Source organism: Amblyomma maculatum, chromosome 8 (genome assembly GCF_055883805.1).
Source record: "Amblyomma maculatum isolate TAMU_Amacu chromosome 8, ASM5588380v1, whole genome shotgun sequence".
In the NCBI taxonomy this organism is placed as follows: Eukaryota; Metazoa; Arthropoda; class Arachnida; order Ixodida; family Ixodidae; genus Amblyomma; species Amblyomma maculatum.
In genome coordinates this window covers 128,045,446-128,189,008 of record NC_139351.1, presented here as the reverse complement: position 1 = coordinate 128,189,008, position 143,563 = coordinate 128,045,446, and the positions used below count along the sequence as shown (strand labels likewise).

General features: G+C 46.2%; 8 protein-coding genes across 8 annotated transcripts in view; all 8 read left to right on the top strand.

Annotated features, from left to right (window-relative positions):
• Positions 1-36,023: 36,023 nt before the first annotated feature.
• LOC146182537 (beta-galactosidase-like) lies at positions 36,024-42,984 on the top strand. Its single transcript, XM_084577661.1, has 4 exons — positions 36,024-36,645; positions 37,230-37,502; positions 38,689-39,345; positions 41,359-42,984. The coding sequence occupies exons 1-4, from the start codon at positions 36,091-36,093 to the stop codon at positions 41,824-41,826; spliced, it is 1,953 nt and encodes a 650-aa protein (XP_084433787.1). The 5' UTR covers positions 36,024-36,090; the 3' UTR covers positions 41,827-42,984.
• An 11,335-nt stretch (positions 42,985-54,319) lies between these two features.
• LOC146182536 (beta-galactosidase-like) lies at positions 54,320-67,240 on the top strand. Its single transcript, XM_084577654.1, has 3 exons — positions 54,320-55,802; positions 58,505-58,798; positions 66,774-67,240. The coding sequence occupies exons 1-3, from the start codon at positions 54,342-54,344 to the stop codon at positions 66,930-66,932; spliced, it is 1,914 nt and encodes a 637-aa protein (XP_084433780.1). The 5' UTR covers positions 54,320-54,341; the 3' UTR covers positions 66,933-67,240.
• A 3,244-nt stretch (positions 67,241-70,484) lies between these two features.
• On the top strand, positions 70,485-77,679 carry LOC146182535 (beta-galactosidase-like). Its single transcript, XM_084576013.1, has 3 exons — positions 70,485-71,948; positions 74,727-75,020; positions 77,536-77,679. The coding sequence occupies exons 1-3, from the start codon at positions 70,485-70,487 to the stop codon at positions 77,677-77,679; spliced, it is 1,902 nt and encodes a 633-aa protein (XP_084432139.1).
• Positions 77,680-81,256: 3,577 nt separating this feature from the next.
• LOC146182534 (beta-galactosidase-like) lies at positions 81,257-86,532 on the top strand. Its single transcript, XM_084575970.1, has 3 exons — positions 81,257-82,720; positions 84,487-84,780; positions 86,386-86,532. Exons 1-3 carry the CDS (start codon positions 81,257-81,259, stop codon positions 86,530-86,532), a joined length of 1,905 nt encoding a protein of 634 aa, XP_084432096.1.
• A 10,026-nt stretch (positions 86,533-96,558) lies between these two features.
• LOC146182533 (beta-galactosidase-like) lies at positions 96,559-102,811 on the top strand. The gene is made up of 3 exons (XM_084575969.1): positions 96,559-98,022; positions 100,900-101,193; positions 102,665-102,811. The coding sequence occupies exons 1-3, from the start codon at positions 96,559-96,561 to the stop codon at positions 102,809-102,811; spliced, it is 1,905 nt and encodes a 634-aa protein (XP_084432095.1).
• Positions 102,812-112,037: 9,226 nt separating this feature from the next.
• On the top strand, positions 112,038-122,590 carry LOC146182532 (beta-galactosidase-like). The gene is made up of 3 exons (XM_084576012.1): positions 112,038-113,495; positions 118,769-119,062; positions 121,399-122,590. The coding sequence occupies exons 1-3, from the start codon at positions 112,038-112,040 to the stop codon at positions 121,555-121,557; spliced, it is 1,911 nt and encodes a 636-aa protein (XP_084432138.1). The 3' UTR covers positions 121,558-122,590.
• A 3,443-nt stretch (positions 122,591-126,033) lies between these two features.
• Positions 126,034-132,235, top strand: LOC146182531 (beta-galactosidase-like). The gene is made up of 4 exons (XM_084576011.1): positions 126,034-127,497; positions 130,390-130,575; positions 130,789-130,878; positions 132,039-132,235. The coding sequence occupies exons 1-4, from the start codon at positions 126,034-126,036 to the stop codon at positions 132,186-132,188; spliced, it is 1,890 nt and encodes a 629-aa protein (XP_084432137.1). The 3' UTR covers positions 132,189-132,235.
• Positions 132,236-142,665: 10,430 nt separating this feature from the next.
• LOC146182530 (beta-galactosidase-1-like protein) overlaps positions 142,666-143,563 on the top strand; it is a 5,077-nt gene continuing 4,179 nt past the window's right edge. Inside the window, exon 1 of the mRNA XM_084576010.1 lies at positions 142,666-143,563. This exon is cut by the window's right edge and continues 584 nt beyond it. Within this exon, the coding sequence (XP_084432136.1) occupies positions 142,666-143,563 (898 nt within the window).

The following is a 143,563-nucleotide window of genomic DNA, read 5'->3' as shown; positions in this document are numbered from 1 at the left end:
CCACTTGAGGATCTTAACGGCTGGGGCAGGTAGGTCACTGCCGCTTGCGGCGGGAGCTTGCATGCCACCGAATTTTTATCTGTTGTAGGCCGTAATTGCACCCGCCACCGCTTCGATGTTGTGACTGTATCAGTTTTCAGTTCAGTCGTTCAGTCGTGTCCGATTCTTCGTGACCCTATAGACCATGTCACGTCACGCTTTCCGGTCTCTCACTATCTTCCTAACATCACATAACTTCATCTGCAGCGCCTCGAGGATGCCATCTAACCATCGCGTTCGCTGCCTACCCCTTCTCTGGCGACCCTCAACCTTTCCCAACATCAAATCTTTCTCCAGCGACTCCTCTCTTCTCATCAGATGACCAAAGTATCTGAGCTTTAACTTTAGAATTTGACCCTCCAATGAGCAGTCAGGGTTTATATGGTCGACAATATCGACTGATTTGCTCTTCTGGCAGTCCAAGGAACTCTCAAGAGTCTCCGCCAGCACCACAATTCAAACGCGTCAATTCTTCGGCGGTCAGCTTTCTTCACAGTCCAACTCTCGCATCCATACATCACAACTGGAAAGACCATAGCACGAGTTATACGGATCTTGGTTGGCAGACTAATGTCTCTGCTCTTTACTAGGCGGTCAAGGCTAACCATGGCTCTCTTTCCCAGAAGCAGGCGTCTCCTAATTTCATGGCTGCAGTCTCCTTCCGGGGTAATCTTGGAGCCCAAGAAGAGAAAATCTGTCACAGCTTCCACTTCTTGTCCCTTGATGCTGTGGCTGTATAGGAAGAAGGAAAAGAAAATGCACGGGCCTGCTACTGGCTCTGTTGCTGAGCCACCCCCGCTGCCTCGTGCAGACAGAAGAGAAAATAGAGAAGAAAGAAAAGAGGGAGAGAAAGACGAAGAGACGTCAAACCATGAAGTTGCCAGAAACGTTGTAAACTTTTTTTAGCGATAAGTCCTCTAACAAGCCCCTGATTTTCAATGATTTCCACTCTGTCACCTTGTAGTCCCTTTTTCTAACTTCTGAATTGTCCACTGTACTGCCTATGTCCAGCGTCTCCTGGAATTGCTAACTGCAAACTGTACAAATTCCGGTCATTCGGTATTCCTGAGAAGAAAAACTGCGAAAAGATTTGAAGAAGGCTACTACTTTTCTGATAAGAAATTCGAGTGACCTTTAACTGTTGCTGCCCCCAAGCTGTTGAAATTTAGTTACACATCGCAAATGAGCTTAATTGCACATACAAAGAGGGGTGGGGGGCTCTGAGGGGAAACCGCCACCCGCGTATTATGCCCTACCTTAACAAACTTCCGCCATAACCACACGGACATTGTTAAGGCCATTAAAAACTGTAAGCGAGTCGTAGGACAGAGGCATTGTTAAGGCATGGGGCTAACGCACAAAATGGACACACACTGCGGGTAGGCGGACAAGACCAACGCTAGTCCTGTATTACTCTCTATTACGCTAGTCCGGGGGGTACAAGCGTCCCCCGGCCCGGCGCCCGGCTCTTTCAGGGGTGTGCGTTTGGAAGAGGCTCTGCTAACCCTGCTGTGCTCCTTCGAGGGCTTAAAGTTTCGAACAACTAATAGCCTGCAAAGGCCGGACTGACAGAAAAAAGGGCCACATAATGGGCTTTTGCCGCACAAGGCGGACTTATTGTTGTCCGATGGCGGAACTGATTACTGCCACATCGGAGCAACTATTTGAGACCTATGACCCCTATCCCAAGCATTTCACCCCAAAGAGCCGAGCACCAGGCCGGGGGAAGCTTGTACCCATTGAAGTACCCGGCGGCACCAGGGATCGAACCTGGTACCTCCAGAACACGAGGCGGATGCTCTACCACAAGGCCACACTTGGGTACAGGAATAGGCGGACAGGACACTTGCGTTTGTCCTGTCCGCCTACCCGCAGTGTGTGTCCTCCTTGTGCGCTAGCACCATGCCTGAATTCGTTCACCAACTCCAGTTAAGAGCATTGACAGTCATTATTTCTTGTACAATGGGCCCTTTCACTTCCTCCCCTGTGTGCTAGCGTTTGTCCTGTCCGCCTACCCGCAGTGTGTGTCCTCCTAGTGCGCTAGTACCATGCCTGAATTCGTTCACAAACTAGTCCATTTAAGAGCATTGGCAGTCATTATTTCTTGTACAATGGCCCCTTTTATTTCCTCCCCTGTGTGCTAGCGTTTGTCCTGTCCGCCTACCCGCAGTGTGTGTCCTCCTAGTGCGCTAGCACCATGCCTGAATTCGTTCACCAACTAGCCCAGTTAAGAGCATTGACAGTATTAGATTGGGCCGACTAATATGCTCGGTCCAAAAGACGGCGTCAAATCACGGATATGATTTTTGTTCTTTTTATTATGTGTCTTTCATAATAAAGAAGTTATCCCGTAGTTGCTGATCATCCTCTCCTGAAGTTTTATCTCCTCACTCTGTTGTGACGCCAACACTGAAAGTCATCCAGTCCCTCTTTCAAATTCCGGCCATGCAGAACCTTGCATCGACCATAACACGAGGTGAGAGTGTCCTGTCTGCGGGAAATTTTTTCTCAGGCGTATATAATCCGCACCAAACGAGCTTCCTGACTAAACCGCACACCAATACCACCGCCCCATTCCCGGCTATATAAGTTTCGGGTTCATGACCTATTCATAAGCAAAACGCGAGCGGGATGAGAACGGACCTTCGTGTACGCCCTGTACACGAGAATATTTCAACAGGCTCGGCAGAGACCGAGCCCGGAGCCGAGGCAACAACTCATTGATGGCGATGTAAAAAGTCGGGCCTTCTTCGAAGCGCCAGCGGTCTATTCATTTTTTTTTTCAAGGTACGCAAGAGCCCCCCTCGAAACCGCTACGTCCGTGGGCTCAGCTAGGGATAATGAAGCGGGTAATGGGAATTTTTATGGGACCTCTCTGTCGGCCTCGAACGCACTCATAGTCCGCGCCCGCTGCAGCTTCTGCCGTTTGTACGTACGCGCAGTGTTGGCCGGGCAGGTTCTCTGCATCGTTGAAACCGGCGCGGTGTTAAGCGTTGCTAGGGAATGAAGTGAAGATGGAATGTCAAAGCAGGACGGAAATGAGAAACTATAACTCCGCGAGATTAAAGATGAATGAGAAAAAGGCGTTGGGCTTCACACCCTCGGATAAGAGAATAGAGTGGATTGCGCAGCGAATACACGTGGAAGGCACCGCAGCTCAAATAATCATGAATTAATGGCGAGGCAGTTGATGCGTGAAGTATACATGGTGGTAAGGTTAGAGGACGAGGTGAAGGTGGAAGTAAGGCTCGCTTTGAAAATTTCAGTAAGGCCTAGTATAACTATTATTTTAGTAAAGCTACAGTGCGAAACGAGGTGAGGCCAAACTATTACGGTTTAAGGAGTACTTGATACTGGTGCTGTACGGGCAGGGTAACTATCTCAGAAATCAAAATCTCCTCGACACAAGAGACACACATCAACCCTTTCTCCTCGCCTTTGGCTTACTATCAACATGACACCATACACAGTTACATCGCGTTAATATCTATCTTACTTAGCAGCTTATAGTCACGTATAAAGTGCGGTATATATGAGACGAGCGACGAACGAACGGAATGAGCAATTAGTTCCGAAACCAAGAAAACAACGTTCCAGAAAGGCCGCCAGGAATACGCGCCCACAATGAAAAGTTTCACTTTTTTCTGTTGTGTTTCGGCGCTAGTTTCAGTTTACCAGGACTATAGCTGACCCCAGACCTTTAGGAGAAGGCGCTCCTCCGCGGTCCGAGACCCGCAGGGTAGGTTCCCAATTCCGGTATCCATGGCTCGTGAAAAACCCTATAAAACCGGCCGCAGAGCTAAGGACCTTCGTTACCGAGTCATGGCCTTGCACACATTTCTTTTTTCGCGTCCTTCTCTTTGCCTCTCCCGAGTTTTATCGTCGGCAGCCTTTTGACCTTCTCCCTTGAAAGAAGGAAGCATTAACACCGCCCTGGTTCACCGCCGACGCAAGCGCTTTTGCAAGCATGTGGCGAGTAGAAACAACGCTTTCTAACGACCGCCCCTCACGTCACCTGTCGGTGAGAGGGAAAGCTTAGGACAGCCGCACGTTTGGTGTGGAGTGGGTGTACGCGATATGTATAGAGAGAGATCGCGGTTACCCAACGCAACTTCAGTAGTGCTTCCTTTTTATAGGGGCCATCACTTTGACCCGTGCGGTCACACCCGGGCCTCTTTTCACTCGCGCGTGTATAGGGGACAGCCTGCAACTGGGGTGTCTGCGGTGCCTTTTTGGGAATTGCAGCGTCGTAATACAGCTGGCGGTCGCGAAACAGCCAGCGCAGTTAGACCGACAAAACCCGTCTAACGCCTATAAAGGAAAACTCAGAGAAGGCTGCATTTGGGTTTGCACGCACAGTCGGGTGAGCTGCTTTCGAGCTACTTCGTGCAGCGGTATGTTCGCGTGGTGTATAATTGTTTCCGCTGGCGCAGCGAGGTATGAGTTGCATACTGAGGCTGGAGAAACGCCGAGTAACTTCACCAGTTAGTCTCAAAAGAGGCTCCCGCTCTTCTCTGTCAAGCTACGTGACATATTCAGAGGCCGCGGATGCGTCGCCGGTGGGATAGGAACAAATATCTTGGCTATGCATGGTATTATTGCGAAAACAATACTCCGACAACCAAAGTGAGACCTCGGGTAGCCGCAGCTAGCCGTGAAGAGGCGTATAGCTACGGTCTCCTCATAAAAAAATCAGCATGTCATGACATTTGAATTCACGTTACCCCTATGCCACGGGCAGGAGCTACCAACTCGGGTCGCTCCTTTCATATGGGAGGGTGATAGCAGAATCAACCTGCCAGAACCGTTTGCATTTTAGTTACTACCCTTGCGACATGCAGGCACGTCCATACGGCTGGGTGGAAGCGTTACTTTATGTGTGGGCTGGTAGCTTACGCTCTCACGTCATACCCTTAAAGGATGAGCTTAAGTGTCCCCAATAATGTAGCACCGTGACACTGATAGGGGAATAATGTACGAGGCAAAAGAAGTTTCCACCGTTGCTTTCGCACTAGGGTTAACCAGAGCTAAACCACAACTAATTTTTTAATGAAAGGCTACGCTGTTCAAAGTATACAGCATACGGCAGCCGTCTTGCTTAGTGTGAGCGAACTGTAATAAATTATTCCGGTTAGCGTTGTAATTAATTCGTGTTTACCGTGTGCACGTGATTCTGAGGGACCTAGATATACGCTTAACTCTGAGATGCGTGGCTGCAGGAGAAAGCCTGCTGAAGGGGCCATCGTGGGGGATTCCTCTGAACTATCATTTATGCTCGGTTTAACGGCAAGCACAAGGCTCAAACCACATTTCCTTTAGGCTGGCTACCCAGCCTCGCTATTTTAACGTTGAGACCTTGAGTACGTATTAGAGCTATATATATCTGCGTTTCCAGCCGAGTAAACGTAACCAGTGGTTGTGAACGGGTCATTTCCTGGTCGTCCCTAAACCCAACCGTATCGAATCGACAGAAGGTAGAATCGGCCACTTAATCGCGTCTTCTCCTCCAGCGCAGCAACTCCGAAGGCGACGGCGCTCAAGGACAGAGCCATTACTAACACGCAATCACAACGCATTGCTGTTCTCGTCGCCGAACGGGCGCCAATCACACGATTGCTGGACACTTTTTTAGCGATTAGAGCTGTACGAAGATATGCATTAGTAGAAGTGGCTTTCTTTTAACTACAACTGCTCCAGCACTCCGACTGGACGGTGAACATTTGGATTATACAGGTGAGCCCGCCTAAAGTACACCGCTGGCGATGCTCGCGGCAGGCCTCGCGGGCTTAACGAGAGTCAGGGTTTTCTTGTGGCTTCAGAATTGAAGGCCAACCAGTAAATGAAAAACAGAAAACGAGAAAATGAAAAAGCAGTCGAAGTTAATTTGGTCTCCGAGTCATTTTAGGAACATTTCGACCAGGAATCGAAACGATATCGGAAATGTTGCCTCCGGCTTATTGGTTCGTGAAGTTACCATTCCCTCATCAAGCACTACCCATCACAGCAGTATAGCACGTATATTTCAACCCACCAGTAAGCTTCTCGCGTGCTCGGATAAACACCTGCAATGCCTCAGTGTCTTTGCATACCACCACAGTATGGACTTCACGACGACATTGTTGTTGTTGGCAAGCGCCGTCTTTGTTTTAACAACTTGTGTGTGACCGTTTTGTTCAGTGGTTACTATTTAACACGCTATTTACACAGTTTGTATACTCCCTCCTTCTTATGCTCCCACGGTGTGCCTTAAAATTAGTCAATTGAACTGATCTATATTTTCACGCTAATAATCCCTTTTAGTTCAAAATATCTTCTCCTCGATCGCTTTATACATTCTTTGTCACCTCTGTGAAACCACCGGTGTAACGCGTGCTAAAGAATTTGGACTTGATCTTCCATTTATTCCACATAACTACCAGCAGGTACATCCTATAGCTGCACCGAGAACGAAAGAAACATGCCCATCTTGTAATCTGTCGGTCGCCAGTAGCAAATAACGAGTAACGCAATAAGCATATTTTAAACTTGTAATTTTGAAGAAAGCAGTCGGTCAGGAGAGCTTCTGCAGGGTGACTGTCATGGACGACCTCGCTGCGAATTATGACCTGTGAAATGATTTCGGCTCTTGAACTATATTTGTGACGCATGTGCAGTGTGTGTGCGTATTTCAGCTTTTTGCGGAAATGTATACAGTTCTTCCTCGAGTGGAGCAGCCTAGTATCTTCTCCATGAAAGAAGTCGGCGTGGCAGATCTGCTCTCATTAACACCTTGCATATTCATTGTGCCTTTGTTCAGGCTGTCGAAAGGCAAACTTCGTCTTATGTCAAGTATATGCAACCCGACTTTCTTCAATATTTTTACGTTACAGACAACTGGCACAAAGAGCTTTATTTTAAAATATGCATTTTTATTGAAGCCATGGGCCATTTTGATTCAAGATATACGCCAGAATCCCCCGGCACGCTCTCGATGTGTTCCGCCGCTTCATGTAGGCACAAAACCATCACTGGACATGCTTTAACGTCGGCCAGGCGGGCACGAAAGGGGTGAGACGATAAGGAAGAAAAAAAAAAAAAAGCATATGCTCCTCGATGCCCGGCAGAAGGGGCAAAGCAGGGTTGACCTCCAGCCGGGCCCTATTTACACTGCCGCGTCAGCGAGAGAAGCGCCCTCTTTCGCAAGAGCGGGAAGGGACACGCGCGACGCATTCCGTACACGAGGCCTCGAGCACGTCCAACGCCAGCACGCCGCGGGGCCGAGGATCACGTCTTCCTTCCGCAATCGAAACCATTTGTATTCGCTCTACTCGTCGTCGTCCTCGGCGGAAGAGGCGCCGCGGCGCCCAATGGGAGTTTTATGCAAGTTTTTTTATTTCTTTCCCCAAAGTCGTCGCAAGTGCGTGTAGAGAAAAGAAGGAATATCTTCGGTACACTCGGTGCTGGAGAGTTTCTTTTCTGTGCATGCGAGGTGCCCCGGGGCGGCGCATGATCAAAGGCGTGCACAAAGTTGGGGCAGTTATGGCGAGTGGAGGCTGGAAAAAAAAGGGGGGGGGGGGGGGGGGGGTGATGGGGAACGACTGTGCAACGACGTGCTCCTGGTTTCTGCGCAGCAACCTTTAGACAAGAGGATTTAGAAGATATAGCCAGCATAGCTTAGCTGGCTTTGTGGTTCCTGATGTATATGGCGCAGGCGGTACATGTAACTGTGCTATTGGGCTGGCGTTAAAAAGACACTTATGTTAAAGCCTTAATTTTGACTTATGCTCAGCAGTATTTCTTATATAATAAGATCCGACTGCAAGGAGTAATCGCAATATTTCTTTCTGCCTTATACAACAGGGAAGAAGGAACCGGTCACAATATATATACGTATCAATTGTTGTTGTTGTGGCTGTAGGAAGAAGGAAAAGAAAATGCACGGGCTTGCTACTGGCTCTGTGGCTGAGCCACCTGCGCTGCCTCGTGCGGACAGAAGAGAAAATAGAGAAGAAAGAAAAAGAAGAGGGAGAGAAAGACTCGCGCCGCAGCAGCCGTTGTCCACCACCGAAGCGATGGCGGGTGCAATGACGGCCTACAACAGACAAAAATACGGTGGCAGGCTAGCCCCCACCGCAAGAGGCGGTGACCTACCTATCCCAGCCCCATCAGGGCCAGGGTCCCTCCTCCAGACCGACGTAGTAATTGATCTGAAAGTGCATGGTATCCAATGTATGCAACCTTTCTTTCCGGGCATTGGTCTCGTCACCGTGGAAGTGCACTTGTAAGTGGTGTGTTATGAAAAGAGGAAATGCGCTGGAACTGTTTTACTCTGGGTTGGCACTTGAACTGAGCCCTGAGATTATGGCTGAAGGAGAGTGTGACCAGTAGGTAAAGATAAATCCTCTAGCAAAGTGGAACAGTACTTCGGGCTGCAACGTAGTGAATTTATGCTGCGGAGTATCTGGTACCATAAATCTGCACAAATGAATAGAAGCTGGAAGGACATGCAATGTTTGGAACTATCGGCTGTCAGCCCATGCCGACAAAAAAAAAAAAAAAAAAAAAGGTCAGTAAACGATCTTCCCACAAGCAGCGAGTATTGTGCAAAATTGTCAGCCCACACGGCGCATTCCCTTAACCTGGACGCCTGCTCATGTCTCCCTTGCTGGTAAGGAGGCGGCTCATAACCTAGCTCGAGCACTGTCGCGCCGAGCTCGGTCGTGAAGCCCACCCGCTATATACACCGTGTAATGACAGGTTGTCTTCTTATAGAGAAATCCTACAGTATTACTGGTTTGCCAGACTCAGATTCCCCTCTGCAGATAAAACGCTCTCCGAACGCCAGGCAAAAACATGGCGTAAACTTTAAAATACCACCTATCCATATCCCCAGTTTTGTAGCCTATATACGGAAGGACTCTATTCAGACAAACGCAAAAATTGTGATACCAAAGCCGAACTAAATAATAAGATGTCGAACTGTCCACAGCCCCTATCCGCGAACCATTCATGCGCGACTCTTATCACTGGGAAGCTGTTTCCCGATTAGAGGAAACAGATCAAGCTTTTCCAGCTGGTTGAAAATACCGCCGCTGCCCAAAGGATAGAGACCATCGTTTAAACGGGGGGCGGCCATTCGGGTCGTTCCTCGGTATCTGCTGGTAATAAAGTTTCGCCACCACCGGAAGCAGCATGTTAAGGACGAACTTTGGATAATACAGGCCAATCTCGTTGACCAACTCCTTTTATTTAGGCAGGCTTTAATGCAGTAAACTTTATACTTTGGGAAAAAGAAGAAGAAGAAGAAGAAAAAAAAAAAAACTATCTAAGCCAACCTATAGACGAACATGAGTTTGGGAGTTTGGGCATCGTGGTGCGAATCTTGGAAAAACAGCGCAGCTCAGGAGCTGAAACTATTACTGATTACGAACGTTCTTTGACGCGCTGTTCAGAGTTGTTTTGACGACACCAAATAAATTATCACACGTTGGGGAGCCTCCCTGTAGTCAACGTTTCCGCAAGAGGACTTATCTCCCTGAGGCGAAGACAAAACCCTATTCCCGAAAAGTTGGCTAGCGGAATGAGGCTGCCCTTCTGACCATTTCTTATATTTTTCTTATTTCGAGAATCCCATCTTTCTGCGTTCTCTCTAGTTGGGTGCCTTTTTTTTTTTTTTGGTCTTGTCCCTGTTTGATTTATAGGAAGGGAAAGTCACGGTAACTGTCTCACTTGTTTTCTGTGGACACCTCAACCGCGCCGTAAGGGAAGGGAGGTGGGAGTGAAAGTGGAAAGAGAGAAAGAGGAACCGTAGTGGAGGGCTACGGAGTAATTTCGACCACCTACACGGACGCCTCTTCGTTTCGCCTCCATCGAAACGCAGCCGCCGAGGTCGGGTTCGAACCCGGGTATATACTGCGGCACAGTAGTCGGGCGTCTTACCACTGCACCACCCCGGCGGGCTTGGTCTTGTCCTTCACACTGCTTTTCTGATTCTGAAAATTATTTTTCGAGCGAGAGCCTTCGACAGGGCGTTCAGCTTGGAGTCTTGTTCTACCGAATTCAAGGCCAGCGCGAAGCGAACGTAAAATACGAGGGGGCGAATTGCCCATCACTGCGATAGCGCATTCCAGTGCTGCCCCAAGACCTCGTGGCTTGTCTATCTATAGACCAACACCGATCTGTGACTGACGTAAGAACGATGCGGTGGCGCTTCTATCGCCAGCGCGGTTCGACTGGGGGTGAAAAATAGGCTTAGCGCTCATAGGAATACATGGAAGCGAAATATTCCAAAGCAGTTTTCTAATTTCATGGGTCATCTATGATGTCGTCATTCGGTACAGAGCAACTATGAAAGCTCTGAAACAGATCGTGGAAGTGTGAAATCTCATTACTGAGGCGAAGTATTTTTAAAATACCGCGAAACGTATCGGGGTGCGAGTTGAGAGGGCGACCCATAGAAATACATGTAAACACAACTTACCGCAACATTTTGCTCGGTTCAGCAGCGTTGAACCCTTCTCATTTTTTTGGTGAACGTCTTGTACGACGCCCCGACGTCATGATGCATGACACACTACATTTTCTTGCCAGTAATGCAAGTCTGACGACTTGCGGGACCGCTCACAGCACGATAAACTGACCGCGCACAGTTGCAGACGACCATGCACCACCCGCTGTCGCTAGCAGACGCTCCGGAGCTGGAGGCGGCCGCGCTGGGTATCGCCAGCTACGCTGTCGTCTGCTGCAATGCGCGAATCTCGTTCGGTTCATATTGTCGTATGGCGTTTGACAACTGCTTTTTAAATGTAATTCTGTTTAGCACGTATCATTGGAGCTACAGTATTATCAAGCTTATTTGCCCTATGCGGCAGCCTATCAGACTGTAAGCAAAACTGCGCGATTCGCTACACCCAGCTTGCCTTTTGGTGGTGTCCGGATTCATAACGCAGGTTATTTGGGGAGTTTTAAAAGTAGACTGCCTCCGTAAGGACGCGGCATAATTTATCACACACTTCTTCAAAGCGCTGGTCAACGTTTAACGACCGGTCACCCCTTCTGATGTTCTGCGAAATGAGAAAAATGTTCCGGTAAGTTGTGTTTACATGTATTTCTACGGGTCGCCCTCCCAACTCGCACCCCATACGTTTCGCGCTATTTTAAAAATACTTCGCCTCGGTAATGAGATTTTATATTTTGACGATCTGTTCTAGGATGTTCATAGTTGCTTTGTATTGAATAACGACATCACAGGTGCCCCGTGAAATGAGAAAACTGCGTTAGAATATTTCGGTTCCATGTATTCCTACGGACGCTAACCCTATTTTTCACCCCCAGTCGGCTGCGGCGCCGCGAGCGCCACCTTTGTTTGTAGACACGGTGTTGGTCTATAAACTGATTTATTTATAGGAAGGAAAAGGCGCGGTAACTGTCTCACTTGTTTTTCCGTGGACACCGCAACCGCGCCGTAAGGGAAGGGAGGAAGGTGGGAGTGAAAGTGGAAAGAGAGAAAGAGGAGGCGTAGTGGAGGGCTACGGAGTAATTTCGACCACCTGGGGATCTTTAACATGCGCTGACATCGCACAGCACACGACGCCTCTTCGTTTCGCCTCCATCGAAACGCAGCCGCCGAGGTCGGGTTCGAACCCGGGTACTCCGGTACAGTAGTCGGGCGTCTTACCACTGCACCACCCCGGCGGGGTCTATAAACGAGAGTTGTTGTTGTTGTGACTGTAGGAAGAAGGAAAAGAAAATGCACGGGGCCTGCTACAGGCTCTGTAGCTGAGCCACCTCCGCTGCCTCGTGCAGACAGAAGAGAAAATGGAGAAGAAAGAAAAGGAAGAGGGAAAGAAAGACGCGCGCCGCAACAGCAGCCCTCGTCCACCACCGAAGCGGTGGCGGGTGCAATGACGGCCTACAACAGATAAAAATGCGATGGCAGGCTAGCCCCCGCCGCAAGCGGTGGTGACCTACCTGCCCCAGCCCCGTCAAGGGAGCCGAGTTCATTGTAAAGGAGAGTCGAAGTGACTGATCGGGTAGATTCCCGGAGAGAGGCGCGTCTCTCATCGTTAGGCGGGCTGCTCCCGCGGGCACCCTTAAGCGGCGCCCAGAAGCTAGACAAAAGAGTTGCCATAAGGAAGCAATTCAATCTATACGCCGTAAACGCCACTCTCCGTTCACACTAGTGACGCGACCACCGCTTGCGCCGTTACTTGTCGTGTCCTCTTCACGCCAAACGCTGAGAGAGACAGAGAGAGAGAGAGGGGGGGGGGGGGGGGTGGACACCACGGGTCATCCCTTGTGGAGGCTTGAAAAGGCTAAGCGCTCCTAGTGGAGTCGAGTTTTCAAACTGCCAATAAGTACTAGTGTGCGGAGGTCAGGACAGGCACATCCAAAAGCAAAACACGCTCGAAACAGTCCACCGTGGACTGTACTTTGGAAAACACAGAGAAAACAATAAAAAAAAAAAAAAGGATAGTGTACAGCGGGTGTCCATTGAGGGTAAAGACCGAAAGAAGCGACCATAGGCTGCCGCTATTTTCTACTGCTTTCATTTAATGGGGACACGTCCGGCCGTTAACAGAGCCGCGAGCGGGAACGCACGCTCCAGCCCTAATTCACGCACGGAAGCCGTACATTAGCCCACCCGGAGAGGACACGTGCACATACGAGAGGAAGAAGTAGTGAAGTAGACTGAAGTAAGCCGGGAGAAGGAAATAACGTAAACAGACCGGTTCTTCCAGTGACCTTCGTTCGTTGTTTCCTACAACTGCCGGGCTCAGTCGGCAAGGCATACTGAGGCCTGAGTGCGAGCGCCCCTGTCTTGCCCTCATCGTTTCCATTCTCCAGTCCCACGTCCGTTAAATCTTCCAACCATTTTTTCAGCGCAACATCGCTCAGAGCCATGCGTTGAGCAGCTAAAAGTTTATGCCACTCGTAAATTGGTTACGCCGGTTAAAAGCGCGCTCTTCGGGACCAACTGCGCTTCTCTAAGATCGGACGACCAGATTAAGCGGCACGCACGTGTACATAAACACGATCGTGATGCCTGTTTCGCGACGTAATGGTTCATTAGAGTGATCCCCTCGCCGATAAGGAGCGGCGGCAGAGTGCTTCCTCAATGGCGTGCGGCCGTCGACGGGAGACTCGAGCAGATGAGGAAGAGCCGGCCCGTTCTCCGAGTACTCGGCGGTGTCAATCACTTTTGAAGGGCGAAGCCATTTGTCTGCCGATTTGTTTGCGCGCGAGGTGTCATACATCGACGTTGAAAGCGTCTGTGAGACGAGCACGCGATTGGTGTCGGCGAAACAAATGAAGGCTAGCCGGTCATGACAACTGATCCTTTATTTTTCCTGTTCTACTGCATTTTATGGGATTCTAAAGAGAGAGGAACGTTGGGACAGAGGGACGCGGGATCGACAGTCGAGCAAAATTTCTCCAGATACAAAAGAGACTTGGATATAGCGAATTGACTTTATTGACTGAACAAAACATCTGACAACCTGTAACATGACATCGACAAGCCAATGGTGCAAATGAATCATCTTAAGGTGCTAAATTTACCAGTGCCCAATTTCACGCTGTTGCTTTTCCTTCTTCCAGGAAGATATGAATTGTGCTATATTTAGTCGACAGCACCAAAAACAACAGCCAACTGGGGATAACACACTGATGAGACACGACACGAGGATAAATGTTCATAGTCTGCATGGCTGTCTAAAAACAAACAAACAAAAAAGATATAAGACAAGCTGAAGCTGAATGAGCCCTCGATGATTTCGAAAAGACGACCCGACCCGTTCATTCGTAAGAAATGGAAAAGGGGATGTTAGCGTTAGTGCTCATACACCTATACCAAGCAGCATCGGCCAAATGTCAATGACTGCATGGATACGGCGCTGGATTAAAATCAGCTTCCAATGCGGTTGGACAACAGCTGGACTGAAAGAAAAATTTGCTTGGGCGCTGTACTCAAAAGGAAGTCTCATTGGTTGGCATGCTAGAATTAGGCCTACGCTTGGGCTCTGAGCACTATCCATGCGCCCGCATGACTGCTTGGTTCAGTGGAAGTTACCTAGAAAATACTCATGCTTATCTGGTGCATGGCGTTTACCTCTGCATATAATTAAGAATGCACGTGCTAGTGTGAGTGAGCCTTTCACACTTTCAGGCGCATATAACGAAAATTACAGTTAGATAGGTTCAAACTTTACACGCACGTGATCGGATGGCGTGGCCGTCTTGACTTCCTCACTAAAAGAAAAGAGCTCAGCGAATAGGTAATGTGCAAACAGGTAATTTGCAAACAACCATATCATGAGTTGTTGAAAGTATAATAGTTTGTGATATGCGACAGCAGTTTTGTAATAAGATTAAGGTCACAACGTACCTTTTTTTTTTCAAGTGTTTTCATTAAGCTTCGGATTTTCTGTTAAATGTGCCTTAACCAATCGCGTTTGTTGGTTACTCATGTGCTGAGTGCGTCACAGTTGTATCGAAGGGCGGGGGGGGGGGGGGGGGTCTTTTCGAAACGCAATGGCTGGCACGCTAACATTCGCATGGTGAGCAGCATATATGACTAAGTATGAGAATAAGCATACGCTAGAATGTCCCGCCATTAAGTTCTACATTCGATCGAGTTTGCTGTGTACTTGTGCTAGACGCGATTCGCTGGATGCATGTTTAAAACAACTGAAAGAAATCCTTCTCCTTTTGATGCTTTCGAAAAATTGACATAGAAAATATTTAAAAAATGGCGGCCATATTTCGCGACCACGATGTCCGATTCTCGAACCGGATGCGCCGCGTAGAAGGGAGAAAGGAATTTCTCCTTGCGGGCTAACTCTATAGCTTTAAGAACCGGAAGGTATAATGAGCACTCGCACATGGCCAGTTTCTTGGTTGATTGCCGGTATTACGCGTTACACTCGTTCTGTTAGGTTCTAGCCCAGCCGATGCACTGCCTAATAAAATTTAACAATCTCATGTTCGCTCGACCTTTATGCAGTTTTTCTTTTTTGGGCAGCAGCCGGAAGAATTACTGCGCCTAAACCCTTCTGACACTCTCCTCTGACAGCTGACTAGGCGAGAACATTTTTTTTTTTTTTTCATGGTCCCAGGTTCTTCCGCTATCTTAAAACTATACAGCGCGTTGCGCAATTATACGCGTGTCGTAGAATGTTTCTACAAATTAAATCGCCATTATTTAAGGCTGAAATTTTGCACTGAAGTGGCATTTGGTAGGCACTATGTGCGATTTGCTGATGACATTGCCTTGCTAAGCAATTCGGGGGATGAGCTGCAAATAATGATTGATGACCTAGACAGGAAAAGTAGAAAGGTAGGCTTGAAAATCAATATGCAGAAGACTAAGGTAATGTTCAACAGCCTCGGGAAGGAACAGCAGTTTACATTAGGTAGCGAAATACTGGAAGTAGTAAGCGAATATGTCTACTTAGGACAGGTAGTAACCGCAGATCCGGACCACGAAAAGGAAATAACAAGAAGAATACGATTGGGATGGAGCGCATTTGGCAAGCACTCGCAGATTATGACTAGCAGCTTACCGGTATCGCTCAAGAGGAAAGTATACAACAGTTGCATCTTGCCTGTACTCACCTATGGGGCTGAAACGTGGAGGCTAACCAAGAGAGTTCTACTAAGTTGAGGACAACCCAGAGGGCTATGGAACGAAAAATGGTAGGGGTAACATTAAGAGATAGAAAGCGTGCAGAGTGGGTCAGAGAAATAACTCAAGTTACCGACATTCTAGTAGAAATTAAGAAGAAGAAATGGACATGGGCAGGACATGTAGTGCGAAGAGAGGATAACCGATGGTCGCTGAGGGTAACAAACTGGATTCCAAGGGAAGGAAAGCGTAGCAGGGGGCGGCAGAAAGTTAGGTGGGCGGATGAGATTAAGAAGTTCGCAGGGGTCAAGTGGATGCAGCTAGCACAGAACCGGGTTAAGTGGAGAAATATGGGAGAGGCCTTCGCCCTGCAGTGGGTATAATCAGGCTGATGATGATTATGATGATGATGATGATGTGCTTATACGAAGTTTGTTCGGGGTATTCGGTTGATTTGGTCATAAGAAGTTGAATATTCGCATCATCTGCGGTGACGACAAAGCAAAACAAGACGTCGTCCCATAAATGACTTTAGTGGTTCCATCTGTTTGCAGCAAAACTGCCACAAAAATTAGGCAGTGGCGCCATCTCGTTTTGTTTGTAGCAATACTGCCACAGAGATTAGGCGAAGGAAATTACACGAATTGAGTTGTTTAATAAAATGTTTAAAGAGCTTTACTGACGATAATCACCAAGACTTAGTGTGGCCGAAATGGCAATAAATTGAAGAGCTTGTTTGCCGCATCGCAATGAATCTTTTTTTGAGGTTCAAGGCAACGAGATGACGCCTCCGGTGCAATCGCTAGGAAAGGGGCTTATTTTGCTTTGTTGTCGCTGCAGAAGATGCGAATATCCGACTACTTCTAATCGAATCATGCAAATACCCCAAACAAATTTAGTGTAAAGAAACCCTAACCATCAAACTCCATTTCTGTGCAAAACTTGAGCTCTGTGGACTCAACTGTTTAGCTTAGAAGGATTCTACGAGACTCGTATAATTGCACAACACGCTTTCTTAGGAAGAAACTTGTGAAATTGACCAGTAGCTGGGGCTGCTGGATGTAGGGCTCTTAGTTTTTATACCACTCTGACTGCTCCAGTCTATGTTTGTACTTGGAATTCAAAAACTTACAGGGTGAGAGTCGAGCGTCGTTCGTTTGTCATCTTCGACTATGGAGAAGCTCGGAAGGTGCACTGCTGGCGTCGTGGTGCGGTTGACACATTTTAAGTACATGGAACTGAGTAGACGCGATTTTTAGAGGCCATGCAATGAATGCAGCTCGTCACAGCCGAAAGCGTTCCGCTCATTGCTTCTCAAGCAGGAGGAAGCGACCCTAAAAACAGAACTATCATGCTTGATGGGCTGTAAGTGGAGATCGGCACAACGTATTCTACGACTGAGCAGTTTATTGTGGAGATGCAGAGGCGGTAAAAAAAAAAAAAGACTTTAATGAAATCAGAGTTTTTAAATTTGAGTATTAAATTATTTCCCTTTTTTTTTTTTTTTTTTTTTTGGAGTGCAAAGAAAAGCCAGCGCGAAACAGAATATGGACTCGGTAGTAAGACATTACAACGCAATGGCGCCTTTGAATTCTTTGTAGACTTTTTGACCACTTAAATAAAGCAGTGAGTTGTCAGTAGGCCAAGCACTAATCCGACTGGACTTTTCCCCTTGTTGATAACGCGCAATGTCTCAAGCGCTTTCTAAATTTCGGCTCATCAGTCATGTATTAATACTGATTGCATCATTGTTTAGATTCAGTAAAAGAAGCCGTGGATCGACTGATTGATGTGAAAAATATTTCTCATCTTAAGAATTACATCCTAGAAAACGTAGAATAGAGACGAACACATGAAATTGAGAATTAGTTGTTGGCATCACATGCCTCTTGCATCGATAACGAATGTGACAATTTTCAATGCCTTAATTACGAACATCAGGACGCCACCAACATATGTAACCACTCAATCGCTTTATTAAAAAAAAAATGACACATAAAAGATACAGTGCGTAGCACATGTTCCGAAGTGTTTTCTCACTGTAATTTTTATTCTGTTCACTACACCTAACCTAGAATGACTACTGGCCAGAACTTACACAATTCCTCCCAAAGCTGAAACTCTCTTTACAGTCATTTTTTTGACGTACAGCCTTTATCAAAACTTTACAGCCCAGGGGGTATATTTTTGGGTATATTTTTGAGCGATGCTATGTGGCTCGTAATGCATTCCCAGGTTTCCATACTTGCTGAAGGCAAGAAGATATTTCGTCCTACCTTCTCCAATGGCTAAAACTTCCACGATTATTACAGAGGTCATATTATACGGCTTAAAAGCAAACCCTCTGGGCTGTAAACCTTTGATAAAGGCTGTACGTATTATACTTCAGATTTATTTTAATCAATCTTTTTGACATTGAAAAAAATTTCGGGCCTCTCATGCTACCACCGCCTCCAAACATTCCTGCAGGTGGCCTCTTCGAAACACTGCATACTTGTTGTTGCCCGCGCAGCGAAAAAATGATTCATCTTTGCTGATGATCAGGATGAAGGCCGTAGCTAAAGGCGGCATGAAAGTACCATGAACGCGGTCATGACGCAATCTACTTGAATCATATCACCAACTAAGCACTTGCGGCTGCGTTGTGAAAGGTAAAGTTTAGTTTTATTGGGTTTTATGGCGCAAAAGCGACGAAGGCTACGCAGCGCCAAACACAAGGTTAAAGCTGATGATAGATGTTAAAATGGTATATCTTGATGTAGTTTGTTTAAAATGTTGGCATCTTTAAGGGACTTAAAAATCTGCGCAGAATCAAGAAGTGCTTGTTCACCTAAAAGGAGCATGGGGTGTAATGGGATGTGTTCTTTATAAAATATTGTAAAATATTTTTTCCTTAGATCTTCTAGTTCTGAACAGGTAATTAATATGTGGTTATCTGTGAGTTCATCACCGCACCTTTCATCACAGAGCGGTTTGTCTTGTTTTGTCAGTAATAAATTGTGGGTGAGGTGGGTGTGTCCGATGCGTAAGCGACCTAAAATTACTTCTTTAAAAGGTTCCTGATGTCTACAGGATTTCCATTCAGATAAAAAGGGTTTTACGAAATGTAATTTGTTGCTCACTTGTTCATTCCATGTAGCTTGCCATTCAGCTCTTAATTCACTGTATAAGAGCTTTAAACTGTAAAGAGTTTTATAAGAGCTTTGAAAGGTAAAAAAAACTGCGGCAGAGGCGGCCCGTGCCAGCTGTTTATTTTTGTACCAGTGAAACAGTACCATGCCATGACTGTAACTTCCTCTGTGTACTTTGCCAGAATTGCTTGCCGCGCAGTAGCAGAAGGGCACCAGAGGTTGAGGCAGATTTAGCTTATTCCTCTCTTGTTAGCAGCCGTGGTATATTGACGTGTAACTGCCCCATTTCTGCTCTATAACCACTCCTATTGACTATGAATTGCTTTTAAGTGAAATTAGATTTTTATTTTGTTGTTGTCCTGGTCAGTTTGTTTGCTGCCGTTGTTTTAGATACGGTCGATACATCAGTTTTCGTTCATCTTGCGCAGCCAGCGTGATTCTAACTTTGAGGCACACGCTGACCTACACTCTTGTGTGTGGGCACGGCTTATCACGTCGTAATTTTTTATCTATTGATACTAGAGCAACAGTCGATATTTTCATACTAGCTTCTGAATATGGTGGTGTGCTCGAAAGCATTCTGCCGACGTCTTGTCACATTTTCTAGCTAACTTTTAACTTTGGCGATGTCACAAATTTTAACTGATTTTTTTTTTAAATTCCAGTTGGGATGAAATAAGGCGGAGATAAATTGCATCACATAGTGACTCATGGAGGATACGACTTCACAGTGATTTTGGACTTTGAAGCCACAGCTTGATAAATTTATAGAACAATGTGTTATCACCCTAGTCATCCTGAGTAAAGGAATATTACAATGAACAGCAATGGCATGTCGCTAAAGGCACTCATCTGTCATATCCCCGCCATGATCGTTTCTGGAAGCAGCAGAATGACACAGTGCAAGGTCTGGATAAACTACTGACCTATCACCGAGATGATACCGCTTCAGACAGAGCAGTTCGCTATTTCGAGTGCACGACCGAACAAAAGACTCCAGGTAATTGAGCGTCCATGCCTAAACGGGGACAGAGTCCAAGACAAGAATTCGAAAGCTAAGAACTTGGATTTGAGGCCTTCATTTAAAGAAGGTCGACCGATCATTCCCCACAACCCGGCAACCTATTCAGGCAACATCCCAACAACTAAACTTTTGACGCATATCTCAGCCGGCAGAAAGAGAGACACGCCCACCGCGTTTTCCGAACCCTCATTAGCCTGCAGTACTGAAGGCAGGCGAAGCGCGGGACCCAGAAACAAGCGTCGTTGTCGCCGCACCCATCCATGCAATGCCCGGCAGAGCGCTGGCAGCAGGCGTCCCGTGCGCACGACACCTTCAATAGCACGCGGCAACCTCGATGAGCAACGAGCATTTGTATTCAAGGACTACCGTTCGTTGGGGCACTCCGTTTCAGCCACTCGAGGGAGTGCGGCGCGCCGAAGCGACTGACCGTTTTCTGGACGTGCCGACGCTCCAGAATTCCAAATCGTGATCGCACGCGATGGCCCGTGCGCGGCCCGCGGACTGAGGTAGCCCCCGAAGAGGCCCGAAACAAAAAGCGCGCACCAGCGTTAACCCTGGACGTCGATGCAGTGGCTGAATTCGTAACGACGCACAGTGAGATCGGCCAGTCTGGCATGGCCGCATTGAAATGCCAGACAAAGTCAATCGATCATATATCCCGGAGGAAGGAGGTCCAAACTGCCTGGCATTCGCACTTATAATGCGGGCGGTGTCACTAAAAGCGTGCAGCGTGCACTCAGCTGATCGGAAACTCAGCTGCATGTCAAAGCTTGATTGGGGACAAAAGAGAAGCTGAAGTCTGACAAAGGACTAAGTTGCCAAAGCCCGACTTTAGGCCCAATAGCCAAATCTTGAATCTGTGGCCTAATTACCCCAAAATTTAATCGGGAATCCAGCTACTAAGTATGCGCGCACACATTCAGGGCAGTGTGGATCCTTACCAGTGTCAATCTGCAGGTCAATTATGAGAATAAGAAACACTGCAGCCGAGGTACATAACTACCATGAATCAGTATTGCCTGAGCAAAGCCGTCGTCAATGCTCGCGTCCATGTATAGTTTATTGACATCAGTTTGCCAGGGCGCTGCGCGTATTTAGTGGGAGTGTACGCGCCAGGACGCAATCGAAGAAGGGAGCAGCGCTCTAAAGCCGCACCGCGTTTCGTGCTAATCAGTCGTGTGCCCGGACATCGAATCTTCTGAGATGTTCGGTTAGTGGTACAGGGCACTTCCTTAAATGCAACTCCAGAAGCTGGCGGTGGTGCGTTTGATAACCATCGAACGCGAGTTAACGAACGATTGCTCATTGTTCCATCTTCGCTCGGGACCTATCGTGGTGTGGACTGAAACGTGACTACCCACAATGCGGCCTCGTTTCGAGGCAATCAGTTAACGGCGTGTTTGTAACTGTTGAGTGAGGTTCACAGCAAGCACTCGTCTCTGTGGGAGCCTCTTACACCCTAATGGTTTAAGGCGTGCAGGAATTGGGCGGCTAAAGACACGCATTCGTAATCTTGTTTCCTGAAGTTATTATTTGCTTAATTTTTGTTATCAGCAGAAAGTGATTAGCCGCACGAGGAGCGTGCACTGCAGGGCACGTTGGCTCAGTAGCGGTCCGTCGCTGATCACGAGTGCGCGCCGGGAACGAATCTACTGCAGTAGAAGCGAAATGCAAAAAAAAAAAAAAAAGAAAACCCAAACATGTCATATGCGATTTCACTTCAGATAAAAGCATCATGTGGTCAAAAATTAATTTAAATCACTCGCCATGGTGTCTTTTTTTTTAAACCGAGTGCCAAATCTGGTTGCTCCACTGACGTGGGATGATAAGGTTGGAATCGGACCCAAGACCCCGGGTTGCTATTCAGGCAATCCAAGCAGCACGAACAATCGGCCCAATATTGGCAGTGTATTGGCAGCGCACTGGTCTAGTATACGATCAAGCATTGGCAACACAGTATCAATATTGGGCCTATACCAACTCGGAAAAAACTACAGAAAATATTCTGTTGTGACAATTTCTGTGCGGTTTTTGACACGAAGCCTGAGAGCAGAACTTTCTGTAGACACATCGGAACTTTCTGTAGTTACAACAGAAAAGTACCACAGAACTACAGACAACAAAAAACTGATACAGAACTACAAAAAAGAAATCTGATGTTTGACAAAACTACAGAATATTTTGCTGTATTTTTGACACGGTTTTCTAGAGTTTTTTTTTTTTTTCTTTTTTATGTTTAGTTTGTGCTGCCTGGGAAGCTAGAGCTCATGCACGCACTTTAGTACAGCTCGGTTAACCGGGGTTTTATATTTATGAAGTGTGCCTTTATTATAATTTTGCAACTTAAGACTTAATGCATGGAAATCAGTAGTTGTGTGATAAGAGAGGCACACATTAAGGGATTAATTTTATTGAGCGCCTAGAACAGTGCACGTACGTGAGGGGAGCCATGCACGCGAGCCATTGATGCTATCGGATCATACCTTTGAAGGCGGAGTTTAAGTGTCCCCCCTTAATTTATCAAGCAGTCTTGCACGTCCGAATGAACACTGCACATTTGAATAACTTCAGATTTGTTTGAAGGTATAAACAAAAATATTCAGGGAATCTTTACTGCGCGTTCCTCAATGGGCTGTGTGTCAGCAGGGGTGGAAGTAGGGTCTAGCTTTCTGGAGCAGCTTTTGAGAAGCAAAAGTCCGATTTCGGAGCATCTTTAAGCAATTTATGGCCTATTTCGGAGCAGGCTGACGGTTTTAAATGCTACCAAACGCATAGCCTGAATCGATTTGGGACGTGAAACCCCACAAACCAAACCATTTTTCTATTCATGGCTACAGTACGTTCGATTAAGTCTATATTGGAGCAGAAACAAATGTTGAAATAGCATTTGAATTATCGAATGGGCTAGAAAAAAATGGACAAAAGCTGTTTGCATTACAGTAATTTTATCTGATAGACACCTGCACGACAGCTGTCTGTATTTGAGGTAAAGCCCAAGTGAAAACGACAGTCAATTTCATTGCGCTTTCGTCCAGCACTTTGCTTTGCGTACACTGTCAGAAAGGTTGAAGGATTACCCCAAATTAATAAAGTTTCCCTACCCTTTTCCTAGTGCGATTCAGTAGTATTGATGCCTCTGCTAAAAAGGTCCCGTCGCACTTTGAGTTTGCTTCAGCGCACAGTTATAAGTATTGTGGCAAAGCGCGCAGTGCGGTGAAGCTGCGCGTGACCAGATAGATGGACGCGGGGGGCATATGAGATGAGTATGCGTTACAACAGCGTGATGTCATCCAGAAACAAAAATATGAGAACAGTGACGCCCCTAGGGGTGTCCGATGCGCGCGCCAAATGACAGCCGCGGAATGACATTAAGTATCTAGAAGCGAATTAAAAATTATGCGATTGATTTTATTTCGGAAATTGCGAACTTCGCATCGTTGTCATACCTGCGACAGCACGCAAAATTTACGCGGATGCAATTGTTACATGCAATTCAGGTTCGGGGAGACCTACTCGGTGATCGTGTGTGGCGCGGGTCGTACCTCAACGTGATCCCAGTTCGAAAACACCAAAGCGAACCCACCCAGACGTGCTTGAATGATTACATTTAAATCCCATTTAAATCTGATCTGTTAAGCACTGCCAAAACATCTTAGCTGTCTCTGGAATATGTCTGCGATCGAATTCCAAAAAACCCCAATACAAAACACGGTAAGAATGGTGTTATAGCTACCTTATATTTATTACGAATCCTCGTTTAGTGCTTACGAAGAAAAGTAAGAGTACAATTACATGGTTAATTGTTCGAAGAACACGGTACGCGGGAAGAGGCGTATTGATTGCCCTTGTACGCTCATACTTACTAGCAAAACACAAGCAATACAATTTGTGGATGAAAAACAAATTGAGACGTTTAGGCGTGCTTAACAATTGGTTCGATAGCATTTCCGTACTGACATTATGCGGTGTTTCTAAGTGTTGGTCTGAATCAGTGGTAATAATTTATAACGCTACTTAGTACTGCTAATTAGTTGTAATAATTAGTGGTCCTAATAGCAAGTGAGTTCTGCCCTAATGCAATTTGCGGTTTGTGTCCGCTGTAAGGTATGAGGAAATCTCGTAAGGCCACAAAGCCATCGCACTAAGCAAGCGTCGCTGTATATACGTAGTCAGCCCGCTTGCGACCGAAAGGGCAACAGTTCCTGCCCGACCACTGTTTCATTTACCACAAGAGCGTTCTTCCTTCTTAAGAGATACTCGCAACGGTGGTTGAAAGACATCAAATTCTGTCACGTCATCATTGTGTTGACCAATCAGAGAATTTTGTTGTGGCTCCAACGGTTTTAGGCGAACATGCGTTGTAACGCTGTCATAAGAGCGCGAAAGACCGCGGCTTTGCCAGTTAAAAGCTTCGAGACTGATTTGCAAACTTTTCTAGTGTATTTTTTGCGAAGTATCATCGCAAATTGAAAATCACTTTTTATTTTCATACTTGATTTGCTGGTTCAGCCGTTCAGCCATCCGTTGTGCAAAAGTCTCGCTTGCCGATGTTTCCTACTGGTAATTGACTTCTCCCCAAAACTCGCGTCGGTCGTGTGCCCGTTCACTTTCTCGCCGGTAATTGTCAAACCCCGGACAGCGATTTCATCCATGTATTTCGTTTTGCCCTTTACAACCCCTCAAATGAAACCAGATGAATTGCTGCCTGGCTGCGATGGGTCAGTGGTTACGGAGTTGAACTGCTGATCCCAAGGATCATTCCAGCCGTGGCCGCGCTTTTTTGATGGAGGCGAAAAGCAGTGCGCCCCTGTACAGTGGGGCATCAGTGCACATTAAAGAGGTCCAAACGAAACCAGACCATTTACAACAAAGAAAAAGAAGGATGTTTGGTTCACACGAGGCCGCCATCATCGATAAAAAAAAAAAAAAAAAAAAGCTGGATAGTTTTCTTGAAAAAAAAAAAAAAAAGAAAGAAACGTAATAATCTGGAATGCATTTAGGTACGACTCTAAGCCGTGCACAACGCCACTAGCCGCGCATCGACCACGACGGATGCCTGGATTTCAGGAGAAATCATCGCCCTCAAAGTTCGGAGGTTGGTTCACGACCGTTTACAACATGGTCGACAAGAATCGAGGCTCGCCGAACAAGGCCAGCCAACTCGGAAAACACTGATTTTTACGCGCTCCTAGATTGACGTCAAAGCGACAGATCAGGTCAGAGTTGACAGTGAAAGAGAGGGGAGGCTCAGTGTTCAGCAGTGCCGAAGCATCGCTTCGCCCACGGCCTGCATTGCCCGTGCAGCTCGGCGAGGAGGGAACGGCGCTCAGAATCAGCGACCCGCGTCTCGAGCATTCCAAATTGCTGCGAGCATCACTGCGATATGGAAGAGCCGTTCTCCTCCTCTTCGCGCCTGGATCACACGTGCCCCGACACCCAACGCAGAACCGAGTCTGGCAAACTGCGCGACTCGGCCGACGACGCGCGATATTAAGGCATGTTCCACACGCGCGTCGGATGAGCAGCACGCACTGGCTGCACGGCCAGTGGTAGAGCCCACACCAGAGTGACGCGCATCCATGAGGGGAGGGTGCACCAAATCCGGGAAAACGGAACTGCTAATTATGTGCCTACTCTAAAACGCATTACGCGGCAGAAATTCGCGGCACCCTGCACATGTACGGCTCGACAGGCAGACTGCAGACAGCCGGCCCATAAATGAAGGCGCGAATGGAAGAGCGTTACAGCTCGCTCCTTCCTCCCCTCCTCCGCCCTCCCTTGGCATCCATAACGCGAGCGGGCCTCGCTGGCGTCGGCAGTGGTGAGGGGAGCGCAGAGATTCTGTTCGACTTGCGTGCTGGCACGTGCTCGGATTGTAGGCCTAACAACGCCGTGCCCGCCCAGAGCTGGCTGCAGCGTCCACCTCGGATTCGTTAGAACGTGCGAAATCGTCGCGTTTCGTATGGCGCCCGAGTCATCGCCCCGCGACGGCAATCAGTGGGATCCAGTGATTCAAGGCGCATCAACGATGGCCACCCGGGCGCGTGAATCTCGGCAAACGAGCGAAGCGAATGAATTGAATATAAGTGCGGAGGCCAACAAGGCACGAAGAATCATGCCTGAATTCAGCGTGTTCGTACATGCCGTATACCACGGGCGATAGACGGACGAGTAAATAATTAAGATAGTTTAAAGTAATACCTATTGCAGCGTGCAAGGTCCTAGAGAGGTATGCGTTAAATGTCCCAATTTTCGTTGCTTCCCTCGGGACTTTCGAAGATATATTGCGCACAGCTTTTAAGCGAAAGATGCTTGGCTAGAATCCCAAACTCGCGCTGGCCCTTCAGTTCTGTCGCCATTACAAGCCTCCTCCACCAGGTTTTCTCGGGCGTGCCAAGAGTCGAAGAAGGCGCCGCTGACCACTGTCTAAACAGTGGAAGGAAGAGCATAACAAGGCAGGGGATTATCGGAAAGGAGGCATTCAGTTTATTCGTTCCTTCCATTATGCACAAATAATTATCTCGTTCGCAGCTGTAGCCTTGTGCAAGTGCAACAGAGCGCCTTGTTAATTAAAGCGGAGAAAATCACATACTATGATATTTCCACAACTAGCAAAATAGCGCTGAGAACAGGCCAGGCAATTGATTTACCTGTCATACACGCGACTTCGATCTGCAAGACAATAATGCAGGGGTGAAGAATAAAGGCAACTTTACACGGCAACACACTTCACAAACACAAAGTACTACAAATCGGAAAAAGTCCGCTATTAGCAGAAAAAAACCTGGAATTAGTTACTGCTACTCATTATCACCGAAGGGCAAAGAGACGAGAAGTAACCAATACCCATTAGCTCTTGCGACGCAGCCGTAACTAACTTCCCTGTCAACTTCGCAGCGTTGGAAAAGAAAACAAGCAAAGCTTGCGAAATATAAAGAAGCCAAAAAAAAAAAAAAAGCCAAACAGAGCTCGCTTCCTCGTCAGAGTGGCCGAAGGCGATGACGATGGCTCAGTGCTATGCAACAATCGGCAAGAAAAGACGTTAAACACACAATGCTCGGTGTTGCCAGCCATGAAGAGACGACCCTCGAAACGCTGAGACTGCGAGGGTCGCGCTGACATGCCCGAGTTGCGTGCAGCGTTTCGCGTGCAGGGCTTTCACGCATTACAGACTTGTTTTCTGTATCTGCAGCTCCGCACAAGCGCATATCACTATTCTGTGGTGTCATATGACGTGCTTAACTGGTACTGTTGTCAGGTATTATTAGTTGAAACACACTTGTGGGGAATATATTGTGGTTCAGAGCCAAATGTCACAGAGCGCTTGTGTGACTGACATTCTTGAATTAGGCAAGGGTATTTGGCCCACTGCGCTGCACACAATTAATGACGTACATTGCTTAAGAAAACAGGAAGGGCCCGCAAGTCAGCAAAACAATCGTGCAGCTGCAACCATATCCGCAGTCCACAAACGACTTCCTCGCACCCCGTTCAAATCTTCGCTGGCACAAAGAAGCTGAGGCTCATGAGAAGATTGTATATGATGGCTTCAGGCTCCCCCTCCCCATCTTTTTCTCTAATGGTGAAGTACTCCTTAGTGCTGGGTTATTGTTATCTTTTTTTCAAGCGCCAAGTCGTAACGGTTTCTTCCCTTCGTTCGTGGTGCCTTGTTATTATTATTTTTCAGTGGCTGAAAAACTTCAATAACGTATCTCGCGCGAGACGCCCCCTCTCTCCCGGGATGCCAACTGAAGACACTTCGCGCAGTCTGGGACGACCCGAAAATGATGGCCCCCAGACAACCCAAGAGATGTGCGCGCCGTTGGCGGTCGGTCGGTCGGTCGGTGGGCCGCAGCGGGCCACTCGCTTTGGGTAGTGGTCACGAGTTGACGAAAGCGCAAAATATAATTTTTTGCTCCTCACAGCTTCCTTCTGGGACGAGACGCCATAGGATGCGTCAAACTTTACTGTCGGTCGTCCTTTCCGCATCAGGACAGTGGTCGAAAGGACATGAGGTCTATGTAACGAACCCGCAGCCGGTGTGCTTGTCAATGGCCCCCTGCCACCACTAGGGGTCACAGCAGCGATGGAGGGATGCTTGTGTAGACGAGTGCTATAGGGTGCGTGGACAAGTATACGAAGTGTGGACTAGTACTGCATAGGGACAATTAAAAGGACAAGTACAGAATGCTTCCGTGTACCACAGTTCTGTAACTGTGCCATAAGGAAGCGTTCTGTAGATGGACACGAAACAAATATATATATCACTTAATATTAATGATATGCACAATAAAGAAAAAAACTGCTCCGAATCAATTTCTGCAGGCCATATACGTCTTTGGTTAGAGGGGCTGCACCAAGCCGCGGCGCTTGAGCCTGACAGAGAGAGAGCACCACGGTAAAAGTATGCGAGGAATAACAATGCTCGCACGGCTCAGCCGAGGCACTTTGCGGCCGAGCATCGGGGACCCTGCCGGGCTAATTCGAATTTCAGTCGTCACCGCAGGGCAGGAGTCGAGGGGCATGCGTTCGCGTCCGCTGACGAACCGGGCCGTTCCCCAAAGGAATCGGGAGAAGGCACCGAATAGCAACGCGACCCCCGGACAGGAGGGGTTAGCGCGAGCGGCCGCATTTCCCCTGGCCTTACTTTCAGAGCACCCCTTCCCCTCTCAGAAGGCCTCCGGGGCCCTTTCTATTTTCCGGTGTGTCAACCGGGCCCCAAGGGTGTTCGTTAGTCGCCGGCCGCTGCACTTGTACCCATCTCCTCGGCTTCTTTGCCGAGCGCAATTAAAAGGGCGCTATATCTGACAGCGTAATGGGAAAACGGGGGATCAGACGGCCCTTCCTCGATTCGTTTCTCTTCCGCTCGCCTCGGTGGAGCCGGCCAAGCTGGGCGAAGGTGTAAGCCGCGACGCCATGCGCACCCTCTACCGCAAACCATGCGCACGGGTTCGCTGAACGAAGCCACTTCGTAGGGTGACAGTGAAGCTGCTGAAAAACTCGATACTTAGAAATGAAGTACGTGGGCTTCACAGCCTTTCGACGAGTCGTCACTTGATAACTAAAGTCTGTAAGAGAGCTTGCTGGGCAGTGCGTCGCCTTATGAGTAAAACAAGAACAACAACCGGTCTTTTGCTTCTTTCAAACATAATTTTCGATTAGAGAACACCGCGCACGTACAAGCTTTTGAAAAACCTAAAGCAGTTTGTAAAACTAGTGAGGATACAATTTTGGAAATATGAAATATAGAACACCCTTAAGCTGACGTCGCGAGCTGATCTTTCAGGCATAAATGTATAAAACTAAAAGGCAAAATCTGGATTGCGTCGTCTTGAATTAACAAGATCTGATTCTTGTATCAGTCTAGTAAGTATACTTCCGGGGATACTATATATACATATGTTAATCTCTTGTTTTATTCTGAGGGTTCCTCACCAGATCACAACATATATGGAGTCCACGCCAACCTCGGCTTCATCTTTCTATCTCTTGAATTACAATTGGATAATGTGCATGCACTCTAACCCATAGTCACGGTATACAGATGGCAGTTCCGCAGGCTTAGTGGTAGTACCGACAAGGTCTTTCTTGATGAAGGTGCCTAATCTCTTCAACTGATGCGGAACTATAGCTGCCCTATACGGGCTGCGTTTTTGTTCATCAGCCAGGAACCGCCACATAACAGATCACTTTTGAGAATTGATAAAGCAGCCGTTCAAGGCCTGTAAGCTTTACTACGCCGTGGGTGGCACTCTTTGCGGAGGTGCTAGTCGCCCCACAGACATCGCCAAAGCGTGTAACTGAGACCTCGAGAGGCTGGCGTACACACAGGAAGCAAAGTCCCCGTTACATTCGCTTACAGTGAACCCGTGCACAATCAGTGAGATTTTCTCTGGTCTTGTACTTGCTCTTGAAAGATAACATCTACAAAGCAAGGCTCAAAGAAGATTGCAAATGCTGTTTTGAATTTAGAGGGCTTATAACAGCGCGAACAAATTTCCAGTCTTGCACAAACGCAGAGAACAAAAATATCTTTAGGTCAGACACGGCCGTAGTTGACGGTTTAGTTTGTTTTGTGGGGTTTAACGTCCCGAAGCGACTCAGGCTATGAGAGACGCAGTAGTGGAGGGCTCCGGAAATTTCGACCGCCTGGGGTTCTTTACCGGGCACTGACATCGCAGAGCACACGAACGCCTTGCTTTTCGCCTCCATTGAAAAACGGCCGCCGAAGCCAGGATTCAATCTTGCATCCTTGGGCTCAGTAGTCGAGTGCCCTAATCACTGCGCCACCCATTCGGGGGTTTATTTACTGCAATAAAATTACTGTAATTCAATTAATTTCCCGCTAATATGTCATACAGTGAATTACTTTTCTGGTCTGGGAATTTAGTAATTAAATGAATTGCTTTAGGAAAGTAATTTCACAGGAGAATTTGGTAGTTCATTTCGTAATTACTTTTTATTAAATTTCACCACTGCTCTTTCAATATACAACCCTACTTACGCTTGGTAGGGTGCCTCGAAAGCAGGAACGACGCGCGGCATGCCCAGGACAACGTAACGAATCGGTAAAGTAAAAAATAAAAAAAAAGAGTAGAGCTGTGCCGTCGTCATTCCTCTAGCTTCAGGACGTTCGGTGTCACGAGGCCGTTGAAGAGACAGGTGGTGCAAGATGACCGAGTTCAAAGCTATATAGTTGACAGCGCAGTGACGCTCACTGTTGCGTTGGTTACACTTCCTGTTTCGAGGCGATGGAGGGTTAAGGCAGGCGTATATATATATATATATATATATATATATATATATATATATATATATATATATATATATATATATATATATATATATATATATATATATATATATATATATATATATATATATTGTAAAAGAAGGCTAGGTCGAGACGGTGAGGTCGTGACTGCAAGGACAGCGAACAATTGTCTAGCGTTTTAATCCGATCACGAACCCAGGCGCGCGCCGGAGCCGGCGCCGTGGGACGATGATGATGGTATGTAGAAATGAAAGAAGGTCCACAGAAGGCTCACAATATATATATATATATATATATATATATATATGTGTCCCTGACGTGAACATTACTGAGCGAAAGGTGCCGTGTTCGGTTCTTGGGACCACGGAATCAATGGATAACCTGTTTCAGCGCTTCAAACGACGTTGACTCCGGGCCAGCGAGGCGCTGGGCTCTTCTCTAGTTTATGTCTTGAGCGGAATGAAAGTGACGTGCGTTGTACCATCTTTTGGAAGAAGAGCAGGAAACAACACAAAACAAAAGCACTAACAACTTCTTCTTCTCCCTCGTTATAATGGCAATATTGACAAGAACCCGCACATCTTCTCCCTTCACGCCTGCAGCCAACTTCTTCCTTGTCTTTAACATCCTGCCTGTTTGTGCAGAAATTCTGATTCCTTGTAATCTTTCTGGTGTCTAATCTTTGAAAAAGCGCGTGCTGTAGGAAATAATAGGTTGGGTTGCGGTGAGGAGGGGATAAAGCAATTTAAGAGGAACTGTAACATTACTGTGTAGAAGTAATTGTAATGTATTATCATTACTTTTGGGGAGCAGTAGTTAGTAACGAAATTTTTTACATTTATTAGATCTTCAGCGTTGTAAATCTTAATGTAATTTAATTCCCTTCCACAAGTAATGTTTCAATGTATGCTTTAGGTATACATTCTTGAAAGGAAGACAAGGGACTGGAAGACATTGCGACGTCGCAAAAAGAACATATGGACGTTTGTGAACCCCTTTGTGTCTACGGCTGCAATAAACAAACTCGAACAACTAATACCGACACCAAAACCCAATACATCCACAATGGTTTAGGTAAGATGTGCCCATGTTAAGTCACTTATACGTCACTTATATGCGCGTAAACTAAACAGAATACATTCTAAGTTTCTCACCATAGAAAACTGGATGAGCTGGGCAGAGTTGATATTTAGCAGAGCGAAAATACTACGGCCAAAGAGAAGATGGGAAATAACAGCACTAGCGCAGTGTTGCTAATGTTCTCTGTAACAGTATAGATTTGTCTAGTTTTGTCGCTAGTTTCGCCTGTTCTTACTTTCTGTCTTCTCTTACGGTCAAGTTTTTTCCAGCTGCCAAATATGCCTGCCAGCATGTTAGTGCAAATTCTATTATCGAATTATTTCATTACTTGCCTTGCGCACTTTCCCTCTGGCAACCTAGTCGAACTTTTCTTGTCTTTCTTTAAACGGAAGGGAAGTCTGTTTTCATATTTTTTTTTTCTGGTTAAAACAGCAACACTTTTCAATAAAAACCCACGATGCATACTGGTCAGTAACCTCTGCCTTAACTGCTCAGTCATTCATTCTTTACGGAACAAAATTGATAAATAAGAAACGTTGGAAGGAACTGAACACACAGTAAGCCGGCCGGATGGCTACAAGCGGCCTTGTATAGCGAATCACACGTCGATACACTGTCGATAAGCAATAAGCGGGAGGCAACAGTGTAGAGAAGGAAAGATGTTTGGCCAGGCGTAACACGCAAACCTTGAGGTGTACTACGCTGCTATTATTGCCTGGCTGCTTCTGCAATAAAAAAATAATAATAATAAAAAAAAAAGCGGCAGCTGCAGTCCGCAGGACATGGCGTCAGACTACGGGGCTCACCGGACAGCGAGAAGACGCCAGGTGTCCTCGGGGAAACCTACAAGCGCCCCAGGGACGGGGCGAAGGCAAGCAACAAGCGCAGATACGCTATGTCGTATATCACGGGGAAAGCCGCGATCCATTATAGCAGGGCTATCCGGCAGACTGGCAACGCTATATGTGGTTCGCTCAATATTCGAAGCGGTCGCAAGGTATACTGCATGTTGTTGCTCGCTCGGTGCAATGTTTGCCGTCAACGCCGTCGACCGACATGCTGCGGTCAACGAATGGAACGCGATTATACGAGACGGCAACCGAATTCCGTGCACTCCCTTCGATTCACGGGGCGTATATACTACGAGAGCGCTCAAAAACACGTGAGTGGCATGCTCGTATGCGTATTACCATTCCCTGAAAACTGCACCAACGGAAGTGCCGGGTGGCGTCACTAAAAAATAAAACACAACAAAAAGGAAGTCAATAAAGCTATATGTTCTTTTTTAGTATACATTGCAGTGTATAAACTAAAATGCATACACAATAAAATAGTTTGCTGGATTAAAATTTCTTGCACTAATCCTCTGATCATGCCAGTAGCGTCCGTCGCGCCATCTTTAGTACGTTGAATGAAAACGAATAAGAGCGCATTTAAAGATGGCACCCGTCGCTTCTGTAGCGCGATGGATTAACACCACGTAACTGATTGTAAGACATGTGTTCGATTCCTGTAGCTACAATGTTTTTTCCCACAACATTCAAATAAATTACGACCACATTTCCTGAGGTATGTTCCCTTTTAGGTTGCATAATACCATGTTTTTGTTCTTAACAGCAGCAAAATCAGCCGCGAACGCAGCCAGAATGTGACGGTATGACAACGGTTACACTATACAATTACCTTCACCGTGATCAATTCCTGCCTTCAGTGAGTATATATTACCTTTAGGTTGCGTTCACAGACAACTCTCAGCAACAATCGCCTTTTAACATGCTTTTAACTCTTTCTACGCATCTATGCCGCATCGATTTTTCAAATTAACTTATTCAACGTCGCAAGGATGGCGCGACGGACGCCACCGATGTATTACGTTCTTTACAGCAATTTTAGTACATAAAACAATTTTATTAATATTGCATTTCAGTTTCCATACTGCGCTTCACGCTCCAAAAAAACGTAAGGTTGTGTTTTATTTTTCAGTGACGCACCCGGCACTTCCGCTGCTGCAGTTTTCGGGGAACGGCAATACGCTGCTCGCAGAGGGAAACATTTAAAGGGATATTTCTCTCATACATAGTGTCGTAAGTTATAATGTTTAATGCTTTCTCCTACATCCCTGTTGACTCTCCATTTGTAAGTTCAGGTGTCCGTATTCCGAGAAGTGTCGTTTTTTCTCTCTGACCTCGAGTCATCTGATTGGTAAAAACGCCTGGACCGGATGTCTGTTCGCTTGCCACCGCTTCCGGTTCCGACGTTTCCACCAATCAGACAAGGGCGGACACAGAGAAAACGACACTTCTGAAAACTACGCAAACTCAGAACACGGACCCTGGATTGTGGCGATTTTCTGGCGCTATACATTTCACAACGGCTCTTGAACTTTCACCCCGTTAGATATAAGTGCACATTATCAGAGTTGTGCTGTTTTTGGAAGGTAGAAAGTAATATCGGAGAAAATTTCTGGAAGCGTCTTCATGAATCAAAGTAGCCGCTGTCCGGAGAACATACTTGTCGGGGTGAAAGTCGAACAAGCGTGCTATGACTTGAGCTAGTGAAATAGAGTGATCACCGAAGAACGTGACACTTCTACTCCAAAACGTTTTTTTGTGGTCTTGCAAGTTCCCTTGTGGTTTTAGGTTACCTCACATTTTAGGTTACAGACTCACAAAAACCAGGCTTCCGAAAATGTTGCACAGCATATTGTTCCGAGTGTCAGTCGCCCTTCTTCAAGTATTACACCTCTCTACACCGGTCATAAATAATCAAAGCATAAAAACTATACCTTGAGTGTGACATTCATTTTGGAGGTCATTAACATTGTAACGCTTAATGAAGTAGGTTTTGCGTTATCAGCATTATTGCGTTATCAGAACCATGTTGCTAGCCACAGTTTTAGACCTGAGGATAGTCTACTTAAAGGACGTGTAATAATTTAAAAGAATTTCATTTTAAAACATCGCTTTATGTTCCCAAGCAAGCCATATAAGAGCATGGGGTACGCCCATAGACGTCAAATCAGCATTATATAAGAGCAAAGGAGTTAATATACTTAAAGAGGCAACCATTATCATCTTCGTGTGGTGTTCTTCAGAATATCAGTCAACTTTGTAGTGGCTGACAATCCTGAAGAGAGGAATGACTTGTCGCGTCCTCTCAAAAACTTGGATGCTGAGCGTAGCTGAAGCCCCGCAAACCTTGAATTTATTTTCAGGTTTAGACCAGAGTTTCTGCATGTATACATAGGACGGCTGGGCAACAGCATATCGCGGCAACTTCAAGTCATCCCTCGAAGTTAGCCAACAGTCGGCCAAGGAAAGCATTGGGGATTGTACTTAGTCTTTTGTTTTAATTTTTGTCACGTTGATCACGTTCTACTTGACGCTGGCGGTAACACAGGGCGTTCCATGTACACCGCTATGGTTGAGGGTGGCGCTGGTGAACACTCTCAAGGTTCTTATACAGATAACATTAATACCCAAGAAAGTAGTAGGTGGGACAGCGGCCGATGTAGCTCAGTTGGAGGAGAACCGGATGCGATATTCGGAGATCGTGGGTTCGGTTCCCACCATCACACGTTGTGTTTCCTTCTACTTTGCGTTTAATTATCTTTCTCCTAAACAGATTAGATTACTAATTTATGTGATTACCGAAGTGAAAATTAAACAAAAAAGACAAAGTACAATCCCCAATGCTTTCCTTGGCCTCGACGGCTGTTGGCTTCTTTCCTTCATGTATTATAACCAATTATAACCCCCCCCCCCCCCATATATATATATATATATATATATATGTGTGTGTGTGTGTGTGTGTGTGTGTGTGTGTGTGTGTGTGTGTGTGTGTGTGTGTGTGTGTGTGTGTGTGTGTGTGTGTGTGTGTGTGTACGAGCAGGCTGGAGATGTCATTTTATACCGCTAGTACGCTACAAGAAAGAAGAAAGGCACACATGACGGAAAAGCTAGTGTACTCGTCCTGTCTTTTCGATCTCTCTTCAGCCAGCCACTGAATCTTACCCCTTTATTTCATTGTCCTATGTTTCACTGAAATGCATAGAGCCATACTGCTTCTTGAAGACATAATAACGTTTTCATCCTAGTCGACGAAATATTTAGGATAGAAAAACTAAGGAGGGCGGCGTGGTCCTCACACTCGTACAGGACCACAGCGCGTGTTTACCAGTATGTCCATGAACGTGGTGATAACCTGAAGGTCAGCAGCTGATCGCCCCATAGATCACCGTTCTGGCTGTCTGGTCGGAAAAGGGAGATAAGGGCTGTCCAGAGTCGGAATCGATAAGCGCACAAAGATTACGCGCATAGTGACGTCCAGCCACCCTTTTGTTCTTAGTATTGGATGCTCGAATCACCACCAAAGCAGCGAAGAGAATGCACTTGCGCGGTCATAAAAGCCACCACCTGAGACGGGAACCAAAAGAAGCATGGCTTACGCTTGGCAAGTGCTGAATATTGTGGGGCTAGGATGCCTCCTGGCAACTACGGCCCAAGGGGGACTGGCGAAAGAGAACCGCTCCTTCGTGGTGGACTACGAAAATGACCGCTTCCTTAAGGACGGAAAGCCTTTCCGTTTTGTCTCAGGCTCCATCCACTATTTTCGCGTTCCCAAGCCTTACTGGCGCGACCGGTTGGTCAAGATGAAGATGGCGGGACTGAACGCTCTGCAGACTTACGTGGAGTGGAGCGGTCACGAGCCGGAGCCGGGTCAGTACAACTTCGACGGAAACTACGATCTCAAGTCGTTCTTGGAGTTGGCCAATGAAGTAGGGCTGTACGTCATCCTCAGACCTGGTCCCTACATATGCGGAGAGCGCGACAATGGCGGCCTTCCCTACTGGCTGCTGAGGATCAATCCGAAGATGAAGTACAGGTCTTCGGACAGCACCTACCTTGCCCAAGTAGACCGCTGGCTCGACCTCCTGCTCCCAGCGGTGACACCGTACCTGTACAAGAATGGTGGGCCTATAATCACTGTTCAGGTAAACTGCATCGAATAAACTGCTTTCGCCGTGTCTATAGCGCCAATGTACCGTGCTTGACCTGTAAAGACAAGTAGTTTATTACTACTTGTAGCTATGTTATGTAAGACAAGAGGAATGTAATGATCTTTTGTGCACTTAATACGCGCATGCACAATTGAGTAGAAAGTGTTTAACGATCTTACATGGCCATTAGAATTACGTACGTGCCTTATGCACAATGTCCCCTGTTGAGTTAGGAAACTTGGCAAGAGAAAGAGAACATGGACTGGTTCGTGTCTTATACACAGTAAGGTTACCCCGCGATTTAAGAAGAACGTGAAAACAAAGAGAAGATACACATGGGCGAGAATTGTGGAGGTGTTAAGTGTCCATTTGATCGTCTCGGAGGCGGACTTTATTCGTTAGAAGAGAACACAAGAGAGCGAACAGCACGCTCCAAGCACCAGCTGATATTATGCAGAAATGCAGCTGAAAATAGACGATATAGAGCTCCGATAAATGAGGTGTCGCATCTTCTGAATCACGAATAAAGACCAGTTGCACAAATGAGGACGGAGATGTGAGGTCCTCTGTTCATGCAGGTTGAGAACGAGTACGGACTGTACGGCTTGTGCGACAAGGCGTACATGCAGCACCTGGTGGACAAGTTCCAGCAGCACCTGGGAGCAGACACCGTGCTCTTCCGCACGGATACGCCCGACGACAAGGCGTACGAGTGCGACCGCGTGGAGGGCACGCTGGTCACCACAGACTTCGGTCCCACCAAGGCCACGGTGCAGCAAGCTTACGAGGCCGTAAAGAGAGAACAACTTCGCGGGCCGTTCGTCGTCACCGAGTACTACTGTGGCCGTCAGGTACAACGAGAACAATAGCAAATGACAACTCTAGGGCAGGGAAATTCTTGACTGGTTTCATGTGAAGAAGCTTTCGACAAAAATGTTTATATGTAAGGGACATTTGAAATTACCCAGTTAGGGCAATGGGACTTAACTATACATGCTTGCGCGACCATCGCGAGATGCTCCACGCCTGTGAGAGTATCCTTACGTGGCGCGAAATGATAGAAAAAAAAAAAAAAAAAGCCGACAACACTCACGCCCATGACATCTCTCGCAGCTCTTTCTTTTTACTTAAAGCTTTCAAAGGCATCATCTTCTGACACGCTAGCAAAAATTTCGGCGATATCTGGCGACAGCCGGGCTGAGACATCCTCTTTGCACTCAAAATCGTTGCTCTGATGATGGCCGCGCTATGGCGTTGAATGTAGTATACGCAAGAAGTAAAAAAAAAAAAAAAAATAAAAATAAAAAAAAAAAATAAAAATAAAAAGCATTAGCCACCAAAGTTGCAATTAGAGAAAAAGTGAATGGTTGCATTTCCTTTGATGGCAACTGAAAACATAAGTCTGCATCATTGTGGGTTATCTTCACAGTGTGGTGGACGAGTAGCGCGGATGTCGCCTTATTTTGGCACTTAATATTACTAACGTCTAGGCCACAAGAGACAACCATAGGTTTCGTAATCGGGTAAGTCGTTGCCGCCGCCGTTTCACGACAAAAGCTGCATCAGGACGTCGTGCAAAACAAACAAAAGCGCGTACATGGCGCACTGTCGTACAGGACACACTAGCAATATTTTTTGGCAAAGAAGAAGACTCGTCTTATACACAGGAAAGTACGATACAAGTAAAAATAGAAGAGTGGGAGCTCTACGAATTCAAATTCAAATTTCTTGAAACTTAAATGTGGCAGCCTTATAAAAGAACGCCGGAATATTTTTGTGTACCTTTAGTAACAAGTGAGGGTATAATTCAGCGCAACGAACATACAGTTTATCCCCTATTGGCTCTTGTGATGCAGTTGCCAATTTTTAATGAAAAACCCGACACATTTCTACGTTTCTTTATTAGTGAATAGGTATGTGTCCATAGTAACTTTAACGCCGCACAATTGACCCCACCCGTACAGCAAATACTTCAAGCATGGGGCAGACCCCGTCGCCTCGCTGTAAACGCAATAATCGATGTTTCCTCGCCTACAGGATGTCTGGTCGTTCCCACATGACAAGGTGGACAAACGACTCATCGTCGACACCTTCGAGAAGATCCTGGAAAAGTACAACGGTTCGGTCAACTTCTACATGTTCCATGGTGGCACAAATTACGGCTTCAGCAACGGCAACCGGCCGCCCCCCCAGCTAACGAGCTATGACCACGGCTCGCCCCTGTCCGAGGCAGGCGACCCCACAGACCTATACTATATGATTCGGAACGCCACGGGGAAGGTTTTTCCGCTTCCGCCGGGCCCAGTTCCGACTCCTTCGAGGAAGCTAGGCCTGGGGACCATTTCCCTGACACGAAGCTCAACCCTGTTCGAAGTGATGGACTGGTTCCGGAACCACGGCTACCTGAAGACGGTGCGCTCCGAACAGCCGTTGACGTTTGAGGAGTTGATCCAGGCCTACGGTTACGTCGTCTACAGCACTAGGGTCTCCTTCAGGCCAAAGAGTCCTTCCCTATTAACGGTTTCGGGAATTAAGGACAGAGGATACGTGATGACGAGAGTGACCCGTAGCGTCCTGAGCCTGGACGAACGAATCTTCAGCACGCCCGTAGTGACGAGCAAAGGAGAGACACTCACGATACTTGTGGAGAACGAGGGCCGCCAGAACTACGGGGATGGCAACCGTGATCCCAAGGTGAGCGCAGAGGCACCATTTGCTCACGCGAAAGGAATAAGTTCGTTGTTTCTTGAGGAATCCCCCAATGTGGAATGGATTTCTCATAATGACTCATTAGCCTCTATCTAAGCGCCGCCAAAAGGCTTTAGTAGAAAGCCTATACAATTCCCATGGAAGCTTCGTAGCGGAAGAAAAATGGTCCTGCTACGGGGGTCGAACCCGGCAGGCCGACCAAGCTAACGAGGATTAAGCTAACCGATCGTAAAGCGATAGTGGCTCAAAACGGGACCGGTGTAAGTGCCATGCGGCTGTTATTAGCTTGCGCGGGATGGAGGTTTCATCGCTGAAACGCGGTCATTTACATTAGCAGCGTTCACAATGCTCGTAAATGGCCTGCAACATTGAACGACGTTGTGGAAGGGCTTAGGCAAACTCAGCAAACCCGATCGCAAAGCTGATGACTCATCCGTATACCGCTGATCGGGTTTATTCTCTTTTGTCAATAGCAAAAGGTGAATTTTTACTCAATTGACGTTCACAGATTGAACGTGTTGACTTTGTTTGGCTATCCCTTAGCGGATATTAGTGTTCCGCCTTATAACACTTATAGACACAACTGCATAAGCTCTAGCTACATAAGTACGAATATTCGCCGATAATTCGGCCAAGTAGCGAATATTAGCGCAGCTAGTTAACTCACACTTAATTCGGTTCTCTCCCTACTTGTTTCGTATTTGATCTGGTTTTTTGTCTACACTATTCACTTTCGATCTGGTATTGAAGGTACACTATATTCGTACTCTATTCGATTTATAATGCTGCTGCAATTACGTACTTTTCTCAGTCTCGTTTACTACTATTTTGTTTAAAAAAAGATACTTAATTTTTATTAGCACGAAATTTTTCAATGTGGAGGTGAGAGGAAGACTTAACACTTGTGATCAGTGCGCTGCTAGAAGAGTGATAAGGGGGCCAATGACAAAACAGAAAGAGAGCACACAACTCAAAAAATGATTATGTAGTAAGCACATACTAACGTGCATCACTTATTATAATCAGTACGGCTCTTCTGTAGCTCATGTTACACTACAGAAATGTCTCTAACCGTAAGAGGAAATAGTCAACAAGCATGCGCTATATACAAAGTAATGGCATCAGACTAACCTTTAAAAACAGTGAGTGCATACCGGATATTAAGATACACGGAGTGCATAGCGGATAACGGTGTCCCCACTTGTCGAGTTCGTGCGTCATAAGAGGCAGTCACAAGAACAATGCGTGGAGCTCAACGCGCACTTACTGGAAGTTTCTGGCCGATAAGTTTCATGCCCACTGCCACTGAGTGACCCACGGCCAATTTCTTTGAATTGATTACTGTGCTCTCGTCTCAATTCTTCGAAAACACTTCGCAGCTTAACGACCACAGGATTCACTTTAGTGCGGTATATATAGAAAACACTAAACATCACAATGTGACGCTTGACCCAAAAGAAAAAAAAAACGCGCAGGTACAATAGATTGATGCGTTTATGGTATCTCGATGTGACAATGCTGCGAGTGCTGCGTGCTATCGTTTTGAGATGTGAGTGCATGTACACTTATTTGACGGAGTTCGAAAGATGCACCTGGCCTGCGAAGCAGAGGAAAATGCCATGCCTGTTCCTGTTTTTGTGTAATAAGAGTGCTGCCACATAAGTCAACGGGCGAACAGACATACAGAAAAACTTTATTTTCAACAATTACAAGGTCTTTTGTTACAGAATCATTCCACTGTAATTCGTTACAGTTTGAAAAAAGGGCGAGAGTAATCACAGAAAAAAATAAAGTTGAGAAAATAAATCTTAACGTTTTCGCACTTTGCTTCGTTAATAGAAAACATTTCCCCTTCCTTTCGCCCAAGGAAATGCAGTATGGCGCCCTTTGGAAGCTTGATCCATCCTCTTAGGAGGCTCGTAATGGAGCTAAAATGGCGGCGCTTTGCAATCCGAGGTACCGAATTTTCACACTTTATTTTGTGCTGACATGGCGCAGGGCATCACATCATACGTAACCCTCGGCCACGCCCAACTGACCAACTGGACAATGGAAGGTGTGCCTCTCGTACAAAAGCAAGACCTAGATCGGCTCGGCCAGTTTCTATCCGAGCACGGCCACGACCCGAGAAACGAGACGCATATTCAGCCGCCATCTTTCTTCTACGCCAACTTCACTCTACCAGAAGGCGAAGAACCACTGGACACATTCCTTGATCCCACTGGCTGGGGAAAAGGAGTGGTCGTGATTAATGGTTTCAACCTCGGTAGGTACTGGCCTTCCATAGGACCGCAGGTTACCCTCTACCTGCCAGGATCGATTCTGCGGCCTTATCCGGAGCAGAACACACTAATCGTGTTCGAGACCGAGACAGTTCCGTCGGCACTGACAGCAATGAAATCGGTCGACACGCCGATGATCGACGGGCCGATTCCTGACAAGCTTGGCCACAACAGCCACTGGTAACATAACAAGCAAGACTGAGGATCAAACCGACGGCCACCACAGCAATGACATCGTTGAAAAATTCCTCTACGCCTACCTCCTTTATAAAATGTTGATCGACAGCAATTTTTTCGCGACGAATTTTCCTCGTGATTCCTGCTTGGGAAACGAGAAACAACTTTAGTCGGTGGACAGAAATGAACGCCTTTGAACATGCGTAGTCGGAGACAAAAGTCTAACAAGTGCCTCCAAGTTCTAAACCACTCCGCGCTACATGCGGGCACCACATGGCGATGCCACCCTGGTGTCGAAATAGGCTCACTCCTCTGGTCTCGACACCTGGAGAGCGTCTTCAGGTGGTGTCCAATAAGACACGGTTCGTAACTCGGAGAGTAATTCAGATCGAGACTCTTGACGCCGACACCACAACGCGCATCCACGCACACATGCACGTGTACGTTCTCGCTGTGTACAGTGCAGAAATTTCGGGGAAAAGATGGGAGGGCACTGCCATTTGCTTCATCCTCGATCCCTTAGTTTGTACTTCCATTATCTCACACATATCAATTAGCATGTAGCTACCATATTAAATGAAAAGCTACTCGACAGAGGCATACAGAAGAGCATTAACCAAACCTTACGAAGGTGATTGCATCGTGTAGCTGGAGCAGCGTGTCTGACTAGGGATCCAAGTGAGTTTGATTCCGTTCTCGATGGAGCAAGCCAAGTTGTAAGCTCCTGCTAAATTGTGCGGGGCTGTGACGTCATACGACCCGCCGTCCAATCAGTGCCAGGTCATGCTGCCTGTCACTTGCCAGATGCATATGCTCCTGATTTCTCGCTCACGACTCAGGCACCTGTTTTTCTAGCGAAAGGGGCCTTTCAGTGTATTGGATCGATATGAGGAAGTTTGATAACAGGGTTGGAAAAGATAGGGGAACGCTAACCATAGCCATAGTGACACCCTTTGCCTTGAAATGCCCCGTTCAGCGCATGCATGACGCCCTAGCATCCCTCTATCCCTTTAATCGTAGGGTAACCCACTTCTAAAACTCGCTATGAAGCACATACGGTGCCAGCGAACCACATTCGAAGCTCTAGTCATCGACGAAAGTGTTCTCGTACTGTTCGGGTTAAAATCCATCCACTGTTACGAGTAAAAATTGATTGTTCCGCTCATTTTGGGTATTTAAAATGTATTCTGGGAGCGAAAAGCGCCCTTGCATAAAAAAAAAAAAATCAAACCTCAATATTTTCTGTAATTTTCGAATGGCTAATAATTTTTTGAGTTCGAACTGGCGGACCCGCAGCGGTGTGACAGATACTGCGCCTTTCCTTTCTTGTGAGCCAATTATATTATTAACTAGCGGCGTACACTTTGGGGAGCACACTTGGCGCCGCGTTGAAGCTGATGGTGCTGTAGAGGGGAATTTTTAGAGCTCAGCTCTTAGGCGCCTGTTCCTGGGCTTCGCGTCGGCGTTTTTACTGTCCACAGATATGTCATCGCAAAAATTGTGATAGATATATCTGTGCATGCAGGCTGCACAGCAACGCAGGAATTATGAACGGTATAAAGCTTAATTATCATACAAGTAATCAATCACAGTAACTAATTACAATATATTTTTAATGCGAAGGGACAATGTTATACTGCAAAGCTGGAGGCCGTCAACATAAAGGTGAGTCCCCTTTTTAACCAGCTATTAAATGGTCAAGGGCGGTGTTACTTCGTCCTTGCTACGTACTACTAGAGTCCCTCAATTGAGGGACTCTGGTACTACTTTGCATTAGCTCTGCCTTTCCTAGAGGAACCGTTTGCTCGAAACTATGATGTTCGGAGTGACAAGCTTGGAAAACTATTCATGGTACCGAACGAATCGTACCCAGGCCCAGGCCATGACAGTATATATGAATAAAGAAAGTGTTTTTTTTTTTTTTTTTTTTTTTTTTTTTTTTTTTTTTTTACCAAAATCTGCCCCCTGCCTAGGTGGTTTTGGTGACGTATACTTAGTTCTTAACTTCTGACTGCCTAGCTACTTTTAAATGTAAAAAAAAAAAAAAAAGCTGTGGCTTAGCTTGGTTAAGCCTGGCGATTGCGAAGCAATACGTGGTGCTACTATTGTACCGCTTGTGGTGATGCTTGGCTGTGCATATTCACCATGGTGATGCTCCGGTTATGTTTGCTGTTATGGCTATGGTGACGCTTGACTGTACTATGTTTAGCTATGGTTTTACATACGTCTGGAAGAAAGGCGCACTATCTGACACACACTCTCCGACAAGTGTGCGTTTGGATTGTACGCCATCGCTCCTGTCGCGTGGCATTCCTTGGCGCGCGTTTAAGTGTGGGATTGGCAGGAACGCTAGACAAGGTGAGACTTTTCAGGCTTTCGCCTTTCACTACTTTAGTCGCTGAACTGGTAGTGCTGCTAGTAGATGCACGTTCCTAACTATCGGGAAAATTCGTACCTTCCTCTCCTGCTCCTGTCGTCGATTCTGCTACCGAAGACATTGACCGCCTTTTCCGCTTAACTGCTTCTTGCGCTCGTCGCTTGGAAAGCCGTTCTTCTCGCTCTTCTTCTCTCTCTGTGGCTCGCTTTTGCTTCCTCTTTGCCGCCTGCCCAACCGATTTGACTGTAGGCGGCATCTCATGGCTTGGCGAGAGGAGCGGAGTCAGGCCGTAACTTCCACCGCGCAAGGCGACGGCGCGAGTTGAGCCCCGCTCCTTCACAGATGGATGGAATATAGGAGCGTCCCCTTTGAAACGGGGTGGTAGCAGTAGCTATCGTGCTCATTTTTCTCCCTATATCTTAATTATTGATTTAGCATGGTTAACTAAACCATCATTCTATTTATTAAATTTTGTTCCTACATTACTAACATTATGTCACTTCTCTGCTTTTAAGCCACCAATCTTCCAGTCGTTTTTTGCTAGTTTCCACCGCCGGTTTATTCACCCGGCCACTGTTATCTCTAAACCCCAGAGCTTCAGGAACAGTGATTGCGCCTGCACCAACTACCGGATGGATACCATTACATTCGAGTATAATATGGTCAATTGTTTCACTGGAGTTACCACATACAGCACATGCGTCATCTCCATTGTTAAATTTCTTTTTGTAGCTGCGTGTTCTAAGGCACCCTGATCTAGCTTCAAAAAGTAGGGCACTGCCTCTTGAGTTATCAAAGAAATCTTCCTTCCTGATCTGCATTTTCCACTTTCGGTATAATTTCACACTCTGTTTCTTTTCCATCGAATTTATCTAATTTTTACCTTCTGTGTTTTTCACCTGTTGCTTAATGCTCTTTATTTCTCCGTCTTTGTGACTAGCATACTTACTAGTTAGTTTCCTGGTTTTTTTCCTCCATTGTGAGTCTACGCTTTTTAAGAATAGATATCTAAATACTTAAGCTGCCCATCTGTTACTGTCCAATTTCCTCAGGCGTTCCTCATATAATATTTTACTCTGAGCTTCCCGTACTTCGAAAGATGCCCAGCCCATATCTCCCTGTACCGCCTCATTTGTGGTTTTGCCTTGGGCACCTAGTGCTAATCGTCCAACGGCTCTCTGATTTATTTCTAATGTCGACTGTACCTCTGATTTTAGGTACAGTCTGGATGGATGGATGGATGGAATATAGGAGCGTCCCCTTTGAAACGGGGTGGTAGCAGTAGCTATCATGCTCATTTTTCTTCATTTTTCTTCATATATCTTAATTTTTGATTTAGAATGGTTAACTAAACCATCATTCTATTTATTAAATTTTTGTTCCTACATTACTAACATTATGTCACTTCTCTGCTTTTAAGCCACCAATTTTCCAGTCGTTTCTTGCTATGTTTCCACCGCCGGTTTATTCACCCGGCCACTGGTATCTCTAAACCCCAGAGCTTCAGGAACAGTGATTGCGCCTGCACCAGCTTCCGCATGGATACCATTACATTCGAGTATAATATGGTCAGTTGTTTCACTGGAGCTTCCACATACAGCACATGTGTCATCTCCATTGTTAAATTTCTTTTTGTAGCTGCGTGTTCTAGGGCACCCTGATCTAGCTTCGAAAAGTAGGGCACTGCCTCTTGAGTTATCAAAGAAATCTTCCTTCCTGATCTGCATTTTCCACTTACGGTATAATTCCACACTCTGTTTCTTTTCCATCGAATTTATCCAATTTTTACCTTCTGTGTTTTTCACCTGTTGCTTAATGCTCTTTATTTCTCCGTCCTTGTGACTATCATACTTACTAGTTAGTTTCCTAGTTCTTTTCTTCCATTGTGAGTCCACGCTTTTTAAGTACAGGTAATTAAATACTTTAGCTGCCCATCTGTTACTGTCCAATTTCCTCAGGCGTTCCTCATATAATATTTTACTCTGAGCTTCCCGTACTTTGAAAGATGCCCAGCCCATATCTCCCTGTACCGCCTCATTTGTAGTTTTGCCGTGGGAACCTAGTGCTAATCGTCCAACGGATCTCTGATTTATTTCTAATGTCGACTGTAGCTCTGATTTTAGGCACAAAACCGCATTTCCGAAAGTAAGTCCGGGCACCATAATTCCTTTCCAAATACCCCTCAAAACCTCATACCTATTGTATCCCCACAATGCCTTATGTTTAATTATCCCGGCATTCCTTCGCCCTTTGGCCTTAAGTGATTGCTCATGCTTTCCAATGTATGCCAATCCTTCGTTCACCCATTCCCCCATATATTTATATTCTGCTACTCTAGGTATTTCAAGGCCTTGTATTTTAAGACCCTGATCAGTACAGCCGTTGAAAATCATCAGACCCGACTTAACTGCGCTGAAACTGAAGCCTAGAGCGTCCCCTTCGTCTCCGCAATACTTAACTAGAGTTTGCAATTCTTCCAGACTCTCAGCTAGCAGCACAATATCGTCTGCATGGTATGACGTCTGCATGGTATGACGTCACGCAGCGCCACTAGTGAGAGGAACGGAGTCAGGCCGTAACTGCCACCGCGCAAGGCGACGGCGCGAGTTGAGCGGTTGAGCCCGCACTCTTACACAGATGGCATGACGTCACACAGCCAGGTCACGCTAAAGGTCTTAGCTCACTACGTGGCTCGTCGAACACATCAAAGTCCCAAAAATCGTAACGAGACGAGGAAGGCCCACCTTAGAAGAATTGATATTCTCGGCGTCCGTTCGTCGAATATCCAAAATCCGTCGAATCCAACTTGTGCTCAAGCGGCCTTAGTCGATGGAGACCATCGAACGCACCTCCGTTCTGCTCAAAGTCGGCGGAGATTAGGCCTAGCGGTGAGAAGCCACCGGCGGCGGAAGCTCCGCTCGGAGACTGCCTTAACCATGAAAGAGACCGTACATGGTACGGATATAGATCCAGAAGAATTGAACGTGCCGGGACAATGGTACGTTAGTAAGAAGAAAGGGAAAGCGGCTGCCCTAGTGAACGACGAGGCATGCAATATGGAACGCCAGCGAGCCACCGAGAAGCTCGCAGGCAGGAAGACGGTGGCAAAGTCGGTCGAAAGGCAATTTGCAGGTATTCCGGACGGCGCCGAGAAAATAGTCATACGTCTGATGAAATACGGAAGTGCGTATTTGGCTGACGTAATAGTTAGGGCGGCTGGCGTGAGCCCAGACGCGGCCGGGGAAGATGTCATCTCATTCGATGTGAAGCAACATTCCATTCTTGTCGCCACTGTCAGCGCGGAAAGGAAGAGAAAGTACGCCGACTTGAAGCTCCTCGCGTTTGAAGGGGAAAAAATCGAACTGACTACGTACATCGCTATGCCAGAGGACTGCGGGAAAGGCGTCATACATGAAGTCCCTTTGTCCTTCTCGGACGAAGATATTTTGAAAAGGCTGCAAGTCCACGGGAATCCTAAGGTCCTGGGGGTGCGAAGACTGGGAAGGAACTCGAGGACAGTTTTAATACTGTTTGAAGACAAAGAGGTGCCGCGGTGGGTGAGACTCAAGCCCGTGGCGCAACGCTGCGTTCTCTACCGCAAGAAGTTTGAAGTTTGCAACGCCTGCGGCAGGCTCGGACACCGCGAAGACGTCTGCCCGGACCCCGCAAATGTGAAATGCCGTGGCTGTGGCATGGAACAACCACCACAAGACCATTTCTGTGAGTGCAGGTGTCAACTGTGCGGGAAAGGACACCCGCTTGGTGACAAAAAATATCGAGAACTCTACCGCGTTCCATACGAGGCAAAGAAGAGGAAATGGGAACGCAAGGTCAACAAGCAACAGCAGCAGCAACAGCAAGTCGAAGCGATCGTCGAGCAAAATCACCGAGGTCGTTCCAAGGTCAAGCGTGGAAAAGAGGACTTTCGCGCCAGAAACGACTCCTTCCCGAGGCTGGAGGAAGGGCGACAGCTGCGCGGCCGGTCGAGTTCCAGCTCCAGGGGGCGTTCTGGATCCAGACGCAGCTGGAGATCGAGTTCCAGGGACCCGGAGAACCCGTGGACTAAGAAGCGGAGCCTGAGCAGGGACCGTAAAAATGTAAGCTTTGAGAGTGGGGCTTCCCAGGCAAATGATAAGAAGGACGAGGAGATCTATAAATTAAGGAAAGAAGTTGGGGAGCTTAAAGATATTGATAAGCTCACTCAAGAGTTGCATAGACCAAAAGGGCAAGCGCGTACTGGGTCCCTCTCCCCCATAGAGCGCCACCGAAATTGGTATCGAAACCAACTGCCCTGGCCCCTAAGGCTGCGACTTCCACGCACCCTGCGGCACCGGAGGAGGGAAATATGATTGTAGAATCGGCGAGACCGCCCCAAATGAAGCGCAAAGGGGATGACGCTGATCCATTGGTGGCACTAGAAAGAAGATTAGAAGCCAAAATCGAAGCTAAATTTGAATCTTTCATGACCCAAATTATGGGAGCAATAAACCAAATTCAAAGCCAGATCCAAACCCTTACGGGCGAAGCACAACTTTAAAGGGCAGAATTAGTTGCCATCGGAAAATGGCAGCAAAAAGCTGAGGAAAAATTTCCAACGTTTCCAACGCAAGCCTGCGTTATTGCAACAGTACTTGACGCTATTAGATGAGAAACCACTAGCTATAGCCCTGCAAGAGACGGGTAAAGCAGCAAAACTCTCGGGATACCAATCTTTTTCAAGTGACAAAGGTGAGAAATCTCGCGTAGAGGAACAATGCTGCAATCATGCACGAAATCAATTCGAAAGAAATTGAGGCAGTGCTATTGGAAATTCTTACGGGACGAAAAGAGCAACCAAGCCTGTTCCTCTTAAATTTATATAGTACGCCACAGCAGAGAAAGGTGAGATTCAGGGCCCTCTTTCGCAAAGCGATAATCACAGCCGCGAATAACCCCTTGCTAATAGTCGGTGACTTCAACGCGGCGCACCCGGAATGGGGTGACGCTAAACAAGATCCTAAAGGCAGGCAGTTATGGGAAGACGCGCACGAGCTGGGACTCACTTTGCACACGGACCCTAGTTTTCCATCCAGTGTGGGTAACAGCGTCTGCGTAGACACTTCCCCTGACTTGACCTTCTCCAAAAATGTGAAAGATCTGAACTGGCAAAATTCGGAGCAAAATTTTGGCAGCGACCATTTTATTCTCGCCTCGATCCTTAAAAAAGAAGTAAAGACGCGCCGTGTGTGTCAACCGAGGGTTAAGCAATGGGAACTATTTAGGGAAAAGCGAGAGAAGGCTGCCGAAAGGAAGATTACAAACATAGAAAAGTATATAAGAGAAATGCGCAATAACTTAGACAGGACACAGGAAGAAACACATACAACGGTTCACGAGCGCAACTACCAACTGTTTAATAGGGTGAATCAACAACAGCATATATACAGCGACAAGCTATCAAAGCTTTGCTGCCGCATTTCTGGCGTTTGTGAAAGGGGCTGCAAAAAACGGCATGGCACCTCCTATGTTAAGTGCGCCACAGGAGTGGTATACAGCTTGCCCCTTTCTTGTTGCTCTTCCTATGTAGGCGAAACTGGCCGCTGCGTTAATGACCGGCTACGGGAGCATGCAAAAAATGTAGACAATAATGATAAAAATTCAAACCTTGTAAGACACATTTCTTCTTGCATTAGCACGTGTAGGGCAAGATTTGAGATGACAAAGATTCTAGGCAGGAGTACCAATGTGAAAGCCCGGCTTGTCTTCCATGTCAAGAAACTTTCTGATCGCTGCGTAAGTGATGCTTCGTTGCAGATCTATGATGCTGAAGTTTCGTATCTTGATTCGTTTTTGTAAAATTGCGGTGTTTGTAATGTGTGTGCCTGCTCTATCTTTACGCATGCTCTGCCTGTCTGTATATATGCTGTTGTTGATTCACCCTATTAAACAGTTGGTAGTTGCGCTCGTGAACCGTTGTATGTGTTTCTTCCTGTGTCCTGTCTAAGTTATTGCGCATTTCTCTTATATACTATGCAGAACCAACTAGCCCGACAACACGCTCTTCTGAAACATAGAAAAATGGACGAAGACCCTCATGCGTCACGTTGGAGAGGCAACAAAGAATCTTGAAGGGGACGATGCCCCGGAGATAGCTGATAGCAAAGAAGCAAAAGTGGAACCGTAATCTTAGAAGGAGGATAGCTAGACGTAAAGAAATTGAAAATTATGCGTTTAAATTATGCGAACAGAATTGGTGCAGCAGATGCGACGAGATGGAAGGGGGCATGAGCCTTTCCAGAACGTGGAGTCTGCTGAGACACCTATTAGATCCGACCAACTCAAAATCCCAGTCAGGAATTAGATTATCAAAAGCCAGGCACGCGTTTAAGGGCACAGACGCGGAATTTATGGATGCACTAGTCAACATGTACATTGGCGATACTCATAGTGCCCCCCTCCCAGAGTATGATGGAGCTCCCAACGAGGAGCTGGACGCACCCATCACGGAGGCGGAGGTCAGGGCAGAAATATTGGGACTAAAAACAAAATCGGCCCCGGGCCCTGACGGGATAACTAAAAAAAATTTAAGAAACCTGGATGATGACTCCATCAGCGCTCTTACTGAGTATATGCAAGAAATTTGGACTAAAGGACACCTGCCTCGGCAGTGGAAGTCGGTAAACGTAATTCTAATCCCAGAACCGGGCAAACCCCCGAAACTAGAAAATCTAAGACCTATTTCTCTAACCTCATGCATGGGAAAATTGATGGAGCATGTAGTCCAGACACGACTGACGCGCTTTATGGAGAAACACGACCTGTGGCCGCACGAGATGGTCAGCTTTCGACCGGGTTTGAGCACGCAAGACGTGATGCTCAGACTCAAATACGACATAATCGAGTCGCGTTCTAGAGATGCCAAAGTGATTCTCGGCCTGGACTTGACAAAGGCTTTTGACAAAGTTAAACACGAAGCGATCCTCCACGGTCTCCAAGAAATCGGAGTAGGTGAACGAACATATGAGTATATCAAGGACTTCTTGTCAAACAGAACTGCCTGCATAAAGTTTCAAGACATTCAGTCCCCCACAGTGAAGTTAGGGAGCAGGGGGACGCCGCAGGGCTCGGTTATCTCCCCGTTTCTTATCAACGTGGCGATGAGGGGCCTCCCAGAAGCTCTGAGGAGCATAAAGGGGCTAAATTTCAGTATTTATGCGGATGACATCAATCTCTTGGTTAACCAGGGTAGTGATGCGAGCATTGAGGAGCGCCTGCAGGCGGCGGCGGACACTGTCGTAGATTACGCTGCCAGTAGGGGTCTATCATGCTCGCCGCAAAAATCAGAATTATTCGTCTATAACCCAAAGTCACTCCGATGCAAGCGCAGCTGGGAATTTGACATTAAAGTAGAAGGAAAACCAGTTCCAAAGGTAGATCAAATCAGAAACTTAGGACTATTCATTCAGGAAAATGGATATAATGATGGAACAATCACAAAGCTAGAGGGATTCGCCACACAAGCGATCGGAATATTTAGAAGAATCGCGTTGAAAGCACGAGGCCTGAAAGAAAGAAGCTTGCTTAAACTCATCCAAGCTTACGTAATAAGTCGCGTGAGCTATGCCACGCCGTTCTTAAATATCAGGTCGGAGGAGAAGAAGAGGTTAGACTCTCTCATTCGACGGTGCATAAAGAGGGCCCTGGACTTACCAATTACCACATCCACTGAGAAGCACCTTTCTATGGGAGTGCACAATAGCTGGGACGAAATAGCGGAGGCTGCCAGAGTTTCGCAGCTGGAAAGATTAAGTCGAACGACCACGGGTAGAACTATACTCGAAATGGTAGGCCTGCAGACAGATAGGGGACTACGAGAAAAATCAAGTATCCCACAGGACTGCCGAGAAAATCTAATCATTTCCCCCCCTCCCTCGTAACATGCATCTTATATTCAACACAGAGAGGAGGGAGAAGAGAGCAGAGGCACTAATCAGACGCTTCGATTCGATGGACAGCAAGTCGGTTGCGTACGTGGATGCAGCAAGTGGCAAAACGGGGGCGGCGGTCGCCTCGGTGGTCGACGGCCGAGGTGCCCCGGTATCAGCCGCCACCATTAGAAGCCGCAACACTGAAACGGCTGAAGAAGTTGCAATAGCGCTCGCTTGCGTCGGAACGCAAGCCAATTTCATAATCAGCGATAGCAAAACGGCTATTTCGAATTTTAGAAAGGGTAGGGTCTCGCCGGAAGCGGCAAGGATTCTGGCCAGTAGACGACTAAACAGGAAAATTCGCCTAATTTGGACCTCTGCACACACGCCCGTTCCTGGCAACGAAGCGGCCCACGAGTTAGCCCGAGCTCTCTACTTCCGGGTAACTGTGGAGCCGCCCGATTGTCGGAACATGGACGAGCGTCTGCAAAATTATACGGAGATTCTTCAAAATTACAGGTTAAGCAGGAGACTGGTGCCACCACCGGATAAAAGTCTAAACAATAGGGAGGCAGTCGCATGGCGGCGCCTGCAAGCTGGGAACTTTGTAAACCCGGTCTGGGCATATTATGTCCAAATGGAAGATAGGAGAAACGATAAATGCAAGCACTGTGGGGAGAGAGGGACCCTCGACCATATAATCTGGGAATGTACTAGCTCCCCAGGGGCTAAAACAAATATAAATTGTGGAGAAGCCTGGGCAGTCCTGCTGCGGAGCGACGTCCCTGCTCCACAGCTAAAAGCCATCCGCCTGGCGGAAGAAGCCGCGAAGAGCCAAGACCTCTTTGCTTGCTTCTGATCGCGGAGGTCTCTGCTCCCGTCCCTTAGGCCTGCGTGCCGGGGGCGGGAATAGGGGGCCTCCTTATCTGGTGGAAAATAGTTATCATCATCATCATCATCATCATCATCATCATCATCACGCTAAAGGTCAAGCGTAGGCGCCTTTTGACGGGCTGAGGTGGTAGCTAAAGTAGTACTGCTTCGCAAAAAAAAAAAAAAAAAAAAAAAATCTAGGAAATTATACCTTACGAAAACTACACTTCACCCTCGTCTAAATGCGATGGAGCTCATGAAGCTCACGAAAGCCACGAGGCTCAAAGAACGCCGTTGTAGTGCGCGGATGTCTACTTCAGTTCATGTCTGGAGGGGAAAGCCTTTTGATAAGATTCCAACATAAGCACTTACGTACACAGACTCATATCAGATAACATTCTCCTGTAGAGACAGCGTAGGCGATACGGATGTAACCGCAAAAAAAAAAAAGGAAATCTTGCTTCCCTGTGCTAGCAAGCAGCTGGGTTTTGGTAGCCTTTCCTCGCTGAAAAACATTTTTAATGTGAAGATGTCAACGCATTTTTAATATTGTTCGCATAAGTAATAAATACAACTTCGCGATCTCTTTCTTTCTTCATTATTATTCTTCCACATTTTGCATTAGTGAACCGACACGACACTGGAAAATAAAGTGGCACGAATGTTTCTTTTGAGTATTTCGAGAATATTTTTAGCATCAGAGCTAATTCAGGCATGATCAGCCAATTAGGACCGTATTTGTGTCAAGAGTAAATAAGATAAAAAATCATTATAAAAGCGAATCGCATGTCTCGACAAATGCGAATCTAATTAGAAAGGAAGTGGGAATGTTCAAGCTTGTCATAAGAGACCGTTGCTAAAATACATCTCATTCAGCTGAATTCAAATGGCCGGGCTGCTAAACCGTGAGCACAAACATTGCATAGAAATGTAACAAAGAAATTAAATGCATCTATTGTAACTATAGTCTGTATATTCACGTGGAGTGTAATACAGTGGCTGCGAACTGTAGACTACGAGACCGAGCTTTACACGGTGTTAATCCCCGTCTCTCAGAAAATTTGCATTAATTTAAAAATAAATCGAGATAGACACTTCAATGTGGCGTATAACAATACTTGAACAAAAAAAAAAAAAAAAAAAAGGCAAGAAAAAAACGCGCATCGCTTTTAAAAACCGCCGAAACAAGGAGCTATGGGCGAATATATCTTTTCATACGTGTTGCTTGCTTCAACAGCACCATATATCACATATAATCGCCGGCCCTTGCTTGGTGATAAGCGAAGGAAACATCGCTTGCTGCGGCTGAGATTACCCATTCGCGTTGCTCATACGAGCAGCAGTTGGCGAGAGATCAGCGCTGGCATGGCTCGCTTTTCTCTTCTTGCTTCGCTCGTTGCCTTACTAGCGTGGGACAGCAATGCTTCCAGCAACCGATCCTTCGTCGTCGACTACAACAACAGCGTCTTCCTCAAGGATGGCGAACCCTTTCGCTACGTTTCCGGTTCCCTGCACTACTTCCGCGTACCCAGGCAGTACTGGAAAGACCGCATGCAGAAGATGAGGCTAGCTGGCCTCAACGCCCTGCAGACTTACGTAGAGTGGAGCGGCCACGAAGTGGAGCCTGGGAAGTTCTATTTCGGTGGTGACTACGACCTGAAGGCTTTCCTGGACACCGCCAAAGAAGTCGGGTTGCTTGTGGTGTTCAGGCCCGGTCCATATATATGCGCCGAGCGAGACAACGGTGGGCTTCCCTATTGGCTCCTGAGATTGAACCCCAACATGAAGTACAGGTCTTCGGACCCTTCTTACATCTCGAGAGTGGACAAGTGGTTCAGCGTGTTACTGCCGATGGTCGAGCCCTACTTGTACAAGAATGGCGGTCCCATAATTACCGTTCAAGTTGAAAACGAGTACGGACAGTACATAAGCTGTGACAAGGCTTACATGCAGCACCTAGTCAACATTAGCCAACACTACCTGGGACAAGATGTCGTCCTTTTCAGGACGGACGCGCCAAGTGACGCTGCATACAAGTGCGACTATGTCAACGGCACGTTGGTAACAGCCGATTTCGGTTCAGGTGCAAACGTGGATGTAATGTTCGCGGCAATGAGGAGAGCTATGAAGCAGGGGCCCCTTGTCGTTACCGAGTACTATCCCGGCTGGTTGGACCACTGGGGAAGTCAACACGCTAAAGTCAACCAAGACTTGGTACTGAAGACGTTCGAGAAGATTTTGCAGCGTAACGCGTCAGTCAACTTTTATATGTTCCACGGCGGCACCAACTTCGGCTTCATGAACGGAGCCAATCCGCCTCCACAGCCGACAAGCTACGACTACGGAGCGCCACTGACCGAGGCGGGCGATCCCATCGACACGTACTTCAAGATCAGGGATATTGTGGGGCGATACCTTCCACTACCCAACGGCACGCTTCCGGTTCCAGCGCCCAAGCTCAAGCTCGGTCCCGTAAGGCTCGACTCGTGCGCGACGCTGGACGATATACGGGCTTATTGTCGCCAGCATGGATACATAAAGTCGGTGTCGTCAGAAAAGCCAATGTCGTTCGAAGAATTGGGTCACGCTTTTGGCTACGTCGTGTACACGACGAGGGTACCGTTTCGGCCAGTCAGTCCGGCCAGTCTGGCTGTGCCGGGAGTCAAAAACAGAGGTTACGTGTTCACGGCGCAAACAAGGGCAGTTCTAGCAACCGACCAACTTATGTACAGTGTGCCAATAGTTGTGAAGGAAGGAGAGAACATTACGATTCTTGTAGAGAACACTGGGCGACTCAATTACGGAGTGGGAAACCATGACCCTAAGGTGAGTGGAATGAGTGGAATAGTGTGAGCTTTTCCTGAAGGCTTTGTGGTGCAACATAAAAATGAAAAACGAAATTTCAGAAAAATGAAACCTGCATGTGTTTTACACCACTAAGTGCGTCGGTTCATAAACTTGTAGTCAAAGGTTCATGCAGCCCGAGAGTTGCGAAAAACTTGTATTATATGGATTCCATTGGATGTATACCTGAGATGAAAGCATGCAGGCAATGTTTTCGGAAGTGTGTGTGTGTGGGGGGGGGGGGGGGGGGGGGAGGGGGGGGAAGGGGGTGTTGTGACTGTTCCTTGCATTTTCAAACTATTTGCCTGTCCAAGCTACCCGGAAACGGCGTTGCTCGATGACCGCTGTGGCCGGGAAATTTTTACGCTTGGTGCACGTCCTAGGAGCATGTATCATAAATTAAACTGAAGTAGGGCTGCACACCTTCACCTCCTTTATTCCGTCCGTCGCAGGAAAACAGTAGGCCTCAAACAAACGTAAAATGATCTGCCATAATGAAAGATGGTACGAAGAGTTCAGCCCAGCGAGAGACATATTGAATTTTACCCCCTTTATTTCCTTCAGACTGCGGCCATCCTTGTTCTAGTATGGCGCATGGTTATATTGATTGATTGGTTCACAGGAAAGGAAAGGCGCAGTATCTGTCACACTTGTGTCTGTGGACACCTGAACCGCGCCGTAAGGGAAGGGAGGAATGTGGGAGAGAAAGTGGATAGAGAGAATGAGGAGCCGTAGTGGAGGGCTACGGAGTAATTTGGACCACCTGGGGATCTTTAACGTGCGCTGACATCGCACAGCACACGGACGCCTCTTCGTTTCGCCTCCATCGAAACGCAGCCGCCGAGGTCGGGATCGAACCCGGGTACTCCGGCACAGTAGTCGGGCGTGTTACCACTGCACCACCCCGGCGGGGCTGGTTATATATAAAAAATAAATGTCTGGCGTTCCGGATTTTTAACATAGCACGAGTGACCAGTTTCCTGGGCTATAGGAAGACACCGAGGAAAAAGAGTGCGAAGGAAAGGGCACTGCTGACGCAGTCAGCACCGTCTGCTAGGTTGTTATAGGTCGAAGCAACCTCTGGCCATCCGGAGCTCATCAGATAACAGATGAGCATCAAGCTAATCAAGAATGAAGGTAAGACACTAGGCCGAGAGTGAATTGATTTGATCAACAACACCAAGTGCGAAAAGCGTTGGACCAAAGTTAAGGGAGATCACTCGAAATGAAGTAGAGGAGCAATTAACATTAATTAGGAAACACGCTGTCGAGAGGCTGCAAGCAAAGGCAACTACGCTCAGTTCGTCGTGATTGCATTTTCACGAGTAGGCAAGCTGATTGATTGATTTATAGGAAGGGAAAAGCGCGGTAACTGTCGTACTTGTTTTCTGTGGACACCTCAACCGCGCCGTAAGGGAAGGAAAGAAGGTGGAATTGAAAGTGGAAAGAGAGAAAGAGGAGCCGTAGTGGAGGGCTACGGAGTAATTTCGACCACCTGGGGACTTTTAACGGGCGCTGACATCGCACAGCACACGGACGCCACTTCGTTTCGCCTCCATCGAAACGCAGCCGCCGAGGTCGGGTTCGAACCCGGGTACTCCGGCACAGTAGTCGGGCGTCTAACCACTGCACCACCCCGGCGGGGCTCACAAGTAGGCAAGAACTTAGAATAACAACAGTAGGTAGAGAGAACAGCAAACAAGAACTCTCTGAACTAGGTGCGAAACTTGCTCCCCGGGGATCGCTTTTTATGACGCAGAACAGGCAATCAGACAAATGATTCAGCAGCATGATAAGTGGACACACCCGTTCCCTCTCCAGATATCCGCTCTGCAATGCTTCGACGCTGCTGATACTGGAAGTCGGATCTCGCGCGATAACATTAACAATAAGAAGTCTGCACAATGGGACACGGCAAACCATTGAACAGAAATAAGTGAAATGTAGGCGCTTAAAATGCGGTGAAAAACACGCCAATCCTCTAAAATGTTCAGAAAAGTTGCTGCTGTTGACTGGTCAATTGTCGTCTTCCAGACTACCAATACTTCAGCGCTGAGTAGCTTTCAATGCAGCTTCTTAATTCTGACATTAACACCCATGAGCTCGACCAAATCGGAAGCTGACAAGAGTAAATCAGCATGTAGGTGAAAGACATACGTATCTACTATATATATATAGGAAATACGTTATTAGTGGTAGTAGTAATAGTAAAAACACTTTCTTCCAGAGAAAAAAATCACTGCTTTAAAGTCTGTGTATGGAAGCCGAAACCTTCCATAGCTGGAACGGTGTCAGCACCTGTGTTCAAGTTCATTTCCTTTTAGCAAGAAAAGGAGGGGCCAGAACTAAAAGCTGTAAAAACAGCTTCACGGGGTCCTGGCCCCGAAGCGGTATCAAGGAAAATTTGAAGCTGATTAGTTTCACTTGCTCCGCGTCAATTTATTTCCTTCAAAGTATATTAAACACTTTAATTTTCTTGTTTAGTTTACTACGCTGCACATAAGGCCCCACATAATATAGGTGGCCCCATTTTGGGTTGATGCCTGCACGCACCTTCAAGTTCAGATTTTCGCACTGACTATTCGCTGTAATCAAGAAAAATCCGATTTCACTTGTAATAGTACCATAATTAATGCTGGTAATTTAACAGGTTATATGAGAGCACATTGTTATTCTATTTGCAGGGAATTATCTCGGACGTCACTCTGAACAACCATGTACTATCGGGCTGGACCATGGAACCACTTCCGTTGGACAACGGACCACTTCCGTCTGTCGTTAATGGCCTGGTCGACGCCTTCGCTGCCTCGAGAGCGGATTCGTACTGTACTCCACCGGGTGCGTATTTCGGCAGCTTCGTGCTGCCTGAAGGACAGGAGCCCTTGGACACGTTCCTGGATCCCACGGGATGGGGCAAAGGCGTCGCATTCGTCAACGGCTTCAACTTGGGAAGATACTGGCCCAGCATCGGGCCCCAGGTAATGTCGATATGAAGTAAATGCTTTACCTTAAGAAATCATATCCAAAACATTGTTTCAAAGAAACAGAGAGCGAAAAAAAAAACACCAAGAAGCACAAGAAAGCCAGTAATAAATAAATAAATAAATAAATAAATAAATAAATAAATAAATAAATAAATAAATAAATAAATAAATAAATAAATAAATAAATAAATAAATAAATAAATAAATAAATAAAAATAAATAATGTCGTGACGCTGGGGCTATGTCGACCCGGCCTTCACTTGGTAGCGTGCAGAGACTCGGGGTTGAAGTAGGATTGAATCTTCGAAGTTGGTGAAATATGTACAAGCAGGTTTAATGGCACTTTGAGAAACTTATTTACAAGATTATTTACAAGAAGAAGAAGGGTACATCAGCAAAATGGCAAACGTTAAGAGTTCATAGCGAGAATCGACTGGATGAGCCGTTTACCCAGGGCCCAGAGCGACATTTCGTGCTCTGCAGCGTCCTTAAAAACCCCCTATGTCCAGCCCCTCTCTGAAGATGCTGACCAACCAAATCCAGGGCACGCCCCTCAGGTATCGGCATCCAATCGAACACATCACTGCACTGATGGTCTGAAGCACTGACTGGTCCGGCATTCATTCGTTGGGCGTGATCACTTGTTGGCGGGAAAAGCTTGGGAACGGCGAGGAGAGGAGGTACATTTCTATTCTTCAGCAAAGAAACCACAGGCTGGTTCTGGGGGTTTTACTTCTCAGAAACCCGAGTGCACGTGGCGCCGCATAGGGCTCCCAACATGGTCCCTTTTCGACAATTGCAAATCTTTCCTGCATTCCCGGGAAATCACTTAATGGCCGTATGAGTCATGCTCTTCTCTTGTCCTGCACGTCAGCGGACATGTCACTCTGTCGTCTCCTTTGGATAGGAGGCATTCATCACTGGAGGATAGCACTTCTCGACTGGAAGGGTGAACAAAAGAAAGCACTTCCTGCTATTTCCCGCAGGGGGACGTTTCTTTGTGTTTTTCCAGACGTTCTCTTGACAGGGCCAATTTGGCATTTGCAGGTTGTCCACAAAGCAAAACATGCTTACAAAACAGGATTCCTGGAAACAGGCTCACTTAGAGCCAATGGACCATCACCACATATTCACAAAACTTTTCCATGCCCACAGGCGAACAATAGAGCGCGCAAATGCGGATGCTTGGTCGTAACAGCCTCCTCCCCCGCCAGAAGAGACTCGGAGGGCAGCAGCCGCAGCTGCTGCATGAAGAGACGACTTAATGGCCTGCACGTGAACGCTTGAAGCTCGCTGTTGCATGTCGCGTTGTCTTGATTGTTGTAGGCCAAATTGCTTGAGCTATCTGAAACTCAACCACATGTCGAAGCAAGCACTCGGCTCCCGTCTGAAGAGACCAGGTCAAAAGAAAACTGCCATTGTTGTTCGAGAAAAGCCCACTCTCAAGACGTTCAGGACCCACGTATGCCTCGAAAACCAAACGTGCTGCTTTACATAGTCATCTATATTCAAGCGCACGAAAAAAAAAAAAAACCTGATTATCAATTTGGATACATGGTGAGGAACATCTCGGACCGCTTAGAAAGAGCGGCTAAGCGCGTCCGCATTCCCATTTAACTTCCCCTTTTTGTATCTTATTTCAAAATTGTACTGCTGTAAAATCAAGCTCCACCTAAGAAGGCGACTGTTCTTCGATGTCGCAGTTTGCAGCCAAGCCAGGGGACAATGGTCCGTCTCTACGGTGAATTTGGCCCCTCCAAGATAGCACTGCAATTTTTGAATGGCCCATACAATGCAAGCGCATTCCTTCTCTGACGCGCAATAAGCCCTCTCTCTAGAACTCAGTTTTCTGCTCAAGTAGAGCACGGGGTGCTCATTACCGTCGTCATCTCTCTGGCAGAGAACAGCACCTAACCCTCGATCACTGGCATCACACTGGACCGTGAATTCTCGGCCATAGTCTGGAGCTCGCAATACCGGACGGCTAATCAGCACAGCCTTCAGGTTTACGAAGGAGGCTTCCTTTTGTTCGTCCCAGACTACATTTGTCGGTTCTGTCTTGCGGAGAGCGTCGGTCAGAGGGCTAGCCAAAGCTGAATAGTTAGGGATGTAGTGATTGTAGTACCCAGTCAGACCCAGGAATGCTCGAATTTCCGTCTTCGTGCTCGGCCGCGGGTAGTCTGCTACCGCAGAAATCTTAATCTCGCTGGGTTTCCTGAAACCTTGACCTACATTGTGACCCAAGTAGTCCACGGTCGCCCTTGCCAGGCAACATTTCTCGGCCTTTACGGTTAGTCCAGCTTGACGCAAAAGGCTCAGTACAGCTCTTAGATGTACCATATGGTCCGCCCATGAGTCGGAAAAAACCGCAATGTCGTCTAAATAAGGCACCGCGAATGTTTCACACCCCTTTAAAACCCTATCCATGAGTCGGGAAAAACAAAATGGAGCATTTTTGAGCCCGAAACTCATCATTGTTGGCTGGTAGCTGCCCGTCGGAGTGACGAAAGCCGCGTATCTGCTGGCGCGTTCAGTGAGCGGTACTTGCCAGTATCCTCGAGTAAGGTCCAGCGTAGTCACATATGCCGCTCTACTGACCTGTTCTACTCTCTCCTCAATATTCGGAATAGGATACACTTGATCCCTGGTGAGAGAATTTAGCTTTCGGTAGTCTACCACAGGCCTAGGGTCTTTACCTGGAGCTTCTACTAAGATCATAGGCGAAGCATAATCGCTTTCCGAGGGTTTTATTACTCCCAATTCCAGCATGCGAGTTACTTCCCTATCCAGAATTTCTCTTTGCCTTGGAGAAAATCGGTAGCACCTTGATCGCACTGGCACGTCTGAAGTCAGCTCAATATCGTGCTCAGTCAAATCAGTTCTGCCTGGCCTGTCCACGAAGCAGGCCTCAAACTCTGTTATTATCTCGCCCAGATCGGACAGCTGGGATTTCTTTAGTTCTCCTCTCTGCTCCGTCTTTTTGAGAAGCTCCTGAGCGTTGCTTCCTTTTCCGCTGAGGCAAATCAAGTTGTCCCCCATCTCCTCGGGAAGGTTTAACGTTAGATTTACCACGGCTTCCCTCTGCACATAAGGCTTCATAAGATTGCAATGATAAATGCGCACTTCTTTACGCCTACCGGGAATTTTCACTGCGTAGTTAGTGTTAGAAAGCTTTGCAACGACTTCAGCCGGTCCTTCCCACTGTACTTCGAGCTTATTCTGCCTTGAACTTCTCAGCAACATCACCTGGTCCCCGATACAAAACGTCCTTTGACGGGCTGACTTATCATAGTACACCTTGGAACGAGCCTGGGCTGACTTCATGCTGGCCTCAACGAGTTCCTTAGTGTTATGTAAGCGATTCAAGAGGTTCAGAATGAATTCTACTACTGTTGGGTCTTCTCCGCGCCCCTCCCAGGCTTCGCGCACCATTCGCAAAGGTGAGCGCAGTGACCTTCCGTACACCAACTCGGCTGGGCTAAATCCAGTGGATTCGTGCGGCACTGACCGCAAAGCGAAAAGCGCTGCAGGCAGGCAGGTATCCCATTCGCGCTTGTTTTCATAGCACAGTCCCCTCAGGACTCGTTTGAGAACAGAGTGCCATCTTTCTACGCTGTTGCTCTGCGGATGATGGATCGAGCTATGCACTACCTTAATGCCGCATCGCTCGAGAAATGAGGTGGTGAGGACACTCGTGAAAACGCTACCCTGATCACTTTGTACCTCGGAAGGGAATCCAACTCGTGCAAACACTGACAGCAGCGAATCCACTACACTCTCGGACGTCACCTCGCGCAGCGGAACAGCCTCTGGAAACTTTGTGGCTGGGCATAACATAGTGAGGATATAACGGTACCCTGACTCGGTCACAGGAAGTGGCCCAACTATATCTATTACTAACCGGTGAAACGGCTCGGTAATGATTGGTACTAACACCATCGGAGCTTTCCACTTATCTTGCGCCTTTCCAACCCGCTGGCACGTGTCGCATGACCGTACAAAATTTTCCGTGTCCTTAAAACATCCAGGCCAATAGTATTCTTGCAACAGCCTCTGCTTTGTTTTCTTTATTCCAAGGTGACATGACCACGAGCTGCCATGGGAAAGTCGCAGTAAGTCTCCGCGGTACTTTTGGGGAACGACTAATTGGTCCCGCTCTACTCCGCGCTTATCCTTGAATAAGCGATACAGCACTCCCTTTCTCATCTCGAAAGAAATATTGTTTGCTGTCTTAGTGGCGCGGTGGCGCTCCCTTATCTCCTGTATATTGGGATCATTGGCTTGCTCTATAGCTAAGTCCTCTCGGGTTCCACTTAAAAGTCTCGTGAGATTACTAGACACTGGCGGCAAGAGGTTACTCTCAAGAACGTCCTCATTCCGCGTCTCATCAAGCTCACTTTCAAGTTGACTTATCTGAGATGCCTCGCTCTCAAAGTTTTCTGACCTGCTATCTTCCGCATTTACCATTGTTTTAACTGCCGTTTCCTCCGCTGTGGATTTTTCTGGAATGAGCAGTGTAGCTAGTTCTCGCGCCTTTGAACGTGTTAAGGCTTGCACAACTCTGTCTCCGAAAAGGATGCCCCTCTTTCGCAGCAGCATGTCCGATTTGTTGGAGAACAAATACGGATAGCACTTAGGAAGCTTTCCTGAAACGGCAGCCTCGGTTGTTAATTCGCCGAAAGGGCCCTCGATGACCACGTTCGCGATCGGCAAGCACACACTCTGTTCCTCAACTACCTGTCGGATCCATGCACACTGTCCTGTATAGTCGGAAGGCGATACATACGCCGGATGGACAACATCCATCGTTGCGGCCGAATCGCGCAGTACCTTGCAAGGCTTCCCGTTGACTACTAGGTCATGCAGGTAGGGTTCTAAAAGCTGCATATTTTCATCGCAGTCCCTGACATACGAGAAAGCAATCTTTTCTTTCCGGCAGTTGACGGCAATGTGACCCTGCTCATTACACCTAAAGCATGTGAGCGGCTTCCTAGCCTCAAGCTTATTCTTTGTGTTCTGCACGTTGGTCACTTCCCCACTTTTCTCACTGCCGTCCTTTCTAGGGAATTTGCCTGAAGAAACCTTCATTTCTTCGTTTCCAACTCTAGCAAAGTGCCTTTCCTGACGGTTTTTCATACTGAACTTGGGATTGCGGGGCCTATCCACTGCTGGGTTGCTGAATTGTCGGCGCGAAGCATACTCCTCAATAAGTTCGGCAGCTTCAGTTGCCGACTTAATTTCGCCTCGGTCCTGTAACCAATTTCTTTCTTTTTCTGGGAGGCAGTTATAAAACTGCTCCAAAAGAATTTGCTCGACTACAGCGTCCCTATCACTGTAGGAATCTGTGCTCTTTAGCCACTCGCCCAAATTAACTCTTAAATTGTACAGGAATTCAGGGTAACTCTCGTCCCTGGACTTAGTAGCTTTCCGAAAACGTTGTCTGAACGCCTCGGCGCTAAGCCTATACTTTCTCAGAAGGCAAGCTTTGACCTTCTCGTAGTTGTCCGCGTCCTCCTTGCTTAGCCGCGCGACAACCTCCGCTGCCTCGCAGGGCAGAACCGTCAATAATCTCTGAGACCAAGTGTCTCGCTGGAAGGACAGTTTTTCGCAGGTTCGCTCAAAGTTAGCCAGATACAGACCGATATCCCCTGATATCACATATGGCTGCATGTACTTTGACATCTTGAAATCTGCCTCCTTGTTGAGAAGAGGTACCGCTAGCTGGGGACAATTGCCCGACCTCTTGCTCAACTCTAGTTCTAATTTCCGGAGCTCAATTTCTTGGTCCAGCTTTTTTGCTTCTCTTTCACGCTTCTTTTCCTCTTTTTCCCACTCACGTTCGCGCTCCCTTTCCTCTTTTTCCCTCTCAAGTTCACGCTCACGCCTCTTTTCCTCTTTTTCCCGCTCTTTCTGCTCTTTTTCCCGCTCCTTCTGCTGTCTGAGCTGTTCCTTTTTTTGACCGATGAGGTTCCATGCTTCACTGAGCTCCTCATCATCGGCTCCCAAATCTGTGATTGCCTTTATAATCAAAGGTTTTCGTGCCAAACCACTTGTATCAATTCCCAATTCCTCACACAATTGCAACAGTTCCGGTTTCTGCAGCTTTTGTAGGTCCATGATCGCTCCGAGTGTCGGCTACTTCCAAAACAACAGTGCAAACTACCAAACCTAAAGGCGTTTCCACACTCTCTTTACCAGTTCTAAAATCTAACCCTGTTCTAGAACCTGGTCCACATCAGAAGAAAAGCCAAGCACTCACCCACACATGCGATCGATGTTCCGAGCTGCCCTCTTGTTGGCCGATTGTTGCTCCTGCTTGTTGCTTGAGATGCCACCTCCGATCACAAGGTGTTGTGGCTTGTAGCTTCAGATCCACCTCCAATCACCAGATGTTGTGGCTTGTAGATTCAGATCCCACCGCTGGTCACCAGTTGTCGTGACGCTGGGGCTATGTCGACCCGGCCTTCACTTGGTAGCGTGCAGAGACTCGGGGTTGAAGTAGGATTGAATCTTCGAAGTTGGTGAAATATGTACAAGCAGGTTTAATGGCACTTTGAGAAACTTATTTACAAGATTATTTACAAGAAGAAGAAGGGTACATCAGCAAAATGGCAAACGTTAAGAGTTCATAGCGAGAATCGACTGGATGAGCCGTTTACCCAGGGCCCAGAGCGACATTTCGTGCTCTGCAGCGTCCTTAAAAACCCCCTATGTCCAGCCCCTCTCTGAAGATGCTGACCAACCAAATCCAGGGCACGCCCCTCAGGTATCGGCATCCAATCGAACACATCACTGCACTGATGGTCTGAAGCACTGACTGGTCCGGCATTCATTCGTTGGGCGTGATCACTTGTTGGCGGGAAAAGCTTGGGAACGGCGAGGAGAGGAGGTACATTTCTATTCTTCAGCAAAGAAACCACAGGCTGGTTCTGGGGGTTTTACTTCTCAGAAACCCGAGTGCACGTGGCGCCGCATAGGGCTCCCAACATGGTCCCTTTTCGACAATTGCAAATCTTTCCTGCATTCCCGGGAAATCACTTAATGGCCGTATGAGTCATGCTCTTCTCTTGTCCTGCACGTCAGCGGACATGTCACTCTGTCGTCTCCTTTGGATAGGAGGCATTCATCACTGGAGGATAGCACTTCTCGACTGGAAGGGTGAACAAAAGAAAGCACTTCCTGCTATTTCCCGCAGGGGGACGTTTCTTTGTGTTTTTCCAGACGTTCTCTTGACAGGGCCAATTTGGCATTTGCAGGTTGTCCACAAAGCAAAACATGCTTACAAAACAGGATTCCTGGAAACAGGCTCACTTAGAGCCAATGGACCATCACCACATATTCACAAAACTTTTCCATGCCCACAGGCGAACAATAGAGCGCGCAAATGCGGATGCTTGGTCGTAACAATAAATAAATAAATAAATAAATAAATAAATAAATAAATAAATAAATAAAAAACGAGCTATTGGAGAGTATCAAGAGGGAAATGAAGAACAAACAAACAAAAACAAACTGTGAAAACAGTTAGGCAGTAAGGCAAGCAAACAGGAAATGAATTTAAGTATAATCAGAAGTTCTTGCAACCAGAAGTAGTAGGTATTAAATCTTAAATACTGTAACAGAAATCGGCATGATTTCTAAGTGCAGTCAACCAGACACAGATCGCTTTAGAATAAGAGGTCAAACGTAATTTGACAGAACTAAAAGCTGCGGCCAGACTGCGGTACTGTAAACATTTTTCTGGTTTGCGAGGTGGTTTCTGTAATAACATTTTTGTGTACTTGAGCAGAACACAAAACGAAGAGAAAACGCAGACCACGATTTCGGTATAGGTATTTTCGTTATAGACCAGAAAAACAACCAGTCCCATTTCCCTTTGCAATTTTACAGTTAATTACGTATGCCTTCACAATCGAGAGCTTTACCGCAAATCGCTTGACCAGAACACTGCCACCTATAACTTGCGCAGGTGACCCTGTATGTTCCCGGCGTGCTGCTCCGACCGTACCCTCAGAAGAACATGGTGCTGCTCTTCGAGACCGAGTCTGCGCCCAGAGAGAACCGAACGATCAGCTTTGTGGACATTCCGAACATCGATGGACCTGTACCCATCGGTTTGACACAATAGTCCACCGCCTCCGGTGCCTGGTTTTTGGTGGGCCTGCACGTGCTCGAGTATGATGAGAAACAAAAAATATACGCTCAGGCAATGATTGTTGGAATGCACGAATATTTTTCTTCATTTTAAATAGTGTTCGCTGGAAGGGAAGCACCCAGGAGACATTTGCAACTCTAGTGGAAATGCAACAACTGTGTTTTTTCTTTTGTGCCAACTAGCTGTTCCCCTTCACACTGTAGCGACTGTACAGTTCGAGCAGTAAGACAAAGTCAACCTCATGTATCCTTTGAGAGCCAAAATAAAAATTTATTTTCCAATATGATGGTACAGTGAACATAATTCTAAGATGGTTCTCAGGTTTTGAACCCGCAAGAGAGATTTGCAATGCTGGCAATATGATAATGGTTATTAATTAATAAAGTAATAAATATTATGAGTGGCAGTCGAACCGGAGCACCTTTGTTTCCTTTTAAGCGCTGCAAAAAGGAAAATACTTTTTTTTTGTTTCATAAGGTAGCTCATTCCAGAATATGGCTGAAAACTGTACACTGAATTTCCCATGCGCAGTATGAATCCTAGGCAGGTGCAAATTATGAAGACCTGATTGATTTATAGGAAGGGAAAAGCGCGGTAACTGTCTCACTTGTTTTCTGTGGACACCTCAACCGCGCCGTAAGGGAAGGGAGGAAGGTGGGAGTGAGGGTGGAAAGAGAGAGAAAGAGGGCTACGGAATAATTTCGACCACCTGAGGATCTTTCACGTGCGCTGACATCGCACAGCACACGGACGCCTCTTCGTTTCGCCTCCATCGAAGCACAGCCGCCGAGGTCGGGTTCGAACCCGGGTACTCCGACACAGTGGTCGGGCGTCTTACCACTGCACCACCCCGGCAGGGCCAAATTATGAAGAGTTTCACAACGTGCAGTAGTAAAGCAGTGGAGAATGTAAGACATCAATACGAAGCCTGCGATGACAACTTCCGAAAAACCGTGCACCAGTTGTTAAAATAGCAGAGTCGAAGTGGAGGAAAAAAGACGACACATGCGCATGCAAGAAAAACCAAAATCGCGGGATTGCGGTCATAACCCGCACCGCTTTTTTTTTGGAGCTTGTGTAATGGCGCAATTTGTATAAAATGCTGTTCTCTCCAAGACGTTACACACTCTTTGAAATGACAGCACGCACGCACGCACGCACGCACGCACGCACGCACACACACACACACACACACACACACACACACACACACACACACACACACACACACACACACACACACACACACACACACACACACACACACACACACACACACACACACACACACACACACACACAATATATATATATATATATATATATATATATATATATATATATATATATATATATATATATATATATATATATATATATATATATATATATATATATATATATATATATATATATATATATATAAGTCAGACCTTTGCATTTTGGGCTCCCTGGGCGCTGCCATACTTTTCACTGGACAGTCGTGTCCACAGCGCTATTGCCATATTGTTCACAGCAATAATAATAATTGCTTCACAGGAAAGGAAAGACGCGGTATCTGTCACACGTATTGTGGAAACCTGAACTGCGCCGTAAGGGAAGGGAGGGGTGGCAGTGAAAATGGAAAAAGAGAAAAAGCGGAGCCGTAGTGGAGGGCTACGGTGTAATTTTAGTCACCTGGGGATCTTTAACGTGCGCTGACATCCGCGGTCGAATGTCTTGGCGAAAGGAAGAAGCAGTATATTATGGCCCCACTTCGCCCTGTGTTTCCAAGGAGGTCAATGGCTAGGCCACGCCGACAGTGTGTGGTCGTGCACAGGAAAGGAAACACACAGTGTGGCACATTTTTCCGTGGACACCTCAATAATATTACCAATAATATTAACAATAATTACGTCACAGGAAAGGAAAGACGCGGTATCTGTCACATGTGCTGTGGACACCTGAACTGCGCCGTAAGGAAGGGAGGAAGGTGGGAGTGAAAATGGAAAAAGAGAAGTGGAGGGCTGTGGAGTAATTTCGATTACCAGGGGTTGTTTAACGTGTACTGACACGACGAGGTACTCCCCTGATGGGGCTGGGACAGGTAGGTCACTGTCGCTTGCGGCGGGGGCTAGCCTGCCACAGAATTTTTATCTGTTGTAGGCCGTCATTGCACCCGCCACCGTTTCGGTGGTGGACGACGGATGTTGTTGCGGCGCACGTCTTTCTCTCCCTCTACTTCTCTATTTTATGTTCTGTCTGCATGAGAGGCATCCGTGTTGTGCTGTGCGATGTCAGCGCACGTTAAAGATCCCCAGGTGGTCGAAATTACGCCGCAGCCCTCCACTACGGCTCCTCTTTCCCCTCTTTCCACTTTCGCTCCCACCTTCCTGGAACCATTCCCTTACGGCGTGGTTGAGGTGTCCACGGAAAACAAGTGAGACAGTTACCGCGCCTTTCCCTTCCTATAAATCAATCAATCAGAGGCGTCCGTGTGCTGTGCGATGTCAGCGCACGTTAAAGATCCCCAGGAAATTACTCCGTAGCCCTCCACTATGGCACCTCTTTCTCTCTTTCCACTTTCATTCCCATCTTCCTCCCTTCCCTTACGGCGCGGTTGAGGTGTGCACAGAAAACAAGTGAGACAGTTACCGCGCCTCTCCCTTCCTATAAATCAATCAATCAGGCAGCGGAGGTGGCTCAGCTACAGAGCCAGTAGCAGACCCATGCATTTTCTTTTCCTTCTTCCTACAGCCACAACAACAACAACGCTGACATCGCAATGCACACGGATGCCTCTCGACACCTGAGCTGCATGGCAAGTTCCTCCAGCTCTTTGAAGGTCACATGAAGCCCACACGAAGAGTGGGTCAACCTAGCATAGTCAAGCTTTCACTTATATTTGTTTACAGGAAATGAAAGAAGCTGTATCTTTCACACATTTTTTTTCCGGGAACACCTGAACCGCGCCGTAAAGGGAGAAAGGTTGGAGTGAAAGTGGGACGAGAGAAAGAGGAAACACCAGCGTTGGCATAGTGAGGAGAAATCACAGGACTGAATCTAGCAGGTTGCTATTGAAATGGCCATTGCAGACAACGTCACTGCAGCGATATCAAAGTGTTTTGGCCCGCTGCGGCGATCACAAACTGCAACAAAGCCAGCAAAATTGCGCGGCTAGTTTAGTCAGAAACGGAAGGCGCAGTAAGTACGCTTAAATAAAATTACAAACTTTAGTGAAATGCTAGAAAACATCTGTAACTAATGAACCAAAACAGCTAGCTTATTATTTATACTTGTTTAGTTACAGGAAATTCCTCGGATTAGTGGTTTAATAATTTCGTTGTCTAAATATTTCAACTCGCACTCACGGGCTATGCTGCAGTCGCTCTTGACCGCATTTAGGGCTTGATATCCGCCATCATTCTGAATCTATTCTAACCGGCACTTGACTACTAGTAAGTGAAGGAAACGCCGCCTGCCAAGATTCAGACTAACGATCTGTGTAATCCAAGCGAGCTTTATTGGCGAGACTTCAGACCTGGCATGGCTCGCTTTTCTCTTCTTGCTTCGCTCGTTGCCTTACTAGCGTCGGCTAGCAATGCTTCCAGCAACCGATCCTTCGTCGTCGACTACAGCAACAACGTCTTCCTCAAGGATGGCGAACCTTTCCGCTACATTTCAGGTTCAATGCACTACTTCCGCGTGCCCAGGCAGTATTGGAAAGACCGCATGCAGAAGATGAGGCTAGCTGGCCTCAACGCCCTGCAGACTTACGTAGAGTGGAGCAGCCACGAAACGGAGCCTGGTAAGTTCTACTTCACTGGCGACTACGACCTGAAGGCTTTCTTGGACACCGCCAAGGAAGTCGGGTTGCTCGTGGTGTTCAGGCCCGGTCCCTACATATGTGCCGAGCGAGACAACGGAGGATTGCCCTATTGGCTCCTGAGTTTGAACCCCAGCATGAAGTACAGGTCTTCGGATCCTTCTTACATCTCGAGAGTGGACAAGTGGTTCAGTGTGTTGTTGCCCATGGTGGAGCCCTACCTGTACAAGAATGGCGGTCCCATAATCACCGTTCAAGTTGAAAACGAGTATGGAGAGTACGCTAGTTGCGACAAGGCTTACATGCAACACCTAGTCAACATTACCCAACACTACCTGGGACGAGATGTCATTCTTTTCACGACGGACAAGCCCAGTGATGCTGCATACAAGTGTGGCTATGTCAAGGGCACGTTGGTGACGGCCAATTTCGGCTCGGATAAAGACGTGGACGTTATGTTTTCGACAATGCGAACTGCTATGAAGGAGGGACCCCTCGTCGTTACCGAGTACTATCCGGGCTGGCTGGACAAGTGGGGACATCCACATGCTAAAGTCGACCAGAATCTAGTATTGAAGACCTTCGAGAAGATTTTACAGCGTAACGCGTCAGTCAACGTTTACATGTTCCACGGTGGTACGAACTTCGGGTTCACCAGTGGAGCCAATACGGCTCCGCAGATTACAAGCTACGACTACGGAGCGCCACTGACGGAGGCGGGTGATCCCACAGACATGTATTTCAAGATCAGGGATATAGTCGGACGATATCTTCCTCTGCCCAACGGAACTCTTCCGGTTCCAGCGTCCAAGCTTAAGCTCGGTCCCGTGAAGCTCGATTCTTGCGTGACGCTCGATGATATAAGAGCTTATTGTCGCCAGCACGACTGCATAAAGCCGGTGTTGTCAGAAAAGCCAATGTCGTTCGAAGAATTGGGTCACGCTTTCGGCTACGTCGTGTACACGACGACGGTACAGTTTCGGCCAGTAAGTCCGGCGTTCCTTTCGGTGCCTCGAATCAAAGACAGGGGCTACGTGTCCACACCGTACTCGAGGGCAGTTCTGGCCAGTGGTGTTAAACGCGTGTTCAGGGTGCCAGTAGTCGCTAAGCAAGGAGAGAATGTTACCATTCTCGTGGAGAACACTGGCCGGATCAACGCCGGCGAGAAAAACAACGACCCTAAGGTGAGTATGTATACCGGTCAGGACGTTTAAAGAACCTTTTAAAGAAGAAAACGCTCACATAGATTTAGGGTAGCGTTAAAAAAAAAGGAAGACACAAAAAGATAAGGCTGTTTTCGGTCACCAAGTGAGTAAATGAGAGCGGAGTGTCTTATTTCCAGCAAGTAGCATTATGATCTTTACCAAACTTGGTAGGTTTCATTTAACGCTATTCTAATACTGGCGTTTAGGGAAACTGGCACGAGTGAATAACCTTTTAAATACATGCGACACATTGGATCTTAAATACGAACGACTGCCATAACCAGAATAGAGGAGTATAATCAAAGGTTTCGGTCAATGGCAATTTTCTCCAAATATTTGTAAGTTTCTCTATCACTTTATTTTACGCCGAGCAAAGTGCTCCAAAAACCCTGCTCGGTCGTTTGTATGATTATTGTGATGCCGATATCGGGCAAACTGCTGGTTTGATTTGATGTGCACTTTTTATTTCTTTTGTTTTGTTGCAAGAAGTGGGCATACACTGAGGCTGTACTGCATGCCTTCGTAATAAGGGAGGCATTGTGTAGGTACGCTCTTAATCTGGTTCCACATACGTTCCGCATGTAAGTGGAACTTTTAAAAAAGATCCATTTATTAAGCGGAACTTTTTTGAAAGTTCCACTTATATGCGGAACGTATGTGGAACCAGATTAAAAGTTTAAGGAGGAAGCTAGTCAAGCTGGTTTTACAGCTTTTTTTCCCCACCCTTTCCTCATCGAATGGACGAAGAAGATATTTCTTATTATTACCCATCGTTAAGCGACACCGCAGAAAAGACGGAGCAAAAAAAATTGCCCACGATTACGTTACTTCCTAATGCGAAATTTGAGCGCAGCTCGTCACCTATTTCATCTTTTCGATAAATTGAGGCAAAGATTTCGAGCAAGACACGAATGTACAATTAGAGACAGCTTTTTTTTTTTTTTTTTTTCACACGTATACCGTCAAGAAACGCTCCACTAGCAGTTTTTGGCTGTCATGAAAGAAGCTTTGTGATTGGAGAAGCGCAATTGAGTTATCGTAAGGTTGCGGGAAGCAACGCGTGGGCCCAGGAACTTTGCGCGACGAACAGATAGCAGCGACTGACTGATGCCGCTGACGTCGCTAGCGAATGAAGCGAGTGAGAGTGGGATGCACACACTGTGATCCGCTGATAACGAGCCGCGGCGTTTCGGCAACCGCAGAGCACCCTCGCCGCCACGCATGAAGAGAGGGGGAGCCCCTCCTCCTCTTTCTGCATGACGGCGACGGTGTTGCAAGCGCGGTCGCTGCTAGCGCTGCCTCCGTCGACCCCCCCCCCCCCCCCCCCCCCCCCCCCCCCCTTCCTTTTCCTCGTGCTCTTCGGTTGCTGCGCGCGCTTCTGCCCCCCTCGTTCGCCGCTGAGTGTACCCCCCCCCCCCCTCTTCCCGCGAGCGTCCAGTTGCCGAAGCGCCGGCTCAAACTGGGGGCTGAAATGGGGGTGGAACTGGTTACGAGGCCGACGCCGCCGCGAAACCCAGGAACGGACGCCAAAGAGCTGCGCTCTAAAACACTAATATCCTTAGGTTTTCAATTCTGGAACCATGCTAGCGCTTATGTACGATGTCGTGTAACGGGAAATCTGAAGTGCTTTGCTTTCATTTCTTTTCTAACGGTTTGCTCTATTTGAATCTTGTGTAACGATTGCTCGTGCTCCCTTTATTCAATGCGTCCGACTTAAAGGTAGCTGGCACCCTCCTGCATACAAGGTTATACTCTTCCGTTCACATTCCAGTGCGGTAGCACTTGGAGATCTACTCGCCGACTATTCCGATGGCTGTCTGGTTCATCTAGACCTGAAGTAAAGCAGAATAAAATTAAACATTCTAAGCTGCGACTAAATTTGGAACTAGTGGTGTCGGGAACAGACCAGCTTTTAATAGCGCTGCATTTAACCGCTACGCCATCTGCGTAAGACAGCGCCCCACTCTTTCTATTGCCACTCTAGAATTAAGTATTGTCGGCATTGTCGGAATTGTGAACGAAAAACCACGGGCACGACTGCGGCAGGTGATAATAAACCGGCATGCGACATAGCTTAAACTGATTGGCGTGCACGATAAACCTGACGTCACGAGACCAAATGATTTGGCAGGCAGTGCGGACTGGAGCTTCTCTTGATTTTGGCTAGTGAGAAGGGAATCAAACCTTCCTGGTCCCTCCGAAGGTTCGTAGGACGCGCTACTTCAAGGCCACGGAGGTAATCAGCAGGAATTCGTTAAAAAAGGAATTTATAGTTACTCATGTTGTGTGACCTTTCACTTAAGCCAGTTGCTTACGACTGCACATTAAGGAATATCTGCAAAGTAATAGAGGCCAGAATAAGAAGATCTAATTAAGCGACTAAGAACGTGCATGTATGCGAACGGGTATACTCTAGCCCATCCTCAGACGGAAGTCTTTAGCGTTATCGCGCGTACACTTAAAGTTATGCTTAAGTCTCCCCCAAGTTCTTCGCCTGAAGCCTGCTCAACCTTGAAGAACAGAACCTTACATAGATACCGAAGTGAAAATCGAAGATATATGCGCACAGAAGTGGAACTCGGCTAATCACGCTAAATCATGCATCATTTTGAGGGATCGCCTATTATGGTGTACGACCACCAATGACGCAATGAACATAACCACGTAACAAGATAGAGATGTCACTCCAAATGTGATGAAATTAGCTAGGTTACTCAGGAAAGTTGAAGCACCACACATCCGGCGCCCTGTTTGTAGGGAATTATCAAGGAAGTGCGTCTGAACCATCGCACCCTCACTGGCTGGACCATGGAACCGCTTCCTTTGGGAAACGCACCGCTTCTGTCAGCTGTTAGTGACCTGGTGGACGCCTTCGGTATCTCGAACACGGATACGTACTGCACCGCTCCGGGCACGTATTTCGGCAGCTTCGTGTTGCCTGAAGGACAGGAGCCCTTGGACACGTTCCTGGATCCCACGGGATGGGGCAAAGGCGTCGCATTCGTCAACGGCTTCAACTTGGGGAGATACTGGCCGGACATCGGGCCCCAGGTAAATACGATGTGCAGTATAATACGTAGTGGTTAGGAAGAGGGCGAAAGTAAGCGAACGGAAGTAAACTGAGATACTCGTTTCCAGAACATTTTGTCACAGAAACAGGGAGGAAAGAAAAAAACGAGCAAATCATAAAATTAATGAAGCAATGAAACCAATGAATGTACAAAAACAAACTGCCAGGGAGTAATAAACAAACAAAACGAAGGGAGGTAACAGGGAGGCAAGCAGACAATGGATCCTAGTGGGGCAGTCACTCGCTTCTGCCACAAGGTTAAAATTGAAAGTTCGCACCAATCTAACCCAGATTAGGGGCGTTTCTACATGCATCCAACCTGACCAGCTCTCGTTATAAGTAATCGATTAGACGCAATTCGGTAGCCTTTGGCCCCATCTACTCATTTCTCGATTTTCTGGCATTGATAGACTCACACAGAGTCTGGCAAATCATTAAACGTACTTAAATATAATAATTGGTTCACAGCAAAGGAAATGCGTGATATCTGTCATCCTTTTTTCTGTCAACACCTGAACCGGCTGAAAAGGAAGGGAGAACGGTGGGAGTGAACGCGGAAAGAGAGAGAGGTGCCATAGTAGAGAGTTGTTGTTGTTGTTGTGGCTGTAGGAAGAAGGAAAAGAAAATGCACGGGCCTGCTACTGGCTTTGTAGCTGAGTCACCTCCGCTGACTCGTGCAGACAGAAGAGATCTATTTTTTTAGATCTATCTACAGGAAGGGAAAGGCGCGGTAACTGTCTCACTTGTTTTCTGTGGACACCGCAACCGCGCCGTAAGGGAAGGGAGGAAGGTGGGAGTGAAAGTGGAAAGAGAGAAAGAGGAGCCCTAGTGGAGGGCTACGGAGTAATTTCGACCACCTGGGGATCTTTAACGTGCGCTGACATCGCACAGCACACGGACGCCTCTTCGTTTCAGACAGGAGAGAAAATAGAGAAGAAAGAAAAGGAAGAGGGAGAGAAAGACACGCGCCGCAACAACGGCCGTCGTCCACCACCTAAGCAGTGGCGGGTGCAGTGACGGCCTACAACAGATAAAAATTCGGGGGCAGGCGAGAGTTTAGTAATTTCGATCACCAGGCGATCTTAAACGAGCACTGGCAACGCACAGCACACACGCAGCTGCTGGCGGCTGGGTTTGTGTGGAAGTTACTCCGTATCCCTCCAATGCGGCACCTCTTTCTCTGTTTACACTTGCACTCCCTCTTCCCTTTCCTTATTGCGCAGTTCAGGTGTCCATCGGGACGTATGACAGATATTGCGCCTTTCTTTTTCTATGAACCAATTTCAATTTAGAAATTTCCACGCGTTTCAGGCGTTTCAGCTTAGTAGGAAGCGGTGGGGCCACAGATGAACCCCATTAGAGAGTAGGGGTTGTGGAAGCCGCGGCAGTCACCGGGCAGTGTTGTACAAGCGCGTGTTACTCAGGACTGAGCAGCTGCGCGTCGCCCACGCCCCCTTAACTTCGTTGCTGCTTTCTCTCTCCAGGTTTCAAGGCCGCTGAGAGCCGGAGGGAGGAGTGCGTCTCTGCTCCTCACTGCTAAGTCGCGTGATGCGCGTCATTACCTTCTCTTTCTCCACTTAAAATTCATGCAGAGAGAGACAGACTCTGTGCCGGAGTTCCCGGGTTCGATCCCGACCGCGGCGGCTGCGTTTCGATGCAGGCGAAACGAGGTTGCGTCCATGTGCTGTGCGATGTCAGCGCACGTTAAACTTGGTTGGTTGGTTCACAGGAAGGGAAAGGCGCAGTATCTGTCACACTTGTGTCTGTGGACACCTGAACCGCGCCGTAAGGGAAAGGAGGAAGGAGGGAGTGAAAGTGGAAAGAGAGAAAGGGGAGCCGTAGTGGAGGGCTACGGAGTAATTTCGACCACCTAGGGATCTTTAACTTGCGCTGACATCGCACAGCCCACGGACGCCACGTTAAACTCCAGGTGGTCTAAATTACTCCGTAGCTCTCCATTACGGCCCCTTTTTCTCTCTTTCCACTTTCACTCCCACCTTCCTTCCTTCTCCTACGGCGCGGTTCAGGTGTCCACAGAAAACAAGCGAGACAGTTACCGCGCCTTTCCCTTCCTGTGAACCAATTATAAGAGACAGACAGAGAGAGAGAGGAGAGTGGCTTCGGACAGACATCGGCAAAGTCCGTGATTGCGGGTAGCGGTAAGTGCTAAGCACTAAAACGCAACTCGCAGTTTCGGTGTCAGCCTCTCATTTTTAAATAAGAACAGTAGAAAGCCCTATTACCTTTTACAATAGCGAAAGCTAAGTATAGAACTTCGTTAGCCTCTAAGGTTTACCGCACATCGCTTGACCAGGTGGTGGTAGAAACATTTTATTGCCATCGGAACAAATAGTGGGGGCGAAGCCCCCTTCATGGCACTTGTTTGCTCCCTTACTACATGGGAGACAACGTCATAAGGCAAAAGAAAGTCCTTGAAGAGCAATCCTCCTCATAGCACTGGAAATGATCTTCCGCTACCACCTATAACGTGCGCAGGTGACCCTGTACGTTCCCGGCGTGCTGCTTCGACCGCACCCGCAGAAGAACGTGGTGCTGCTTTTTGAGACCGAGTCTGCGCCCAGAAAGAACCGAACGATCAGCCTTGTGGACGTTCCGAACATCGACGGACCTGTGCCCTAACTGTTCCTTTTCGTAGCGGTGTCTGCTGCCAAAGTCGAGCAAGTAAAAAGAAAGAAAATTTGTTTTTATCATTTTAAGGTCAAATTAAAAATCATCAAAAAGATGTCCCAATGTCATGTAACTGTCAGTCAGTGCACGCTAAAGGACCACACGTGGTCGAAATTTCCGGAGTCCTCCATTACGGCGTCTCTCATACCCTGAGTCGCTTTGGGATAAACTCCACAAACAAACATCAGAACGCACGCCCCTCTCTCTATTACGCCACTATTATGCCACACATACAAAGATTATCACACGATCGCGCGACCATCTAAACCATCTAAAAAGGAGAAGCGTGAGTTGGCAACGCCTGCGAATTCGCATAGCCTCGTGACGTCACTCAGCCCGACGACCATTCGGTGCATGGTGACGTCACGTGCCAATTAAAATCCTTTTTTTATTTCTTTTGCAATTCCAGCGATTTTTGGCTACCGACGCCTACGCCGACAATGCTGGCGCCGGATGTTCAAAAGGACGAAATCTGCCACTGTTTCGTTTATATATAGCGGCTCATGGGTCCACCAACGGCCATGGATTCTGAAGGGTCAGCCGATTTCTTGACCGCCACTGTGGTGCAGTGGTAAGACGTGGTAAAAGTAAGATGGAGGCGGAACGGAGTGGCGTCTGTGTACTGTGCGATGTCAGTGCACGTTAAAGATCTCCAGGTGGTCGAAATTGCTCCGGATCCCTCCATAGCCTTCCTCGCTTCCCTTACGGTGCGGTTAAAGTATCCCCAGAACAAGCGTGACAGATATTGCGCCTTTCCTTTCCTATATGAATCAATCATCACGTCATGTCTACACGTGCGTTTTTGGTGCGAATGGTGATATCTTGGATTCACAGCGTCGTATTTGGGGGTATCTGTTGAGGGTTACCTCCTTTGAGCCAGCGATGACCTATTTGCCATTCAAATATGCTCGAGATCTTGTTATCGAGTACAAGTTTAAAACGAAGAGATGTGGCTGGCAAAGACAGTGGCACAGAAAGGCAGAAACCCTTTGAAAGAGAGCGGCTTTGCATAAAGATTATTAGTACTATCGTATTTACCATATTCTAAGCGCCCACTTCTCTTTGCGTTAGCTAAACTGAAAGGGAGGACGAAGTGGTGTGTGTGTGTGTGTGTGGGGGGGGGGGGGGGGGGTGTTGACATTCGAAAAATGTGAGATAACTCCACCCGTTCTTGTTTTCGTGGCGATATCTTGACGAGACGATAATGAGAACATTTTATTTCGTAATCTAACTTGGCAAAGATCTTCGACAAACGCGAATACTGTTTGCTTGAAGTTCAATGAGTCCCCTTTGAGCTCATTCCGACTTTCGTAGCGACTGTAAAACAGCTGGCACCCAAAAGAACGACACGGACGCGGGATGCCTGTCAAGCCTACCGAGCTCCGCCGAATGACTGTCCATCCCAAGTCTACATGACAACACGCGTTCTGTGCCGCCTGCCGCCAGCGGTGACGTACAGCGTCGGAACGCCGCGAGACAAGAAGCCAGAGATTGAGCTCTGGCTTAACGACTGACTGAGGAAGTGCACTGAGAAGCCTTGTCTACTCTCTTCGTCGCAAACGAAAGGATGCTTGCATGCATCCAAATTTTTGTGAAATTTTGCGGCGCTTACAGTCGCAAAAATACGGTAATCCTCGAGCAAATATTAGAGAGATTTAGCTTACCGTGATCCGCGATCCGCCACCGTGACCCTCTACCGCGCGTGGGCGGGGCGCACAAGCTTATTCGTCCCGACGCGTCAGGTCTATGTGCCGACATCGAGTATGTGGCGCCATCTGTCGGCGTCAAGGAGGTCTGGGCATGCGCAGTAAAACGCGCGGTGGCGGATCACGGTAGCGAATCGCGGACACGGTAATCTAAAACTCTCTATTAACGCGGCTGCGTTAAGGATCGTCGTCGTGAGGCGAAATCACTGGCTTGACTCTGGCAGGTGCCGTTGGCAGCTGTATTCATAGCCATGTGACACGGAAGGCACTGCCAACTACGGCTTCGCCTTTGTGATTGGTGGCAGAGGTGGCAATGCAGCTTTTCAGGACTCTTGGTTACCGAGTTAGAAACGCTGCCCTTAGGTCACGAAGGCATATTGGATGGCTTTTACCTTGCAATTCAATAAAGATATCTGACCTGGTCAAAAGAGGGAATTGACACAACTATGTACTGCGGTCTTCCATACTGCCAGGGGGCGCTCGGAGCGAAAGATGTTGAAGTGAAACGGCTCCGCCTTCGCAGGACATATCTAAAACTGTGACCGTGAACTCTTACGTGTACCTGCTCTCTTAGTCTAGCCCGTCACCAACGCCGTGACAATATGATGTGGTATCTTACGCCTGTATGTTAATGAGTATATGGAGGATAATAGAGGCACAAATAAGATACTACTGAGTGATTGAGTGGCAAAGTAATTGGATATGTAAATATCAGCAAGGGCTTCTGGCAAGCGGGTACCATTCCAGCTGCCACGTCATAAAGTTAAAGGTGGTGCAAAGGGTGTTTTCAATATTTCTACTCTCAGTAGAGCACGGTATTATCGATAAAGCGCTGGCGTAACTGCACATTTACAAAAGTATTAGAAAAATGTCGTTGGCATACATCCGGGATATATATATATATATAAAAACCACACAGATAGTGATAAATCACCGCAGAAAATTTTTGACAATGGCAGCAACGACCCACATATATCAGCGATCAGTGAGGATTCGTAAACCTGAAGACACTAACAAGAAAGAGGTCAGGAGGGAAAGTTCAGCGCGAAACGACGTTGTGCGGCAACGACGGTGCAGTACGGACTGTCGCAATGCGCCACGGAGTGTCACTTCGTCACATGTCTTGTGCCCATCATTGCATACAGGGTCAAACGTATCGAAGGAAGCGAGAAGCGTGCGACAGCACATCAAAAAGATTTCGCACCGACTGCACACAAGGAAAACGAAAAACAAACAAATAATAAGACTCGGAAGCATTTGAATATCAAATTCCTTAAACAACTCATCCCTCGCATCGCACCTTTCTCTAAGAAGCAACCGGCCTGGAAGACAAACATCGAAGCCGGCAAGTGTTGAGACATGGGAGCTGATTTTACACGCTGTATACCGCGCCATTGTAGGCACCCGCACTGCAGTCATAACAAACTCCCCTGGCCCACTGATGCGATCGCTAACTGCACGAAGGCCAGCAAAATCGCGCTGCTGGTTTAAACGGTCCGAAACAGAGGGCGCAATAAGCGTGCTTAAATAAAATTACAAAATTTAGTCTAATGCTGCAAAAATACTGTACCTGACAAATGTAAACAGGTAGTTAATTATTTGGCCTTGTTTGGTTACCGCAAAATCACTCCAGTCAGTTATAATTTCGGTGTTTGAGTGTTTCAGCTCGCACTCATAGGCTATGCTGCAGTCGCTGCTGAACTCATTTTAGACTTGACCCCGCCATTTTTCTGAATCCACTTCGACCGGAAGGAAACGTCGCCTGCCCAGATTCAGATCTGTGTAATCCAAGCGAGCTACATTGGCGAGACTTTACACCTGGCATGGCTCACTCTTCTCTTCTTGCTTCGATCATTGTCTTACTAGCGTGGGCCAGCAATGCTTCCAGCAACCGATCCTTCGTCGTCGACTACAGCAACAACGTGTTCCTCAAGGATGGCGAACCTTTTCGCTACATTTCTGGTTCAATGCACTACTTCCGCGTACCCAGGCAGTACTGGAAAGACCGCATGCAGAAGATGAGGCTAGCTGGCCTCAACGCCCTGCAGACTTATGTGGAGTGGAGCGGCCACGAAGTGGGGCCTGATAAGTTCTATTTCGAGGGCGACTACGATCTCAAGGCTTTCCTGGACACCGCCAAGGAAGTCGGGTTACTCGTGGTGCTCAGGCCCGGTCCATACATATGTGCCGAGCGAGACAACGGAGGGTTGCCTTATTGGCTCCTGAGCTTGGACCGCCGCATGAAGTACAGGTCTTCGGACACTTCTTACATCTCGCGTGTGGACAAGTGGTTCAGCGTGCTGCTGCCCATGGTGAAGCCCTACTTGTACAAAAATGGCGGTCCCATCATCACCGTTCAAATCGAAAACGAGTACGGAGAGTACGTTAGTTGCGACAAGGATTACATGCAGCACCTAGTCAACATTACGAGGCAGTACTTGGGCGATGACGTCGTTCTTTTCAGGACCAACAAGCCCAGCGACTGGGCGTACGAATGCGACTATGCTGACGGCACGTTGGTAACGGCCAATTTCGGCTCGGACGCAGACGTGGATGTTATGTTTTCGACAATGCGAAGGGCGATGAAAGAAGGACCCCTCGTCGTCACCGAATACTATCCCGGCTCGCCGGACGAGTGGGGACATCCACATGCTAATGTCGACCAGAATCTAGTATTGAAGACCTTCGAGAAGATTTTGCAGAGCAACGCGTCAGTCAACTTTTACATGTTCCACGGTGGCACGAACTTCGGGTTCACCAATGGAGCCAATACGGCTCCGCAGATTACAAGCTACGACTACGGAGCGCCACTGACGGAGGCGGGCGATCCCACAGACATGTACTTCAAGATCAGGCATATTGTGGGACGGTACCTTCCTCTACCGAACGAAACGCTTCCGGTTCCAGCGCCCAAGCTCAAGATTGGTCTCATGAAGCTCGATTCTTGCGCCACGCTCGATGATATAAGAGCTTATTGTCGCCAGCACGACTGCATAAAGCCGGTATCTTCCCGAACTGTTTTGGCGTTCGAAGAGTTGGGACATGCTTCCGGCTACGTACTGTACACGACGAGGGTGCCGTTTAGGCCAACCAGTCCGGCGTCTCTTGCGGTGCCACGAGTCAAAGACAGGGGCTACGTGTTCACATCGCATACGAGGACAATTCTGACCAATGATGATCAGCAAATATTCAGGGTGCCAGTAGTCGTCAAGCAAGGAGAGAATGTTACCATTCTCGTGGAGAACACTGGCCGGATCAACGTCGGCGAGCTTAACTACGACCCTAAGGTAAGCTTGTAGAGCAGGGAGAATATTTAAGGAATATTTAACAAGGCGCTTATATAGATTTAATGTAGCTTTTAAAAAATAAAAAGAAGAAAAATAGTGAAGATAGGCCTCTTGTTAGTAATTGAGATTGGAGTGGTTTAGTGCACGCAAGTAGCATTCTGGTTCTTTCCGAACTTGCTGCATATTATTTAACGCTAATTAAATGGCGTATAGCCAGACTGCCACGAGTCAACCACCAAAATTTTACATACGTGAGAAATATAACCTCTAAAATACGAATGACCAGCATAAACAGGATAGAAAGAGTAAAGAAAAGCTGTGGGTCACTGCAATTCCCTCCCGATTTTTGCATGTTGCAGTACTACTTTATTAACGCAAAGCATTACTTCACGGGTGTTCACAGACCGCGTCAGCAAAATTGTGTCCGCAGCAGTTGTGAGTAATTGAGAAGTGGTAGAGGTTAAGGAGACGTGTCAATCGATAGATGGTGCCATAATGTTGTGTCTAAAAATAATTAGGCCAATAAATTAATTAGATGATTATATAAAGGTAAAAAATTAAAAATAAAGGCGAAAATGGTCTCAATAACAAATGGCTAACGACATATGAGGGGATTGGCGCGCAATTTGAAAGTTCCAAAGACTAAAATGGGTAAACAAGAAGTCAATTGAGCAACTAGAAGCAACCAGAAGCAACCAACAGTAGCATCCGCGCTTTTGAATTACTGCGCAATGCAGATTCTGTAGTGCTCTTTCATTTTTTACTCCGAGCTAGGTCCTACAAACTCTGCTCGGGCGCTTGTATGAGTATTGTGATTTCGATATCGGGCAAATTGGACATTTGGTTTGATGTGTACTTTTTCTTTCCTCTTTTTATTTGTTGTGCTTTGTCGCACAAAGTGCATGAACTATGGTGCTGTGCCTTCGTAATAAGATGCGTACGGAAGGAGGGGTGGTCACTAGAGACATCGTCATCGGAGCAGCATAGCGCCCCGCTCATTCTATCGCTCCTTTAACATTCCGTCTTGTCGGCGGTACTGTGAACGAAAAATCACGACTGTGGCAGGTGATACTAAACCTGCATGGTTGGGAACTGTTTGACCTACGGGATAAACGTCACAGGGCCATATGACGAGGCAGGCACTGCAAACTAGTGCTTCTCATTTGGATTGGGCGTATGAGATGGAAATCAAACTGCCCACGACACTTGGAAAGTTTGTAAGACACACTACTTCAAGGACACGTCGGTACATCAGCACGAATTGGTTAAAGAGGGACTTCATAGTTATTTATGTCGTGTGATCGTTCACATATTTAGATTGCTTACGACTGCACTTTAATGAATATGTACAAAATGATAGAGGCACGAATTAAGAGATAAGTAATTAATCGATTATTAACGTTTCTGTATGCGAACAAGTATCATCTAGACCACCCGCGGACGGAAAGCTTTAGCGGTATCGCACGTGCACTTAGTGTTAGGCTTAACTTTCCCCCTGTTATTCGTGTGTAGCCTCTTCACCTTGAAAACCGAGTTTCGAATCGAACCCGAAGTAAAATCCGAAGTGCTATGCGCTCAGGTCTGACACTTCGCCTAACAACGCCAAATGGTCCATCATTTCTTGCGCAACGTCTATTGTCACGGCTACCAAGGACGCAATAAATACAACCACTCAACACAGATAGCGATATCACTCCAAATGTGATGAAATTATCCAGGTGAGTCAGCAAATTTAGAGCACCAAACATTCGACGTTCTGCTTGCAGGGAATTACCACGGAAGTCAGTCTGGACCATCGCGAACTCTTCGGCTTTACAATGGAACCGCTTCCTTTGGGCAACGCACCGCTTCTGTCAGCTGTTAGTGACCTGGTGGACGCCTTCGGTACCTCGAACACAGATGCGTACTGCATCGCTCCGGGTGCGTATTTCGGCAGCTTTGTGTTGCCCGAAGGCCAGAAGCCCTTGGACACGTTCCTGGATCCCACGGGATGGGGCAAAGGCGTCGCATTCGTCAACGCTTTCAACTTGGGGAGATACTGGCCCAGCATCGGGCCCCAGGTAAATACGATGTGCAGTATATACGTAGTGGTTAGCAAGAGGGCGAAAGTAAGCGAACGGAAGTATAGTTAACTGAGAGACTCGTTCCCAGAAAATTCTGCCTTAGAAACAGCTAACAAGGAAACGAACAAAATCTATAAAATTATTCAATGAAAGAATAAAACCAACGAACGTACAAAAACAACCGGTCAGGGAATAATAAAGAAACAAAACTAAGGGAATTAATGCGAGGCAAGCAAACAAGCAAACAATGGATCCACGTGGGGCAGTGACTTGCTTAGTCGACGACAGGTTAAAAGTGAAAATTCGTTGTTCTAACACGGATTAGGAACTTTCCTACACGCATTCTACCCGACCAGCTCTCGTTATAATGCATTTGTCGAAATTTATAAAAATTGTTAAGCCGTTTTCAGCTTCGCTTTGAAGAAACGCGTTAGCTACTTTAAAACCGGCTGTTCAGTCCGCGATTGTTTGGCATTGATAGACTGACAGAGTCTGGCAAAGCGTTAAACGCCTTTAAATGTATTGATTGATTCACAGGAAAGGAAAAGCGCCGCATATATGTCACCCTTTTCTCTGTGGACACATTAACCAACCGAGAGAGAAGGGATGAAGGTGGGAATGAAAGCGGAAAGAGAGAAAGAGATACCGTAGTAGAGGGCTTCGAAGTAATTTTTATTACCTAGGGAACTTTAACGTGCACTGACATCGCACAGCACACTGGCGCCTGTCCGAAACACAACCGCCGGCGGCCGGGTTGAAGTTGAAATTACTTCACTGTACTACACTACTGTACCTCTTTTTCTCTTTACACCAGCGCTCCTTTCTTCCTCAACTTCTCTTAATGCGCGGCTCAAGCGTCCGCGGAGAAGTGGTAGATATATTGCGCCTTTCTTTTCCTTTAAACCAATTTGAATGCACAATATTACACGCGCTTCAGGCGTTGTAGCTTAATTTAACCACTTTAAATTCATGTTGAGAGATATATAGGGCGAGAGAGAGAGAGACAGAAGAGAGAGAGGGGTGGGGGGATGGACGCACGGACGGACGGACGGATGGACGGACGTATGAATGGACGGGTGGGTGGATGGATGGATGGATGGATGGATGGATGGATGGATGGATGGATGGATGGATGGATGGATGGATGGATGGATGGATGGATGGATGGATGGATGGATGGATGGATGGATGGACAGACGGACGGACGGGCAGATGGACAGCGGATGGACGGACGGACGGACGGACGGACGGACGGATGGATGGATGGATGGATGGATGGATGGATGGATGGATGGATGGATGGATGGATGGATGGATGGATGGATGGATGGATGGATGGATGGATGGATGGGTGGGTGGGTAAGTGGGTGGGTGGGTGGGTGGGTGGACGGAAAGAGATGGAGCGGCCAGATTGCGGCAGTAGTACGTGCTAGGCACAAACCGCAACTTGCGATTTCAGTATCAGCCTCTCATTTTTAAACCAGAATAATAGGCAGTCCTATCACCCTTTACAATTTCGAAAGTGAAGTATAATAAACTCCGTGTGCCTCTATGGTTTACCGCAGACAGCTTGACCAGAACACTGCCACATAACTTGCGTAGGTGACCCTGTACGTTCCGGGAGGGCTGCTCCGACCATACCCGGAGAAGAACGTGGTGCTACTCTTCGAAACCGAGTCTGCGCCCAGAGACAACCGAACGATCAGCTTTGTGGACGTTCCGAACATCGACGGACCTGTGGCTCACTAACTGTTCTTTTTCGTACTAGTGGTTGCTACCAAAATCGAGCCATTAAAGAAAAAAAAAGCTCGTTTCAATTTTTTTTTAAGTTCAAAATAAAGATTAAAAAAAAGGAGGTACCAAGGTTATGTAACCGCAGCCAGGATATCCTATACTGTCAACATGATGAAAACAACAAGAAGAGTACAAGTAAACACACAGAGTGGAAAGTATTCGGTGCGATTAAACAAGAATACCTCTCATTTTAGTTTAAAAAGGTGCAAGTATGAAATTATTGTTTATTTCGCCAGGCAGACCGCGCCAGTACAATCAGCCTGAAAACGCATAATAAACTTGCCAGCCTTAGTATAATTCCTAGGCAGAACTAAATTGTGAAGATATGAAAAACATGTATTAAATTAATCTGGATTAATCAAGACAAAAAGCGAAGTAAATCCTTCCGCTCCCGTATAGAGATAGTGCAATTGCGCGAGGCAAATAGAATGCTTGTTTACCTAAGGTGTTATACCGTAGCCTAAAATACTACAAATAAATGCGTAGCACAGTGTAATTAGTGTTCCCGTATAATGTAAATTCTAACTTCATTAATAAAGGGCGCGTGTACCATTAGAAATATTTTTTGCAAACCGGAGTAATGCAAACATGAAATAACTTAATGTAATGTGGATGTTAGAGATGAGGGCTTTTTGGTTACAGTACTTCCTCATTATTCAAAAATGTTTGGAGTAATTAAGTATTCAAACATATGTCGAATAATTAAGACAAACTTCCTTACTTACTCGAAATGTTTTGAATAATTAGGAGATACTGGTAAATCAATGACAATTTGAGAATCCAATATTACCTAACAACTCGAAAACTCCATAATACAAAAATCTTGACGTCTATTTGATAGGAAACTTTCTATTAATTTGCCGGCCAGGCGCATCATAAAACTTAACTTTGTTGTTCAATAAAGCAATATGAATAATCGATTCAAATGCCTTAGAGAAATGTATTACAACAGAGCGCACGAAATAACTATTCTCAGGCAGAATTGATTAGTTTAATTGCGTCTGTAAAACATTTAACTGCGCTATCAGGACTGGCGAAAGCCGTATTGTTTAGCATTTCATATTGTTACGTCAATTACGCTGCGCCGCGCGGTGTTGCGCATGTGCAAGAGAATGACAAAGTGTGCAAGAGAATGACAAAGTGGACGGTTGCGCTTGTGAAAAAGGAGAACGAAGTGGTGGCGTGTAGACTCGTTCGGGGAATGCATGAAAGCTACGTACAGTCTCAAGCACAGTCTCATCAAAGCTTGTCCCCGAACGAGTCTACGCGCCACCACTTCGTTCTCCTTTTTCACAAGCGCAACCGTCCACTTTGTCCTTCTCTTGCACATGCGCAACACCGCGCGGCGCAGAATAATCGACGTAACAATATATTAAAGTGCACGTGTGACCTTTGTTCCATCAGCTTTTCTTCTTCTTCTCCCTCGTTGTAATGGCTTTTCTCTTTTGTTCAGAAAAGAAAAAAAAAATGAAATAAGCGTGTAATTATTAACGAAAGTAGAATTGCCCTTTTTGAAGACCGGTATAACTTCGGCTACCTTAAGGTGCTCGGGAAAGAGCAGTTTTTAAGACGAAGTTTAATGCAAAGTTGAAAACAAGCGCTATGAATGTGCTTTTAGCGTGTTTTGCAGAAATATTATATAATATACTGAACCTGATTTGTTAAGGTCCAATAAGAAGGAATAAATTCTATCGGGATTAGTTGTACGAAGGAAGAAGGACTGCTGTTGCCCGGCAATATTAATTACATAATAAAGAATGTAAATATGAATAAATAATACAATAATTTCCTTTTGGCTAAGCTATAAGAGATTGTTTTAATTAAATTTCCGTTAATGCCTTGTTGCTAAGTCAAACTATGAAACTCATGCAGCAGTACCCCCCCCCCCCCCCCCCCCTTTCTGAAATACGATTTATGAAACGCACTGAAAGGCTGTAGTTTAGTCTTTATCTACATTTTCAAACATCGTTGCGCTTAAGAAAAACCGACACGAAACACAAGAGCGAAAACTATCAACTGAAATTTTATTGCGGTGAACCCACATATCACATTCAGCCTTGATACGATAGCTACTTTGCTGACTTGTCGATTTTTGTGATGTTGTTACGGTGTAATGCTATATATGTGTGTCCACCGCAATAAAATTTTAGTTGATAGTTTGCGCTCTTGTGTTTCGTGTCGTTCTTTACGTCGGTTTTTCTTAAGCGCAACGATGTTTGAACATGTCAATCACCAACTAGTCCAACTAGACACCCTCTTTATCTACATTATCTTTTTTACACCAATGCAAGGACTATGATATGAGGAATAGCATCTGTTGGGTGATATATGGCACAGCTGAGAATGGGAAAAGGGGTGAAAAAACGTCAGCTAACTCCAGGCCGTCATGACTAGGGCCCAAGTTGCAAGGCATGTCCTGCCGCTCTCTGTTAGACTTAATGTGAATTTACTTCTTTGTATCAGAAAACGAATTTATCTATTTTAATTATGCTCTGTCGGCTTCTGATGAATGAGCATAAATACGAGGTAATGATTACAAATGCGTGTTTTTATAGACCTTTTTAGTTTTGATGCCTGGGTGCAGCCATCTTAGTTTGATGGTGGCGCCCCGTATGAGCCAAACTGGGAAAGTCCGTTCCGGCTCCTCTTGACGCCATCTTGGGCTGTGCTCTAGGCACTATAGCTGTGCTGTACGTGTTGATGCAGCGGTGCGGCAGTGTAAAAGTGCTGTTTCGCGGTGCTCGTGAAAGCTATCCGACACCTTGGTGCTATTTGTGCTTTGTTTGAGCACACGAGCAAACCGTATACCATCCGTTTGGCATGGCGGCAGCTGTTGGAAACAGCTCTAGTGGCCGGGGTGACTGCGAAGGACTGCGCTTCACTTCCGCAGTGAGGGTGTATCTGTTCTATCTTTCACGATACATATGTATTTTCAATTATATTTTATAATCGCAATGGTAACTGTACACACAAACACACAGCGAATGAACCGTATGGGCAGCTACCGAACGCGGAATGCAGATATTACGAAATACACTTTCCAGTTATCGCCGCATTGATTTAACGGGAAGTGCGACCTATTTCAATATACGATCGAGCTGTCCTGCTTCTACAATGTATACTTTCAAGTTAAACTACGGCTCAAGAACAGCACATAAAAGAAGTAGTGCCTAATGTACCATTCGTCGACGTTTTTATGCAGCCTTGGTATTCGTCCTGCGGCGCAACAACATCGTATACCCCCGTCCCGTACGTCGTAGCAGCATCGTTTGCACGACGTATTGTTGAGAAAAACGTCGAAAAACGTGCACTCTCATCTGCACCACGAACGAAGACGACAAATAAACCGTTAAAAACTTGGTATTCGTAAGTAAGAGAACTTGCGATGAATGTTATAGTTTCAAGATTTGAAGCGTCTTAGAGGTGAATATCCTAAAAGCATGACATTTTTGTTTTCAACGGGTAGCTGACGAAGTACACCTAAAATGGTACAGCCAAAACTAGCGCTGTCAGATGAAGATGAACGGTAAATTGAATGTCGCGCAGCTTTCGCGACAGATGTCACGAACTATAACATAATTAATATAAAGGAAACCAGCGAAATCAGACGCAGGACAAGAGCAAAGAAGGCATACTTAAACGACTGATTTATTCCGATGAAGAAATGCTCATTTTAAAGAATTCCCTACGCAGACACCCTACAGACGACGCACTTCGCGCACCACATGAGAAAATAGCATTTATGCTGATGAAAACTTGCACTCATTTTCGGTGATGATCGCGGACGGATCACTGAGGCATTTTTGCTTATTCTTTTCGATCAGGAGCTGCTTCTAGTAGCTCACGCTTACATTTAGATTTCCCCGGACCGATAATGCTATACCAGCGTAAAAACGAGGAGACCATTTCTGGCGGTCCTTGACATGTAAGGGTAAATTGCTTCCTGTGACAGGGCCCAAAGTTGTTTGGTGTTGCTTCAGGCGCTCATTTAAGCATCCTCCGGTCAGGCCGATGTAGACCTTTCCGCATAATAATGGGATTGAATAAGCCGTGCCCCCTGCGCATGTAGTGAACATAGTCTAGTACTTTGCTTTACAAACACCAGTTTTCCGCTGGAGCAGAAAATACCATAGTGATAGGAAACTTCTGAGCCAAGTTTTTCAGCCCATGTGAAGTCTTGTGGAAGTAAGAGTCGACTTCTATCTTTCTTTTTTCTACTTCTACTAGGCTTGCAGCCTTTGAAGATAACTTCAGTTTTTTTTTTTTTTTTTTTTTTTTTTTTTTTTTTTTTTTTTTTTCCCACCGCCAGTAAAACCGAGGGTGGAAACCCAGAATATCTTAGCCGTTCATCCTGCTCTGCCACACTTTGCTGCATCACTTGAGGGCAGCTTTGCAATGCTGCGCTTCACTAACTTAGAATGCCGCAAAAGCGCCTTTTACATCTGGGCGCATATTTCCAGCACACGTGTCGGTTTGATCAGTGATCCGTCTCTTATTATCACCGAATATGAGCGCAAGTTTTTATCATCGTAAATGCCATTTCATCATGTGGTGTGAGGAGTGCGTCATCCGTAGGGTGTGTAGGTAGAGAATTCCTTTCAAATGTACATTTTTTTTTTCATCGGAATATATCAGTGGTAAGTCCAGCTGTGTTGTTTGTGTGCCTTCTTGGCTCTTGTCCTGCGTCTATGCATGTTTCCTTTCTATGCAACATGAAACAACTAGCCCAGCAGTTTATACTTTTGTATAAAAGAATGAAATTAGATTCAAAGTAATTCACACTTGGGAATACCGCTGGAGACATTTCATGTGTATTTTATGTTAAAGTATGTCATACATTCTTAAGAATTGAGTAAAACAGTGCATACATCGTTGCACGAGGAGAGCATTGAGTACAATAACTAGGTGGTGTGCTCGACTCTTATATTACAATGTCACTGTACAATATTGCAAAGGTTCTAACAATCTCATAGCGGATGCCTTGTCCTGGTTACCTCTTCGGCTTTCTGCAGATGTACAGCTGGAGAAGGAAATCGTCTCCATAGTCACTCCATGCATCAGTAAAGCTGACTTACAAGCAGCTATCTCACAGGACACTCTTTTGCAGCACGTAATCAAGTTCATTGCTGATTGCCTTCTGAATTACTACCTCATTTTGTAGTTAAGAAACTCTCTTCTGTAGAAGCTAGGTCTTGTTTTTCATGATAATTGCCTTCTATCCCAAAATCCTTAAGAAAAAAAGCTCGTACTGCTTGCCCATGAAAGTCATCCAGGGATAGTTCGAACTAAACAGCAACTTAGAGAAGGGTACTGGTGGTATTGTTTAGACAGAGGTGGAAAATGCAGTCCGAAATTGTTACATTAGGCGCGCGCTAATAAGTCGGCTAAACCAAACTTTGCTCCGCTCCAACCGGCTTCTTTTTCTGAATCTGCATGGGAAAAGTTAGTATGGATATAGTCAGTCCATTGCCTTAGGTTCCACTTGACTGCAGATTTGAAATTACATTAGTTGATTATTATTGCAAGTGGCCTGAAGTCTGTTTCGCTAACGAGGCGACTTCTAATGCTATTACTTTCTCTCTGCAGTTTTCAGCCGAGAGGGTTTCCCCCCAATCCATCATAACGGAAAATGGTCCACAGTTTAAATCTCAGCAGTTTGAGATCTTAACGAGGAATCAAACACCTATGTTCATCTAATTATTATCCACAAGCTAATGGCCAGGTAGAGCGGTTCAACAGGACGCTCAAGGAGCAATTTCAGCTGGCGCAGCTCGAGCAAAGCCCATTGAAGAAAGCCATTACAGAATGCATAGGTACGTACAGGATGACGGCACAGGCGACTAAAGGGTTATCTCCAGCAAGACTTTTACATAGTTGACAACCTCGCTTTTCTATTGGAATAACTGATCTACAACTATCTCTTCAAGCTCCTCTTGCAGTTCTATTGTAAAAACTAGGGTGTTCCGTAGAAGTACGTGAAACAACAGATGGATGTGAAGAGGGGAGCAAAGCATCCATGTACACAGGTCGGAAGTAGAGTACGGGCACGGATCAGGGAAACGGCCTAAGTACAGAAGTCCTTTTACGGTACTGTCCAAGGTTTTGCATGTAAGCTGAGTGATGGAAATATTTGGAATGCTCGCAAATTAGTCCTTGTGCATGCAGCGAGCAACGATAATGGTAACCAGAACACGCAGTCCTCTGGCAGTGATCCCTTGTTACAGCAATTCATATGTGATTCCTATCTTGGTAGCTATCCCCATTCCCGCAGTGCAGTCATCTTCAGCCGGAAGGCGAGATGGTCAGGAACGCGTCCAATTTCCGACTGACGTGCCCAGTCAAAATGCTATACGCTTACAGCACCGACTGCTGAGCGCTTCATAGGATCTGATGATTTTATTTAGGCACCAGTTCTAGACCCGGTTGCAGTGTCCAGCCAACATGAACTTCTTTCGCGAGATAGGTGTGTAACTAAATCCAATGGTTCAATACAGGCACATTTATTTATTTATTTATTTATTTATTTATTTGATACTGCCAACTGCCTCTTGGCAGTCCAAGCAGGAGTGAGTAAGTACAGTCGGCACTACAAATCAAGGTAAACAAGAATGTGAGTGACAAGAAAACATAAGGAAATGACTTGCAATACAGATTATTGCGCGGGCAAAAGCAGCTTATACAAAATTACAAAAAAGAACATTAAAAAGAACAAAAAAAAAAAAAAAAAAAAAAAAAAAAAAAACACACACACATCTGCAAACTGCAAAAACAGGAGACTGGACACTCTAAAATTAACATACTTCATTGCAAAGAGTGCACAGCAGACGCAAAGGATTCGACCGAGGTCATATTGGCGACTTCTTGCGGTAGGGCATTCCACTCTGCTATAGTTCGAGGGAAGAACGAGAAGCGATAAGCGCTAGTCTTAGCCTGTGGCATCACAATTGTTTTGCTATGCTTGCCTCTTGTTTCTCTTCTCTTATTAAAATTGATGTAGATGTCGGAATCCATTTTTGTTTGTTTATTAACTATATTAAACAACGTTTGTAGGCGATGTAGTCTACGCCGAAATTCTAATGTTGGGAGGCCGGACCGTGTTCTGAGTTCAGTGACCGAGGCTCTTCTACTGTAAGTATTATAAATAAATCTAAGGGCTTTCTTTTGCACGTTTTCAATGTTATTGATGGCAGTTTTTGTGTGGGGATCCCACACAACATCGGCGTAATCGAGCAATGGTCTAATGAGTGTCGTATAGGCAGCGAGTTTAGTCCTACTAGTGCAATGCTTCAGCCGGTGTTTAAGTAGCCATAGTCTCCTTAGCGACGCCGAAACGACATATTCAACATGAGCATTCCAGGTTAGCTTCGAGTCAATTACTACACCCAGGTATTTAAATTTGTCAACCGGCTTAATTGCTACATTGTTGATTTTATATGTACAAATTAATGGTGTTTTCTTCCTTGTAATGACCATGTGTGTGCATTTTGACGCGTTTAAGTTCATGCGCCAGGACTGACACCAATTATTGATTGCAGTTAGGTAATCATGTATGGCAGTCTGATCGTGCAGTGATTGAATGTTATGATACACAATGCAATCATCTGCGAAGAACCGGCATCGTACCGGGGAATCAAAGGTCAAATCATTTAGATAAATTAAAAAGAGAAGGGGTCCAAGTACTGAACCTTGCGGTACACCGGAAAGTACGGGAGCAGGTAGAGAAATTGAGTTTCCTATACGGACGTACTGTGTTCGGTTAGATAAATAGGAGTCAAGCCAGCGGAGAATTTGTTCATTCTTTAGCACGCATTGTAGCTTCAGTTTTAGTCTATTGTGACAAACACGATCGAACGCTTTCTGAAAATCGAGAAAAAGCACGTCTATTTGCCCGCCCCGGTCCAGCGCTGCCATGACCTCATTGGTAATGTGTAGAAGCTGTGTAACTGTGGATAGGCCACGCCGAAATCCATGTTGTTTTTCGGAAAAGAAACTATTATTTTCTAGAAAGCTAATCACGTGCTTAAAAATAAAGTGCTCCATCACCTTACTAGCGGTGCACAGAAGAGAAACGGGTCTGTAATTAGTAATACTGAGTTTATCTCCGGACTTATAAATGGGTATTACCTTTGCTGCTGTCCACAACGAACGACTGATGTGCCCAGTTCCCATGCTTTCGCTGAAACACCCACAACACATAACGCTAATGTATCTGAGCCTTCGTGCTTGCATGCAGTTGTTCATAAGCCTTCGCTCCCAGCTCTGCCAGAGGGGCGCGGCACTGAATTTTCTGGCTCTTGTGAATCATGTTCTTCATCTTCAAAGTGGTCTGAGGAGCGCTTCCGTGAATTTAGAAGCTCAGATGTCAAGCCGCTGTCTCAGCCCCCAGTGTTGCCTGATGGGTGTTCAGCTCAGCAGCAAGGCTCACAAGCAACTAAGCAGCCATTGCTGGCACCTATATAAGGTACGCACCGTCATGTACCGCAATTGCCTCGGTGGTCAAAAAGGCGACGCCAGAAACCGCGTCACCTAAAGGATTTTGTTTCAGGATTGTATCATGTATTCATATTAGTTGCATTTCCATGTGCCACACCTATACACAGGTGTTCAAATATGTTGTGGGCTGGAAGCTCATTGTGCTGTCACATATTCATATTTTTTGTTTTACCGAGTGCTGTATTTCGTGGTTTTTGTCCCATAAGGGAGGAGAGAGTTGGTAATTACAATGTCAAAGGAATGTATATTATCAATAGATATATAACAATATTGCATCCCCGACCTTTAAAAAAGAACCAACAACTTACCATTGTATAATTTATTCCGTTAACAAATGTATAACGTTGCTTTTTCCACAATTATTTAAAAAAATAGAGAGAGGAATGATGCTATATTGTGGTTTCGGTTTCGAGACCAATTATAATTAAAAAAAAGAGGGGGATGGTGTTACATCGTGGTTTTAGTTTCTAGACGAAAGCTTAGTCAACTCAGGGGGCGCTGTAGTAGCGGTGTTGAGCCTATTTAAGGCACCGCGCTCTGAATTCTCTTTCTTCTTCTTATGGGCGCAAGAACAACAACATTAAAATGAGCTCTCAACGTCAGCCCGTCTGCGTCCGTGTCTCCCTCTGTGAAGGCCGCCGTCCCTACGTGCCCCAACGTGCACCGGCGTGGCGTTCGTGGCGGAAACGCCGACACAACAAATATCATTAAGCAGCCTATTCCCCTCTCACCTTTCTAAAATAAGCTACCAGCCTGGAATGCAAAAACTTCGCAGCCGGCAAGTGTTGAGACATGGGAGCTGGTTTTGCACACTTTGACCGCGCCATTGCAGGTAGCAGCACTTCAGTGATAACAAACTGCTTTGGCTAGCTGCATTTGGCTAGAAAGCTGCATCAAGGCCCAGAAAAATAACTCTGCCGGCTTAAAAATTGAAACAGATGGCGCAGCAGGCATGCTTAAAAAAATTAAAAAATTTAGTATAATGCTGAAAAATACTTTACCTGACAAGCGAAAATAGGCAGTTAGTTTTTTAGCTTTGCATCGCCAGGTGGTCAAAATTACTCCGTAGCCCTCCACTACTGCTCCTCTTTCTTTCCAATTTCACTCCACCTTCCTCCCTTCCCTTACAGCGCGGTCGGGTGTCCCAGAAACAAATGTGCAAGATACTGCGCCTTTCTCTATTGTGAACCAATTATTATTCTTAATATTATTATTAGTTACCGCAAATCGCATGAATTAGTAGTTTAATAATTTCTTTGTTTGAGTGTTTCAGCTCGCAGTCACCAGCTGCCGTCGCTATTGACCGCATCTGGGGCTTGATTCCACCATTATCATGAATCCACTTTGGCCAACGTTACTAGATATCAGAACGTTGACTTTGGCCAGCGCTTGACTAGTGGTAAGTGAAGGAAACACCGCCAGCCCAGATTCAGGTTCACAATCCGTGTAACCCACGCGAGCTCCAGTGGGCGAGACTTCAGCCCTAACATGGCTCGCTTTTCTCTTTTTGCTTCGCTCGTTGCCTCACTGGCGTGGGCCAGCAATGCTTCCAGCAACCGATCCTTTGTCGTCGACTACAGCAACAACGTGTTCCTCAAGGATGGAGAACCTTTCCGCTACATTTCTGGTTCAATGCACTACTTCCGCGTACCCAGGCAGTACTGGAAAGACCGCATGAAGAAAATGAGGCTAGCTGGCCTCAACGCCCTGCAGACTTACGTAGAGTGGAGCGGCCACGAAGTGGGGCCTGATAAGTTCTATTTCGAAGGCGATTATGATCTCAAGGCTTTCCTGGACACCGCCAAAGAAGTCGGGTTACTCGTGGTGTTGAGGCCCGGTCCATACATATGTGCCGACCGAGACAACGGAGGGTTGCCTTATTGGCTCCTTAGCTTGGACCGCCGCATGAAGTACAGGTCTTCGGACACTTCTTACATCTCGCGTGTGGACAAGTGGTTCAGCGTGCTGCTGCCCATGGTGAAGCCCTACCTGTACAAAAATGGTGGTCCCATCATCACCGTTCAAGTCGAAAACGAGTACGGAAAGTACGTTAGTTGCGACAAGGATTACATGCAGCACCTAGTCAACATTACGAGGCAGCACTTGGGAGATGAAGTCGTCCTTTTCAGGACTAACAAGCCCAGGGACAGGGCGTACGAATGCGACTATGCTGACGGCACGTTGGCGACGGCCAATTTCGGCTCGAATGCAGACGTGGATGTTATGGTTTCGACATTGCGAAGGGCGATGAAAGAAGGACCCCTCGTCGTCACCGAATACTATCCTGGCCGGCTGGACGAGTGGGGACGCCGACACGCTAGAGTCAACCAGAACCTAGTATTGAAGACCTTCGAGAAGATTTTGCAGAGCAACGCGTCAGTCAACTTTTACATGTTCCACGGCGGCACGAACTTTGGGTTCACCAATGGAGCCAATACGGCTCCGCAGATTACAAGCTACGACTACGGAGCGCCACTGACGGAGGCGGGTGATCCCACAGACATGTACTTCAAGATCAGGGATATAGTGGGACGGTACCTTCCTCTACCGAACGAAACGCTTCCGGTTCCAGCGCTCAAGCTCAAGATTGGTCCCGTGAAGCTCGATTCTTGTGCCACGCTCGATGATATAAGAGCTTATTGTCGCAAGCACGACTGCATAAAGCCGGTGTCTTCCCGAACTGTATTGGCGTTCGAAGAGTTGGGACATGCTTCCGGCTACGTACTGTACACGACGAGGGTGCCGTTTAGGCCAACCAGTCCGGCGTCTCTTGCGGTGCCACGAATCAAAGACAGGGGCTACGTGTTCACATCGCATACGAGGACAGTTCTGACCAATGGTGATCAGCAAATCTTCAGGGTGCCAGTAGTCGTCAAGCAAGGAGAGAATGTTACCATTCTCGTGGAGAACACTGGCCGCATCAACGTCGGCGAGTTTAACTTCGACCCTAAGGTGAGCATGTAGAGTACGGAGGATATTTCAGAAAGTTTTTAACAAGAAGACGCTTACATAGATTTAATGTAGTCTTTTGAAAATGAAAAAAAAAAAAAAATCCTCATTAAGATAAGGCTGTTTTAGACCACCACGTCTTAGTAATTGGAGTGGAGTGCATTACTACACACAAGTAGCATTCCGATCCTTATTGAAATTGCTACATAATATCTAACGCTAATCTAATACTGGCGTACAGGCAGACTGGCACGAGTCAACAACGTTTTACCTACATGAGAAATACAGTGTCTGAAATGTAAACGGCTGCTGTAGCCGAGAAAAGCATAAAGAATGGCTGTGGGTAATTGGCAATTCCCTCCAGATTTTTTGCAAGTAGTCGTACCCCTTTATTTTACTCCGAGCAAGGTCCTCCAAAAACCCTGCTCGGTGATGTCGCTGTGGGGAAAATTGGTCGTTTGGTTTGATCATGTGTATCCTCAACATCAAGTGTATATGAACATTGGTGCTGTATGGCTTCATAATAAGGTGTACTGACGGAGGGGTGCTCATTGGAGCAGCCCCGCTCGTTCTATCTCCTCTGTAACATTCGGCAGTGTCGGCGGTACTGTGAACGAAAAATCATGGGCACGACTGTGGCAGGTGATACTAAACCAGCATGAGACATGGTTGGGAACTGATTGGCCTACGGGATAAACGTGACGTCACAAGGCCATATGACGAGGCTGGCATTGCCAACTAGAGCTGCTCATTTAGATCGGGTGGCTGAGATGGGAATCATACCGACCAGGAAGCACGGAAGGTTTTTAAGACACACTACTTCAAGGACACGGAGGTACATCCGCACGAATTGGTTAAAGAAGGACTTCATAGTTATTTACGTCGTGTAATCGTTCAAATATTTAGATTGCTTCCTACTGCACTTTAATGAATAAATAAAAGTAATAGAGGCCGGAATTAAAAGGTTCATGCCATGATCATCCAATATATTAGAGTTTTGTAGTCCGCCAGATAATACTGGACCTTATTATTCTATTTCCGAAATTTGAGCGCCCTAGACGCAGTCTTTATTGTCAAATAAGTGGCTGAAGCTGAAATCGTGAAGCTCCTACCACCGACAGCGATCGCCATGTTGAAAATCTTGGTGACGTCAGAGAGCGACACCGAGCACCGCATCGGCGCCGATATGCAGCCGCTTGCACTGTACTGTGTTCGCGCCTGCTAACGTGACTCCGAATAACTGCATTCAGCATGTATCTGAAAACAGAGCGTAGTGAAACGCGATTTAGTTCTTGCCCAGGCATCCACCTTCGGCGCGACCGCCTCCAGCCTCCGATGGCTGCACTGCCTCTACCGCCGTAAACAACGCCGTGCCTTCCGCGAAAGCCGTGCGCGCCAGCGGTATGGCGAATCCCTTGCGCCAAGGAAACCATGCTAAATATTTTTTCTCGTAATAATGATAGGCCTTTGAAAAAGGAATTTCAAAAATGAAGGCTTCTTGTTAAATGCCGACCCATACGGTCGGAGTTGCTCATAGCCGGTGCGGTACCCGTACGGTACCTCCGCTGCTAAGGCGTCGCAGAAAACAACCATTTCCTCTACTGCGAAACAGTGCGGTTGAGAGTAAAGAAGTTTCATGATCGAGTGATTCATTTACTAAAACGCCTCGCTGATCTATTACGAAGTGCCGTCTATTGTGGCTTCGATGTGAAGTAATTTAGCCCTATAGGCCTGATTTACCATAGCGACGATTAGGGCAAACAGCGCCGTCGTCCTTCGCGCTCACGGACGCCGTTGCTGTAAGCTTGTGGTATTCGGTGTTGTAAGCCTCGTGAGCTTATCGCCCACTTTAATGATGAGGCTAGGGCCAGACTACGAGCAGCGTAAACGATGCTGCTAAGACGGGACGGTATAGGTGTATTGGGTGCCTCGATGCAGTGAGCCGCTCCCAGTATACACTACGCTGCAGCGCTGCCGGGCGGTATACCTATCGTCGGCGGACGGCACTATATACATTGCGCATTTTGTGCGTTGCTTTCAGTGTACAATGTGTACGCTATTTGAGCGGGCCAGCTCGTGCGCCTTGGTACTCAGGCGCCGACGTGCACCTGAATCCCGCCTACAGATGCCGCTATTCCTTAGGTTAAAAGCAATCACAGAGATCGACGAAAAGGTTAGTTTGCGGAAACCTCGGTAAGCGGCATGGCCTGACTTCTGTTTGACCGACATTACCGCGGCTTCGCGTAACCACGGTTGACGCTGCTCGTGCACAGGACATGCAGCAGACGACGCGGCATCGCCTTTGTCGTTACCGGCTGCGTCGGTTGCCAGATCAGCAAGTTGTTCACAAAGAAACAAAAATACTAGTTTAAAAAATATCTGAGCCTCCGATGAAGCTGAAACCTTGAAGTTTACTTTCTTGGAACATCAGGAATAAGATGCAATAAACAGTTTATATCCCATAATGGGTGTCATGACCCCTTTAAGATATCCGTAATTAAGCGATTATTAACGTGCATGAATGCGAACAAGTGTTCTCTAGACGCCCCGCGGGCGGAAGTCTTTATCTCACGTACTTAGATTTAGGCTTAAAATTCCCTCATGTTCTTTGTTGATTATCGTGCGCATCTTCTCCATCTTGAAAACCGAGCCTCGAATCGAAGCCGAAAGGAAAACCGAGTACTATGCGTGCAGAACTGGCACTTAGCGTAATAACGCTAAATGGTCCATCTTTTTTTTTTTTTTTTGTGGATCGTCTATTATCACGGCTACCAAGGACGCAATGAATACAACCACGCAATACAGATAGAGATGTCACTCCAAATGTGATGAAATTGTCAGGAAAGTTGAAGCACCACACATCCGGCGTTCTGCTTGCAGGGAATTACCACGGAAGTCAGCCTGGACCATCGCGAACTCTTTGGCTGGACCATGGAACCGCTTCCTTTGGGCAACGCACCGCTTCCGTCAGCTGTTAGCGACCTGGTAGATGCCTTCAGTACCTCGAACACAGATACGTACTGCACCGCTCCGGGTGCGTATTTCGGCAGCTTCGTGTTGCCCGAAGGCCAGAAGCCCTTGGACACGTTCCTGGATCCCACGGGATGGGGCAAAGGCGTCGCATTCGTCAACGCTTTCAACTTGGGGAGATACTGGCCCAGCATCGGGCCCCAGGTAAATACGATGTGCAGTATATACGTAGTGGTTAGCAAGAGGGCGAAAGTAAGCGAACGGAAGTTAACTGAGAGACTCGTTTCCAGCACATTTTGCCATAGAAACAGTGAACAAGGAAACGAACAAATGTATAAAATTATTCAATGAAAGAATCAAACCAATTCGAACGTACCAAAACAACCGGTCAGGGAATTATAAACAAAAAGAAAGGAGGTAACAGTGAGGCAAGGAAACAATGGATCCAAGTAGGGCGATCACTCGCTTCTACAACGAGAGGTTGAGAGTGAATATTCGTACAGTTCTAACACGGATTAGGAACGCTTCTACGCGCATCCAACCCGACCAGCTCTCTTTATAAAATCTATTAGTCGCAATTCGCAATAGAGCCTTTGACACCATCTTTTCACTCCTGGATTTTCTGGCATTGATAAACCGACACACAGTCTGGCGAAGCGTTAAATGTTTTTAAACATAATGATTGGTTCACAGGAAAGAAAAGGCGCTATATATATGTCACCCTTTTTACGGTGGACACCTCAACCGGCCAAGAGGGAAGGGAGGAAGGTGGGGTTTAAAGCGGAAAGAGAGAAAGAGGAACCGTAGTAGGGGTCTTCGGAGTAATTTGCATAGGTAGTTTCAACGTCTGACATCGCACAACACACTGACGCCTGTCGGAAATGCAGCCGTCGGCGGCCGGGTTTCAGTCGAAATCACACCGCATCCCTCCAATGCGGCACATCTTTCTTTCTCTAAAGTTTCACTCCCTATTTCCTTCCCTTACTGCGCGGTTAAGGTGTCCATGAAGAAGTGAGACAGATAGTACTCCTTTCTTTTCATATAAACCAATTTCAATTTACAATTTTACAAGCGCTTCAGCCGTTTTAGCTTAGAAGGGAGCGGTGGGGCCACAGAAAAATCTCGTGAGAGAGTAGGGGATGTGTCCCACCGCGGCGATCACCGGGCTGTGTTGTACAAGCGCGTGTTACTCCGGACTTCGCAGTCGCGTGTCGCACACGTACTGTCAGCTTCGTCGACACCTTCCCTTTCTAGGTTTAGAGTTTCCTGAGATATGGAGAGAGAGAGAGATAGAGAAAGAGAGAGAAAGAGAGAGAGAGAGAGAGAGAGAGAGAGAGAGAAAGGGTTTTTCGGATCCGCCTCTTCACTGATAAGCCGCGTGACTCACGTCGCCACCTTCTACTTCTCCACTTAAAATTCATGCTGAGAGAAATAGAGAGAGAGAGAGAGGCTTCGGACAGACATCGCAAAATCTGTGATTGCGACTAGTAGTAGGTGCTACGCACTAAAACGCAACTCGCGATTTCGGTATTAGCCTCTCATTTTTAAATCAGAACAGTAGGTATGTCCTATTACCTTTTACAATTTCGAAAGAAAAGTATATATAGTAAGCTCCGTGTGCCTCTAAGGTTTACCACACAAACCTCGACAAGAACGCTGCCACATAAATGCGCAGGTGACCTTGTACGTTCCGGGCGTGCTACTTCGACCGTATCCGGAGAAGAACGTGGTGCTGCTTTTCGAAACCGAGTCTGCGCCCAGAGAGAACCGAACGATCAGCTTTGTGGACGTTCCGAACATCGACGGACCTGTGGCTTTCTAACTGTTCATTTTCATGTGCGTGGCTGCTGCCAAAGTAGAGCCAGTAAAAGGAAAAAAAAACTCATTTAATCTTTTAATTCAAAATAAAAATCGATAGCAGGTCCCAAGGTTATATAACCACAGGCAAGACATCCTATACTTTTAACATGATGAAAACAACCGGTGAGTATAAGTAAATACACAAATTGGAAAGTATTCGGTGCGATTAAACGAGGATACCTCTAATTTTCGTTTAAAAAGGTGCAAGTATGAAATTATTATTTTTTAGGCAGACGGCACTAGTACGACGAGCCTGAAAACCGCATAATAAACTTTCTATTATTAGTATATGATTCCTACGCAGAATTAAATTATCAAGGGATGCAAAATGTGAATTAATAATGATCTGGAGTATGAAAGACGAAAAAACAGTGATAATTCGTACCACTTTCGTATCGAAAGAATGCAGCTGAGCGAGATGAATACTAAAGGTGTTATACAGTAGCTTAAAATACTGCCTATAAATGCATAGCGCAGTGTAAGTAGTGTTCCCGTATTAAAGGGTGCGTATTTAATATTTTTGTATGCTGAAGTAATGTAAAGGTGAAAAAATTAGAGTAAGGATAAAACATCGACGAAGAGGTAAGAGATGAAACTTGGTTGCTTGAACAGAATATATCTTAACTATTCACAAAATGTTTTGAATAAATAAGACACACCATGGTAGAATGTTGACAATCTGTGAGTACGATATGACCTGATAATTCAATGAATCCCCAGTAATATAAACAACTTGATGTGTATTTCAAAAGAAATTTTCTATGAATTGTATTGCCGAGAAGATGAATCATAAGACTCAACTTTGTTCAATAAGATAATACGGTTGGTTACTTGATTCAAATGCCTTAGAGAAATATATGAAGGCTGAACAGCCAATATAAACGATACCCCCCTTACCTTAATGAAAGAAAGAGAAGGGAATGGTGACAGTAAAACATGTAATTGATCTACCAGTTGTAAAACTGGCCGAAGCCGCACTGATCAGCATTATATAAAGTCTCTGAAATGCACGCGTGACCTTTATTTCATCAACTTTTCTGGTCTGTCCAGAAAAATCAAAAAGGCGTGTATTGGTTGATGAAGGTAGAGTCACCTTTATTGAAGATCGGTATAACTTTGGCTGCCTTAAGCTGCTCGGGATAGAGCAGTTCTTTTTGCGATAGCAATACTACGCCAGGTTTCGGAGTTCACTGTAGTTTCGGCCCGTCGCGTAGTCCCTGCAAGGGGCACGTTTCACCTTGAACAGCCGCGAAGAAGACGAAGACGAAGACTAAGAAGAAGACGAAGAAGACGAGGATTAAGAAGACGAAGACGACAAAGATGACGAAGAAGAAGACGAAGAAAACGAAGAATGCTCGGTCACCCGCAGCTAATGATTTCGCTCCACATTCGGTTCAGCAGCATTGAGCATTTCTCATTCTTATGTGGGCTGGTAGCTTACGCTCTCGCGTCGTACTCTTAAAGGATGCGCTTAAGTGTCCCCAATAATGTAACACCTTACACTGCTAGGGCGTGACAGGGGAATAATGTAGCAGGCAGAAGAAGCTTCCGCCGTTACTATCGCAATTCAACTAGGTTTAGCCAGAGCTAGACCACAACTAATTTTTTAAAGAGGACGTTGTATGCAAAGCTTTAAACAGGCGTTATGAATGTGCTTTAAACGTGTTTTGCAGAAATTTTCTACAATACAGGACCTGATTTTTGCAGTTCCAATATGATGGAATAATTTATCTCGTGATTAGTTGGACGAAGGAGAGGCTGTGATCGTCCGGCAATAATAAATATATAAGAAATAATATAAATAATAATAATTAAGTAACATAATAAATTCTTTTGGTGAAGTTATAAGGGATTGTTAAGGCGAAAGCCCTTAAGGGCTCATGCTGTCGTGGACAAAATGTGTCCCGCTTTTGCAGTGGCTCTGACTGGCTGAGGCGGGATGACATCATAGAGGTCTCGACCAACCACAGAGCACCACCACAGTATGCGTGAATGCGTGCCTTATATGGACATATGGCAATCAATGATGGTATACTAATTAACGGCTGAATAATTAATAATCATTCATTAGTAATCAAGTAATTCATTGATTAACTAAATAACGACTAATTATTAGGTAATCAATCGATTGACTGCGCAGTAATTAACAAATAATTATAAATTAATTATTGCCTAATTAAAATATTTATATTAATTACTAATTAGTGCTAATTGCGTAGCAAAATGCGACACTCAGGCTTTTGCCTTTCACTGCTTTAGTCGCTAAAATCCCTTGTAATTTTTTCGATTGAATTGCAGCTACGGCCTTGCTTCTCAGTTCAACTATCAAACTGCTGTCATATCTTTGTTTCAGTTCTGCTGCAAATGTGGCGTTATGCCGTTGTCTGCAATTTCGACAATGTAACAGGGCATTTCTTGAAGTACGGTTTACGACGCGGGTTTAAAGGCTGCAGTTTAGTTTATATGTGTATTATCTTTTTACGCAAATCCAAGGACTACGTGATGTGTGGTAGCGTCTGTTGGCACAGGCGCGAATGGCAAAAGCGCATGAAAAACGTCGAAAAACTTCAGGGCATCATGACTGGGGCCCGCGTTGCAAAGCATGTCCTGCCACTCTCTGTATAGAGTTACTTGTTAGTATCAGAAATGAATTTAAGTATGTCAATTAGGCGCTGTCGACGCCTGATTAATGAGCATAAATAGAAGGTAATGGTCAAATGGGTGTTTCTATAACACCGGCTTGTGTGGTGTCATTAAATGGCAGAGAATGCGGTTATTTAAGGTACGTGAGCCGAGTCTATGCAAAGTGTAGAAACCGTTAAAACATGGTATCTGTAACTGAGAAAACTTGTGATGAACTTTATAGTTTCAACATTTGAAGCGCCTGGAAGGTGAAGATTGACATTACTTAAGCGCGGCATTTTTGTTTTAAACAGGTAGGTGGTGAAGCACACCCGAAATTGTGCAGCCAAAACTAGCGCTATAAGATGAAGATAAACCGAAAATTGAATGTCGCACAGTTTTGTGGCAGATGTCACGAACTATAACAGAACGAAATTAGATCGACAGTAATTCATACCTGGGAACAGCGCTGGAGACATTTCGTGTGTATAGTATGTTAAAGTATATCGTACATCATCGACATGATGAAAGCATTGACCCGAATAACTTAAAGGCTCCATAGAAATGTTTATCACTGTTTGTAAACCAGATTTTTGAGCAACCGATTATTGAAAAGGAATGGTGGAAATAGTTAACGAATTCTGCAATATCGTCAGAATGGTCACGCAAGTTTCGACCGTTTATAAGGTTAACGGAAAGAGTAATCACTTCAACTAAAGGTTTAATGATGTACTTCTCAAGGATAACGGTATTACTTTTCAGCGATCGTTGAAAATTTCTATTAGAGTTCATTTGTCGAGATCATTTCTTAATAAACACATGTCCAAGCTACCTAGTGCACACGACTGTTCAAGATTTTTGTTGCCTCGATGAAGATATTATTCGTCCAATGAAACAGCTTTCTATATTGATTTTTAGGGTAAGTATTTTAGAGAACAAGCTTCTGCTCTCAGGCGTTGGTTGGATATTGAAGTAGATCAGTGTTCTTCTGTACTACGCTGACGGGCGATCTGTGAGCTCAGAGCCAACCGTGCGTGAGAGCACTGGAGACAGCTATGTGGTTGAATGACGAGCCTAGCGAGCTTCAGCGGAACATTAGGCACATTAGTAACCAGAGTTTTATGCTGGCCAGAGTTTTATGCTGGCCAGAGTTTTATGCTGGAATTCAATACACAGCGCATGGATTAAAGCGTGCAAATGGTACACGTGTTGCAGCAGGTGACCTATGTCGTTTTGAATGCTGTGTACCTTTGGAAAGGTAACACCGCTTCAAATACGTGTAACCTATGAATAAAAGTAACCTTTACGATGTGCAACTGTTACAAAGGTTAATAGAACAAAAGGCTAAATTTTGTAACTTTCAAATTATATGTGCACATGATTGTGAAAATGTTCACCTTTACTAAGGTTACCCAAAGGTTACCGTATTTAGAGTGTATATCTTCGTTCACTATGGGGGGGGGGGGGGGGGGGGGGGGGGGGGGGGGGGGGGGGCGGGGGGGCAGCTGATATTGCCACCAGGATGATGAATAATCTTGACACAGTAAGTCTTCTCCCTGAGTGACTAAAACGCCCCTAACTTTGGTGTTGTCGGAGCGAAAGTGTTGCTCAAAATAAGCAACATACGGCTTAAGCACATTACAATTTTCAGTAATGTTTAGGTTTGTCAGAACAAAAGCTTCAGTTGGTTCCTTTGCACCATGGCCTTCTTCACTCCTATAGTCTAACGACGGCTTTGTCAATGACTTCATCGTGAATGCTTGAAGAGTATTATTTTTTTGGCTGTTTCGTTACGATTTGTTGTACTGTATTTTATCGCACACAAGTGACTAAAGCTGTGCAAGCTCATGTCAGCTCATATCATTCTCCCTCAGCGGAATGCAGCCGATACAAATGTCACTGCAAAAAGGGGCATCTTGCCTCCCGACCCTGACAAGCAAGAAGGGTGGCTATTCCTGGCCCTACGGGGCTGCTGTAGGTCAACGCCGCTTGCGGCGGGGGCTAGCCAGCCACCGAATTTTTATTTGTTGTAGGCCGTCATTGCACCCGCCACCGCTTCGGTGGTGGACGACGGCTGTTGTTGAGGCGCGCGTCTTTCCCTCCCTCTTCTTTTTCTTTCTTCTCTATTTTTTCTTCTGTCCGCAAGAGGCAGCGGAGGTGCTCAGCTACAGAGCCAGTAGCAGACCCATGCATTTTCTTTTCCTTCTTCCTACAGCCCCAACAACAACAGAACAAGCAGCTCTGAACAAAATGCTGCATATTTAAGTAGTTCGACGCGGAGAAGCATTATTTAATGCACTGATAAAATTGAAACTTGTTCTTGTACGGATCGGAAAGGTTGTACCGACCTTGTGCTTTCCGTTCAGATTATTTAGCCTGTTTGACTTTACTGCCAGGAACAAAAAAAAAAAAAAAACAAAAAAAAAGAAACCAGCGAAAAAAAAAAAAAGGCGCAGGACAAGAGGAAACACAAATACACACACAGTAACCGGGCTTCCAACTGGTTTATTATTGCCCCAACCACGTATTTATAATCACCTTCCTGCGCAAGCGCACATGCAAAAATAGAACCACCAAAAATACAAATTGATGAAACTCAAACACCCGATAAAAAACGGCGCTCTTTCTTGGAGATAACTACAATGGATCAAAAATAAAAGTCAGCTCATTCTTCGATTAGAAATGCCTCGAGAAGCTCGCGTTCGTGCTTAGTCTTTCCCCTGCCAATTATTATGGCACGGTGAAGCATAGGTGAACAGTTGTTGCATTTTTTTTTACATGCAAGGCTAGGTTGCTTCTTCTACCTGATCGACAGCAGTTGCCGTGCTCCCTGAGCTGTTAGTTCAAGCATTGGCCAGTTTTCCCGATGTAAACTTTTCCACGGGACGGGGGGATAGAGTACACCACGCCAACAGCACATTTCGTGAATCTCGTTTGGTGCTTGGTTCAGCAGGCTTGAGGTTTTTCACGGTCAGAAATTCGGTAGCAAAGGCCAGAAAGCCTGTGGGATGCTGAGAATACCATATTTACTCCAAATGTTTTCGACATTCTTTTCAGCCCGTGCGAAATTTTGTGAAGGTAAGGAATCATCTCGACATTCTTTGTTGCCATGGGACTTTTAGCCGACACTTTCTTCAGTTTTCTTGCCAAAAGGTTATATGGTTTCCAAAAGATTATAACCCAGGGTTATACCAAAAGGTTATACCAAAATGCTATACCTTTTCTTGCCAAAGGCTATTTGGTTATTTGGTGCTGAATGGCTCAGAAAGGCTTCGCATTGGGCGCCCGCTGAACAAGGAAATCACGGTCTGAAGAAGTTACTTGGGACGCGTGCGATTAATACGAAATTATTGGAGGCGTGTTTTGGTCCTATCCGCAACTTTATGAGTGGCCCGCCAAATACTGTGAGGCAAGGTTCAGTAAACATTTCGTGGGGACCTAAGTGCACCACTAAATTGGGAGGAGGAAAAGGGTGGGGGGGGGGGGGGGGCGAGGTTGATTTGGAACTTTGCATATGCATCCGTCGCCGAATCGTTATCAAGGGTTGGCCGTTGTCCCGAAACCACTCGAAATTTCAGTGCATGATACCAAACGATGGGCCCTGTCGATCCCCAAATTTGGTGTCGAGGCCCCCGAACTACTCTGTGGTAAACAGTGTGCTAGAACTCTAAAATTGTTCCGGTGGGCCAAGGGTCCATTTATAATTCGGCGATGGCTCCTGATTGGCCCTAGGGGCGATGACGACACAGTCCTTGTTGACCAATCTGAGGTTCTGGACACCGTTTGGGAGCGAAAGTTTCACAACGCCATGTATCAGCCAATGTCAACTTGGCCGGCCGCTTGACCTTCAACGAGCCAGATGTCACAGTGTGGCTATATATAGCTTAATCATGGTACCACCTATGGAGTGCCAACCCTTGACCTGTGACGGCACTTACAGCATATCGTGTTCTCTCTTGTAGTTGACGGCCTCCTCGACTCCATAGTCTCGTAAATTTAATCGCTGCAAATCGCCCATGTCTAAACCTACGTCTAACCAACGCAAAATCAAGCAAAACGGCGCTTCGCCCAGCTAAGGGTTAGCAGGGTTAAACATTTTCATTTTTATTTTTACAATACGGCGCGTCGACTGTACGCGAGAACGATTGCAAAAAACACCTTATATTGCATGGGGCCCATGCAGTAAAGCAGAATGCGTGCATTGATATCTTTGAGTACCGCAGATACGCCTGAAGTGCAAGCGTAACCCTCCTATCACGCTAGCCGAGAAGGCCCTGCATGATTCCGCGTCGAAAAAGTCAAAGGTCTCAGGCTGGCGCAGAGCAACGCCGTGCGACGACGCGTTGCCACTCATGCAACTTGCGTTCAAGTCAGCCGTAGATGATTTCGCCTTTTTGTCGGAGTCCTCTTTGGTACTCATGATGGAAGTCGCTTTTTGCGGCTCGAGCGATGCGGCTCCACCACGCCTCAATATAATCGTTTCTGACGCCATATCAAGGCCAGCCAGCTAAGGCCTAGCAGTCTGGTTGTGCGTAGCAACAGAGAGGCTCGTTTTCATGGACGACGGGCATGTCACTTTACTTGCACACTAGACTTGCGACGCTCGCACACATGTTGCATATATACATGGTGCTGCGCAATAGGCACGATGTGAGGTCCTTCGGCGACCTGTTCATTAATTTCTCCAACCACTGACAATCAATCTGCGTGCAAGACGAAAAATTTAGAAGAGTTCAATGCTGCTGAGCCGAATATTGAGCGAAAGCATTAGCTGCTGAGCCGAATATTGAGCGAAAGCATTAGCTGCGGGTGACCGAGCGTTCTTCTTCATCTCTTTTTCTTCTCCCTCAGTCCACATATAAAGCCACGCTTTAAACAAGCCGTATGAACGTGCCTTGGGGGCCTATAGGGGTAACGTGAATGCCAGGGTCCTAGCAGGCTGATTCTGACATAACCGTCCCATGTGAAACGAGAGACCCAAGTTGGCAGCTCCTGCCAGCTTGGGGTCGTCTACGGGGGTCGTCTAAAGGTCAAAGGTCAATGGTGGTCACCGCCGGGCCACGCTGACGGCTCAAACTGCGAGCAGTATTGCTTTCGCAATAAAACTTCGCAACTCACATATTTTGAGACCGAAAAGTAAACTTTATACTTTACCGCGAGCGCCATTACATACTGCGAAAAGCAACTTTGTTTCATGTTCTGTAAATGCCGGTACTGTTGCCGGAAGGCTAACATTAAGACGTGCAAACTCGTGCAGCCAATGCCAATGCTGCCAGAAACAGATATCGCTATGAGTACTTTGCAATTAAGGTACAAAATTTCGTATAGCGCTTTGAATAAAACATTGTGCTTCAGACGCAGAATGAGGGACATTATTACTGATCATAAGACAAGCCCTTTTATTTTTGTCTTGTATAATCATCACCATCATCATCGTCATCATCAGCACTATCCTCACTATACCCACCGTAAGCCAAATGTATCTGGTAATTCTTGCAAGTGACACGGTCCTGGGCCGGCCGCACCCATTTGATGCCCGCAGACTTCCTCCTCTAACCTACCAATTTATTACCTTTCTTTCGCCCCCTGCCTTCCCATGAAATCCAGTGCCTCACCAACGGTTCTCTTGCCTTCGATTAAATGACATGCTAATGGCCATTTCTTTTTGATTCCCAGTAGGACATCATTACCTGATGTTTGTTTCCTGACCAATTCAAAACGCTTGCTATCTCTCTCTTATGGCGATTTCCACTGGTCGGTACGGAGCACGTTTTCTTGCTCCGGGACGACGATTTCGATGTCCACTGGTCGACCAAGATAGGTTGCGCGTATTCCGCTGGTCGTTTGGGGCAGCTCGGGACGCTCCAGCTCGATCCGCCGACCGAAGTCGGATCTCGCCGGAAGTCCTAGTGGCTGACGCGGTCACTTCCGGATGCTGCTGGATTCTTTTGGCTGTTTTTGACCGTTTCAGCGACAACGGCAGAGGACACTGGATGTCACCGTTTTTTTCGCGAATATGTCGAAGTGCGTCTATCGAAAAACGTCTGCAGCGTTAAAAAAATGAGAAAGCAAGTTGTTGAGGGCCGCACTCCTGCCTATTTATCAACCGCAAACATTTTGGCGCTGGGATGCGGCTACAACTTTCGAAACCGGCTCAGCTTTACTTCCGCCGCGCGCTCTACACGTTCCGCTGGTCGACCAAGGCTGATTCGCTCTGTAGCGCTTTAGGTCGGCTCGGGCGCCCAGCTCCGATCGACCAGTGGAAATCGCCATTAAATTTACATTTACCATCTCTCGTCCCATAGTTCTCTGTGTAATCTTTAATGGACGCAAACTGTTCGAACTGAAAGTTTAGTAGTTTCATTGCATGAGTGTTATGCTTCCTACTCCGTAGCTATGCTGCAGTCGTTCTTGAAAATACTTGAGCTTATCCTTCGCCGCCACCATAACTACGGCTTGGCCGGCCCTTGACTAGTGATAAGCAAAAGAAACGCCGCTTGATAAGGCTCAGATAACCGACCCGCGTTGCCCGCACAAGCGGCAGTTGGCGACAGCTCATCGCTGACATGGCTCCCTTTTCTCTTCTCTCTTCGCTCGTGGCCCTATTAGCGTGGACCAACGTTTCTAGCAGCCGATCATTCGTAGTTGACTACAACAACAACGTCTTCCTCAAGGATGGCGAACCCTTCCGCTACATTTCCGGTTCTCTGCACTACTTCCGCGTACCCAGGCAGTACTGGAAAGATCGCATGCAGAAGATGAGGTTAGCTGGCCTCAACGCTCTGCAGACTTACGTAGAGTGGAGCGGCCATGAAACGGAGCCTGATAAGTTCTATTTCGATGGCGACTACGATCTCAAGGCTTTCCTAGACACCGCCAAGGAAGTCGGATTGCTCGTGGTGTTCAGGCCCGGTCCATATATATGCGCCGAGCGAGACAACGGTGGGTTGCCCTATTGGCTCCTGAGGTTAAACCCCAGCATGAAGTACAGGTCTTCGGACCCTTCTTACATCTCGAGAGTGGACAAGTGGTTCAGCGTGTTACTGCCGATGGTCGAGCCCTACCTATACAAGAATGGCGGTCCCATCATCACTGTACAGGTCGAAAATGAGTACGGAGAGTACATTGACTGCGACAAAGTTTACATGCAGCATCTAGTCAACGTAATGCAACACTATCTTGGACATGATGTTGTTCTTTTCTGGACGGACGCGCCCAGTGATGCCGCATACAAGTGCGACTATGTCAACGGCACGTTGGTAACAGCCGATTTCGGTTCAGGTGCAGACGTGGATGCTATGTTCTCGATCATGAGAAGGGCTATGAAGCAGGGGCCCCTCGTCGTTACCGAGTACTATCCCGGCTGGCTGGACAAGTGGGGAGACCCACACTCTAAGGTTGACCAGAATCTAGTATTGAGGACCTTCGAGAAGATTTTACAGCGTAACGCGTCAGTCAACTTTTACATGTTCCACGGCGGCACGAACTTTGGGTTCACAAATGGAGCCAATCCTCCTCCGCAGATTACAAGCTACGACTACGGAGCGCCGCTGACGGAGGCGGGCGATCCCACAGACACGTACTTCAAGATCAGGGATATAGTGGGAAGCTATTTTCCTCTGCCCAACGGAACACTTCCGGTTCCAGCGCCCAAGCTTAAGCTCGGTTCCACGAAGCTCAATGCATGTATGACGCTCGATGATATGCGTGCTTATTGTCGCCAGCACGGCTGCATAAATGCGGTGTCGTCCCAGCGGCCACTGTCGTTCGAAGAGTTGGGCCATGCTTTCGGCTATGTGCTGTACACGACAAGGATACCGTTCAGACCAGCCAGTCCCGCGATCCTTGCGGTGCCGGGAATCAAAGACAGGGGCTACGTATTCACGCCGCAGACGAGGGCTGTGCTTTCCAGTGAACACCTCGCGTACAAGGTGCCAGTTGTTGTGACGCAGGGAGAGAATGTTACCATTCTCGTGGAGAACACTGGCCGGGTCAATGTCGGTGAGAGAAACCAGGACCCAAAGGTGAGCAAATAGGCAGCATGACCTTTACTTGCATTTATAGGACTGATTAATTTTTGAGAGGAATTGAGATAAACTTCACAAGGTTGTCTTAAAGCATTTCTTCAGTCCATTGTAGGCCTTCGCTTTAACAAGGGGAAGACGATCGTTGCCGTGAAGTTGCGCTTTACATGCATTTTATTTTCATTTCATTTATTGATTAGAATCGGCGACGGCACCGATTCTCAATTAATCTTTGCGGATTCAGAGAAGCATTAAAGCTTGCATTAAATACGATAAAACGGTAGTATGATATCTGGGTGCCGAATTTCAGCACGAATGAGTAGGCAGTTGAAGAGATAGCAGCATTTTACGGGGCGCGTTTAGCTTTGCATCTGTTTGGATATAGAGCATTGCTGGTCTGGTTCAGCGTCCGTGCGGACAGCGTGTCTCTTCTCACAGGACGTTTGAGACGTCTGCCGAGGAGTTAGATAACTTGGCTATTTTTCAGTTGTGCGCCAAGAAACGAGTGTGCGGAAGACACTTGTTGATGGATTCACTGTTGCAGTGGCAGCGCGATCAGACACCCGTGAACGTTAGTTCAAGGCTTAGGATCGCTTTCAGTTCGCCTCCATGCTCTCACCGACGTCGCACCGCCAACTGGCGCTGAAAGTATTTCAGGTTTAATAAACGTAGTAAGAATAATTTAACGTAATCTGTTTGCATATATGCCTGGTTTCTTCAGGTGCCTAATTCTGGGCAGAGTTGAAGAAGATTTTTATTCGGACGTATAAACAATCCATCAGTGAATATATAGAAACAGGTCCCAGAGCACGGATGTTGTATCAAGACTTCCTTGTTTACATCTGTGTGCTATTCGCTTAGGTCGCAATATTAATTGCCTTGGTTTCATTAGCTTTGTAGGAGCTTTTTGTTTCGCGGGCTCTTGTCAGATTTAACGATAGGAGCCGTTCTTCAGGATATTAATTACGTACTGAAAACAAATGATATCGCAGAGTTGAGAGGCGCTGTCGACTCGGATTGCTCATTTGAAATGGGGTACGAATTTAGAGCTTTTGGATGCTGAGCCGGATACTCCTAGAGGTAAGAAGGTAGCCTTTTATCGGCAGCTGGATAATGCGTTAGCTTGAGAGTGTATGCTAATAGGCACATGTGAGGTGTTAGAGCATTGGTATAGCATATACAAACAAATTACTTTTGAAAGGATTTGCATTACTAATTACTTTCTGGGAAATCGCGAGAATATAAATTAATTACACTGCTAATTATTGCTACCAAAATGTAATGATATTACATTACAATAAAATTCTGCAGAGTAATGCAGTTGGTATTTAATTACTATCTGGTTTTCATCCGTGCAAAAGAACTAGGTAAACGACGCAAACAAAATATTCTATATGTGAAGACGCGACACACACATTTACCTGTCCTCCTGCCAAATTCCGTCCCAGACAAATATATTCCTTTCCTCTTTCCTATGAAGCAGGCCCCATTGCAAAGATAAGGCAACGGCAACAGAATGACGAAAACATAAGCATAGCCGCAGACTGGTTATTTTCAGTGTGTTTTATGCAAAATCAAGTGGCGAAGTCAGCTTTGCTGGCCCGGGGCTGTCCCCGTTGTTTGAAGCCCCCAAAGCAGTTTATTGAGGAGAAAGCCTTTAATGGCTCATACTGTCGGCGTCTGTCAGGTCGAAATATAGCCGTCATAAAGTAACGTCATGGTGACGCCATCAGAAAAATAAAAAGCCTGTCTCTACCGGGAATCGAACCTCCATCGTTCCAGCCGAGTGCTTTAACCAACGACGCCACGGCCGGGAATTTTTTTTTTTCAGACGGTGTTTATTACACGCAGTTATGTACAGAAAGGGCTATGTACACAGACTATTTTCAAAGCACTCAGCGGCTGCTGAGCTGCACAACAGAAAACACAACTAAAAGGCAGCCAAAGATAAACACCCTAACAAAAGCGGAAATCAGACAGGTAGAAAATCATTTTCTTCATAAATGACCTTCAGCTGCAGCATCATTTTGCTAAAATTGATTCTAGGTGGAACAACAGGTTTAGTATTGCGATCCAACATGCGTGTCTTCCACAAGCTATGAAGTCCAATAAGGAAAGAGATGTCATACAGTTCGTAATGAGATTGTGTAAAGGAAAGATACCGCACACTGTACGAATTTAGAACAAAGTCTTTCTTTCGAGTTCTTTGCAGCACGTTACAAAAGAGAATTGCGTCCTTGCTTTCTTTCGAGTTCTTTGCAATGATGTTCCAAAAGAGACTTTTCAAATAATGAAACAGTGCTCAATTGTTTCAGGCGCATCACACAGACGGCAGTTTACAGAAGATACATAAATATTTTTCCTATAGAGCCATGTGTTAACAGGTAGAGCTTCGGTAAAAATGTTTTCGCGCAAGGAGAAATCGGCATTTTATGCACCTTCATGACACTTAAGACCAAAGTACAAAGAATGGTACAATAGTGGTGGAAAAAGCATTGTTATCGGTTCCTTGTATAGACTCTTGCACGAAACAGAATATAAGTACTCATTCGAGAACTATGCTGTCAAAAACAGCACCGAAGCGTAAACTTCCTGCATGAGTCCTAGTAAATGTGGGCGGTCAGTAAAATCTGAAAAAAAAAAAACAAAAAAAAAAACACTAAGTTGGGAAGCAATTAAATTCATGAAATTAACTTGCAGGAATGGTCAAATAATCGGATGTCAACAATCACGAAAGGAGAAGAAACGGACAACTAACTGCCTCACATACAGGTGCACTAAGCCGAGCCCCCCTGCCCAAACAGGCCTGAATAGGTTATCACGTCGAATCGGTTCAAAATTTGTTGACGAAATAAACGTCGCAAATATTCGGTGAAAACACTGGATGTAATGCCTAGCACAGTGGAGGACCCGAAGCACGTAATAAATTTTTGTCGCTAGAAACATGTTGCAGGCCTGAGCCCGACCGAAGATTGAAAGCAGGTGGGAGACAAACGTATTAGCATAACGCTGGACGACTGGAACTCGCTCTTTCCAGTAATGTACGTTTGACCTAATTGCATGCAGTGGAACGCCCAGATATTTAGGGGACACACATGACCATTCCACTCAGGCATATAGGGGCGGTGTTGAGCCCCATTAACCAAACCAAAGGCTAGAACTCTTGGAGTGAGTCCCTGATCACCAGAAACGATGCCAAATTGTTCTATGGTGGATATAACTTGTTTAATGCTTGGTTTGTCAGTACAGAAAAACGCGAGATCATCCGCATATGCAAGCACTTTAACCTGTAGAAGAAGAACTCTTTAACCTCATTTCCAAGGAGAGGGAAGTCATGGATACTACGTAAAACACTAAAAAAAGTTGCTGCAGGTAAAGGGAAAAAATCAGCGGAGACATCGTACAGCATTGCTTCACAGAAGAGTTGATTGGTACGGGGCTTGAGAGGTGGCCATTTACAATCAGGCGAGTCAAACAATTCCTATAGCAAAGTTGCATCCCCTTTAGTCCTACAGAACCAACATCCGCTCGCTCCAGTAGAGAAAACAAGAATGAATGTCGAACTCGATCAAATGCTTTTGCGAGGTCGACCTGAAGTAAAGCAACCTGATCATGAGAGCAGGAGCACGATTCGAGGATTGTGCGGGCAATGTGTACATACATTACTTTGAATGGTACGGACCCTGAAGTCGTACGTCTGGCCAATGAGAACCGACATTGCGAACTGTAGGCGATTTGATAAAATTTTGGCGAAAATCTTGTAATCCACATTTGTCAATGTTATTGGTCTATAGCCTTCCACTGAGCGTAATTTTTCGTCAGTACTCTTTGGAATTAAAACTGTTAGACATTTTGTAAAAGTCTCGGGAAGGGCCTCTACATCAAAACTCATTGCAAATACATACAGCAAGATAGGGGCAAGAACAGTTTTAAAAGCTTTGTAAAATTAACAGAAAATGCCATCAAGACCAGGCGTTTTTGACAGAGGTAACTGATCAATTGCCACTTCTACCTCCTGCTGCGTGAAGGAGCTATTAATTACAGAACAATAATCTTCTGATAAAGGGGTCACTAGGGGTGTGGAACGCGAGATAATATCAGAATTCCTCCTATGACAACGAATTTCTCACGCCCAGGATCGTGGAAACTATATCATATGTCTGCTTGTCTACAGTAAGGATGACAGTAGCGATGAAACTGACGCTGTAATTAGTGATAATGACAATGATGACAGTAGCGATGTAATGACGGCGCATTTAGTTTATAATTTTAATGAGAGTAAACGTGATGCACCGTGTGCACCAGCAACGCTTAGGTTTTCAAATTTCTGCAGTGTAGATTCCACAGTGCTGTCGGAATTTATGCTTTCGTGGTGCCAGGAATCGACCACGGTACCTTCCACTCGGTGATGTTCACTCTATGGACATTGCTGTACCCACCCTCTGTCGCTTCATGGCGATGAGCGAAACTAGGCCCCATCCGACGCAATAGGGTTTGTTATTGGACGCTCCCGATCAGTTTGCAACTCCGTCTTCCGCCATCTGTCTCTTGGCTGGCCCCTTGACACCCCAAATCTTGCTGCTTGGAAAGTGGTTGCCACTACCGGCTATAGATACCCGAAGTGACTCGACTGCACAAGGTATTGTCGCCATCGTTTAGGGTGGCCCTGGTTCTGTGAATGTCCTTTCTGGTTTCGCGGAACGATGCGAGTCGCACGCAGTGTTGTCACTTGAAGGAGCAGTGGTGCACTTCAGAAACTGTAATTTCGAGAGAAATTAATTATTTTGCTGTGAAATTAGTACCCGAAAGTAAATTATAAATTACTCAAACCTTTTGAATTCATTGCATTGCAAATTACTAGGAAAGAATTAAATTACAGTAATTTCATTCAAGTAATTCGGCTACTGACATGTCTGGTAATTAAATGAGCAGACTACACGCACGCGACTGCGAGACCGCAAGGCTGAGCCACTGACAGGAACCTTTAATACTATATATCTATCGTATACTCTTACCTGTGCGGAGCTCAAGTCTTCTCCGCAACTTTTCTATCTTTATTTTTTCAATGCGCCACCACCTAAACATATGTGGCCTCTTTATCTGTACAGTGTTATGGTCTCTGTCACAATCACTTGAGCGATCGTCGACTATGCATCACAACAATTAAGAATGCTATGAATGCAGCTTGGCAACGAGTACCGAAATCATGAAATTAGTGCAAATACATAAGCAGAAAAAGTGAAAGCAACACACCGCCGGTGTTCTATTTGCAGGGAATCGTTTCGGACGTCACTCTGGACGATCACATCCTCACTGGCTTGACGATGGAACTGCTTCCTTTCGGCAATGGACCCCTTACACCTGCCGTCAGTGACCTGGTCGGCACTCTCGGTGCCTCGAACGCGGATCAGTACTGCACACCTCCGGGGTTGTTTGTCGGCACCTTCGTGCTGCCCGAAGGGCAGAGGCCCCTGGACACATTCTTGGATCCCACGGGGTGGGGCAAGGGAGTCGTATTCGTCAACAACTTCAACTTGGGAAGATACTGGCCCAGCATCGGGCCACAGGTAAAGTCAAAGCGGTGTGTACACACGGTTACTGGCCGGGTGAGATTGAGCGAAATGCACGGGTGAAGTGAAAGAATGATTTCTCTCATGTCCATGCCAAAGAACAGGTAACAAAAACAAAAACCGAGACCGGAAAGAAAGTAAACAAAGAGAAACCAAAACCGAAGCAAGCGAACAAGATATGAATCAAAAGAGAACTGTCACTTTTCTGTTCGAAGAAAACGTTCAAGGTAGAACGGAAGCTTGGGCGAGTTGGTGATGGTTCACTCGCCACATAGCGCTAAACAGACACGGACACAGCGAGACGCACAGGACGGGCGCTATTTGTTTGTCTCGATGTGTCCGTGTCTGTTTAGCGCTGTGTTCAAGGAAGAAATTTATAAAATATGCAATGATATGCCGTGTGTCTTTTGAAAGTCGACCAGACAACTTCACCGCGTCCCTGGACTGTAAGCCTTTGCGGGACTTGAAAATCCCGTTTTATTGATAGTAACGACACGCTGATGCTATCAAAGTGAAAAACTATCATAGTGATAACCAAAAAAGGTAAGCACAACTCTTACGGCAGCGGCACTGTTTGGTTAGAGGTTTATACGTCGAGTTAGGTTAGGCTGTGAGGCACAATACTTAACAGAGCACAATTTCTCTGACATTTACTTGTTTTTTTTTTTATTATTGTATAAAATACGGCTGCGCAACCTTCCAATCGCGTGTTCATGTGCCGGCATCAGACTTCACAGTGACTCGAGATACTCGACGAATAAGCAAGGATTTGCGCAGTCATCTCAATGAAAATTAGTTCATCAAACTTTGCTCGGTCAGGTGACTTAGAGAAGCACAAGCTTAAAATTAAAAGCAGTAAGATGTTCCGAAGGAATTCATTTATCGCTTTCACAAATTTTGATGGCGCAATGCAGAAAAACTGCATAATTAAAAGTCATGCAAGCGAGGAGAGCATATATGCATCCACTTGTTCCGCTATATACGACCCCTTGAATCAACACTGCGTCGTATACTGCTATGAGTTGTTCTGTTTTTCCGTGTACTGTTTAGTTGCTGTTCTGTCGCTGCATTCTTATCTAGTGATACTATGTCTCCGAGCTATTTTTCTTTTGTTCTCCCCAACCTCATGCCAGCGACGTACACCTTCTCCTTGAATATACTGAGTTGCCCTACACGACCATCGGATATCGTCCCTTCTCATTACATGCCCTGCCCTCGCAAGTTTCTTCTTAATATTGACTGGGATGTTATTAACTCGCGCTTGTTCCTTGACCCATTTTGCTTTTTTTCTGACTTTGGCGTACCACCTATCGTTTTCCTTTCTATCGCTCACTGCGTAATTGCCCCATGGGTGAGTACTGGTAAGATACAGCTGTTACACACTTTTATTTTGAGGACTACTGAGACTGTGCCATTCATAACCCGAAAGTATGATTTTGAAATGCACTCCATCCCATTCTTATCCGTCTAGTTGTCTTTCTCAAATGTTCTGGATCTGCGCGCACTAATTGCCCTAATCATTTCCAACGCCTTGTATACGTATCGTAAACGGTACTGTTCCTGCACATTTAAAGTTATTTTAGTTTTCTGCATAATAATTTCATACCCACCATTCTATTTTGCAAGTCTAGGCCTTTGACCACGGTTTTACAATTGGTTTTTCAGTTACTTAGAAGGACAATGTCATAAGCGAATTGCAGATGAGGTATTCTTGAGTGCCTTTCATCTCCAAATTATTCTTCATCCAGGCCTCTGAATATTCTTCATAAACGCGCAGTTAACTGTATCGCAGAAATCGTGCGTGTGTCCTTGCCTAGTATAGTATTCCTGTGCGATTTTATTACTTTCTTCATGGAACACTAAGGGAGCTGAGCAGCCGGTATACAGAGATATTTTTTAGGTGTTTTAAATAGGCCTCTTCCACACCCTTCCTAATGTCTGCAGGACTTCTCAGATTTCTGCTAAATGAAATGCTTTTCGCAATTTTACGACGGCTATGCAGAAGGGTTGAATATACTCCGAGCATATCCCCGCCACTATTTTTTTTTTTATTCCCTGTGTTGTTACCGGCGGGATGATCAATCGCTCTGCATCCCTACCTCCGTCAATATCGCCCAGATTATTTCGGCTACTGTATACATAAGTGCAGCAACCCTCAACTGCTCGAACTATTTTGTCTATATTCGCAATGAGGTTGCCTTCTTTGCCTCCACAAAAACTGTAATCAAACTCACCTGCTGTCGCAACTACGAATCAAGTTTAATTATATACACTTTACTGCACCACATTATTACAAATCGCTTTAACACAGCGTTTTAACACAATCTCCGCAGGTGACCTTGTACGTTCCCGGTGTGGTGCTTCAACCGTATCCTTACGAGAACTTCGTCTTTCTCTTCGAGACCGAGTTCGCGCCAAGAGAGAACCAAACAGTCAGCTTCGTGGACGCACCCAACATCGACGGACCTGTGCCTAGCGGTTTGACAAACTAGTTCATCGCTGTTGGGGCAAATAGTTGTGCGCAGCTACATACAGTTGGATCCAGTGAAATAATAGCAAACTCAGTTTTGCACATAAAGCCCCATTAGACTCAGCTGTTATCAACAGGTTTTAAAGTTTAACAGAATTATACTGGTGCGTGTTGAATGGCTACTAACTAGTCTGAGACACCGAGCGGAAGTTTCTTCGAGAAATTCCTTCCGGGAAAGCAGGCCACCAGGAAAGAATTAAGAAACCTGCAGAAGCCTGCTCTGAGTAGTTGCAGGATGCAAACGCGAAACTTTCCTGAACAAAATTAATTAAAAGGAGTGCACAAAAAAACTATTTTCGTTCCCTTGCCTCAGCGTTATATACCAGCAGTTTAGAGTTCTGACCCTGCATAATTAACACCACTGAAACGATATTAATCAGCTGAAAGGCAATAATACAGGCGCGCAGGATGTGTAAATTTATCAGCGAAGCCGATGAAGAGATTTCAGTTTTCGGGCTATAATTTTGTTTACCCCAACTAATCTTGCGAACACACTCAAAGATAAAAAAAAAAAACAACGTTGCAGTTATTTTTATTTTCAAGATAGCAACGAAAGTTTATTACCTGATTAACCCGAAATTCTCTTCCATTGGAAATATAGCCAAGTACTACTCTCTGCACTGCGTGGAGGTATCGACGATATTATGCGTTTTTGTTACAAAACGGGCACCAGTTTTAGAATATATTTTTGAGAATAGCGTGACGTCATCGGTATTTAGATTACTGCTTGACAACGCAAGTGTATTTTATTTTATTAGAGACATTTAGTTCACCGCTACCGCTTACCGCGGCCGTCTACAGGTACCGCGCGCCGTCAGCACAACACGCTCTGATTGGTCCCTGCGTCCGGAGTCCGCCGGAATTTGACAAGAACGTTGCGCCATCTGTCGCCCTCGGGATGATCTGCGCATGCGTACTGGTGCTCGCGCGGTAGCGGTAGACGGTAGCGGTAAGCGGTAGCGCTAAACTAAAGATCTCCATTTTTTTTTTCTAACCTCAAAGACCCTCGAAAAGCAATTATAAGAGGTGGGCATTGATAACAACAAAAAGTGGTGTATTTTCTGCCCAATGCCTATACAGAGGCTATAAATAGAAATTTTACCTAGGTGAATAGCTACAACGGTTACAAAAACGATAACAGAGAAAAAGATAAACAGGCGACGAACAGTGGATGGAAAACTGGGTAACACATTACAAAACAAAGAAAAACTGGAAACTAAAAGCAAAGTACAATAGAGCAATGTTTCAGGAGATACGTACCGGAAAATAAGGCCTGTAAATATATTTCAGCGTGTCTTTGAATTTAGTCAAATATTCAATGGTTACCGCGATTTTGGGAAGGCCGTTCCAACCGTTTTCTGTCTGTATGAAAAAAAGTCTGTGCAAATATCTGTTTTCGAACAAGGTATGACACCTGTTGACACTTTTTATGAGGAGTCGAAAATGAGAAGTCTTCCTTGAGGTAGGTGCTTGATAGGAGGGAATAGTAGAATTGATAAAAAAGAGTTAAGCTGGCTTAAGTTTTGTATAGAGCTTTAGCAGGGATACGCGGCACAGTTCTTTAATTCAGATACCGTAGTGCATAATGAAAAATTGGCATAGACAAATTTAGCGGCACGATTTTGAATAGTTTCAATACTAGAAATGTACTGTTGATGTGAGTTCTAAACGAGCGGCATGATCTAATTTAATGTGTCCAAATTAGAATATGAAGATACAGAGAAATTTCACAAAACGTCTAGTCTGTTTTCTCGCTATTACAGCAGCTGCTCGAAATTTCGCTCGGAGCTGGTGGCTGTTTCGTCCCTCCGACAATGTACGAAAACTGTCAATTTTTTTTTAATATTTAAATCATTTCAGCAGGTCAGCTCGGGCACTTCACATAAACATTTCCACAAGCTTAAACTCTAGCCGGTTACTTCAGGATGTACCATATACACTGATTGTATGCAGGGGTTGTACCGACGTCTTTTCTGGTGAGTGCGCTTTACGAGCCGACCATGCCAGCGAAGCACTGCCAGACTGAACGTTTGTGCATCGCTATGTAGGTCGGATTGCTTCGTGTTCGTTTGTATCTTTCCGTAGCTACGATATGGCTTTCTGTGTTATATTTGGTTGCTGATTCCTCGCGCATTCGTTCTGCTAAAGTTTCAAATATCCAGATTCTTCTATCTCTGCGGAACCTTTATCTTTCCAACATTTACTTGATAAACATTTATTCATTATGCCTTGAATTCAGTGAAGCAGACCGCCTTCACGGAAGAAGAGTTAGGCCGTGCCGTAACGATCCCGAATCTATTGTTTAAAGTTAAATGTTGATAACTAGGTGCGCCTGGGAAAAGTATAAAGAGAAAAGTCATTTCCAGACGGTAAGTCTAACGAAATTTCAAATTCCCATTTGCCATCTATCCAGACCAGGTAATAATTTGCTTGTCACTGCATTCGCTACGTATCCAGACCAAATAATTAATTGTCTAGTCATCCAGGAAGCCCGAGTCTTTTCCCAGGTATTGTACTGTGCTCCTGTCGTTTAACTTAGGACATGACACATGACGTCTTACAGCCCATGGGGGGGGGGGGGGGGGCGGGGGGGGGGGGGTTAGGGCTTTATGCCAGAGAAAAATCTTCGTAAAAGCCGATGACAGAATCACAAGTTTTCTGTCGTCACACGAACGAAGTCTTTCCCAACAGCTTACTTTGTCGATATCGCTTTTATCATTGAAACCTGGAAATCGAAATCTGATTTGAGTGTATATCCGCTCAAATCTTGTAAAGCAGCCGATTACGTTACTTTGAAAAAAAAAAAAAAACAACAACAACAACAACAACAACTGAAAACTGATGCTGTTTCACCCGAGACTTGTGGCCGCGCGCATATTTGCAATTTGAGCAGTCGCAGTGACTCCACGTCTAGCCCATTGCGTATAAAAATACGCAGAGACACTTTTCGCCCAAAATATGTCCCTTGAAATTGACAGTAGTCTATTATAAATACAAATGAACACGATAAGAAACGCCCATGAAAGGACAAAGACGGGAAACGTATTTGAAAGCGATAGTTACTGCCCGAGCGGCTCCTGGCTGAAGCACAGTTCGCCATTGCATGAAAATAGATTAAAAAGCGGCAAGTGGGTAGGTTGTTAATTTTAGAAACATCTTGAATTTCATACGAAAAAAAATAAACAAAACAAGAAAAAAACAAAAAACATGCGATATTTTTTTTCTCAGCACTGTACATTCTGTGCGGTGTTGAACACTGTCATTTGTGACTTCGTTCAAGCCACATTTTTGTCATTGGATAGGGTAGATTTTGTTGAAGGTTGCAGTGTCATATTGCGTAGAAGTAGCTAAGCAAGAGGGGAAACCGACAACTTAACACTGTTCGGTACAAGAAGCTGCTATACCTTACCTTTAACAACTAGTAACATTGCCTAAACCTAACAAGTTACTCTCCACTGAGTCGAGCGAATGTCAAACGGGTCGCATAATGTGGATGTGGGGGGTCATCACGACGCATGTTAGAACAGAAGAAAGCTTAATAAGGTAATTAGATATAAGCAGTCGCAGATGTAACCCGAGGAAACATTTGCACAGTTGTCGTGTACTGCGTAGCAAGACCAACTTATAAAACAACGTTCAGCCGGGGTGTTCTTCCCCAATGCAGCGAATGATAGAAAAGTGCACGCGCCAAAGATCGCCTCAGCTTAACTGTATCAGTTGATGGACGACGACATGCAAGTCACTGCTCGCAGGATGAATTATCTCGGTCAGTGTTAGTGCTGTAATCAAGTTTGGTAGACTTCAGCTTCCTTAATATTCGCTAGTGCCCGTAACGTGTAATTTACAACGCTCCAGACACTCCAGCGTTCAGTCGGTTTCGAAGAGGCATCAGATAAACGCAATCATACCGCATTTTCGGGTTGAAGCCGTAGTTACCACATTACGGTATCCGCTTTTATTAATTATACAGCGTAAAACGCGGCAACGTAAATAAGCAGTGACGCATTGACTGCGTGCTATAGATATGAAATGACAAGCAAGGACAAATTGCTGCGAGGAAACGTACTCTGTCAAAAGCAAAATAATCAATATTATAGCCTTAGCACAGCTAGCTACTGCAGTATCCTCAAAAGCACTTATTTATTTGACAGCCCGACGGGGGAACAATAAGCACCATCTAAGCGTCTTTCTATGTGAACATTTTTTCGCTTAGACACCCGCACGGCGCTACACGTATCAAAGGCGGTAAGAGGCCAGGTGTGCTCGGCGGGGCTCTTCAAAATCTCTTGAATCGTTTTCTCTGGAGCGCTTGTTGTTCGTGCGTAGCATCTTCCATTCGCTGCCACATCATCATAAACCGGAGATGGGTAGTCGGCAAGCCTAAAGCGCACAGCTGTTGAAACAGATGTTGCGTAGTCGAGAAGTCTATGCGCCAGCCATGATTCGCATTTCGCCTTTTCTGCTCACTCTCGTCGGCCTACTGCTCCCAGTCGACGATGCGGCGCGATCGAGGTCGTTCTCCGTAGACTACCACAATAACCGCTTCCTCAAGGATGGCAAACCCTTCCGCATCGTTTCCGGTTCCCTGCACTACTTCCGCATCCTCAAACCTTACTGGAAGGACCGCATGCAGAAGATGGTTATGGCGGGCCTCAACACAGTGGAAATTTATGTGGAATGGAGCAGTCACGAAGTGGAGCCCGGGCAGTTCAACTTCAAAGGTGGCTGCAACCTCAAGGCTTTCCTGGACACCGCCAAAAAGTATGGGCTGCTCGTGATATTCAGACCTGGTCCGTACATATGCGCCGAGCGGGACAATGGTGGGTTACCATATTGGCTCCTGAGGCTGAACCCCAACATGAAGTACAGGTCTTCGGACCCTTCGTACATCTCGAGAGTAGACAAGTGGTTCGGTGTCTTGTTCCCCATGGTCAGGCGCTACCTCTACAAGAACGGCGGTCCCATCATTCTGGTTCAGGTAGAGAATGAATACGGGCAGCTCGGCGTTTGCGACAAGGTATACATGGAGCATCTGGTAAACATTACACAACACTACTTTGGACGAGACGTGGTCCTGTTTCGGACGAATCTCGTGGAGGACAATCATTACGCTTGCGATGAAGTGAATGACACGCTGGTCGCGGCAGACTTCGGTAGCCGTGATAACGTTGACGACAAGTTCGAAATCGTCAGGAGGGCGATGCCGCGAGGTCCTCTCCTTGTTGCGGAGTACTACTCCGGTTGGTTCGACAACTGGGGTTATAAGCACTTTAAAATCGACCCGAGCTTGTTAGCGCGCACGTTGGACCGAGTGCTACAACTAAATGCGTCCGTGAATTTCTACATGTTTCACGGTGGCACAAATTTCGGGTTTACAAACGGAGCCAATCCAAGACCGCATCCGACAAGCTACGACTATGCCGCCCTTCTATCGGAAGCGGGCGACCCCACGGAGGCCTATTTCATGGTCAGAGAGGTTATCGGACGCTACCTTCCACTGCCGAACGTAACTCTACCGGTTCCAGCTCCTAAGCTTAAGGTTGGTCATGTGCGCCTTGTATCGTGTGCGTCCATGGAAAGCGGTTTCGCCTTCTGGCGACACTTCGGACACATGAAGCCGGTAAGGTCCAGTGTACCGAAGACGTTCGAAGAACTTGGTCATGCGTACGGCTATGTTTTATACACAGCGAAAGTGTCTTTCCGACCCCACAGTCCCGCAATGCTGTTGGCACCGGGAATAAAAAACAGGGGCTACGTATTCACAAAGCAAAGCAGGGCGGTGTTAAGCACTGACCGGGGCGTGTACAACGTGTCTGTTGTTGTTCAGCCGGGGGAAGACATCAAAATCCTCGTCGAAAACACAGGGAGGATTAACTATGGACTTGGAAATCATGACCCGAAGGTAAGCAGTTTTTATGGATTACAGGCTGGCGAGGCGAATTAGGGGGGTGGGGGGTGGGGGGGGGGTTACAAACTGAATTCGTTCAGCCTAGGCTCACTGCTACCTTTAGTTCAAGCAGCTAGGGACTTTCAAGCGAGAATTTGCGTGGTCACATGAGCCTCATCAAAAGCGAGGGGTTCTTTATTAATTGAGACAGCGGTCAAAATGTAGAGAGCTGGGGATGTCAACAACACTTCCCGGCGAATGCCTACAAGCGTTATTAGGTAACATGTCAAACACCAGATTCTTCTACTGAGATCAGTTTCAGTTTAATGAATGGTTCTTTTACACAACGGTACTGACGCGAATGTTAGCACAGAAGCAGTCTCCAAAGTTCAGCTGTCTGAATGAGATTGTGTTGTATTTCGTACCCTGCTTTATATCCCTTCGTAATTGTTATTTGTAAAATTGAACACTTAAGCGTGACGAGCAGGCACAAAAAGAGACTACTCCTTCGAAAATTTCGCATGCGTCAAGTCTCATCTATACACAACGGTTGATGTGAGTTATTTTCAACGCACGTTCAGTTAGTAAGATGAGTTATGTATACCTTAAACAATACCATGCGCTAAAGCTGTCAGTGTCCATTTTCTCAGGTTAAATATTTCCGGGGACGTGGCTGTGTTACTGCTTAATTTTTTTTCTTCTTACTTGGTTATGACGACTGTTGAATAACGTCACCCTTCAGTGCCGAGACATTTAATTTCAGTTAATTGTGAGTTGAATCCAACGGGTCATTTTAGTCTTAATTTCTTCTCACAGATGGCGTTTGTGCATATAGATCCCGAGGGGGGGGGGGGGGGGGGGGGGGGGCATGTTAGCAGAAAACTATGAGTGGGAGTCTAAACGAAATCACGGTTAAAATTAATTATGGACGACGGTACAGCTATCCATCCACCGTATTATGAGTACCACTTGAGGGGTATCATGAGTTGATGCTTGCGAAGCCAGGTAATGTGGATGTGGAGTGTCCACCCTTACAACCCAGCCGCGTCTGACCTTAAATACAAAAGCCACAGTGCAGGCGACCTGTTTATGCATTCAGTTAAGATTGCACAAATTATTAACGGAAATCACGGATGCTCGCGGGAAAAACAAATAGTTGACATAATGCAAAAAAAAAAAAAAACTGTTTTAGAGAAAGTTGGCTCAGGGTGGGTCTCTCTTAGGCTTGACGCCATCAGTATATGGCTCGTTATGAGTAGGGGGGAACTAGGGAAATATGGCTACACTTTATGAAAAGGAATCGAGTAAGAGTTGGGGCTTCCTCTCGACACTTCTCGGCCTGGTCGCCAACATAGGTAAGTAATCGACTCATCAGTACGAAGTGACATAATGATAGCTCGTGTGGTATCATCTTCTCATAACGTGACAAAGGTGGGATTTCCGGGACAAAGAATCACGCTAGGGAAACTGGCAGTTTGCGTACTATGTGCAGATCTGAGATTGCGTGCACGTCCACACAGACTGTGACTGCACTAAGAGGCAGACATCCAACAGGACATCGTTCGGCCCCGATTATGAAGACAACGCCATGACGTAGAAGCTGCTGCTCCACATTTGGAATCTCTGCAGTTACACGTCATTTTGAATTGCAAATACAAAGTACGCCAATCGAAAAAAATACCATCCAAAGGGCTTCGTGGAAACTGTATCTAAAGAAAGCATAGTAAGGAAACGAGAAAACTTTGAATTAACCGAATAATGTTTCCATAGCAACCACTTTTAGTGGTTGCTATGGAAACATTATTCGAACGATGGAAACTATGGAAAAAAAAATTTGCAGGAAAGGCTTACTGAACATCGCTGAAATATCGCTTATCATTATGCTTGGAGAGTCGCGTTTTTTCCTGAGCATACCTCACCTGTCCGCAACAGTACTTGAAAAATGGCAGTTTAAGAAAGCGTGACTAATTTGTTTCCACGTCCCTACGTCTCTGGTGTGCCTCATGCCTCAGCTAATTTTATCTGACACTCAAGAATAAATCTTCGGTTCTGAAGAGACACCTCTCTTTACAAACAGGCTAAATAACGCTGGCAAAAGCAATTATCAGTCTCTTGCGGCCATAGAAAGCTCACAACCTAGACATAATTGACGCGGCCCCTGCAGGTCACAAACTTCCCTAACCCGTCTCCCTTGTTCTTTTCTCTTCCCTAGTTCTCCGTGGCACCCAGTTTATGCGATGTGCTGCCGCAAAGACCACACTCTGCTGTACTCTTCACATGCTTCACTGACGGCGTCCTCCCCACTCATCCTTCTCCGCTGACGGTGCCCCAGAGATAGGTCACGTGGTGTAGTGAGGTGATTAAGGCACACAATTGGAGGTACATATATGTCGTTGGTTTGAATCCCTGTCGCTAACTAACCTCTACCTTGACTAGTAGAGTTATGCTAAATGGGAAACGATGGTACGACGTCATCCTGAACGCTGCATAAAAAACGACTGCGTCATAATTTCGATACGAAAAACGGGAAATCTAAGGCCCCATGGACAGTTAGTGCATTATACGAGCAAATGTTTTGCGTTGCGTGCTTATCTGCAGTGCATGCTGCAGTGGATTGTTGACACAACTGTTGACACTTGCTGGGTTGTCGACACAACATTTTTGTGTGTATCGCCGAATATTACAACACCGCCAGTCAGATTTCCGCATAATGTGGCTAGTGAGGCTTATTAGCCGGTGTACAAAGCGACAACAAGTAACAAGCTGAGTCTGCAACATATTTGTCTCGACTTGTAACTAGAAGCTCCAGAATCGTCTCAGAGGATCTTGTTGATACGTTTCTCTCGTCCAGTTTCTCCTTTCTTCCGAACAGTAAAGACTAACCACGATGTTTACTTTCCAATGCAGGGGATCACACAGACAGCCTACCTAGATGGCCGCGCTCTCTCCGACTGGACAATGGAACCTTTACCGCTGAACAAAAGTCAAGCAATTAGACACCTGACAGCTGCCTTGAGAGCCTCAAAAGCGGGAAAGTCCTGCTCCGCTCCTGGCCTTTTTTACGGTCGATTCACGCTGCCCAAAACCCCGGATATTACGAAGAGTAGCAGTAAGGGCAGAATGAGGGGTGAATGTGATGACTACGACGATTACGATCATGATCATGAGGAGGACTATGATGATAACGTTAAAAGTAGAAGCAGCAGTGGCAGTAAGAGTATTAATGATACTAAAGACAATAATGGCAATAGTAGCAGCTGTAAAGGAGCGCTTTTAGCTCGAGGAGGAAAACGCGCTATTGCCGACTCTTTCCTGGACATGACGGGTTGGGGCAAGGGCGTCGTTTTCATCAACGGCTTCAACGTGGGCAGATACTGGCCAAACATTGGCCCACAGGTCAGTTCAAGGAGAGTCGTGATGCTAAGCCTCAATTACAAAGCGAACGTTGTACTATGTACGTCAGTGCTTCACTGAGTGCTTTTCTGTGCTTGTATGTCCGTTTATTTTGCTTGCACCTCAAAAAGAAAAAGTAACATCGAAGCCGAATGGACTCGAACCTAGGAAATTCTCGTTGAAAGCGCAGCCAATTGCCCAGCGTGCAAGCGTACTCCAACGCACTCTCGCGCTGAACATTGCATGCCGTCTTCACCGTTAACTTCCAATTGTGCACATAAGCTTTCGCGCATATTTGACCGTTTAACCAGTTAAAACCCTGTAATTTTTTTTTTGTCTTGATGATAACATTTCGTTGATTTTTTACGGAAATATAATTCCCAGTAATGCGGTTTCCGGATCTGGTCTTAGGAAACTGATGGACTGATCAATTCAAGAAATGAAAGGCTGCTGGTAGCAAGACGACACTCGTGATCATAATTATGAGCTACATTTAAAAAGTCGAAAGTCAAAGCAAATGCGTTTTAAACAATTAGGTTTTCTAGACATAAAGTATGCGCCATACTTAAGGGAACGCGCGAAGTGGGGTAACTTGCTTATAAAACGAAAAAGTAGGTTCCGCTGCAAAGTGAAAAAAAAAAAAAAAAAAAAAAAAAAAGCCCACAAAAAACAGACGCAGTGAGTTCTAGAGGAGTATCTTCAGTGCGCGTGCTTATTCTGCGGTTACACCTACGCGTTAGAAACCTACTATAGTTTAAGAATTTCTCGTTTTCAGAATACGACACACAATGCACAAGCGTCACATTCAGTGTGACCGAGACAACGGTGACCTGTTTCTCAGGTTACATCAAGTGTTCTAACTCCAGTTACGTGTGTTTTGGTCCAAGCAGACTACACTGGTGAATAAGCCGCGTGATGCTATTCACGAATATACGACCAGCAGTAGATAAGATTATGCAATACTATCTACGCAATTTTCACGCAAATATAGTGGAAAACGGCACACGGCTGCCTGAAAGAACACTCAAAATCGCCTTGTGGCTTCAGCTGGAATGGATAGGAAAAATGCCGGAACCTATCCTGCTGTCCTGTCAACTTTCATTTTTTTTTTTTGTACGTAACTATGTTAGGCTCATCTCAATTGAAGTCTGTAATCTTTACAGGTAACGCTGTACGTGCCAGGTGTACTTCTGCGCCGGCATCCGCGCAAGAATGAGATCCTGATCTTCGAGACGGAAACTGCACCAACCGGGAACCAGACTGTCAGTTTTGTGGACAAGCCCGTTCTCGATGGCCCTGTGCCCGGAGACTAGAAACACATGTGCCTTTTCACAGGAAACCAGTGATTGACGTACTAATAGCCGGGGCTACTGTGTGCATTGCAGTTTGCACGAACTGAGAGATCGCAAAGGAAAGCAGGCACCGTATTTTGGCCGTGTGTTTTATTCTAGAATGGTGGATATGACATTAGTAATCGTAATTTGTCTTTCTCCCATAGCCGCACGCAGCGCTTGCGCACCTATCCTCCTCTGCTCTCCCCGAGCTACAGGGAATGAAAGAAAGCTACCCTATTTTACTGCGCATGCGCATATGCAGTTCTTCACCTCCTGGTAGTGGATCGCAACTCTGGAGCCAACGTGCGTTTGTTTTCAACCAGTTTTAGAACTTTGATTTTCACGCACTCCGATGCACTCAGCAGAGGGCGCGACACCAACGCTCCCTAAATAATTCTAACGTTGGTTGAATTTTTTTTTGTAAGATTCAGAAATTCAAGCAGCTGAAGAGTCACGTAACGCGTGTAAGAGTGCACATATTTTAGAACCTTCAATCGTTTCTATTCCGACTAATAGGAAAACTGGCGTAAAGGCTATAATGAAATGAAACTAAACAGTAGAGGTTGTATTGCAATTACGCCTCATGGTACGTATAAACAGGGCTCTGACACCATAGTCGCGATTAGATAGTTATTACCGAAGCGGGGACAACGGGAGCAAGAATTCTATTAAATGTCCACGCGCATACGAATACTGTTGGGTGGTGGTTCATGCATCAAGCGCATCATTTGAAACGAAATCTTAGCTAAAGAATTGGTCTCGGTACCCGTTTATTGTTGCGCGCTTACACTACCTTGGAGCAACCGTGAGTCATCTCTATAAGGCGGGTAGCAGTAGCTGTGACGTATGCGTGACCAGCCTTGTATTTATCACGTCGGTAGCTAAGATGTAAAGATTTCCAATGCAGCCTTGCTGCCGAGTGCATCTCGAATCGTGGATGTATACAGGGAACTTAAGGAGACAAAACATTATCCAGCGGCCCGTTTCGCACCGTAATGCTTCGGAATGATATATCATTTTCATCGACGAAGAGGTTGGAACAATAAGAGAAGATGATCAATGCATAACTGCCCTACTGAAAAAATTGTATGGGGCAATAATCTCACATTTTCTCACACAATCTCACTCAGTTCACATAACAAGTCACATACAACTCGCATATAATTGCATAAGGTCTCATAGTTTCTTGTACATTATCATAAATTATGTACGATATTTTATTATAATGATGTGCACCGTATGAGAGCCTATGCGATTAGATACGATTTTTGGAGGTTATTTCCCGGTATAACTTTTGGTTTTTCAGTATAGGGTGCCTCCAGCTGCACAATTAAAGAGCAAAGACGCAGCGGCCAGTAGATGTTTCACGGCCATGTCGGTTTGCATGGCTCGTAACGCAGCTGCTTTGCATGACAGCATGCATTCCACATGTTTTGTCTTATCCGGGTCTAAAAGTTATCTGAGAATTTTCCATGTGCTGGCTTTGCTGATTCCGCGGTCCATCTGCTTGCAGATGTTGCCCTTTCAGAGAGAGAAGCTGAAAACATATCTCGATATTCTAAATCATTACAGATTAGAAAGATAGACACTGCCTCGAGCAGACAAAGAGCTCAGCAGTAAGGAAGATGTTATAAGGAGAAAGTTGCAGGCGGGGATTTTCCCCAACCCACTCGCACTAAGCAGATAGCATCCGGCGATACAGCTAGGACCCGCTGTTTAAACATTGTAACCAAATTGGAAACATAATACGTATGGTGTGGACATGCCCCAGTTACAACGAGACAAAACGGAATATGGAGTTCTGGGAGGCTCTGTGATGAACCATAACGAAGGCGTTCACAATAAAATAATCCGTATGGCCCTGCCCTACTAAAAAAAAAAAAAAAAAAAAAAAAAAACTGTATGAGTCACAATAACCTCGTACAGATTTCTCATGCTAACCTCACACAAATCTCATTACTCTCAAATATTTCTCATATGATAAATGAGCTTAGTATGAGATTATACGAAATTTGTATGAGTTTAGTACGAGTTCAGTATGAGAATTTGTATGAGGTTATTGTGAATCATAGGGTTTTTTCACTAGGGGGACACCGCTGAATCCAATGGATTCCAGCCTGCTGAAAGGGAAGATTTCTTGATGGGTTATAATAAAGTTATTCATCTTGACAACATGCACAACAGCAAGGATGACAGATGAGAGCAACTTTCATCAGTGATATCGAGCAATACTATTATTTGGCTAATAACAGAAAACTGAAGGCTCTAAAACACTCCCAATTGGAATATCATTAGCGTGGAGTAACGTTATGCAAAAACGTTGCACTTGTCAACCCATTACAACTTAATAATGAAATGTAAGGCATACAGAGAATGGATCGCGATGCACATCTTTGTTTGCCGTTCCACTGTGGATCGAATAACTCAAAATCCCTCATCACGTGTACACACCCAAAAATAAGCACCTTAGACAGTGTTGGCTTTGAAAAGCATTGGTATCAACCTATCGACAGCAAGATTTTCGAAGACAAAACTTGAGTTCAACTTTATTGCAAGCCCTGCATCAAAATGCGTCATTAGAAAATTGAGGTAAACGTAATTATGCACCGGAACGCATAATGCATAAAAAATTACGAACAATCCGGTGTCTATTGGCACAGTTCAGCTAAGTAGCCTGCATATCTTAGATGAGGTTCTAAGCAATGTCTTGCATGCTTTTCTCTTTTTTGACTTGGAGAATTTGCTTAGTTAATAGTTTGATCGAAAAAAAAAATAATTGCCACCAGAAACATAATATCAATGCTTATTGTTCCCATGACATAACATTTTCCTTAATGGGCATTGGTGTGCTATAAAAAGTATCAAGGATTGAGTTGTTCTGAATTATTCGAATTATAACAAAGAGACAACGAAACCGGTGTATACAACAAAATAGAAATTAGGAGGGATTGGAATGGAGCCCTTCGAATTCATACATTACAACAATGTTAGGACGACCCAGAACATAGCACAAAGCAAAACCGGCCCTTCTCTCGGTCTCCCGTCTACCGTCACCCCACATATCCCTCCCGTGCAGTCCCGTCCCATCGGTCCAGGAACTTCGGATTCTCAGGCTTCACCATTAGTCCTCCCTGGATCCCAAGCGGTTCTCCGACGCACCAGCGAACAAGTGAGTCGTATGATTCGGCAGGTCTTTACCAAACGTGGTGGTCTCCGATGAACTCGGTCCCTGTTGCTGATCTAAGTGTTTTTTGACCAGTTGGGGCCCCCTACCACCACGAAAACCAGGTAGATATTCCTCGCTCCGTGTACAAGCTCACGTTGGATCTTCCTATCATCACTTCCAGTCACCGCTTTGCGGGGATGCATAACTCGATCCTTCGCGGAGCCGCGGGAAACCCATAGTGTGGACCAATACAATCGTCGGTCACAGACGCTTTCCGGGCGACGCCTGCTTCACAGACTTGGCCTCAACAGAATCTATTACCCGGTCCCTTCCTCCCCGTTCCGGAACTTTGACGCCCACATAACATGAGACCTGAACAATACCCTGGTCGCAGGTAACTGTATACTGCTGCTTTTCAGGCACGCCACTCCGACTGCCTCGGCGTATTCTACGTAGATATCGCGAGACCTTACCCCTCGGGTCATTTCACAGCCGCTGTGAAAACAGAGGGTCACCAAGCCAATGGCCTTTACAGACACCTTTACAGCGCCCGTGTTTGTGTTTCTTCTTCGTTCTTCGTGTTTCGTCTCGTTCCCAATGGCCTTTAGTTTGGAGTCGGCACTGTAACACATGCACACTATGTTGCCGTCGCTTCATCCCCCCCTCCTTCCCAGGCTTTCTGCTGTGATGGCTAGCTGCCCGGGCCGGAACTTGGGAGTTTGGGATTCGGGTTGCGCGGTGAGCCGGGTGCCACCGACCTCTCCACAATTTTGCCTGCTCATGTCGCCTTTTGTCCGAAGACCGGTGGCGAATAAGGGTCGATGAGCGACGCGCTGGAATTCAGGGACGACGTGCTAATTACGGCTACACAGGCGCTGTTGCGAAGACGGCGAGGGTTTTGAGAACGGGAAGAAAGGACCCGAGGTGACAAGGAAAGCCGCAGGACGGTGGGTCAGATAGGAACGAGAGATGCGCTAGAAGAGGTCGACCAAGCCTCGCCTCCCGAGGGACGACTGCCTGAAAATACGAAGATGGCTCGCTAGTCTTGCCGGCGCCATATATTGAGATCGCCGTGTAAACCGTCATGATCAGCGCTGCTTGTAGCTATGGTCATCATCCCCCACCTCAAGCACCGGATCACCGCAGTATCGTCCAGACGAAGCTTCAAGACCGTCGGGGGAGCAGGGGCATCAAGCTTTGATTATAACTGGCCATATTTCGTGTGTGATATTGCTGCTCTTCACGCCAACAAGAGCCCTATAACCGGGCCATCACACTGCCATATTGGCGCTTCTGACACTTCGACCTTCATTCCCTTCAGAATCGTCAGGACCCCAGGTAGCACAGGTCTGCCCGACAACCAGGCAGCGAATGTCGCTGTCCGCGCTTCTCTCTTCCAGGCCGCTGCCCCTCCATGTCTTGAAAAGAAGCGTTCGTGTGCTGTGCGATGTCAATGCACTTTAAAGAACCCCAGGTGGTCGAAATTTCCGGAGTCCTCCCCTACGGCGTCTCTCATAGCCTGAGTCACTTTGGGACGTTAAACCCCACAAACCAAACCAAACCAAATCTGGGTTGATTTCCAATGCGAACTGCGGGTTATTAATTCCACTATGATGAAAGGTGAAATGAGGCAGTCTGTGCATTGTTTAAATAGAACAGCAGCAAATCAGACACGAGCGCAATACAACCTCAGGACTCATGTCTGAATGTACGAGAAAATTATCACTCGAATAAACCCACAATGACACCGATGGTATAGTCGTCACGTCGTCACGTTAGTGCTTCTTTTCATTTTGTGCTGTCGTTTCGACCTATGATGACGCTCCAAACTCTGGAGCTGCGTTCTTAATCATAGACAGGGCATTGCAGGATAGTTTTTCCATCAATACAGACAGCTGTAAACAAGCTGACCTTGTTTACCACTGCTTGGTGGCGAAAGAACATGAAAAAAAAAAAAAAATCCTTCCCATACAGCTGGTTTGATATGGACACATGATCGAGATTATATTAAACCAAATATTGGGATTTCCAGTGAAGCAAGACTGCCTTTCCTGGAGAGATGGCATGGTTATATACAGGGCACATTAGAGAGACAGCGAGAGAGCACATATACCAACTTAAAACTTATGGATATTTCTGAATGATGCATGCTTCTCGCAAAGGAAAATTGGTCGTTACGGTGCAATCGGGCTAAAAGAATATCATGTAACTTCGCTAGGCCTGCAGCAGTGCCGAACATTCTTTTTTCTTGAAGGCAGCATATCTTTGCTAACTGAAAAGGTTCCCACGACTGAAAATATTAGAAATGCTCAGCCAAGAAAACAGTTATGTTCGGAACATCTGAAACTTTTTGCCCTAAGTTAACACCACTGCTTTTGTGGCTCTGGTAATTAACAAAATGGGCTGTGCATTCATAGTGCGAACCAACGCAAAAACCTGTGTATTTATTCATTTATTTATTTATTTATTTATTTATCTATTTATTTATTTATCACATTACCTATGTCACCTTTTGACATTAGTGGGGGAATCACAACATGAATAGACATGCTGTCAGGAGGAAAAAGAAAAAGATCATAACACAAAAAGTATAATACAGCATAATTTCACAGTACACGTATTAGAGCAGTGCGGCAAGAATTTCATTACATTTTAATGAAACGACTTCTTGGGTCAACTTATTCTATAAATTTATTGTTTGTGGAAAAAATGACAGTTTTAGTAAGTCTGTTCTGAATTTTATTTTTTTCACTTTGGCTGGCGACGTACACAACGATCACTTTTTTTTTTTTTTTTTTTAACCTGAATGTTTTCGTCGTCAAGCGGAGGCTAACGTTAGAACTACTGTTGGTAAAAATATGCCTGGGGGGGAGGGGGGGGGGGGGGGGTAGAGGGTATGAGGTGAGCGACGCTATAGTGGTGGGCTCCAGAAATTTTGACCACCTAATGTTGGGGTTCTGTAGCGAGCACTGCTGTCGCACAGGACCCTAATACCCTTGTCAAAATCGTCAATGTTGGGGTGTTGCCGATATCTGCAGGTGTGCACTGCACTGTAGCATTTTCTTTTTTTAATAACGTCCAGTTTAGAATGACATACCCCGTGCGATTCATGTGTACACATGTGAACAACCAGCAAAAAAAAAAAAAAAAAAAAGTTATTACCCAAAACTTAGCATTGTCAATTGAATACCGAGCGCGGACTTTATGCCCGAAATTGCAGCAGGTGTTCTTGGGAAGAATCGCGTGAGAGTGCGTAATTTGTGAGAGATGAGGTCAGTGCACGGAAATAGACGGCACGCGAGTGTCAAAACGCAGTAGCATATTGAGAGACGCATGTAAGATTGAGCCTCAAGTGGACGGTTCATTTGGAATGGCGCTGTTTCTCGACTAAACTAAAATCATTTAATTAAAAAAAAAAGCGCTGATCTATCTGGGTGCAAACAACACGAAAAGAAGAATGTTTACTTTAAACGAGGAAGCGAAAAATTTCTAGAAGAAGGCTTCTACTGTAGATCAACATATAGAAGTCATACCAAATGAAAAGAGTGCGTAATTTCGATGACATCATTCTCGGTATGTTATGTTCATGGAATAGAATAAGTAGCACAGAAGCTGAATTCCTGTCGTGTAGCAATTACAGTCACGTCCTCTAGGAAGCCGTACTGCAGTGCACTCTAGCGTCAAAGGCTCCATTCTGTAAGGCCAGGATGCTGCAGAATCCCAGCTCTTTGAGTGGGCTTTCCCACACGGCACATTTATAAATTTCTGTCGCTGCACGTGGTATCGCTGAATAATTTTAACGTCTCGTACATTAATAAATGCACAGATGACGTCTGTATTTAACATATAAGAACTGTTAGCAAAGCTATTGTTGACCTAACAGTGCAGGAAAACCAACTCGCCGATCTTTGAAATGAATACTTTTGAAATTCTATATTTCGAGCTAAATCGCCTATTAACAAAGTTTAAAGACTGGTTTCAGCTTCATTGTTTACGGCCTTAAATCAACCGTTTCAATATTTAAATCAGCGTTTTAATTCCTTACATCAATTTATATCACTCGCTCACTTGCTGTGCAATCTGCCTGTACAGATGGCACCGACACACCGCTTATATATTTTAAATAAAAAATAAAAGAATACGAAGTACATAGCTCTGCCTTTAATGTACGACGGGCAGCGTTAATGGTTCGCGTATGCGTATACTCTTCCTGGTCCTCGTTTAACTCAGACCTTTTGATTCGTGTCTCTGCTATATTACACATACCTACTAGCAACAGCCATTTTCCCCCAGTCAATTAATATGGATTGAAATTAATTTAGATATAAACCCGTTACTACCTAACTGCCATGGCTGGCAGGTGGCGACGTGCAGAAAAAGAAATTCCCTGCTGGAAGGCGCTCTGCGCTGCTGGCACGTGATATCAAAGAGCGATGATTGGTGGGTATACTTTATAAGCTCGCACGTGACATGGCTCATTTGGCCCAGAGTGGTGTCTGTAGGTTGGATCCGCGACCTCAAACAATTTCTAAAACGTAAAAAAATTCGTAGTGCTTTAATGTATTTACTCCGGTGACTCGTTCGAATGAAATTATGTCGTAAAATTTTCGGGGACATGGGCTAACATTTGGGGGTGGGCTAGGCAAACGTTAGTGGTGACCATCGAATAGGGCGCTGTCAATTATTCTGGGATACCAGTTTTGGTCCTATTTGCTCGATGTTAGCCTTTGGGCGCCGGATCAAATTTTGGTCATAGTCCGTACCAGCGGTTAAGGCTCAATGCTCATGTGTCCACCATTGTGGATAGTGGCCACTGTATTCTCTCATGGGCCGACATGCCGCATCACGCTAGTTTGGTTTAACTCTAACACATGCTGATGCTATGCAAGGCTCAAAATAAAAAATCAAGAACTGGCTTCACACTCCACCCGGTTTTTCAGCTTTGGTGGAGTATTCGCTCGAACAAGCGACGAGCCCAATGCCATTGCACTCGACATTTATGGTGGCTTAAGCGTCCCGATGACTTTTTTTACGTCTTTCCTGCTGGATTTAGTAATACTAAATGAGCTGATAAGTCGTCAGCATAAGTATGGCGGAATATATAGACGACATTGCAACCGCTTATAACAAGATTGCTGGACATTGCCCTTCCACAAGGGTAGTGTGTTGGGCTATTTGGGTGCCTGTGCATTCCTGGAAATAAAATTACGGAGCGCTGTTCGTCGGTCAAACTACTCTCGCACCTTACGGGGAGATAATTGTGAAATTCTTTGTTCATGCTTTAGTACATGCCTCTTGTGCGCTCGTGTATGAACTCCGTACACTTAAGTATATTCTCTAAGAAATGAGCGAACGGCGAAACGTGCTCAGTAAACCACACGTCATTGCAGAGGTGCGACGACTTGGCACAGTGACAAAGGGGGACATATGTTATGTTGAGGCAGAAAAGGAAAGAAAAATAAAGAGCCTCGGCCCGTGCCACTTAGTATAACGCAGACGTAATACAAGAGTTCGTCCTTGTCTGTCGCCCTGTGCCCTGATACATATTTCAGGGCTTCCAAAATGACGACACGTACCTGGCAGTCTAGCTAAGCGATAGGGATTGGAGCCGACGTATGTGCCTTCGGATTTGTATGCTCTAACCTAACCTAACTACAACCACGTGATCACTTAATTACAGCATGTGACCTAGAGCAGCGCACATTTTCGAACCGGGCGCCATTGCGCGAGGGAGCTTTCGCATTCATAAACGTAGGTGTTCTAAGCGTCTCAAAATACTTGGGAAATGCTCGGTAAACTGTGAGCGTGATAGAGTGAAATGGATATCTCAGTACAGTTCCTCGCAGTGGGAGCAATGGGAGAGCCGGCTCACCAGCTGCGAGCTAGAGGCCCAAAGGGCACTCATAGCACACGCAAGCGAGGTGGCCCGACTCAGTGGAGCCCTGAACTAGGGGCCCACCCACGGCCAAGGAGGACACAGACTTCAAGATGAAGACTCCGTCCTCTACCGCTACTACTTCTTAAAGAAGCAATAAAGTTTTCATTCATTCATTCATTCCTCGCAAGAACGGCTTTCTGCACTGCCTCGTGACTTCTTGTTTACCTTTCCATGTCACTACTTCGTGTCGAGCCGGCAAAGTACGCTTATCGTTTTGCTAATTATATCTCTTTTGCACGATCTACTTCCAACTTTGAACGCATAAAGGAGAAACTGAAAACTAAAAGAGTAGGAATGCTTTTCATCACTGCTTCTCTTACGCGCGTAAAGCACAGGAAAACCCAGCAGTTTACGAAAGAAACTTCAACGATCTGTCAAGGAGTGTTCCCTACAGAAAACAGAAATGCATGGAAGCATCGGTAACATAAATCTCAAGACAGTGAGAATGCAGCGAAAGACTGCCCGAACAATCCAAAACGAATTTTATGTTTTCAGGACCACATCTCTGGCGATTCTTAAAAATGATAGAAATACCGCCTGCAGTCGTTGCCTGGTCAAGTAAAGGGAAGTTTGTATGAAGAATTCACAGCCCGCGCCTAGCATTTCCCATGAACACTCTCGCTTAAAGGATCGGAATGGTGCAGTTCGACGTAAGAGGCATTAAAAAATATGAAAACATTATGTGGGCATCACACTGAGTCAGGAGTAAATAGAGATATAATATATAGATGGCCTCACGGCTCTTTCCCCCAAAGACATATGGAAGGCACAAAACTCGCTACGAAAGCGCTACTTCAGCGCAGAAATGAATTTTGCAAGGCGTCAATACCAACCTATGGGTATAACAGGCTGAAAATACGTGCGGAGCTGAAAGAGCAACGTTTAGGCCTCATTAAAGACCCATTTCAAGTGAAATCAAGGGAGAAAAACGCTAACAGCCGCTTTTGTAATCATTTGCCTCGGAGGTAAAAGCTGTCTGCAGTTTTGGTGGAGACGGCTGTGAATAAGGCAAAAATAAAAATGCCCCCTAGCATTGACTATATGACAAGTCAGCAATTAGCGGCCGAAGGATGAGGACGAATCGAAGATAAAAAAAGAACGTCTATAGCGGCGACAAATGTCGGACTTGCGAAAGAAGCGATGAATTCTACCTCGCGCAAGGAAACGTTCCGTTCCTGGGCGCACAACGAGTGATGGAGGAACGTGTCGTTTTCGTGGAGGCGGGAAGCCACTAAACAGGCTCCAAACCGACGCTTTGAATAGACGCGCAGGCACGACGCGGAGGCAACAAATTTTCCCTGAACAGCGTCGGGGCCCCGATCTCCCCGTCTTGCCCCAAGGAGCCGCAGACGATGAGTGCTTGCCTACTCGCAACGGCTGTTCTGCTTTGTGTTGGACGACCTTCAAGCGCCGAGCGGTCTTTTACGATCGATTACCAGAAGCACACGTTCCTCAAGGACGGCAAGCCCTTCCGGTTCGTCGGAGGCGCTATGCACTATTTCCGGATCCCTAGGGCATACTGGGAAGACCGCCTTCACACCTTTCGGATGGGTGGTCCCAATGTCATAGATTTCTACATCGACTGGAGTGGCCATGAGCCGGAACCCGGTCAGTACAACTTCATCGACAACTACGACGTGGTCGCCTACTTGGAGGCTATCAAGAAGGCCGACCTCCTTGCCATACTACGGCCGGGTCCGTTCATTTGCGGTGAGGTCGACAACGCGGGCTTCCCTTACTGGCTGTTACGCAAATATCCCAACATGCACTACCGGACCATGGAAAAAGAGTATGTGGAAGAGGTCACCAAGTGGTTCGAAAAATTACTTCCCATGATGGTGCCATTTCTGTACAAAAATGGCGGGCCCATAATCATGGTCCAGGTGGAAAACGAGTACGGACACTTGGACGACTTTTGCGACCCGAAATTAATGGAGTTTATGCTGTCTCTTCAGGAGAGACTACTTGGAAAAGACGTAGTAATGTTCCGTACAGACGCGCCGATCGAGAGTAGGTACGAGTGCGACAAGGTGCGCGATATTTTGGTAGCCGGAAACTGCGACCCGAAAGCTGACGTCCCCGACGCCTTCAGCATCATCCGCAAGGCGCAGGTCAAACCGGGAGCGCCGATCGTCGTAGGCGAATACTACACGGGCTGGATGGACTACTGGGGCTGGAATCACAACCCCGCCTACCCACCAGCAGTGATCGAGACCTTCGAGAAGATGATGCAGCACGGTGGCAACGTTA

Coding starts and splice junctions, on each gene's coding strand:
- LOC146182537 (XM_084577661.1), top strand. CDS start 36,091: ATGGCTTACGCTTGGCAAGTGCTGAATATTGTGGGGCTAGGATGCCTC. Junction 36,646..37,229: donor GGCCTATAATCACTGTTCAG/GTAAACTGCATC, acceptor CTGTTCATGCAG/GTTGAGAACGAGTACGGACT. Junction 37,503..38,688: donor AGTACTACTGTGGCCGTCAG/GTACAACGAGAA, acceptor CCTCGCCTACAG/GATGTCTGGTCGTTCCCACA.
- LOC146182535 (XM_084576013.1), top strand. CDS start 70,485: ATGGCTCGCTTTTCTCTTCTTGCTTCGCTCGTTGCCTTACTAGCGTCG. Junction 71,949..74,726: donor AGAAAAACAACGACCCTAAG/GTGAGTATGTAT, acceptor CCCTGTTTGTAG/GGAATTATCAAGGAAGTGCG. Junction 75,021..77,535: donor GGCCGGACATCGGGCCCCAG/GTAAATACGATG, acceptor TAACGTGCGCAG/GTGACCCTGTACGTTCCCGG.
- LOC146182532 (XM_084576012.1), top strand. CDS start 112,038: ATGGCTCCCTTTTCTCTTCTCTCTTCGCTCGTGGCCCTATTAGCGTGG. Junction 113,496..118,768: donor AGAGAAACCAGGACCCAAAG/GTGAGCAAATAG, acceptor TTCTATTTGCAG/GGAATCGTTTCGGACGTCAC. Junction 119,063..121,398: donor GGCCCAGCATCGGGCCACAG/GTAAAGTCAAAG, acceptor CAATCTCCGCAG/GTGACCTTGTACGTTCCCGG.
- LOC146182533 (XM_084575969.1), top strand. CDS start 96,559: ATGGCTCGCTTTTCTCTTTTTGCTTCGCTCGTTGCCTCACTGGCGTGG. Junction 98,023..100,899: donor AGTTTAACTTCGACCCTAAG/GTGAGCATGTAG, acceptor TTCTGCTTGCAG/GGAATTACCACGGAAGTCAG. Junction 101,194..102,664: donor GGCCCAGCATCGGGCCCCAG/GTAAATACGATG, acceptor ATAAATGCGCAG/GTGACCTTGTACGTTCCGGG.
- LOC146182534 (XM_084575970.1), top strand. CDS start 81,257: ATGGCTCACTCTTCTCTTCTTGCTTCGATCATTGTCTTACTAGCGTGG. Junction 82,721..84,486: donor AGCTTAACTACGACCCTAAG/GTAAGCTTGTAG, acceptor TTCTGCTTGCAG/GGAATTACCACGGAAGTCAG. Junction 84,781..86,385: donor GGCCCAGCATCGGGCCCCAG/GTAAATACGATG, acceptor TAACTTGCGTAG/GTGACCCTGTACGTTCCGGG.
- LOC146182536 (XM_084577654.1), top strand. CDS start 54,342: ATGGCTCGCTTTTCTCTTCTTGCTTCGCTCGTTGCCTTACTAGCGTGG. Junction 55,803..58,504: donor TGGGAAACCATGACCCTAAG/GTGAGTGGAATG, acceptor TTCTATTTGCAG/GGAATTATCTCGGACGTCAC. Junction 58,799..66,773: donor GGCCCAGCATCGGGCCCCAG/GTAATGTCGATA, acceptor TAACTTGCGCAG/GTGACCCTGTATGTTCCCGG.
- LOC146182531 (XM_084576011.1), top strand. CDS start 126,034: ATGATTCGCATTTCGCCTTTTCTGCTCACTCTCGTCGGCCTACTGCTC. Junction 127,498..130,389: donor TTGGAAATCATGACCCGAAG/GTAAGCAGTTTT, acceptor TTTCCAATGCAG/GGGATCACACAGACAGCCTA. Junction 130,879..132,038: donor GGCCAAACATTGGCCCACAG/GTCAGTTCAAGG, acceptor TAATCTTTACAG/GTAACGCTGTACGTGCCAGG.